General features: G+C 37.9%; 7 protein-coding genes and 1 long non-coding RNA gene across 16 annotated transcripts; 5 read left to right on the top strand and 3 right to left on the bottom strand.

The window, feature by feature from the left end:
- Positions 1 to 3,691: 3,691 nt before the first annotated feature.
- cnga4 (cyclic nucleotide gated channel subunit alpha 4) lies at positions 3,692 to 9,115 on the bottom strand. 2 transcript variants are annotated; one of them, XM_047815017.1, is made up of 7 exons: positions 8,951 to 9,115; positions 8,382 to 8,483; positions 8,047 to 8,153; positions 6,789 to 7,458; positions 6,521 to 6,680; positions 6,140 to 6,305; positions 3,692 to 4,717 (listed from the first exon to the last, which is right to left on the bottom strand). In XM_047815017.1, the coding sequence occupies exons 1-7, from the start codon at positions 9,058 to 9,060 to the stop codon at positions 4,197 to 4,199; spliced, it is 1,836 nt and encodes a 611-aa protein (XP_047670973.1). In that variant the 5' UTR covers positions 9,061 to 9,115; the 3' UTR covers positions 3,692 to 4,196. The 2 variants fall into 2 exon arrangements, with proteins under 2 accessions (XP_047670973.1, XP_047670972.1); XM_047815016.1 differs by lacking the exon at positions 8,951 to 9,115 and having other exon boundaries at positions 8,382 to 8,500.
- A 2,615-nt stretch (positions 9,116 to 11,730) lies between these two features.
- On the top strand, positions 11,731 to 38,049 carry fhip1b (FHF complex subunit HOOK interacting protein 1B). Of its 2 annotated transcripts, none has more exons than XM_047814991.1 (14): positions 11,731 to 12,168; positions 17,979 to 18,104; positions 23,876 to 24,384; positions 25,173 to 25,308; positions 25,598 to 25,860; positions 26,214 to 26,444; positions 27,356 to 27,601; positions 27,718 to 27,885; positions 28,059 to 28,138; positions 28,240 to 28,409; positions 29,546 to 30,889; positions 30,997 to 31,175; positions 31,629 to 31,791; positions 34,271 to 38,049. In XM_047814991.1, the coding sequence occupies exons 3-14, from the start codon at positions 24,256 to 24,258 to the stop codon at positions 34,582 to 34,584; spliced, it is 3,423 nt and encodes a 1,140-aa protein (XP_047670947.1). In that variant the 5' UTR covers positions 11,731 to 12,168; positions 17,979 to 18,104; positions 23,876 to 24,255; the 3' UTR covers positions 34,585 to 38,049. The 2 variants fall into 2 exon arrangements, with proteins under 2 accessions (XP_047670947.1, XP_026997941.2); XM_027142140.2 differs by having other exon boundaries at positions 17,975 to 18,104.
- Positions 38,050 to 38,186: 137 nt separating this feature from the next.
- LOC125141436 lies at positions 38,187 to 45,310 on the top strand. The gene is made up of 2 exons (XM_047814998.1): positions 38,187 to 40,514; positions 42,157 to 45,310. Exon 2 carries the CDS (start codon positions 42,235 to 42,237, stop codon positions 44,845 to 44,847), a length of 2,613 nt encoding a protein of 870 aa, XP_047670954.1. The 5' UTR covers positions 38,187 to 40,514; positions 42,157 to 42,234; the 3' UTR covers positions 44,848 to 45,310.
- A 2,969-nt stretch (positions 45,311 to 48,279) lies between these two features.
- Positions 48,280 to 62,330, bottom strand: ankrd50l (ankyrin repeat domain 50-like). Of its 3 annotated transcripts, none has more exons than XM_027142144.2 (6): positions 61,919 to 62,330; positions 60,667 to 60,914; positions 59,699 to 60,395; positions 54,405 to 54,532; positions 49,945 to 53,550; positions 48,280 to 49,772 (listed from the first exon to the last, which is right to left on the bottom strand). In XM_027142144.2, the coding sequence occupies exons 3-5, from the start codon at positions 60,133 to 60,135 to the stop codon at positions 49,946 to 49,948; spliced, it is 4,170 nt and encodes a 1,389-aa protein (XP_026997945.2). In that variant the 5' UTR covers positions 60,136 to 60,395; positions 60,667 to 60,914; positions 61,919 to 62,330; the 3' UTR covers positions 48,280 to 49,772; position 49,945. The 3 variants fall into 3 exon arrangements, with proteins under 3 accessions (XP_026997945.2, XP_026997942.2, XP_047670946.1); XM_027142141.2 differs by having other exon boundaries at positions 54,285 to 54,532; positions 61,919 to 62,329; XM_047814990.1 differs by having other exon boundaries at positions 54,285 to 54,532; positions 59,699 to 60,135; positions 61,919 to 62,329.
- An 11,187-nt stretch (positions 62,331 to 73,517) lies between these two features.
- On the top strand, positions 73,518 to 76,828 carry hpxa (hemopexin a). The gene is made up of 10 exons (XM_027142247.2): positions 73,518 to 73,655; positions 73,877 to 73,899; positions 74,139 to 74,333; positions 74,600 to 74,754; positions 74,905 to 75,058; positions 75,171 to 75,383; positions 75,480 to 75,581; positions 75,730 to 75,854; positions 75,980 to 76,139; positions 76,260 to 76,828. Exons 1-10 carry the CDS (start codon positions 73,591 to 73,593, stop codon positions 76,490 to 76,492), a joined length of 1,425 nt encoding a protein of 474 aa, XP_026998048.1. The 5' UTR covers positions 73,518 to 73,590; the 3' UTR covers positions 76,493 to 76,828.
- A 3,774-nt stretch (positions 76,829 to 80,602) lies between these two features.
- Positions 80,603 to 86,316, top strand: mxe (myxovirus (influenza virus) resistance E). 3 transcript variants are annotated; one of them, XM_047815004.1, is made up of 12 exons: positions 80,603 to 81,286; positions 82,149 to 82,393; positions 82,571 to 82,708; positions 82,826 to 82,980; positions 83,373 to 83,511; positions 83,589 to 83,787; positions 83,982 to 84,060; positions 84,177 to 84,299; positions 84,405 to 84,546; positions 84,736 to 84,894; positions 85,306 to 85,601; positions 85,820 to 86,316. In XM_047815004.1, the coding sequence occupies exons 2-12, from the start codon at positions 82,165 to 82,167 to the stop codon at positions 86,054 to 86,056; spliced, it is 1,896 nt and encodes a 631-aa protein (XP_047670960.1). In that variant the 5' UTR covers positions 80,603 to 81,286; positions 82,149 to 82,164; the 3' UTR covers positions 86,057 to 86,316. The 3 variants fall into 3 exon arrangements, with proteins under 3 accessions (XP_047670960.1, XP_026998033.2, XP_047670959.1); XM_027142232.2 differs by having other exon boundaries at positions 80,604 to 81,286; positions 82,202 to 82,393; XM_047815003.1 differs by lacking the exon at positions 80,603 to 81,286 and having other exon boundaries at positions 81,328 to 82,393.
- A 589-nt stretch (positions 86,317 to 86,905) lies between these two features.
- Positions 86,906 to 89,943, bottom strand: LOC113639740. 2 transcript variants are annotated; one of them, XR_007140820.1, is made up of 5 exons: positions 89,817 to 89,943; positions 88,308 to 88,374; positions 88,025 to 88,099; positions 87,768 to 87,858; positions 86,906 to 87,302 (listed from the first exon to the last, which is right to left on the bottom strand). It is a non-coding gene; the product is annotated as an uncharacterized LOC113639740 (long non-coding RNA). The 2 variants fall into 2 exon arrangements; XR_003439887.2 differs by having other exon boundaries at positions 88,025 to 88,374.
- Positions 89,858 to 94,530, top strand: gatd3 (glutamine amidotransferase class 1 domain containing 3). 2 transcript variants are annotated; one of them, XM_027141811.2, is made up of 7 exons: positions 89,858 to 89,989; positions 91,707 to 91,759; positions 92,501 to 92,611; positions 92,701 to 92,820; positions 92,963 to 93,055; positions 93,322 to 93,478; positions 93,731 to 94,530. In XM_027141811.2, the coding sequence occupies exons 1-7, from the start codon at positions 89,858 to 89,860 to the stop codon at positions 93,857 to 93,859; spliced, it is 795 nt and encodes a 264-aa protein (XP_026997612.1). In that variant the 3' UTR covers positions 93,860 to 94,530. The 2 variants fall into 2 exon arrangements, with proteins under 2 accessions (XP_026997612.1, XP_026997613.1); XM_027141812.2 differs by having other exon boundaries at positions 89,920 to 89,989; positions 92,457 to 92,611.
- Positions 94,531 to 108,180: the final 13,650 nt, after the last annotated feature.

Here is a 108,180-nt window from a genome sequence, read left to right as displayed (position 1 = left end):
AATATTCATTGATTTATCTTCAGTTACCACTTTATCCTGGTCAGGGTCATGATGAATCCAAGAGGCTATTCCAGGAACACTAGGAATACCCTGGATGGGATGGCAGACTATCGCAGGGCATAAGGCACACATTCACACACTAGTGCCAATCTACCCAGTGGCATGTGTTTGGAAGGTGGGAGGAAACGGGAAAAAACACAAGCAATCTTACATTCACACAGTACAGAAACTCCACACAGACATTAACCAGAGCTTAGGATCAAACAGGGAACCCTGGAGCTGTTTTACTGTATTGCCCTATTAACATTAACTGTTAACAGATTTTTGTCACACTATAGGTTTAAAAAGAGCTATGACATGCAATTCCTTACTTATCACATACAAATCTAATTAAATAGATCACTTAAGCTATTTATTGTGAACTGATAATCATGGATGGCTCCCAGAACACTCTCTGCTTTGATTAAATAATAAAAGAAAATCTGCATGTTAATTAAGATGACCAAATGCCTACAACCATAGTCATTAGAATGTCTAAAATGGTTGATCTAAGAGACTTTGAAGCATGACATGCTCTTTGGTGCCAGACATGACACTTTCAAGATCATAGAAGCAGGTTCCTCTACTGAAAGTTTCATTAGGGACTGAAAAAAGGCTATTATTTGTCAAGCTGGATATGGGATCATGCTCTACCCAGTTCTGAAAAGGTGCATCTAATAAAGTGGGCACTAAATGTGTATTAGGACATTCTGGCAAAAACCTTGTGGCTTGTCTCGAGCTGGAAGCTCTGCTAGGGCGCAGGTGGAACTTTGAGTATGATAATAAAACCAAGCACACCATGAAATCAGCAAGAATTGGTCTGCTTGTAGGCCAGATTCTTAGAGAGCTATTTTAAGCAACAATCTATTTGCTAGAATGATCATGTGGGAATTAATAATAATAAAATTAATAATAATAATAATAATAATAATAATAATAATAATAATAATAATAATAATAACTGTATTTAAAAAAGTCTGTCATAAATATTTTATAGAAAAGACACCAGATATCACAATCACTATTCTTTATATTTTATACAAGTATTCATTTCTAATTACAGTTAATAGATTTCTGTAAAATTTATTTCAAAAAAATAAAATAATTTCAATAATATTTGATAAGAAATACAATATTTGTCTGATTTACAAATAAAATTCACATGAAAAGTATGAAAAGTATATGATAATGACACATACTATGACATACGTTGCAGTGAGTTTACTGAGGTTAATACTGTATTAATCTGCATGCCCCATAGTATGCTGTTAGAGATTATAATCTACTGATGTGTATGAAATTAGACTATATTTGTCATTCGAAATATGAAATAGTAGTATTATATAATAGTACAACAGAAAATATATTACAATTTTTATAGCCCATGTACCATAACACTTATGATATATTTAGATTAGAGATCATTTCTATCTCTCTGTCTCTATGTTTTTCAGTGTTTGACCTGTTGCTAGGTAACGCAGGTTCACATCTGGGATCTAAATCACAATGTCTCTTTCTCTACGAGTTAGTCTCTCTTACACCACTGTTATGGAAGGGATGGACTGTAATTTATTAGCTTGATACAGGAGCGGGCAGCATTATACAGAGCAGCGGCTGTAGGCACAGCTCGTTTGGAATCCTTACCCGATCCTATTTCCGCTGCATTCCTCCTGCCATTTCTGAGACATTCTTTTTTAAATTGACAATCTGAGGCTCCACGCCGACCACCTGAGCCAGCTCTCTGCATATTCAGTTGGGAGCAAAGACATGGCAAGCAGAAATATCTTAGGAACACTGCCATGCCACTTCATCTAACGTCTGTCAGGATAGATCCTGCTCCTGTCATGTACAAGAGCAGTTGCTGCTTTCATAAAATCTAATATGTTAACTTTTTAACACAGCCAAAGTTTCTTTCTGTGGAAATCTGCCTGTCTCGCTACCAAGTGATTCTAATCATACTGATATTTTTATAATGGCAAGGCTCATCTGCCTGGATGTTATCATCTCATATAATCAGTCATCAAGTGCAGCATGGTCAGCATTCAGCCTAACACATACACACCAAGAGCAAGTGCAGGACTGCAATATGCACAGTAATTTCATTTATAAACACACAATTCAGAACAGATGGGCTTTTTTGAGCAGATTGTTCTAATATGCGATGGGGTGCAGCTAATATTGGAGAATTCCCACACCTGCCCCATTTGCTCTCATATCTCACTTTAACTCACAATCAAAACAGAACATTTAGATATTGATGTTTCTTTTTCCTAGTTTTCAACAATATTTGATTCATCCATCACTGGTGCGGCTATAATGAGAGAAGTTTCTGAAGCAACTTACTGGGATTTCCCGTAAAAACTTTTCAACTCGGGGCTTTGAAAAGGTGAAAACTGTCAAATTTTTAAACTTCTACAAATTTTAAAATAAAGGAAGACGTTTACTTTATTGTAGGCTAATGCTTCGAACAAATGACTTGGATTGAAATTAATGCTAAATAAAACACAACCACACCCACATTTCAGCCTAAATTGCCAAAGGGAGCCGTAAAATGGGACTCTGTGTTAACCCCATAGCTATTAAATAGCCATCTGCTCCCCTCGCTGTGGCCCAGCCACCACGAAAAGCCACGTGGACCCACTGTCCAATTAAGCACACAAAATGGACGTAATCTGTGACCGAATCTTATTGGAGGGTGACATAAATTATTGAAATAAGCTCAGACAACAGCCTAGTCCCTTTGGACCACTGAAGCTGTTGTCTTGAGACCCAGCTCAATACATGAAAAATGACACTTTTGAATTTTACAAACAGAGACATCAATAATTACTTCAACCTTTTTACTGAAGTATAAAATCTAGCGAATACCCTGTAGATCATTGGCAGACAATATACTCTGGGAAGGATTTCCACTAGATGTTGGAGTATGGTTGTGGTTATTTGTGTTCATTTAGCTACAAGATCATTAGTGAGATCAGGTAGTGATGCTGGATGAAAAGGTTTGGAGTTCAGTCAGTGTCCTAGTTTATCTCAGATGTGTTCAATGGGGTTGAGGTCAGGGCTCTGTACAGGTCATTCAAGTTCTTCCACACCGACCTTGTCAAACAAAAAAATCTTAATGCGACAGCAGAGACAATTGTACAAGAGACAATACCTTAAACTTTGTAGCAGCAACTTGGGGAAGAACCCCTTTCCACAGTGACTGTCAGGTGTACATGTACGTTAGGTTAGTGAAGACTACCTATACCAGCTAAAATAAATGGATTAAATATTTTAATGACATTTTGATATTTTGTTTGATTCAAATAATAGCTTTAATGTAAAATAGTTGCTGGATTTAATCTTAATTTTAAAGATCTAAAAGAACATAATCTTTCAAATAAGCTAACGTACACCAACTGTCCTCTTTAATAGGAACACATGCACACCTGCTCATTTATGCTATTATCCAATCAGCCAATATCATGCATAAATAGATCAGCCATGTCAGTTAATCAAATCTAATGTTTAACCAACAACAACAATCAAACAAAAACTTAAAAGAGTTCATAATACATTTTTAATAGTTTTTACATAATTTTCATTATTCATACTAGTAAAAATATCTGTTAAGCTTACAGTATCAAAGAGATTCTAGGGAATGAGCAAAAAAAAAAAAAAAAAAAAAAAGAGAACAAAATAGAAAAACTAAATTCACAGTCATTTTAAGACACTAATGCAGTTATTTAGGTCTATTAATTCTTGAACGTTTTGTTATATATTTCTTATGTTCTGCAAAGCTGTTTTGAGACAATGTCCACTGTATATACACTGTATACACTGTATAACGCTATACAAATAAAATTTCTGTAACATGACGAATTTCACTGCCTGAGCTCTTATGCTCATCTGCTGCCATCTAGTGTTAAAGAGAGGTGGATGCATTACCCATCATCATGACCTTTTGAAGTTCTGTAGCTGTACTTGTACTGCATGACCTGTATAACTTCATTAAATTTGTCATGATCTCAACATAGGAAATGTCAGTTTTTTTGTTGGACATTTCTAATCTATTGACTTGGCATAATCTGGTGAAATAGCCTGTAAATAATGTATATATTTTAGGCTGATTTATCCCTGTCAGTACTGTCTGCCTTCCTTTCACTATTACATTAACCTCACTTCTTTTTTACCTCTTTCCCCGCATCCTTATCTTCCTCCCCTCCATCCCCCTCACCCCTCTCTCCTTTTGGTTCCTTTTCTTGCTCTCCCTCTCCATTACCATCTCCAACCTCCCTCTTTCTATCAGCCTCATCCTCAGTTTCGCTCCCAGCCCCCTCGGCCACAATGCCCTCCCAGCCCTCAGTCTGCAGTTCTAGCTGCTCCACACGATTCATCATTTTGCGGACACTAGACTCCAGTTCGACCATCAATCGTGCTAACTTGGTCTGTAATGTCTCCAGGCTAGACCCAATGCGCACCACTTTGTCCTCCATCTTCTCCTTTTCCTCTCCTCCCTCATCTGAAATCTCTAGCATTCCCATCTTGGTGAGGATCTGGCGCCCCTTTTCCTCCAAAAGGCGCTTAGCTGCTGGAAACTCAGACAGTGTGTTTGTCAGGTCCTCCTTGGACAGGCTGAAAAGGTCTGAGTAACCAATGCTGCGGATGTTGGCTGTGCGTCGATTACCTGATCTGTTACCTAAATGGTGTAAAATGGAACAATATCAAAGGATATAATTTGTTGTTAATCATATGGATTATCCACATTGCATTGCACACATATTCAGCTCATCTTTTCCACATTTTATATTGCAGCAAACCATCTATCCCATCTATCCATTTTTCCTTAGCACAAAGTACGGCTTTTGACAGAAACACATGATTGTTCCTTACACTGCTTTTAATCAACAGTGACTGGGAAACTTGTTAGATTTGAGGGATGGAAATACTTTGTATTAAGTTGTACAAGAAAATCTATTTTAGTCTACAAGAGACTCGAAAGTGGACCAAGACTTTATACTACAGAGAACATGTGGTTAGAATGACCCAATCAAAATACAGACCTCAATCTGTTTGAGAATTGGTGGACAAATATTACAAAAAAGACCAAAAATTTGTCGAAAAAAGGGCAAAATATCAGAACCCACATGCTCAATGCTGGAAGAGACAGCCAGGTTCTGAGCTGAAACATCCTGGTATTTAGGAGAATTCACAACATCATCTTTCTTCACAAGAGTCAACTACAGATACTACATTTGAATTGTCCAAATCCAAGAACAAATTGTCCAAATCCAAGAACATGTGGTTAGAATGACCCAGTCAAAATACAGACCTCAATCTGTTTGAGAATTGGTGGACAAATATTACAAAAAAGACCAAAAATTTGTCAAAAAAAGGGCAAAATATCAGAACCCACATGCTCATGTTTTATATCAGATATCAGAACCCACGTTTTGGGCTGAAACATCGTGGTATTTAGGAGAATTCACAACATCATCTTTCTTCACAAACATGCTGATGACCAAAAAGATTATTTTGGTCTCAAATATATATAACACACAATGTAATTGTAATTCTAATTGTTGCTAGTGAAGTTTAAGTGCTGCATATGGGAGACTTTTTCAGAAGGGCTTTCTACATTTAATGATATCTTCATAAATATTTTTATAACTACTGATCTGGGAATTTGACGTACAACAGTCTCAAGAGTTTACTCTCGAATGGTGCAGGAAGAAACAAAAAACATCCAGCAAGCAGCAGTTCTGAGACAGAAACGCTTTGTTGATGTTGAAAACTCAGAAAACCACTCTGTACAGTTGTGATCAGAAAGGCATATCAGATTACACAACACATAACACATTTTGCAGAATTAGTGTGTCAGTCATGTCAATGTGGGTCAGGATGTTACCAAAATCTTGTGGAAGTCAGGCCACGAGGAATTGAGGGTGAATTAAGAACAATGCAGGCTACACGCAGTGTTAAAACGGTGTTCCTAATAAAGTGCTCAGTGAGTGCATATATTTGTGTGGCTCTAAAGAATTTTTATAGAAATTCTATAGAGTTATATGTAAAACACTCCACAAGTCATGCACATGCTTGTCATACCATTAGATGTTCCTACCTTTTATGTTGAGAATGCTGATCTCTCCAAAGAAGTTGCCATCACCAAGTACAGCAAACTGAGTGACCCCATCATCTGCCACCACAGCCAGCTTCCCCTCTTTAATGATATACATCTCATGCCCTACATCACCTTTCCTACACACATACTCCCCAGGGTTGTATACCTACACAAATGTAAAAAGTATTTACAGCATTTGGTAGACACCCTTATCCAGAGCAACTAAAATATTATCTTATTATTATGCAATTTATGGTTAAGGTCCCAGCAGGTCATGCTTGGTGGACCATGCCTGGTAGTCCAACACCCTAGACACTATGCTACCACAATGTAAGACACAGCATAATTATAACTTCTTTAACTTTAGCTTTAAATTTTGACCTGTGGCGTGAGCTTGAGAACCAGTTGTTCCAGCAGGCTGCTCTCACAGTTCTGGAAGATGGTAACCTTGGATAAAGTGGGTAGATGCACGCTTACGGCAATGGACGTCTGCAGTGTGACTGGGAGCTGCTGGAGGATTTCATTCTCCCGGGTGATCTTTCTGTTTCAGAGCAGAGCTAAATGACTACCAAAGCTTTTCTGCTGTGCAAAATGATATGTATATAGTATAACTGAATGAATCAGTGAATAAGATTTTCATAAAGCTCACTTGTTGATATGTAGATGTTGGTACCAGGCATTGACACGGTTGTGTAGCATTTTGTTGATTCGCCGGCTGCGCAAGTAGCTCTTTACCAGCTCATGATTAGGGAAGAAGACGTTGTCCCGGTCACGCAGGTTCATTACCACGTTCCCTACACTTCCCATTACAGAGGCAAAAACCAGCACGGCAATCAAAAGGTCAACGATCATGAAGAGAAACTCCTCCTCACGAACTGCATCAGGGGTGTCTCCCACCATGGTGAGGATCAGAGTAGAAAACCAGAAGGAGTAGAAGTACTGACGGCGTGTGGAATTAAACTGACTATCACTGAGGCTGGGGTAGACCCAATCATCACTTCCAAACCCAATATTTTGTGACAGTGCAAAATAAAGGCATGCATTCCAATGGATGAGGATAAAGATGAGGATCATTAGTTTGGATATTCGGAATATATTGGGGTAGGCAGTGCGTGTCTCCATGCGGTCCAAGGTCTCTGAGAGGCGAGGTGAGCGAAGGAATCGGTTGATTCGCACTAAAGGAGTTTTAAAAAAATTATTCAGGTAGAGTAGATCAGTGGGCAGCTGGGACAGCACATCTAAAAAGAACTGAGAGGAGTGCAGGTAGCGTTTTTTTAGCCGGGACATATCTTGTACTAGGGTGCCTTGCTCCAAAAATCCTGTGGACAATAAAGAAAAGAAATATGTGAATTTCTCTTTTTAATTTTTTTTCTTTAATGACAGTTCTGTCTTTCAGAAGAAAGTGATGAACTTGCTTTAGTTCACTTTCATTGCTGGTTCTAAATCCTGATTCTGGAGTAAATCCTATCCTGCTTATCTTTTACAGTACATGGTCATAGGAAGCCTGGAGCCTATTCCAGGTGGCTTGGATGGGGTGTTAGCCCATGAATGAGTACAATTACATGCATTTACATTTACATTTACAGTATTTGGCAGACGGCCTTATCCAGAGTGACGTAATAAGTACATAAGTGCTTAAATCTCTAACATTGAATACATTAATGTTGCCATTAATGATTCCACTCACACAAAATATGGAGATGCCAGTGAGACTACCACACCTGTCTTTGGACTGCAGTTCTTAGAGGCTTCCTGAAACATTGGGAGATCAAGCTCAACAACTCTGCAGGGGAAGGCAGGACTTGAACCCCTTAACCCAGAGGCACTAACCAGTAAGCTTCCATGCCCCTGATAGCAATTTTCAATAACAAAACTTTTTTGTCTTTCTCAGAAATTATTACACTTACCAGTGCGGAACTTGACGAATATGTCAGCCACATAGACCAGATCTGAGATGTAGTCTAAGGTGTACCAAATGGCCTGAAATGTCTGGTCAACTTCAGAAAAACAGACCCTTAAAAATATTAACAAAGTTTGAAGTCAATTCAGAACAAAGTAAGACCTCTGCCTATGTGTCCTATATCTTATGTGATTTCTTCCTTTACTGGATAATCTTAATACAATATTTGTTGACTTTGAAAAGTACTTGCTTGTTGTTTGCAGCTAGGCTGTTTGCTAATCATGCTATTAAGTTTTAGTCAGAGTTCTTTTCTATCTTTATTAGCATCTTAAAACCCCGTACCTGAGGATAATAACAACCCAGTTGTAGATAATGGGAAAGATCATGACCTGCAACCAGGCATAATAAAACTCTTCAGAGGGATCAATCACCCACTCCTTCCAGCTGAGCAAGAGAGAAAGGAAAGTTTATATTGTGTAATAAATGATAAAAAAAGAAATGTACATTCTGAAGCATTGTGACTATAAAAATTGTTTACATTGTATTATGTGTTTACAAATAGAGTCAAAACATGTACGACATATTGTTAACAGTACATTACTGTTAAAACAACACTACTGTATACATTTCAGAGAAGTACTGAGCAAGTATACTTACATGAATTTATAGATAAAAATCTGACTCAATTAAAAAAACACAAAAATGTACTTATAGTAAAATAAAACAAACTTTTGTTTGAAAGCAAACACACACATCTATCTATCTATCTATCTATCTATCTATCTATCTATCTATCTATCTATCTATCTATCTATCTATCTATCTATCTATCTATCTATCTATCTATCTATCTATCTATCTATCTATCGTCTGTCTGTCTATCTGTGTATATTAATTAAAGAAACACTTACTTCACTTTTGTTTTCTGCTCCTTCTTCTCTTCTTTTAGCTCTTCTTTCGCTGTTTGTGCTTCACCATTTTGTGTGTGATGCAAACTAAGAAGTTTAGCCCAGCGATTCATTGTATCTTTTACAGTATATTACTACTAGCGTTCAATGCAGACAGTAGTAGTTGGGCTTGATCTTAGAATCTTTATTTTAGCTAAACAAACAATGTCTCATGTTTGAGTGTGTTTGTGAGCATCTCATCCTACATATTGTTTGGCCTCATAACAATGTCTTCATAGTAACAAGCAGATCAACTTGTGCAGTGCAGGCAGAAGGTGATGCTGGTTGCTGCAGTGATGTCTCCCTGGAGAGACTCACAGGTACGAGGTGCCTTACTGACACAGTAAAAATGGCCAAAAACTCACAAGAGGTAGAACCAGTATGTCAAGAACAAGATCTGAAATTGGATATATGTATATAAAACTATACATAACTAAATATATAACTATATAACTTTAGATAGATAGATAGATAGATAGATAGATAGATAGATAGATAGATAGATAGATAGATAGATAGATAGATAGATAGATAGATAGATAGATGCACATGCATAATTAAAAATATAAGCTTTGTAGACTAGTGTAGATAGAGAAAACAGTGCAGTACACCACACTTGTCTTGTTGCTGTGGATAAGTGTGACCTGACAAGGCATATCCTGTGCAGCGCAATTGTGTCTTTCTGCCATTTAAGGAGCTATTTTACTAGTGGACATTTTGCACCCTACTCCCTTAGGTCCTTTCGAATCAGAATCATCTTCCCCTTGTTTACAGCACTCGTCTCAGCTTGAAGAGAATGACATGCAGTGAAATTCCTTGTTGTTCTGCCTGCCATGCTCATCTTCACCAAACGGGGGCGCCCAAAACAATTTATTTAAATCACAGAAATAAAGTAGGACAGTAAAAAATACAGACAGGCTAGATATGTAGCAAATATCCAACAACAAAAAATATTTAATATTAAATATTTAATATTTAATTTAATTTATATGTAGTAGAAAAGCATAATTAGAAAATTAAAAATAATATTAATAATATTACTGAAATAATAATTGGATTAGTGGTTGGTTGGAATAATTAATGCAAATTAAAATAACTACGGGGGCACGGTGGCTTAATGGGTAGCACGTTCGCCTTACACCTCCAGGGTCGGGGTTCGATTCCCGCCTCCGCCTTGTGTGTTCTCCCCGTGCTTCGGGGGTTTCCTCCGGGTACTCCGGTTTCCTCCCATGGTCCAAAGACATGCATGGTAGGTTGATTGGCATCTTTGGAAAATTGTCCGTAATGTGTGATTGCGTGAGTGAACGAGAGTGTGTGCGTGCCCTGCGATGGGTTGACAATCCTGCCTTGATGTCCGATGACGCCTGAGATAGGCACAGGCTACCCGTGACCCGAGGTAGCTCGGATAAGCGGTAGAAAATGAGTGAGAGAGTAAAATAACTATTGGAATAATTGTATATATATATACATGTGTATGTCAGAGCCGATCGGCCCTATACGCCCTGCCTCATTTTACAGCGCGTGTTAATGTTTACTGTGTCTACATTATATGACAATATGAAGCGGAGACATGAAAAGTGAAAAAAGAAACAAAATGAGAGTGAAATGTGAGAACAGCAATCAGGTAAACATGTGTTCTCTTCAAGTTTGATGTCAGCAAGAGCAAATAACAGTAAAGTTAAGTTGGTGTGATTCTGCCTCTAGTCACTATCTGACTAGCTAAATTAGCTGTGCAGTGCTGCCAGTGCAAGTGTGAATGTGTGGCAAATGGTTTACATTGCTCAGGGGTCAGGTAGGAGGGCCCCTTAGCAGAATTTTGCTTAGGGCCCCAGGGAGGTCAGTATCGGCTCTGGTGTGTGTGTGTGTGTGTGTGTGTGTGTGTGTGTGTGTGTGTGTGTGTGTGTGTGCGCGCGCGTATGTGTGTGCGTGTGCGTGTGTGTGTGTGTATACCAAGCATTAATCAAGGGTTAATATTTTATAATGTGCTTGGTCATTTTCTATTCAGTTCCCTCTAACATCTTTAGTTCCCACCTGCAGTTAGTTCCTATGTCCTGTTTGACTGGAAAAAAGGAAGAAAAACGTAAAAATGTTCACCATACCCATTAAAATGTATATAAACTCTCATTAAATGAATCTCACAAAATAAAAGTGTAAAGACATTGTAAGAAAGATGTTTCTAGTACAGTTTGCTTCTGCTAATAGTTACTGTAATATGAAGCATTGCATGTTACATGTGAATCAAACAAATAATTATCACAATTATTTCATTAGTTAGTTTAGTTTGTGGACCACTAGCTCTAACAAAATATATATTGTAGATATATAGATTTAGGTGGTGTCTGTTAATTATCCTGGGACGTCATTTTCATAAAAACAACCCATTTTTACACTTTTAGTTTATTATCTTAAAGACAAATTGCATACTGCGTGCTGTAAGCTACAATTAGGCAACTATCCTTTCTTATAAGAGCTAAAAACTCTCTATGATGCACCTAAAAACAATAATAATGCAATATTAATATAAATAAATATATAATGAAATATATTATTAATATATAATAATTATATATATGTATTTGCTATTCTTCCCTGTGCTTCAGAATAATAACATATAAATCCTGTGTAGGACAGAAGGTGTGTCCTGTTGCTCGGTGCATGAGTAGCGGTTCCAGACGTCACATCGTCCCTTTGCGTGTGGGTGTGTGCTTGAGGAACCTTATTTATTTTCCCACTCGCATTCAGATCAACCTTAGCCGCTCGCTCGAGGGCTGGCTCTTAGTTCCAATTGGTGGATTACACATGAGGTTCAACTGTTAACCAATCCTAGAGCAGGATGCGGATTTTGCCAGAATACTGGTGCGGAAAAATAATGCAAACGAGGAACTCGAGAAAGAAGATGGCTGCGATAGGGGAAAGGGATTGAGCTATCACAGATTTGATGGTCGAGGACAGTCCTCGTACTGCAGAAGACGGAAAGAGAAAGCGAATCGTATTGGAGCGAAAGCAGTGGCGTTTCTGATGTTGTCTTCCTCATTCTTTAGGTGTTATTCGGTCGATAGTGAATAGTAGAGCCGTTTGGATGTAGCTAACTGCAGAGCCAGGACTAGCTAACAGTTATTCCTTCATTAATATTGGCACCTCCAACCAGCCTGGCTCCGAGGAAAGCAGCTTTAATCAGGAAGGTGAGTGTTATTTTGAGACAAATTTCGATTACTGACAAGTTTCGGGTCAACTTCGGATTCACTTGACCCTGAGAGACTTGATAATTAACCCCATAGTCCTTCTGAGCCTCAGAGTAAGCTAATGTTGGCTAACAACACAGTGGTGCATGACAGCAATGATTAACGTCAGCTGAATGGAAAGTGTTTACTCATCGTCACTAAGCTAGCTAACCTTATTTCAGCCTGGAGAAGCTAACTGGCTCTGTGTGTAACAGTCCCTTCAGAGTGCCTATGAAACAGCAAAATGTAACCAGGAATTCCTTAGGACAAGTGTGTGTGTGTGTGTGTGTGTGTGTGTGTGTGTGTGTGTGTGTGTGTGAGAGAGAGAGAGAGAGAGAGAGAGAGAGAGAGAGAGAGAGGGAGAGTTGTTTTGTGTTTATTCAAATCTTATTTTAGCAAGCAACCTATTCTAGAGAGATTATATTTGCAGGTCACATTCCTTGAGTCAGTAAAAGAGCTCAAAGTTCAGTCATCCTGAGATTAAAAATGACAGTACTATTTTACAAGTGAAAACATACTATTGTCCTGTTTGGTTTGGGTGTAGGGTAATCTATTATTGTTGTTGTTGATGTTGTTATTCTTATTGTTGTTGTTGTTGTTGTTGTTGTTACTGGAATGTCTCTAAGGTTGTATTATTATCTGAATCCACCAGTGTCTTGAAAGAGTACGCTGTAATTCTTTTTAAATAAAGGTAATTATATATCCGAATCAGATTTATTGGCTAAGTGTGTTGACACACACAAGGAATTTGGTTCCAGCAGTTTGTGACTCTCAAAGGTACAGACATAAATAACACTGTACTATACAAGAAAACAATGCAGACGATGAGACAGAATGAGTATAAAATATGAATATAGAATATGAACGATCAGTTATGTACATAAAGTGTGGGAGTGCAAATAACAATATTGTGCAATATTATGCTTTTTGTGCAATGAAGATATTGTTAAAGAATCTGTTTACAATTTGTCTGGAAAACAGGTTCAATTTTTAAATTCGGTGTTAAGACTCTCCAGGAAGAGCAACAAAATTTGTAGAGACTTGTAGAACATAATTTGAAAACAAACAATCAAAAAACAGTGAGCAATGCTCTTAGAACAAGTTTAAAAAGTTTCTTAGAAAACCCATATGGAAAAATTGAGTTTTGGTCCAGGATGTTTGTTTGTGTTTGGATGTGCCACATTATAAGATTTGTCATTTTATAGGCACTCTATAGGGCAGAGCACTTCTCTGACCCCAGCTAACATATGTTTTGTGCTAATAGACACCTTGAAGCCAACTTTTTGTATATATTTGTGTGATATTCTTCATTAGTGTTCAATCAGCTGAGAAGCGTTTGCTAGTTTTGCACTGGCGCTCATGTTGCCAACTTCGTCCTTGGGATTCTGTCTGTGTGTAGCAAAATATACTGATGTTATAACTGTTGTATACTAATGTATGAGTTACAATGGTGGCTCTGGGTTGTTGATCGGAGGATCGGGGTTCAAGGCCGAGCACAGCCAAGCTGCCACTGCTGGGCCCTTGAGCAAGGCCCTTAACCCTCTCTGCTCCAGGGGCACTGTATCATAGTTGGGGTATGTGAAGAAAAGAATTCCACTGTGCTGTAATGTATGTGGCGATAATAAAGGCTTCTATTCTATTCTATTCCATTCTATTCTATTCTATTAATGACATACACTTCAACAACTTGAGCCATGTATTGTAATTGCTAAATAATAAAGTTTTGCAAACTAATAATAAATAATATGATAGTTTGTTTATCCTAGTTAAACAGAGTGGAACTGCCTACATTTCAGAAATAATAATAAGAGGGGTCCAGGAGGCTGAATTATACAGAACTACACTGAAGGGGGGGTTATTCCAGTTGTCGGATGATGCTACAGGGTTAGTTATACTGGAACATTTTACAAATTTTTATAAAGACAAACTGTCCCAAATCACACTGGCGAGTGTGCATAATTCTATTTTAAGGAATGGATACTGCTTGAGGTCTGTGTTCACAGTATGAGGGTGCATGTTTACAGAAAGCATAAGCGCACAGTAGTGTAGTGGGTAGTGTAGTGTTGCTTCACTGCTTCAGGGTCCCTACTTCAAAACTCAGCTCAGATTACTCGGTGTGGTTTTTAAGATTAATGGCTTTTAGGTGTGCATGCGTGTGCATAGTGGATATGATAGCCTGGCATTTTAGTATACTCACCTTACACATAGTGTTCCTGGGTTAGGCTCTGGATATATCTGCAAAACCCAGACCTGGATGAAGTAGAATGAACATTTCAAACTACATTATATTCTTGGTTTTATAAAACATTAGAAACAAACCACAAACACCAGCTTTGCTTAATTAGTATTTTCTTAATTATTTTAAAGACTTTTAGACCTCCAAGATGCACATTCAGGTGAAAAGCAGATTGTGCTATTAGTTCTGTATTTGTACTGTTATTTTTTAAAAGATTGGTCCATAAGTAGTGTTTTAGGGTGTTGTCTTTCAGTCCTTTCAGTTTTTTCAGTTACTCAGTGACTAGTCTTCCCTCCAGCAAGGCAAGTTAGAACTCGAGTGCTGTCATCAAGTAAGCATAAATGAGCAAGGACAAGTGGACGCCTTTGCCTGGTTTGACTGTTTGTTCCACTTGACAGTTTCGACCATGCCTAAGGGGAAACTGATCAACTTAGTAACTTGGCCTAAAGTGCATGTCTCTTTCTGTCACCACTCTGCCATGCAAGCTTTTTGCAAATTCATCTTGTATCTTTCTCCCACTCGCAGCAGGAGGCTAGTGTTGAGAGCGAGGCTCATGGTGAGTCATTTCAGGGCCCTGCAGTTCATAATGGCTGTGCCTCCTTTTGGAGCTGAAAAGCTGTGTGCCATAAAACTATGCACAAACATAACACTCTTAAAACCAAAAGCACACAACAGAGCACTGGATGTTCTTGAAGAATATTCCATAAAGATGCACACACACACACACACACACACACACACACACACACACACACACACACACACACACACACACACACACACACACACACACACACAAATGCACAAGAGGCCAAGGGGTAGGAGTAATTTTTTTTTTTTGCTTTTGTCTTCGCTCTTTTAGTTGTGAAGCTGACTGGTCTTTAATTACTCATTGTTACCTACAGTTATAATATAATATAAACCTGTGCTTAAAAAAAAACTCACCCCCCTTTTTCCCCTTTTGCCATTTTCTTTACAATGTTCTTACATTTCCATAATTACAGGGTCAGTTCTTGCGTGTCATGTGCACTATGTTGTTGGAGGTCCCTCCTTCTTTGCAGTCACTGTGCCACTGCAAAAGCAGGCCACTAGCAGAAAATAGCCAAACCCTTCATGACCAACACGCTGTCCCGAGACACTTCATTGTTGCCCTGTGAACTTTCCTGACTCTGAGCCATTTTTTTCTTCTTCTTTCTCCTTCCACAATGGCTCAGTGTGTAGCTTATGCTGTGATCTGTATGAGGCTGTATTATGGTCACAGCCTCTGATTCTGCAATGACCTGCTATTATCAGACCTCTGGCTAATGATTCATTATGACCTGAGAGGGTTAATGACTTTGTACGAAAAAGATCCTGCTGCAAACTTTTAGCTCTTTTCTGTTTAAGCAAAGCTATTCGCAGTTCTAGTTGCAGAACAAACAATAGACCGTACTATGTTATATAGATATATAACACTGTAGGGGTTAAACTCAAAGATTTGTTTTATTTTAAAATCTGTATTCTGATTTAATGTTAGCTGCTCTGTCCTGATTGGTACGGGCAGATTTTCCATATTGATATTAGCTTTTAATGGATATGTTTTCTTTTAAATAGTTTTATGCAAAAGTACCTCTGGGTATATTTTAATAAGGTGGAGGAGTTTTTGATGGCTCAATCTATCCAAACTGTGTTTATATAGACAGGTCATGTATATTGTCTTGGATGCCCTGACAAAACATCCCAACATACAACAGCACAGTGTTTTTTTTAGGGCTTTCTCGGTCACCCTGTGGTCTAGAAAAGGAACCCAAACCACCAAAGCAAACAGATTGTACATTTTAGCATGTACAGCATTTCTCTGTGTGTTTCTGTGAGGAGTGGCAAGCCATTGCTGTAAAACACTTAACTCTGAATTATTCAGCGCATGTCAAGTCATGATGCAGATTGCAAGCAGCACCGAGCAGGAAGTGAACTGCACAAGAAATCAAAGGTTCAGAAAATCAGGCAAAATCAAGACTGCCCCAGTTACCCTATCAGCAAGTGTTTGAAAGAGTTATTTTGATCATAACATTATCTTCTCTAACAGAGGTAATTATAATTATACAATTATATGTAGTAGCACTCTTATTTTAGACTAACAGAGAAGCAGTAAAACACCGTAATCTCCAGATTGATGCTATAAGGAAAAAAACGGTGATGAGAGTACATGGGGAAACTTGTTTAAGGTGTCTTGCTGTGAATAAAGCTGTATGTAGATTATCAATTGCAGCCTTGGTGTGATTCAGCTAGACTCTGGAGTTTTTTTGTAAATATTTTAATGCTTCTGTTGTTATTTTTAGTGATGGATGTCTTATTAAGGTAACATTATTCGGGACTCGATTTCTGCCTTTACCTGCCATCAAGATTATTTTTCACTACATTTTGTACTGTAGTAGTTGACACGTTGGTCTGTGTGTCTGTTTTGCTTTTATTTGAAAAGGTCATCAAAATAAAGCTGTTGTTGGCTTTCTGTGGTTTTGTGGAAAATAAAGAAATGACTGCAACTTAGAGTTGACTGTTCTGCTTTTCTCACTAAGTCACATGGAGCAGATTGTGTTTCAGTAAAGTACTGCCATGTGTATTTACTTATACTGCTTGCATGTCCTCAGTATCTTTACAGCTGCCCCACCTGTGTAATTTGCTCAATATCCTGTAATAATGAAAATGCATGGTGTTCTCTTGGCCACGTCACAATGTTGGATAAATAAGTATCTTGGGCAGCTGGGTGAAACAGTAAATGTCACTGACAAAAAATTTTTTTTTATTTGTATTTGTACTCACCAGCGGTTCAAGCAGGAACAACAAGAAAACAAATAAGCAAATTAATCTTAATCTATGACATTTACTTAGTTAGATGCATGTAACAGTGCTGTTTGCTTAAGTTGCTCTGCTCTTCTCTTTTCTTTCATTTCTCTATCTGCCTAAGCGCTAAACTAGGATCAGGTTTAACTTTCTGTATGTCTGCAAATCACGGTGATTACAATACTATTTATCTTGCTCCTGGGGCTTATAATACCTGTTAATAAATCATATAATGTATATATCCATGATTCAGTACAAATAAATTGTAGGTAAATTTAGTTTTTGTTCGACCATTAATAATTACCTTCAGCCCAAAATTCTTTAGTCTTATATCTATTTCTATGTCAAGAGATGTCTGTTACATCCGATGTAATCTACAAAGCTCAAGGCTTTCTTAAAATGCAAGCGTATGCTGACCTGAAGTGTCCAGTACAATTTTGAATATGTTATATAATATATATTATATAATAATTGTCTTAAATTGATAGTAAAATTTATTCCACCTCTAATAACAAAACCCAAACTGATGGCCAGGATAATGTCTCAAATATCCAATTGAGTCCTAGACACGCGTCATAAGAAGGTTTAAAAGATCATCTCAATGCTGTGAACAAAAGCTGCTTCTTTTATTTCAGTGTGAATGGAACCATAACTCGGCTATGATGAATACCTCCAGCAAAATGTGTATTTAGTCTTATTGTTGTCTTCCAGATAGTGTGAACAGGACCTGGGGAAGGCGTGTGAAGCTTTAACCAGAACTATCAGGAGGATTTTTACCACATTTCTCTCTGTATCACAGGAAATATGAATCATTAGCTTTCTAGGCTACACTGTGCTACAGGTAAGAGTTGTAAGTCTTAAATCTTTAGCATAATGCACATCATAATTTTCAGCATGCATTGGAATATGTAATAAATCTGTATATTTAGCGTATATAGAACACTGCTAACAAGCGTGTTGACTTAAAACATTTAAGGCTGCATTAATCACAATGTTGTCAAGATTTCTCTTATTAAGCTGCAATAAGGAGATGTGCATAACATGCATGCTATACATCATATGTGAGGAATTGAATTGTATTTCGTGACAAGATGATTGTTAGTCCCTCTTGTTTTGCTGTATTAAAGGGCTTTCCAGAAAATGATCTTATTTGTTGTGTAGTATAATAAATCCAAGGCAATATAACAGAGAAAAGGAGCTGAGGGTGATGTAGGGTGAAGAAACATGATACACAGCTGTCATTCCAGTTCATCTCATCTTTGTTCAGTGAGGTCAGGGCACTGTGGGTTTTTCCACATCCACATTGCAAACTATACAAATACACCATGTATTAGAAGTTGTGCTTTTAGTTTTTTTTTTTTTTTTCTTCAGGATCCAAATGATCAGTTCAGTTAGGTCTCCATTCATTGAACATGAAGGCTATCAGGTGCTTCCTCCCATGAAGCCACCCAAGCTCATCATGTTGACCTGCTTTTCTCATGCTGCGTCACAATGCAGTGCAACACATTCTGCATGCATGACCGGACAGCCAGGATTGGTGATTGTCAATGTGATCGACAAGAGAGAGAATGTATGCCACCTTTCCCACCCAGAGAGCACGGCTAGTTTTGCTCTCTTGTCCTCCTCACCACAGAGGGCTGTGGCATTGTCTTGATGTAAACTTGGGATCTCCGGCTGATCTCTGGTTGAGGACTTTTCTGTTGCTCCACTTTGTGGCAGCAGTTTGTGGAAGGTAGACATGTGGGTGTAAAAATCAGTTGTCAACATACTTTATATAAAATACTTTTAGGTACAGATGCATTACAACCCAACATTCACGACATTTAGAAGACGCTCTTCTCCAGAGATACATACAAAAGTGCTTTGAAGTCTATAGCAATGAATACATCAATATTGGTTTATTAGGACACAGACTAAGGAAACCATCAGTCTAAGTCCAACAACAAGCATGTGATAGATGTGTTTGAGAAGAGTGAAACATGCTGTTGGTTCTCTCATGCCCCCTTTCCACCAGAAAGAACCGGGTGCTTGTTCGAAGTTGGTTCCACTGGCGAGCCTTCTAAGAACCAGTTTGCCTTTCCATGGTCTAGAGAGCCATCACAGAGCCAAGTCTTACGTCACTGTATACAACATTATACAGCAACGTTAGCGCAGCAGCGGCAAACCCAAACACAACATAAACAATGGCGGATGTTGCTTTACTGTTAATGCTCATGGATTTGCAAACCTAAATTGGCGTCCAAGCGTTGCGAATACTGATTTAAAATGATTTAAAAATGGCGCTAACGACGTTCTCTTTTGTCTTGTTGGTCACAGTAACCCAGCCCCTGACACAAGCAGTTCTTAAGTCTAGACCAGCAAAGTTTTGGTGCCACTTATGAACCACTTTTCCTGGTTCAGAGCCGTTGCTTTGGGTGTCGAAAAAGAAATAACTGATTTTAAATTAGGCTCTGGCTTTGAACCAGCACTTAAACTGCCTTGGTGGAAAAGGGGCATCACATGTTTCTGCGTGTGTCCAATCTCACCCCCCTAACAAGCACTTACTGAGGAGTTGCATAGGCAGCTTTGACACTTTGGATTTGGATAATGACTTTTCCAACTTGCCACCCTTCATCCTGTCCAAGGTACATTTGAGCAAAAAATGCTCATGTTTGAATGGAATAATAAATGGGCCTTATGATCATGTACAAAACTTCAGAGAGTGAAATTAAGATTTGTGGACACTGTCTTGTTCATGTGTGTTCATGTATAGTTGAGTATTGTAGGTTGATTGTTCTTATAATACCCGGTGTCCCAACAGGTTTGTCAGTTTTTTCCCTTTGTAGGTAGGTGACAGGTTACAGCTGTAACAGGAAACTGAGATACTAAAGCAGGCTCCTGCTTGAAATTGTATGTCTCTTATAGAGCACCTTGTACCTTGGGTTCAGGCTTGTCGATGATTAATTCAGAGCTGTTATCTGTGCATTAGAAGTTAGTCAGCTACATTTTACTATTTTACAATTGTCTTCTTTTGGACTAATTTAATAAAGTTACATTTGTCATGATATAAAAAGATTTCAAAGGGGACACAGTTTGATTATTGAGAATGCAGTGCAGCATGCTATGCACACAACTGCCTCATAATACATCATTATTTTACTAAATATCACAAATCGTTAAATCCGAAGTATTCCAAGTCGTGCCATGTGACGTTATTACAGCACTCATTCAGCCAATGCCCTTTGTTAGTTCACGTGTGTTGAACATGAGTACACCTATCATAAAAAGTAATTACATGTTATCACTGGTAAGAGTTTAAAAGAAGAATCCTTTGCTTGCAGTTTCACCAATTCAAGTAGTTTTCTGGAAAAAAATAAATTTGGAAAAAATGCAAATTTGGAAAAAAGCTGCAGGAAATTCAGCATTTTTGCATGCAACAATCACTCCACAAACCAATAAATAAAAAGTACACAAAATACTGGAAAATCTTGTAAAGATCTTTTTCTTCTCTGTACTATTAGAACCACCACTGATTATTTCTATTTTCAGACTTATGAATATTACAAACTGCGCTCTATCGTGCTATGGATGTATGTCAGTATCGCACTGATGTCTTGAATATTTAGGCGTAATATTTATTTCACCTGTTTGGAACACAGTTTTGACTTCTCATTGAAAGTGAATATTTACATATGCACTTGTGGGATTACTCTGTACAGTGAAGAAGAGCACAGCACAACCCATGATCCAAAATGTTGCTTTAAGAATCAAATGAATATGCCTTTATTTATTTAGCAGTGTAAATGTACCAGAGTATACTGAGAATGCTGTATACATCACTTAAAATGATAAATGCATAAAATGGAGATCTTTGTGTTTTGAGGGTTGAGAATGGACCTGCTCAGGGAGCGTGCTCAGATCAGCCGTTCCCCAGTGTCCGGTCAGTGGTGCAGGACTCTATCACTTCAGCTTCCATTGCTCTAATTTGATTTGTGTAGCAGCCAGCTAATTTTAATGATGGGAAATGTTTCGATGGCCTCATGTGAGCACTTGTTTAACTCTTTGCTCCCTGCAGTGTCTTTTCACATGGATTAGATTTCCAACACCAGCTGTAAAAAAAAAAAAGAAAAGAAAAGAAAGAAACTAATATGTTAAAGTAAAAGTTTCATTATTTAGAAACTTAAGAATTAAGCTTGACAAAGTTTGACATTAGCTGATGTGATGAGGTGAAGAAAGCAATGCTGTTTAAAAATTGAAACCAGTATGAAGGAACAACACAGCATTCTTAATCTGATAAAAACAAACCCCTTCTGCTGATGAGGTAACCTGCTGAAACAGGTAGCACTCAGTGAGGACTGAGCTCATGTCAAAGAAAGGTTCGAATATCACTTCATATATATGGAAGTGTTGCAGGACTGAAAATACAGATGATTACCTAAAATGTAGCTGGTTAGTCTGAATTAGGTCATTTTCATCCTGGCCGTATTTTGTTAGCAACAAGCTAAGCTAAGTATTTTTTTTTTTCCCTAAACAGTGAACTGTGCAGTCACTGTTTTAGGTTTAACAAACAAACATGTCAACATCTTGATTAATCTAAAGCTAATATTTGTGTATACAGTAAAACGTAAAACAAAGTTTTGCTTCGTCTATTACTGATGCTGTGTGCTTCCATGTTGAATAGCTGGCACTCTGAAAACAGGGAAAAACAGATCTGAGAAGAATAGCCCAAGACATGGTTCCCATTTAATCATTATTACAAGAAATCGCGTTCACAATGTGCAAAAATGGTAACAACGCTATCTATAGCATATAGTGCAAATGTTTTTTCAACCATTTCTTCAAATATTCCTTTAAATATTTAGCTGTTTAAATATAATTTATAAGCAAAACATGAAGCTATTTATTTCTAATTGCATTATGTATGAACAAAAAGAGAAAAGAGGAAATGTTCTGCCCATTGTTATCTATAGCCAGATAAAGAATTCATAGCAGATTTCATCTCACTGTCTTCTGTTGTAGTGCAGGGACCTCACTTTTCTGTAATTATTCTGATGAACAGTCTGTTGTCAGTCTGCTTTGCTTTTTAAGCAATATGGAGTTTTCAGTGTTGGTACATATAATGTTACAGATGTTGGAATGGATGCAGATACACTGCTGTTTTGTATGAACTTCAAGTCATTAGATCCATGTTTTTTTCCAGTCACCGAAATCTTTGAAAGTGTTGGGTAATTTCTTCTCAGAATTGTTCATCACGTGTTATTGTGCTGCGCCCTGAGAGGCAGCGTAGAACTGCACATTCAGTACATAGAGCTAAAACTAAATGATTCTGTCACTGCTAGTTTGTCAGTGTTAGCTGCATAGTCATGATGGACAGATCATGGATTGTCTTGTGCTTTGAGACTCAGCACAGTCCTTTGGTGCTGTTTCAGCCCTCCTGCTATGTGGCTCCCTTGGCACGCTTTCCTCCTTTGGGGTGAGTGAGTTCCTTTTTGGGAAGAAAGCCATCTTGTGATGTTCCTGGAAGATTTCTGGATTTTTGGGGTGGAATTCATGGGGTGCTACTTGCGCTGTTACGGAATTTATACGCCTATTTTCTGTTTATAAGCTGTTTATAATATTTAGTAGAAATCCACAAAATCATTGTGTGACCTTGATCTTACTACACTAGTGCTTTGAACCTTAATATTGTAATGACACGCCTGCAGAGAGATCCTCTGTTTAAACTTTTCCATGGACTCCACCCTGCCATTACCAAAACTTCCTGGAATGTCACATGACAAGATGGCTTGCTATTCATAAAGGAGCTTAAGCTTCTAATTAAACCCTTTCAGGAAAATGAAATTAAATGAGCAGATGGTTAAAAAAAATTCAAAAATTATCACTGGGATAAGTTTTTTAAGAAAAGAAAAGCCAATTTGACAAATGATTTACAAATGTTTTTTTTTTAATTAATTAATTTCACAAAATAATATAAAATAATAGTTTGTTTTTAAAATGTTTACTGAGAGTCGCATTTAGACAAACCATATTTAAATGAAAAGGGTCCATATTAGCAGCAGACTTAGCTGCTTCATATTAAATCTGGCATGAATAATTTTTTTTAAATAAAAGAACAAACTGGCATGAAAATCAAAGAATATTTTTGTTTTTATTTGTGTTATGTATATGTATTAAAGGATTTTATGGAATTGCAATAGTGCTATATATTATAAAATTATATAAATCTAGGGTGGTCAAGGCTTAGATTTGCAGAAATTAAGTTAGAAAATTTAAGTGGTTTGCAAATAATAAATAACCAAAGCCCTAAAGCGAGAAGATGAGAGTAAGATGAGTGAGACTGCAGATTTGGGGGACAGTAAATTTGGGGTAATCACATTCCAATAGTCAGGACCGCAACTTTGTGAAATAAACAGATGCAAATCAGCAGAAGAGCTTTGATCAGCAAAGAGAGTGTAAATGCATTACAGGTGTGTGTGTGTGTGTGTGTGTGTGTGTGTGTGTGTGTGTGTGTGTGTGTGTGTGTGTGTGTGTGTGTGTGTGTGTGCATCTCCCATATTGTATTTACTGTTGTTGCATTGCAGGTGTGCAGCACGCAGCATCACTGGCTGACTCACTGTCTCTGTCTCCCTGCAGGTATGGAGTGGTGTCGGCTACAGACTGGATGACATTGCTGACCCTTCTCAGTCCCACATTCTGACTGCCCTGTTACTGTGACAACCCTTGCTGAGGACACCAGCAGGACTCCGTTCTTTTTAGGCTCTCACCTCCCATTCTCACTTGTGTACCTGTACACACTCCGTCTTTGGCTGTTTTGTGTTACTTGCTCCCTTCCTTCCCCTCTTTTCCTTTCCTCTCCTCTCCTCTCTTCTCCTCTCTTCTTTCCCCTTCCTTCTCCTTCTCTTCTTTTTCCTTCCTTCTCCTTCTCTTCCTACCCTCCCTTTCTCTCCTCTGATCATTCCCTCTGTTTGAAAGAGACCTACCTCAAGAATTTTGACCTAGGCTTAGAAGCTAAGATGAGCTGGCTGAGTCGTATAACTCCCAGGGGTCCAGATGGACGGAATAGTCGCAACGTTGCCCCACCTAGCCCATGCACAGCCGACCCCGAGACATGCTTGATGGTGTTTGAGAACCACTGGAGACAGGTGATGCAGGCACACAAACACAATCTGCTTTTTCTCGTTGCATTTTCTGCTCATTTGAGTACTAATCAGAAGCTGATCCAATGGAAAACAAAATAAAGACTCCCTAAAATAAAATTTGTGTGTGGATGTGCCTTAGTGCACAAGCTAGGCTTAAGCTGCCATAAACATGATGTTTTTTTCCCCACCAAATATCACATCTCTTATCATCAGTGTTCTTTCCTCATTTGAAGCTAGGTAAAAACTTGGCTTTCAAAGTAAATCTATCATGTGAGATAGCAGCTTAGGAAGTAAAACTGTAACGTTGTTAAGGTCATTTTGGGAAATATGAAGCACACAATGGCATTGGATGTGATTTAGTTTAAAAAGTTTCTGGAAAAAACAAAAGCATGTTGATCCAAGAACATATCCTGTTCGGCCAAGCATGACTCGAGTGTGTTGTAACCCGAGACAATGTAGAGCATCTGGGATTCTGTCAGAGCTAGGCCAAGATACACCCCCCTCTGTTGACATCTGCCCATAACATGTCACCATGATGATGTATAAAAGAGCGTTTGTGTTCATTTTGTGTTCCAAGGCTGTTATATAATATACAAAATCTCCATGTTTTTACATCTTGATTCTTTTAAATAACAATGCCATTACAAATGAATAAATATATATTACATAAAATACATATTATAGGCAACCACTGTATTTTAGAACAATCCTTCATTCAAAACTAGAGTCATTCAAAACTGCCTCTGTTTTCTAACCATTTCTTATCCTCTGGCTTAAATCCACATCAACAGGTGTCATGGGTACTAGAGCAGAGGGACACTACGTCTGGGGGAGCAGATGATTTGACAGCAGTCAGGAATCACACTGATCAAATGCTGTGTCTACTTGCAGAGGAAAGACCAGCAGGGGGCGACAGTGATCCACAAGGTTCAGAATAACTCGCTTTAATCTGCCAAGTGCTATGTGTAGGCCTTCAAGCACATCTGTGAAGTATTTTATACTGAGAATTAATTTGAGTAGGTGCTAAAGAACAAGTTGCATATCTCATTGTTGGAAATGTCTCAGAAGAGAAGATATTTCCCACATGCTTTGGTCAATAAATAAACATTGCAATGACTATAAAACAAACTGATACAAAATATTCACAAAAACTGCATGAACAGTGGATTAAACTTAATCGCTATAACATCCCTATATTATTACATTTACTTCCCAGCATTTGGCCCTATTCTGAAGCTAGTGGTGTCTGAGAAGATCTTGGAGCGACTGGTACAGTGGCATGTGCGTCGTGGTCTGGACCCTGACAGTCAAACAGCTCTACTGAAACTGTTTGAAATGCTAATTAGCCAATCCCATCAGCCCTTGCTCCAGAACAGTGCCGTACTGCAGCCATTACTCATCCTGTTGGGAGCCTGTGTAGACCCTCACCTCGGCTGTCCCCCTAACCTGGAGGCCAGCCTTGTTATGCTGCTCAATCAGGTGTGTGTGGTTTAATTTTTTTTTAAAAACCTCAAAGTAACATTTATTTGAATTAATAATTTTACTAAAATTCATAAATTTCAGTAAAAACAGCGCATTCACATTTATCAACTTTATTTTTTATATATATTTTGAGCGATGTTCATGTGAAAATTGTCACATACACTCACTGTCCACCTTTATTAGGAACATTTGTACACCTGCTCATTAATGCAGTTCTCTATTCAGCTAATCATGTGGCAGCGATGCAATGCATAAAAACCATGCAGATGGATCTCAACAGCTTCATTTAATGCTCATGTGTTCATTTTTGGGATTGTTTTAAGTAAATTCTTGGGTATGTGTGTCTTAAGGTTTGTGTGTCCATGGCAAGGCAGCCGGCTGTGTTGGAGCTGCTGTTCAAGTGTGGGACAATACAGCAGGGTCCCACAAACCTGTTGATCTTCTCTCTCCTGGTACCGTTTATCCATCGAGATGGAGCTCTGGGACAGCAAGCTCGTGATGCCTTGCTTTTGGTCATGGCTACCTCAGCCAACAACCACGCTGTGGCCCGCTACATCACAGAGAACTCCTACTTCTGTCCTGTAAGTGTGTGTTGGTGTGTGTTCGTGCGCATGCACTAATGCACATGTATGGGTGTACATCAGGGAAAACAAAATAGTGTTGAGAGAGAATATGTCATGGTGAAGCTTATTTTTTTAGCTAACTTTATTTTCTTCACTATAAATAAGGGTAGTGACCTGGGAAAACCCTTCACATAGTGAAATGCTGACACTTTCTTCAATAACCCCCTCAAAAAGCTTTGGAATGGCATGGCCAGTTTTTTGTTTTTGCAATGATTTGAAGATATATGGATCTGAGATCAAAGGATCTGCTCATCACTAAAGAGATGGCAGTGAATTTTCACCTTGTTGTTTTTTTTTTGAGCTCAAAGGCAGCACCATCTTGTATTCATATCGTATTCATATTCTGATCTCAAACTCTGATGTCTTCAGTGCATAGCAAAAAAAAAAAAAAAGAAAGAAATGACACCCAGTGTGCTAAAAATTATTTAAAATGATTCTAGCGTGTGCTGTATCTAACCCTGATATTGAAAATGGAGAAGATTTGTTTCCAAAGCTACTAAAGGACACAACCCAATTGGTTTGTTTAAAAGTATCTGCTATTTATATATTGAAGTTATTTTAAATTTCAGACCAATTTAAATGTCCAAACAACATTTATAGACTGTAATAATTCATTGTAGAAGTCATATGTATATTATTAGTTTGAATGATCTCAACCTCATTTATGATCCCAAGGTGACACATGCAAACCCACTTCTATTTGTGTAACCTAGCCTTCTAGTCAAGTCTAATCTAAGCAAAGTTCAAATTTGAAAGAATCTTTTGATTATCATTCTCAGCAGTCTCTGTCTCTCTACTACAAAGCAGTTTCTGTCTCGACACTACAAACTCAGTGAAGTGCAAATTTAATCTATAACTCCATTCCCTAGGTTCTAGCAACAGGCCTGAGTGCACTCTATTCCTCTCTGCCACGGAAGATTGAGGTGCGCGGTGATGACTGGCATGCTCTCCGTAGGGAGGACTGGATGGGCGTTTCCTCTCTGGTCCTGTTCATGAACAGTCTAGAGTTCTGTAACGCCGTGGTACAGGTGGCACATCCACTCGTCCGCTGCCAACTAATTGACTACATCCACAATGGCTTCCTGGTACCAGTCATGGGTCCTGCCTTGCACAAGGTGAGAAATGACCATATACGTTGCTTTCGTGTCTGATATTAATTATGGGCATGGTCAATGACTATGTTATAATTTTATTAATTCTGTTTTTATCTGTCTGTCCTTATTCAATCCAGTCATCTGTTGATGAAATGATAGCAAGTACGGCATATCTGGACCTTTTTCTACGCAGTATCACCGAAAAGTCCCTCCTCAAGACCTTTCTTTGCTTCATACTGCTGCATCGCCATGACAACGACACAATCCTCGATACACTGCTCACACGCATCAGCAGCAACTCACGGGTAGGTCTGGCCCCTGGGAATTCTGTCTGATTTTCCTGTCCAGTGGGAGAGGAACTCTAGATCTTTTCCCTTTTATATCTGTCTAGTTAGTTCTGCAACCAGCAATGCTTTTATGTAGTTTTAAGGTCGGGGGGTGGTGTGTGGTAACTTTCTTTGCCTTTGTTCCTATGTAGCTGTGCATGGTCTCTCTCAGTCTTTTTAAGACTTTGCTCTCCCTCAACTGTGAAGACCTCATGCTCCAGCTCGTACTCAGGTGTGTGTCTGTGCCGCACACATGCAATTACCTAAATTCCTCTTAGATCCTGAATATGCTTTCAACGCAGTGTAGTCATTCATTTGCTTGTTTCTGTTTAGGTATTTGCTCCCTTGCACACATGTGATGCTGAGTCAAAGGCGTGCAATCAGAGAGACTGACCTCTACGGCAAATCAGCCGATAGATTCCTGTCCCTCATCCCAGAATGCTGCCAAATCACCACAGCAGCCTGTAATGAAAAGGAGGAGGAACCTGCATTCTGGGGAAAGGGTAAGCACACATTGCTAGTCCAAATTGTTCTAATAAACTGAATGGGAACAGTATATTCATGCTAAACACAGCAGGGGGTGTCCAAATTACAGCCTGCATTTGCTTCCTGCTGCCATTATTTAAATAGCTTACTAGGTATTTAAAAAAAAAACAAATAAAAGTTGAAAAATAAAATCCAGAGGTACCTTTTGTGAAAACTTTTAAAACATCTCCTTTTCACCGTATCAAAAACTTAATACCGTATGCCTGCATTCATTTTATCATGCTTTTGGCTAGTCATGTTGACAGTGAACCAACGTAAAGTGAAAAACATGCATAGAAGATTTCATGCATGCTGGCAAAACAAATACTTTTTCCACAGAGTTTAAAGGAATGTATTATAGGTATTGTTCAAATCGCTCACTGTAATCAAGAAGAATGTTGAGAGACAGTATGAAATTTACACACTGAAAAATATTTTAATACTAAAAGTGCTTAAAACCCATGCATTGATTTGGCAATTGGTCTTAAATGCTGTGCTAGTGGTGGTAATCAATAGGGCTGTTATTTGTTTCTTTTAATTATTACAAAGTCTGTGTGGCCTGCGAATGCAAATTTTATTTTCCATCAGGCCAAAAAAATGGACACTGCTGTTTTCTAACAGTCAATCAAGAGGAGCTGGTGGCAAATTTGTTTTGAAAATTGTTCAAGCTCTTAATATCCTATTAGAAATAATTTGTCATCAGTCAACACATTGTGAGTGCTTAGATCACAGGCACTGCTGAAAGCACAATCCAGCCATTAATTTCAGCGCCTTTTTTTTGTGCATTTCAAATCAGCAGGCTTAATTATTCAGCATGTCTTGACCTTAACAGTGCATATGGGGGTTTATGGGAATGTGAGCTGGTTATTAATTAGTTCTAATTTTAAAGACTCAAAAACAGTGCTAAAGTGACTTTATTTTTTATGTTCTGTCTGAATTAGGGATAAAGTAGAATTAACACCTGCTCTCTTCGTCCCCACATCAAACATCGAGCAATGCTGTAGTTCTCTCAAGAGTGCTTGTCTGTGACTAAATGACTTGTGAAGTTATGTTATTAATTATTATTAATATAATTATTATTAATTATTACATCTCATTTCTTATTTTATTGTAGTGTTGGGTAGCCCCACTTCAGAGTCTCCCATTCATGCCAAGCCTAGCACTCCATCCCGCTTGGCTATTTTCATTCGGCAGCAAAACACAGGCAACCAGTCCTCCACTGCTGCCACTGACAACACTCCCTCCTCTCCTCGGGGCAGCATTTCCACACCATCTCCCAACAGCCCCATGCATCAACCTCCAGAGGCTTCAGAAACTGAGTCTGGGTATCTGGAGTACCTCAGAGATGCACGACGGGGGATTGAGCTCTGTTCGTGGGCCTGTCGGGACTGGTCAGCTCCTTATGATGGAGAAAATCCTTCCCCCAACTCGGCGCCACCTCCTCCACAGCCTCCCACATCCAACCCATCTCTCAATATGGTGCCTGAACACTTTTCCATTCAGCCAGATGGGCTTAAAGACATGCAGCAAAGGGCAGCGATAGTGGCAGCAGCACGTGCAGAATGGAGCAGCTCAGATCGAAACAGTGGAGAGTGGGATGTAACAATTAGTAAGAACTGCATCAGTCTCACACCTCGCAGCAAGAAACGCAGTCTGTTGCCCAATTCTGTCTCTCTGCAGCCATCGTCATCAATGTCCTCATCAGCAGTTCCCCCATTAGGGACAGGAGAACCTGCAGGTCAGCAACCCCACACACTTCCACATAGAGCACTCTATAATGGCACTGGAACGTCAGATGAGTGTGTGGATATGTCTGATGGAGGGATGGAGGTGAAGAAGGTAAAGAGAGATGCAGATGCTACTAGAGGAGTGGAAGAATCAGGTGTGAATGGAAGGGTGAGTATTGTGTCTACAGAATCCGGTCTTCCATCACAGGGAGAATATAGTTCGGTGAAAAAACCATCCCAGGTGCAAACTACTGTGCTTCCACAACCACAGACAAGCCCAACAGACTTGCAGTTCTCATCTCAGGAATGTAAGTCCAGCGAACGTCCGAGAGCTACTTCAGCCCTGAGCTCAGCTGAAGGTTTAATCACCACAAGCTGTAGAAGCCCGGGGCTGGAATCGGTTGAGAGCCTGATCGATGAACTGCTAGAGCAAGCACCATCTGAGCCACTGTCTGAAGAATCCAATGGCCAGGGCATCAGCATTGAAGCATTCCACCAAGAGCTAAGAGAACTAGAAGAGCGAGTAAAGGGAAGGAGAGTTCACAGACGAAGCACTGATGACTTCATTCAAGATCCTTTATCTAATCCCCCTGATCCAAATCGGACAGACGAGGAGTGCCCTTTATTAGAAACCGTGCAAGGAGCTGAAGAATCAAAGCCTGAATCTTCCACTCCATCAATGTTTAGCCCAGCACGATCCATTGGACAACCTCAAGCACAGCCATACATAGGTAAGTTTTTGCTGATTTGTATATGTAACAGGTTATCTGTCAAAGAATTGTCAACACACAGAAGAAATAGTGACTTGAACTAAACAGACCTTCCACTGTGTCTACAGGTCCTTTTTTGACGGTGCTCTTTTCAAAGCTGGAGAATATGATGCAGAACTCCTTGTATGTAAACATTCTGCTGACAGGCATTGTGTTTCAGCTTGCTTGCTACCCTCAGCCTCTCCTCCGTTCCTTCCTTCTTAACACAAATATGGTGTTCCAGCCTAGTGTCAAGTCTCTAATACAGGTATGATTTTACTGGACACAAGAGACTCTGAATAATAGCACAGCACAGTAAAGTGGCAAATTGTACACCATAAAACATTCTGATTATACTAAACATATTACAATCCAGAAAATGTCAACTAATTGTATATTACTCAAAAACTCATTTAGGTAAGCTTTAACAGTATGCCGTTACTTTTGTATGTATGTATGTGTGTGTGTGTGTGTAATATATATATATATATATATATATATATATATATATATATATATATATATATATATATAAAACACAGAATATAAAATTTTCTAATTGAAAGCATTGTTTATTTTTTCTATTTAATTCCAACAAAGTTTTTTTTTTGTTTTTTTGTTTGTTTTACCCTGCATAAATTCACAGCAAGTATAACACTGATGTTTTGGGCTTGTGGAATGTGCAAGCAGCACCTTCCTTTACATTTCTCTTTTTTTTTAGGTGCTTGGATCTGTAAAGAATCGTATTGAAGCGTTTGCTGCAGTGCACGAGGAATTTCCAGCTATGCTGAGGAAGGCTCGGCGCTTCCTTGTCACACGAGGCAAAATAGACTGGACAGATTCGCCCATGGGAGTACCTCCTCTCCGCCGATCAGACTCAATGGGTTAGTGAGAAAACAAGGAATGGAAAAAAATAAGCGTGTTTATTCATAAGATAGTGTGAAGAGGTCATGTGAAAGGAAATGTGAAAATTCAGTCATGTCTGGCTGATCAGGTTAATTATGACTCTCCTGGGGTCTCATTTATAAAACTGTGCGTAGGATCCCTACTAAAAGTTTACGTATGCCCAAAAGCCAAAAATGGCGTACGCCAAAAAAAATTCCGATTTATAAAACCATGCGTACGCACACCTGTAAGCAATGTTCCCTTTATAAATTACAGATCACCCGCAGATGTGCGTACGTGAACCAGCCTCAAATCCCACCCTGTACACGCCCATTTTTAACCATATGCAAATCACTGCGCGGGCACGAGAGCGGACCTCGTTATAATGAGTTTCCTCTACGGGGCAAGTCGTGGCCTAATGGTTAGAGAGTCTGACTCGTAATCCTAAGGTTGTGGGTTCGAGTCTCGGGCCGGCCATGACTGAGGTGCCCTTGAGCAAGGCACCGAACCCCCCAACTGCTCCTCGGGCGCCTCAGCATAAATGGCTGCCCACTGCTCCGGGTGTGTGTTCACGGTGTGTGTGTGTTCACTGCTGTGTGTGTGCACTTTGGATGGGTCAAATGCAGAGAACGAATTCTGAGTATGGGTCACCGTACTTGGCCATATGTCACGTCACGTCACTTTGTTTAAAAATGGGGTGAGGAGCCAGAGTCTCAGGGGTAGCCACTGTCAGGTTATAATGATCTTAAAAGCAACATTGTTATAATTATATTAAAAACAAAATTGTTACATTTTCTACTTTTTAATATTGTTAAACTCACCAAGAAGTCTGTTCCCTACACTGTTATATGTCAAGATAAAGGAATCATTTGTTGAACCATGCCACAATGTTTGTGAGGGTCATGTTGGAGTCACATATGATTTGCACATTAATAAAATGCACATGCTTTCTATTAACATAAGCAAATTCATTTTCAGACGGTGCCCTTATAGCAACATGAGCGCAGTCAATTGCGCCGATTACATTTGGGAAACCAGACATTGCTTCAAATTGCATTATAATTTCGGCCTGTTCTCGCACAGTGTAGGGGAACCTGATGTATCGACTACCCATATTAAGTATACCATTCAAAACGACAGATATTATGGCACTCAGGGATGGCTGTGATATACCAGACCTATAGGGTGAGATGATAGATTCCAATAGAATTATTTCATATACAAAAAGGTCTTAGACACAAAGTTGAGGACTACTTGTAGTTTTTTATATAAATAATTTACCTGTCTGCCAATTCCCGCTGGACTTGCATTTGGACTGGGATGGCATGGTTCCGGCGTGTTGCCCTCTCTAATACTGGACCCAATTCAACACATATATCTAAGAGCACAGCTCTAGGGAATCTAAATCGGCTTATTAGCCAGGAAATCATCATGGGCCAGGAAATCATCATGGTCCCTGAAAACTCGTTCTCTCCTTATTCTGCCATTGGCGTAATCCTCCAACAGTGCCAGCAGTGCCATCATGAAGTGTTACATACCCGGTTCACCGGAGGATTTATATGTTTCTAGCAATTAGACTGGGCGTTAACACCTTGACAAAATCACAGAATTAATTTGTGGGTGAAAATGTAAGACGAAAATGTTATAGTGAACACATACTTCTTCATGACGGTTTTGTAATGAACACCGTAATTTTTAGGACCGATGATTAGTAGTGATTGTGCTTCATGACTGTATTTGCAGACTTTGACATTTTATGATGTACATTAAGGAAAATATTTTGTTTTTACACTGTGTTCTGTAGTTCTCTAATAAAAGGGTATTTCATGCTATTCTGTATCACATGTAGTCGCGCCATCTCCGTCTGCGCTCCCGTTGTGGACAATGTGACTGTAAGCGCTGGTTATTCATTCATTCATTCATTCATTCATTCATCTTCTACCGCTTATCCGAACTACTCGGGTCACGGGGAGCCTGTGCCTATCCTCAGGCGTCATTGGGCATCAAGGCAGGATTCACCCTGGACGGAGTAGCGCTGATAATTATTATTTTATTTTTAATACATTTTGAATTATGTTTGGATTTTACTAGATGTATATAGCCTAAAACAATCGGCACAAATAACATTGTTGGATTTAATCTTTATGATAATGTGGATATAACGTATGAAATGGAGTGAAAATTAAATGTCATTAATTCTTATAATTGTTCTTCTGACATGAATTTTCTACAATCTAACTTCAGTTCACGACCTCACCATCTGTGTCGCCAATTGCCTTTGTCTCCAGAATGTGCGTACGCACGTCTCAAAGTTTGCTTATCGGTGCGCACATTTTCCCGTCAAGTTTGTTTTTTATAGATCACAACCTTTGCTCGAAAACTGGCACGCTTTATAAATGAGACCCCTGGTCTTTTTTTCATTATCTGATGAATATTTGCCTTGCTTCTCTTACATATGTGCATGTCTCTCTCTTGTAGTAAAGAGTCGTAAGCCATCACTGGGCGAGTTGATCCTGAGGCATACTAACAGTCCAACACGAGCACGCCACGCAGCTCAGGCAGCTCTGGCGCATGTGAGGGATGGTGGCCATTCTCTGCACAGCGCATTGTTCCGTGGCGTGGTGACTGGAACTGGAGCTTCTAGTCTGGAAAAACAAGCAGAGGCACTGAGGGTGAAAAACACTGTTTATTGTGCTGTCATTTTCTCTGAGTTTCTCAAGGAGCTGGCAGCTTTGGCACAGGAGCATGCAGTGGCCATGCCCTTTCCACCCAGCCAGGGCACTGAGGAGTGACAGACACTGTGCCAAATCTTTCCATGGTTTTTAAAAGGAAATAAAAAAACAAGCGTGTGATAGGTGTAATTACGTTTATACATTTTTTTTTTAACTGTACAGGATATGTAAGAGCTTAATTGTTAAAGCTTTAGAACGTTGTCAATATAAATCTTGTATATATTCTATATAAAATACGTGTATAATGTTTTTACACGTTATGCTCAGAGCAACTTGTATGCTTTAACATGGCTGTACACAGGCACTCCCTAAAGCAAATCTTTGGTGTTATTTCACTACATATCATTTTTTTATGTAAGAGGCATGCTGCTTTGATCTTTTTATATCATTAGGACTGTATTGAATAATTCTATAAAAAGAATCTGCTAGAAATATGAACAAAGCTCAGTAAAACCTGCACATTTCTGTTATTTCTGTAGAAATTTAATAGGGAATTGATTTTCACAATGTGGCTTGATTGTCGATAACCATAATAAGGTCCTTGCCAGCAGGCTGAACAGTTACTATGTACAACCACTTTTATCCAAACAAAGAGGAAAATGACAACATGCCAGTTCATTCTTAGACCTACCTGTTATGTTTCAGTATATTCAAGTCTTGTCTAAGTTGAAGTAGTTTTTAAAACAGGATCGGTGTAAATAGTTTAAATCATATGTCTGTAATTGAATTATTATTTCTCTTTTTTATAAAAAGGAAAAGAAATCTCATACAAATTTCAGAACTAATGTGGAGCACTGACTGGTCAGCTCTCATGAATTATACAGTGTCCTACTCACCGAAACCTTGGGTGCATTTGTTGTCTATTAAGAACAGAGTATTTGACACTGAGCAACCTACAAGCACCTACAAAAACATAGTTTATTTTAAAGCAGTCAAAATGTATAGAGATTTTTATAACCATGATTTTCTATCATTTTACCACACAATTAAAAAACTCATTCGCTAGCTAATGCGGAGGAAGTCTTTGCCTACATAAAGCACATTTTAATATAAATGAATATTTTCTTTAACGTAGTAACACAGGTCACTTGTTTAATCACAGAAAGAAATGTGTACAGCTTGGTACACTGTATTAACAGGTTGCCATGTTTCATGAGTGAGGAGTTCTTAAAGATTTGTATGACGTAATTGCTGGTTATTTAAATGGCGGGACATGAAAAGGACATAGCAAATGATGCAAAATTGTGGCTTATTATAATTTTGCTGCATAAAATATTTAATACCTCTTGAGCATCACATATGAAAAATATAAAATATTGAATATTAACATTTAAACCTGCTTGTATATGCCAGATGGAATTCCGATAACTTATATAACAAATGCATCTATTGTTTCAGTGACTAGAGAAATTGTAGGGGGAAACTTTGAGGGTTGGCCAGTCAAGTATGATTTTAAAGAGTCTGTTCCTAGATACATGATCACAGAGGTTCTTTTTGTCAAATGATGTGTTATTCCATGTAAAGTGGCTTGACTCTCCTCTATGACTGGAGGTGGTCATGAGAGACTGTGTGAAATGGCACAGGAAATTGACTGGAAGGAGAATAACAACAACAGGAGGAGGATAATCGTAGCAACAGGAGAATTAGATTTTTGAAAAGGCACTGATCTTTTACTGGCTCTTTATGGTGCTCCATTTAGTTTCTGAATAAGTGGGCCATTTAGTTTCCCTGGTGGCTGCTTTCATAGATGACGAGACTGTCAGGTTTTAGGCGAGTTCCAGCCTGTGCAGGGAATGTGCCAAGTTCAGAGAAGCAGAAGCCATCTCAGTGTTGCAGCAGGCAGTAAGTTCACTGTATGTTTTAGTTGAAGTTTTCCCTAGGAGAGTTTAGTATTCTTTGTGAAAGTACTGCATGTACTGATGTGATGTGGGTTCTTTTTTCTTCTTTTTTGTCGTCCTTCCCCTTTGGTTAAATATGTACTGACTCTTTATGCAGGCAATTTAGCGAAACTCAATTCCCTGATTATTTCCAGATTATTCACAGCCATAGAGACAATTTCACACTTTATATACACTTACTTTAATGTTCTATGTACATGTTCTAATCATGTTTTACTGTTGCTCCATTCAATGAAAAAAGAGACGTTTTTTTAAGACCTGTAAATTGAATCACATTTCTTTTTCAGTTGTTGTATGTGTATATAAAATTGCAGAAAACGCTGGTTAAATTAAGAAGATGGATGAAAATGTGGCAACTTGGACTCTTATCCACTTATCTATCTGTCCATCCATTTGTCTCCACTTATCCATCTGCCCTAATTGCCTATTCATTTCAAACAAGCTTTTCTTTGCTTAGACTTTGAATTGGTCCACTGGAGTGTTTGCTTTGCAGAAAAGCATTGAATAGCTAAGCATCATTTCAGTCAAGAGATCTTTTCATCTTTCCATATGCTTACTTAAGCACCAATGTCACATTTTGTGTTTAAGGTGGTACCCAAAAGGTTTAAATATTCATCTAAAATTGTCCGATTAATGGTCCTTAAGCTTTTGTCTAGGGTTTCTGAAATGTGTCTTTATGCCAGGTTCTTTCCGAGTCGTCACTTAGAAGGTGCTCCAAATTGTTGACAGGAGCTAAAAAATTTTTTGAGTGATGTTATGCCTTTGGCTGTGGTTTGTGAAAGTATGTAAGGCATGTAATTAAAGCAAAGGGGTGAATATTAAACCGCTGTTTTGGGAACAACATCAGGGCCTATGGTGCCAAGTTTTGCCTAGTAAACAGCTTACTTGGCCCCCTTTGGTGTTTTTACTGCTATTTAGATATTTTTTTTTAAAAAGTAAATGGGGCACTGTTGTGTACATGCCCTGAAAAAGTGCCAGTTTTGTGTTTCAGCCTTAGGGTCAATACAGACTACCACCAGGGCACATGGTTCCAAGAGGTTAGACCTCTAGATTATAATCAATATTTTAAAACTGGTTAAAATGGAAAAACAATGCTAGAGTAATGGAACATTTGACAAAGTAATGGCTTGTTCTCAGTTGTTGGATATAGGAATTGGGGAAATTCAGTGAAATCTACAAAGGATTTTGTGAAGTCTACAAAGGATTTTGAGGTTTATTTTTGTTGTTTGTTGAATATTGTTGTTAATTTCTTTCCTTTACTTCTCTTGGCTGCTTTTCTTTTTATTGGTGAAGTGTTGTCAATATGTTTGCGGCTTGTTATCTATGCAAACCTGCTCCTGTTGCTCTTAGTTTAAAACATTTCAGCTTTTGTGTACACATGCACAGTAATGCTTAAACTTGGGGAAATTCACCAAACCCCCCTTCGTTTTCTTCTTAACAATTCACAGAACTGTATGGAAAACAAATGTAAAATGATGAATGTTGACAGAAATATTTTTCTATATAAATCCTTATGAGTATAGCTGATCTCAATAGGGTAAGTCAATGGTTACACTTTAAACTCTGTAAATCACTAAAAGGGAATGTTTTTTTTTAAATTAATTTATAAATGTTTTACTTAGCAATACCTTTGAGGTCTTGGTCTTCATTTCAGCATGTTTTTGTTGTGCATGCTACAGCTGTTTTATGTGTTTCTGAAACAAACCTAATGTTTCAATACAAAACCTACTGTAATATCAAGGTAAATGAATCCTTTCATTTTGCGTATCATAATTCTATAACCCACGGCACACAAAATTATGCATTGACTGCTTTCTATGCATTTTAATATATTTTTTTGGTTCTTCTACAGCCACCCCTCCATAAAATTCATCTTTTGCTGTTCCTCTTCCATCTTAAATGTTTAGGGTTTGTTTTTTGTCCCATCTGTATGAAAGCGCTCAACACCTCTTTTTGATTTTCCTACTGATTGCTGAACAATCACAATACTGTGCTCAGCTGAGACAACATTGATCATAAATATACTGATAATGGACACAACTAACAAACTGAAATGGACTCTCCAGCACTGTAATCCTGCCTTAGCACTTTCCTCTGTCACTAAGTCGTTCTCTGTGCAAACAGATGCTTTTTGTTAGGGTTGGAAATTAAACAGATAAATATGTTATTTGTGATATGCCTTCCTACATGAACTAAGGATAATTGTATTTTTCGGTTGAATATGGTATACATACTGCTCTTGTAGAAATTATTCATAATAACGGGGAGACAAAACTGAGAGGTGTTTTCCAAAACAAAAACCCCAGCCGTTTCCGAGCATGATTTTAAGATTGTGGCTCTGGACCAAACCAGAATGTTTCAAAGTCAGTTTCTTTGAGCTGAAGTCGGTTTCAAACTCCTTTTAAGACATAAACAAATTAAATGTGAGCAGTGCAGGTAGGATTATGGAAATTACCTGCACAAACAGTTTCCCTATTTTGGTGTTCTGCTCTTGCCACAATTTTTGATTAACAAAGGTCTTGACTGCTGTGTTTAATCCCAAAGTCAGCTTTTATTCAGATCTCAGTATCAACAAACTAATAAAGCAGACCCAGTAAGAAGTCGAGTGTATTTGGAGATCCTTTTGGCTCCCTAACAAATACACTGCACAGGCCAAAGCTTAAGGCAGGTGAAGGCCAGCAGGGCACTGGGTCTGAGATGCATCTCCATCTATCCATCCAGTAACCACAACTTGCAGCTGATTGAGCGAAGCAGGTTACTGAGCACATAGAGCATATCTCTTTGAGTCCCTTAAAGCCAGCACTGATTCCCCATAGAACTCCCTCATCTACATGCATGCTGTGTGAGTATTGTTATTAGAATTGGGTAAGTTGTTTTGGTTGTTATTTGAACTTGATTTTGAATTCTTGAATCCTTAAGGTTTTTCCCACAAACACCCAATCAGAACCATGATCTAATTTCAATGGTGGAACATTCGAATCCTTTGTGCATGCATGGCTCACATTACATTTATTTGTTACAATACTCCAGAATTCCTTCAAAGAAAACAAATGCTTCAATTAAAAATTTGACTTTTCAAGGACATAAAGTAGAATTGAAATAGGAATTGTATGGTAATGTGTAAAAATTAGATTTCATTAGCCAAGGTGTATGTAAACTTGTAAACTGTACAAAAAAACAAAATGCACTGGTTTCTTTCTCTGTCATCAAATGTCATCATCAGAAGCCATGGTGGGGCCAAAAATGTAATCTCAGAAAAGATTTGCACCCTGGATATATAAGTGGTAAGAGAGTCACAATTTGGCCAAAGTGCTTAGAAACCCCAAGGAAAAATACACAATACCGGTATTCAACAAAAAAGCAACTTATAACTAGATTATGAATTTAAAGTACATTTGCCGTTAAGGCCTAACTTTTGTTCATTTCACATTGCCAAAGGTTTTCAGCTGTCTGGGCTGACAACTCTTACAATTCATGACTAACTGCAGCTCAGGCTGCCACTCCACTTTTCACCAGCTTGCAGTATTCAAGCAAGATGTGGGTAGGTAAGGAACAGTGGCTTGCTGTTTCTTTCCATTTAACATGAAGATTATAATTGCACTCCAGCTGATAAAATCCTTTTTTTTTCTTCTAAACTTGCATCCCTCAGGGGAAAAAAGAAATATACACATTTTACAGGATGAGACAGTTAGTCAAGCTTGAAACTGAAACCCCAGACCTGTGACATAACAGCACTACGTGTTATACCAATGTCTAAAAATTGTAAATTGGGTGTAGTACAACATTATATTGTGTATATTTAAATTGTGTGCATTTATATATACATAAACACACTATGATGAATAATTATATTGTTTATTAATTAATTTTGCATAGAGCATAATTACTACAAAATAACCTAATCTGTAAAAAAATAAAAGTATTGTTTAACCTATTTTCCTTTCAAAATCTGTAATTAGTTCTCAGCTGCCCTTGAGTGTTATACCAGCTTTTTTCTGGGTCTCTTAGCAACAGGAACTCAGAATGCTTAAAGAGAGTGAGGGAATCAAGAGAGGGAGAGATGCACAGGTACCTGCACGACCCTTATCACAGGTAAGGGTCTAATTTGGATTTTTATTTATTTATTTATTAAAGATGTATCTCATTTTGACTGTACATTCTTTAAAAATACTTGCCGATACATGCTTATGGATTAAACCATCCGAACATATGAAAATCTTCATCGAGAAATAAAATAAAATTGAGAAGCCGACTTGCATGTTTTATTTAATTTTCTGTAATTGTTATGTAAAAAAAATGTAGCTAATTCAAAGTACACTGTTATGCTTTGCATGAGCTATATAATATCATGGTGTTTCATTTATTATTGTAAAATAATTTACTTCTGCTTATGTGCTAGAAGCAAAGAAACTGAGAATTTTCCGAAATGTTTCAGTCGCTTACTTTTGTTTGATTTCTATTAATATAGACTTAATGTGTTCCTTTCTGAAATGCTAAAGGCTTAATTACGACTGCAGCAGTATCAACACCTCATGTATAATTTAGAATGTAACGGATACCTCATCTCCTTTTGTATTATTTACAATGTAAGCTATATTCTAATGGAAAGTCAACACACTGTCAATTCTAGACTCATATACATGTGACTACAAAATACAGACGTATGAAAGAAGTAAAATGCACTAATCATTGGTCTTGGTCATGGTTGTTGATCAATTAATTATTTTCATCAACCCTACAGCAGCTTATATTTTAATTAATTGCATAAGAAAACAGTAGGGAAACACTTGTTTAAATGAAACTATTGAAAATAGAGTGAAATATAAAATGTAAATTAACCATATGACATATGCCATAAGAGACCGATTACTGTGTGTGTAAAACACACACACACACACACATTACTATTATGGACTCTGCAATCGAAATGCTAATAAAATATTTTATGCTTTTTAAATATTGTAGCTATATCTTGTTTTTCTCTCTTCTTGCCTTTTATGTTCCACTTCCTCCATGTTCCTTATTTTATAGCCTTCTCTCACCTTCTAAACTCTACCACACTGTGACACATTATCTGTATCCTATATTCAGCTAACCAGCTGTCAGTCTCCCTCCTACTGTTTGTTCCTGAGGTGTGTGTTGTGGTTGGCATTTGTTATCCACACTGTACCTAATCTCTGAGGTGGACTATTCCAGAATGCTCATTATCAGTGTCATGTATTGCAACAATCGATACAATTAATGATGAGTTGCTTGTGTGTTACTATTTTTAAGCCAAATAATACTAAGGATGGGAATGGGAGTGTTTAATTTAAGTAGTTTAATTAATTAATTAGCTATCAACTTCAAAAAGCACTAGTTTGAATACATTAGAAGTAACAATAAAGTAAAAATAAATTGTGCTTCTGAAACATAATTAGCTTAGTCCTGTCAACTGTGGTCCTGGAACTGTGGTCTTAAATATGCAGGGTTTTTTCTTTTATTCATCTGTAATGCTGTTTCCTAAGTTAAGATATATCTAATCTTTCACATTCAATAATATAGCTTTAATATCTACTATATACACTATATGGCAAAAGCTTGTGAACATCTTTCCATAACACTCCAACCATAATATTGTGATCTTTGAAAAATGTACTAAAATTAAAAATGCATTCAAAATGTATGGAACTCTTTGAGATATAATTATCTAACTCTTAACATGATGCCATATTCTGTTTATATTTTACACCAGGTCCCTGAGAACTGGACACCTTCAATTTAGAAACCATTACATCACACTTCAAAGTCCCAAATATCCATCAGTGCAGTGATGTTTCCTGTGTCTCCATTAAGCAGCAAGGCTTCTCCTAGTACTTCCCTTCTATCTTTGATTACTCCAGTGGAACAGTCAGATTCTGGATGTGTAGAGAACCAAAAACAGTGTACCATGGTGTCCTCCCTTCCCTTGCCCTGTTGGGCCACCCAGGCCCTCTGTGATTTAGCAGTTAGTGAGACAGAGCTCAGGCGTCTTCGGGAGCGGCAGGCAGTTGAGGCTGAGATTGCGGGGAGAGCAGTGGAACGTGCTCTGCTGGGAGCACAAAGAGAGGAACGTCGCCTCTTGGAAAGAGTGGAGCAGGATCATCGGGATTTACAGCGCAGACTGGAGCAGTTGCAAAGGGACAATGCAGCAGCTATCAGAGTAGGACAAGCACTTATGGAGCAGCGCTTGCATAAAATTTGTCAGTTACGAGATCGAATTAAAAAAACTGCAAATGGAGACAAAGTAGACCAGAAGTATGATTTGCTTCTTAAAAGTGTTGCAGAGCTTCTTCAGCCAGGGGAAATTTCACTTTCTCTGAAACGTGTTTCATTCAAGCCCAGTGCCCAACCAAAAGCTGTCACGTTCGGTGAGATTACGGTGCAGGACCACACTGTTAATCTCCCTGTTGGTGCCTGTGGATTACAGGGACAGCTATGTTCCCTTCATGCCTCTGGTGGGCAGTGTGATAAATGGACAGAACCTGGAACAGTAGGTAGGAGCATGCCTGATGGCGCAGGGCCTGGATATAGCCAAGTTCAACTTTCATCAGATAGTTGTGGGAAGCAGAGGGCTATCCGAAAAATCAAACTGTCGGCCCAAAGTGATGAAGAATCTGGTGTGAAAGATGTGAAACCACTGTCACTGCATATGGGCCACTGGCACCCAAAACCTGTCCCCAGTGCACATGAATCATCACAGGAGGAAGAGTGTGAATCACCCACATCTGAATCCAAAGGAGATGGGCTTTTCCTGGCTGTACCAGCATTGCTTAACAACATAGAGTTAGAAGAAGAATTTGTGTGTCCGCAAAATGGATCAATTCAGTCTCTTGCTTCAGAAGCAGCAAGGAACCAGCTGGAACCTCTATCCTCAGAAAGAGAATATCAGCAACAGAGAGCACCATTCTTATGCAACCAGTGTGAAGATCCAAAGGTGGATAGGAGGCAACAAAACTCCTTCAAGGGAAGATCTCGAATTAGCTCATTGCCATGCCCAAGAAGCCATAGAGATCCCAAATCTAGTCACATTTGCCAGGATCTGCCATCACATGACCTTCCATTGTCTCACTTTGCTACATCCTTTGATGACCATGGATACAACCGTAGTCCTTCTCCTGCTGAGAGTGTTGATTCTGGATACACATTCATTCTCACCTCTTCTAAAAACTCTACCACTCCAAATCACAGACTCTCTAGGTCCAGTAGTGAGCTTTCTCATATACTCATCAATGAAAAAGACCAATCAAGCAAGCGTAAGGCCAATAGGCACCAGCCATCCTCAGCATCACAGACTAAATATGGCCTTAGTCATGGAAACTATTCAGAAAATGAACACCGACAACAAAAAAGACAGTCTTGGGGAGTTTCACGTTCGTTGTCTATGTCGGGCATTGATCGATCCTTCCAAGAAAGACTACATCAACACTTATGCACTGGGTCTAAGCGCAAAGATGGATTCAGGCTCTGGGGAGAAAGAAGTGAACCAGCCCTATTGGAATTTGAAGAGGATGTCCAGAGATTGAAAGCAGACGAAATGCGTCTTATTCGACAATTCGGTAAACAGGGCTCAGGACGTTCAGACCTTACTCTGCCAAGTGGTGTCCATGTTACATCTCAGGGTCAGCTTTTCTTGGTGGATTGTGGGAATGCCCGTGTCCAGGTATTTGATCAGTATGGTAATGTTTTTCAGCAAGTGACTTCCCCAAATAATGACTCTAGAAGCTCATCAGGAAGCTTCCGCAATTACTTTGATGTGGCTGTTAATTCCAAAGGCCTCATTGCTCTGAGCTGTGCAGCTGAACGAGCCCTGCTCATTTTTAATCGACATGGACGACTCCTGCAAACCTTTGGAGGGGGACCTTATATTGCAGGGGTGCCACGGGATGAGTTGGAAGCACCCAGGGGAGTAACAGTGACTCAGAAGGATGAATTCCTTGTTGCAGATATTCGTAAAGGCACATTAACTTCTCTGAGACTTGAGCCAAAAACTGGCTCAAGACTAGAGCGCACTTTAGTTACTGGATTTCACAGACCTTACCTCGTGACCGCGTGTCTACACACTGGTCTTTTGGCAGTATCTGAGCGAGGCAGTGAGGAAGGTCGCGATCCATGTGTGAAGGTTCTGGGACCTGACTGGAATATTCTGCGCATCCTGGGAGTTTGTTCTAGCATGGGGCCTGTTCTCACCAGCCCCTGGGGACTCTGCATTGACAGCAACGGAGCGGTGCTAGTAGCAGATTGGGCAGAGCAGCATTGTGTGGTGCTATACCCACCAGAGGGTAAAGGTAGGGTAATGATTACTGATGGACTAAGTAGCCCCCGTGGCCTTGCCTTGCTACCCAATGGGTTCTTAGTAGTGTCGGACAGTATGCACCACTGCATCAAGGTATACCAGTACAAATAAATAATTACTTCAAAACAAATAAAAAGCTGTGGCTGTTAAGTGTATTGTGTTTTAAATAATTCTGAAACTTAACTGTGTATATGTTAACATTTTATTCCTAGTGTTGCATTGGGAAATCATACATAAAACAAATGCGTTATGTAGTCTAAATAGTGCTTTACACACCATCATTGTTTTCCCCCGCACACATGCATGTAATGATGCATGAACTTATATTTTTTGCTAGCTGTCCTTGCATAACATAGTGCTTATAACAATACTCCTGTAACATTACAGCTTGCAAATGTAAAACCATTCCTTTAATTTGCTATTTTTGCTTCTATTTTGTTTCAAATCTAAATGTAACTTTTCAAATGAAAGTTCAAATTGTTTTAAACTGTTTTACTTTTCTTATATTATGCATGATTACTGTATAATTCTACAAGTTATTTAATGTCAATTAAATTCATTAATTGTTGTGGTTCATGCTGTGGAAGAATATAATTTGCTATAAGTTTGCTGTATTTTGCCTTTTAAAATCTTTAAAATCTTGACAGATGTGACCTTGTTTTTTTAGGTAACAGCACATAAAGGGTGTTATACTTTCCAGGCATCCTTTTGGGATGGGAGGGAACTTGTTTATTGTTGTGGTGGTGTTTTAATGGTGCAGTGCAACGAAAGCAATCCCCCTAAATAAGAAACAGACACATTCTTCTTCAGCTGCGTGTGTTTGTGTGTGTGTATATGTGTTTACTGTATATATATATATATATATATATATATATATATATATATATATATATATATATATATATATATATATATATATATATATATATATTTGTGTGTGTGTGTTTGAAGGCGGCGGGGTATAGTTTGATTAAATGGAATTTGGAAACACTGTGTTTGTGTTTAATATTCCCTATCTGCAAAGTTTGAACAATTACAGGAATGTAGTTAGTGATTTGTGAGTCTTTGTAATCTGTGACACTTTATGGAATGACTGTGGAATCTTTAGCACGGTCTCCAAAACCTTCACTCGGCCTCAAACTACTCTGGAATTTTCCCTACAAGCTGTAGAATAGTAGTTTTGAAAAACTGAAAACCTCCTACTGACAGCAGGAGATGATGACTAACCAGCACACCGACACACACACATACACACAGCTGTTTCTCTGATGCATGCTTTTAGGCTAGATAGAATGTCTTGTACGTTTCCATTAAAGCAGGATGGATGGAAGCTTTATAGAAAATGATATCTAATGATTTGTGGCAGTAAATACACAGCAGCAACCAACGATAAAGCAAATAGATCCTTTTGCCTATGAACTACCATATTTGTAGTAAATTTAAAATAAAGGATTGTACACTTTAAAATCCAATAAAGTGTACAATCATTGTGGTACTTTCAGTGGTAAAATTCTGTTTCTCCCCTTCTGTGTACTGACCTTTAACAGAATGTCAGTTTCACACAGTTACCTATCCCAAACAAATACCAAGTTCACAGTGTATTATAGTGGCTTTCACACTACACTAGATAAGGGTGTACGTGTAAGAAAATACAGGTAGATCAACTCTATCATGGAAATCTCTTAGTTTGTGGACAGAGTCTGCACAGAAACCAGATTAACCTGTTCTACCTTGAGATGGCGTTTTGGGTAGCTAAATATAAACATCTCGTAACTCTTTACCAAGCCATTAACTATTTGCTTTCAAAAATCTGACCACCTCCCTGACAATTGCAAAAGCTCATTACAATGCATGTCTTCTAGTTATTTTTAGTGATAGTCAGTTCTGTTTACAGGATTAGTGTTATATTCGTATTTTTGCGTGGTGAACAATATCTCAAATCTGTTTTTTGTTTGTTTAAAATCAAACAGCAATGTTGTGGAATTTGATATATTCATATCTGCACCACACATAATACTATGCAACTACACAGCAACAGTGTAGGCTGTCCGTTGTGGTTCTATGGTGGCTGTTTTACACTGATAGAGCTGTTAGAATTGAGCAGTCATATTGCTCATTGCAACACAGATCAGTATATTAAACAAAATGCCATCATAAACCCTTATAGCTTAACTTAATTACCTCTATAATAACATTGTGAAAGGTAGAATTTAAAAAAAAAATTGTCGCCATTTATAATAATTGTAAATTTGTTGCATAATTAAAAATTCAGCAAAACAAATGAAGACTGTGGACAGAAACATAGCTGACGGCAAAAGTTAAAACTGCCTCCCTAGTGCCAGCAACTATACAGTTGAACAGAAATAACACAGACCCTGCAAAACAAATTATTATTATTTTTTAATCAATGAATAGGTACAAAACAATTATCCCCCCAATTGTTTTTATGGATAGGTTACCTAATTCTCATAAAATTATTTCAAAAGTGTCTTATGGGGGAATCCAATTATGTTACACTACCCATAGTGCAAATTTATTTCAGCTGAAGACAAATGCTCACAGTAATACCAATATGGTCTGTTATAATTTGCCTGAGAAATATGTTTTTACATTCAGTCTTACTTGCTTTGAATGTATCTATATAATTACTTATATACTTAAGGCACTATATGGATAAGATCAAAAGTGACTATGTCTTTGAAACAATGGATGCTGTTGGTGTTTTGTAAGCAGTATTGCAATATTATAGCAAGATTGCAATGAGTGTTGTAGCTAATCACAGCCATGCCAAGATTCAGTACAACCACACAATTGTGTATGCTTTAATACTAGTAAAGTAACTTTACAAACACATTTTTGTTTTTTTCTATGCTATTGTAAATAGATCCCAATAAAGCTATAGTACATGCACTTTATATACTGTCAGATTTGTACATTCTTTTTCTTGCTTTCAAAGAATCTTCCTGGGAAACTGTCTTTCCTTCTTCCTTTTCATCTTTATCAAATGAGCTTTTGTTATAGTAAATCAAAAGATATTCATGAAGAATGAATCATTTGCCATGGCTGCTGCTGTCATTATCTCTACTGTAGTAACAGTTGGTCTGATACAATGAGTGAAACTTCCCAATGTGGTTATAGAAAATATAAGCATCTTGTAATCTTAGAACACTGCCAACCAATCGAATTACTGAACCAGAACTAACTGTTGCATAATAATGGTTAGAACATGTGTACTTAAAGGTAGGTTTACAATTTGCATACGTTTAAGAACATCTGTTTCTAAGCTGTATATATCTTGATGTTTGTGTAGGTGGCATTTTGACTTGTTTTGCCCTGTTTGCTTTAGGGGATTTTTCTTTTTAAGTAACAAGCTTTGGAAAGGCAATAAAAGTCTTCACTGAGTTGTGAAAAAGAAAAAGAGAGAGTGTCACAATGATTCTACAAACAAAAAGACGCTTGCAGAAGAATGTCAGATATTTTCACACATACTGAAAATAAACAGGGACACAAGAAAAACATTTAAAAGTTTTGCACAGCAGAAGCTAAAAGTTATAGTAAAAGCTTTAATGTACATTTAGAGGCACTACAGAATATTAGCACATTAGACACATAAGACACACTTTTGTGTACATTTTACTGACATTTCTTTGCTGAACCCAAATTTGTACTGATTTTTGTACTGGCAAAAAAAAAATTAATTGGCCCTGTTTTGTTTGCATTTGAGAGAAAGAGATAAGTTCTTGCTCCTTCACTACGTTTGTCACAGTGCATAAATCCTCATAAAAAATGACAAATTATTAGCATTAACCATTAACAAGAACAGTGAAAGTTATTAATTAAAGAATATATTTACACATGTGAAATATAATAAAACCTCTTCTTTTCCTCTCTCTAATATGTCCATGGCACCTGCCATTATACAGATTTTTGGACCTATTTTGTTTGTCAGTCCTACTGTAATATTGAATCCATCATTTCTTTTAATCCATGTGAACTGTTTGTGTATTGCAAAATTATTGTCTGTTGATTCACTGTTTACACAAAAGATAATAGTACTCAAAATGAATACAATAAAACAAAATCACTAAAATATAGCTGAGTAACAGCTATAAAATAGTCATCAATGATGACCTAATATTTCTGAAAAGAAATGCAAAGTTTAAACAGATAAAAATGGTCATACTATTTTTGGTGAGTTGATGCATGATAATTATTTTCTGAAAATGTCATTAAGACAAAATTAGACTGAGGTGCATGCCAGATAAATTAATGGTCTTCTCTATCATTGTTCTCTATCACATTATTTTGTACAAAAAGAAAAAGAATGTGTTAAAGGTGCTTTATTATAAAGGGTACCCCATACGTCCAGCATCATAGGAGAAAATATAAAAACAGCAATATATATGCTTTCAGTTGTAGAACCTTCTCAATGTATTATATTTCACTTTGATCTATTTGTTGAATTGTTTGGATTGGTTTGTCCTTGTTCAGGTACTTCATAGACTATAAAAATAAACCATATGATGCTGAACCTATGAGACACACTTTACTATGCATATACTATGAATACACTATTCAGGCTTTACCTTGAGCCATTTGAGCCATTATACTGTATAAATCCATGTTGTAAGTGTGCAAATAAACAACTTTACTATATATTAAGAATATCTTCATTTTCATTCGTTTTCTTTGACCACATATGTAACAACATTTTCCTGTATGCAACCTTATTCCCATGTTGTGTATGTAAGATTATTTCCTGTGATTGTGTGAGTGTTTGAGTGAGGGGGAGCAAGCTGTTCTCCATTGTGATTGTGATCATAAAAATATCCAGAAAGTACACAGCATAGGCCCTTTGAAGTTCATTAGTTCTTTGCCTCTCCTTTGCTGCTACTTTACCCCATATTTTTAAGGGAGTCAAAGGATATTTTGTGTTTGGTATGCTGGCCTCATTTCATATTTGGTTCTCCACTACGCAGAGTGCCTTACAGCCACAGCACCCTCTCCCCCTTGATCTCCTAATTATCATGGGTTTCCTACAAAAGACAAAGATGTCATTAGCATTCCAGACATTCTCTGCTAGTATAGTGTGGAGAGCAAAGTGTCTCTAACTTTTTAATTAGTAATTACTTTGAATCTGTTAATTTTTCCCATTCATTTTCAAAATGACTTTTTTTCTATACTCATATAAAAATAATATGCCCTTACTTTAGAGTGGTGTTTCCCGCTTGTAAAGTGCTGCGCTGGTTGGCCCCTCAAACTGCAATTTAATGGCCTGTTTGAGGTTAAGCTGAGGGTCTGTGGTTGTGATGAACACAGATTCTTCTAGTAAGGCACCATGTGGAGAGATCGATGACAGGTCAAATGTTGGGGACATTGTTGTTTTTTTAAAGCCATCCCAGCTCTCTTTTTGTGCATGAGACTGAAGATGAATGGGGAGATAACCCAAAGGTGGACTGTCTCTATTTATTGGCTGTCTAATAGCCCCCTCTTGGTTTGGCGTCAACCCTAGAGACAATATTACTGAGTTCCACTTGCAACTTCCAAATTTCAGGGGACTGTTTTCTAACTCATTCTCAATCAAGTGAGGAGTATGGGGCTTCAAGATGTAGTCAACAGTTTGTGGAGACCCAAGACCTTTGAGGGAAACATGCAAGTCCTGTAGTTCAAGAACTGTGCATTGTGCATTGATAGGGTTATCTTTGGAAACTGTTTTCTGCTTGTTCCTTGCAGTGATTTTTTGTAGGCTAGAATGGTTTAAGTCATGTAAAGGTAAGGTGGATGGCCGACTGCGGCAGCGGGGTAGTGAGTGCTGCTGAATCTGCTGTGTGAAGCTTAAGGTGTCTGCAGGCACGGTCTGTACTGTGGCCAGAGAGTGGCATGTGGAGGAAGATGTCTGAGAACCAAGAACTGAATTAAATCTTTCAGCTGTAGAAGCAGGTGAGCAAGAGGCTGACAAAGAGTTTGATGAGCTGGAGAAAGTTGCTGGGCCACCATTTACAGAGCCCTCAACAGAGCAGATGGAAACCTGAGTTTTCAGTATGGAGGAATGGGAGGTGCCTGGAGTTTCACAGAGTGAAGGTAGGTGTCCAAGGAATGGCTTTGCTCCATAGCTTTCGAGTAGGCGGACAATTGTAAAATTACCTCTCTTTCCTGCAACTTTTACTGGACTGCGGCCATAGTGATCCACAAGATCTGGTTCAGCACCATTTTCCAAAAGCATGGCCACAATTTCAGTGTGTCCCTCCTGAGCAGAAATACTGAGTGCTGTGGCACCTTGTTTTTTGCAAGCTAGATTAACATTTATGCCTCTAGATCTGAGCAGCAATCTCCCAGCACTCATGTGCCCTCTCCATGCTACAGAGTGCAGTGGTGGTCGACCCTCTGAGTCCAGTGCATTAGGGTCCGCACCATGTCTGAGCAACAGTTCAATACCATCTAGGTCACCTTGCCAAGCTGCTACATGTAGTGCTGTGCGGCCCTCCGCATCTCTTGATTCTAGTGGAACACCCCCTTTCTCTATGAGCAAGGTGGCTATATCTAAACAGCCTTCCAGAATTAGCAAGTACAGAAGAGGTCTTCCTTCTGCATCTCGAACATCACTGTCAGCTCCACGTCTCAAGAGCAGTTCTACCACCTCCCCATGCCCTTGCAGAGCAGCTGCACTGAGAGCAGAATGTCCATTATACCCTCTATGATCAATAGGTGATTTACGATCAAGCAAGAGTCTAACTGTACTGCAATGACCTTCCTGTGCTGCTAGAATGAGTGGTATCCGGCCCTCCACATCCAATTCACCAACTCTAGCCATACTACCTTGCTCTGTGAGTACAGTACAAATACTCTTGTGGCCCTCACAGGCAGCTGCATGCAGTGGTGTCCAGCCCAAATCATCTTTGTGATTCTCATCCAGGCCCCGATCCAGTAGGGCTCTCACAACTTCTACACTGCCCTTAGCGGCAGCTAAGCAGAGTGCTGTGCGACCTTCTCCATCAATTCCATCTACTGCTGCACCCCAAAATAGCATTCGATTCACAGTGCCTGCATGGCCCATGGCTGCAGCTGCAAGAAGTGGTGTGATAGCAGAGGGGTAGGTTCCAGCACTCACATCCACATCAGCCCCAGCCTCCAGAAGAAGCTCTACAACTTCCTCATGTCCCTCATAGGAGGCAAGGAGTAATGGTGTCATACCATCTTTGTCCTTATGCTCTGGATCAGCACCCCTTTCCAGCAACAGTCCCACAACCTCTATATGTCCTCGCCCGCCTGCTGCTGATGGCACACACAGTGCAGCTACTGAGAGTGCAGTACGTCCATCCCCATCTGCCAGATCCACTTCTGCACCAGCATCCAGCAATATCTCTACTGCCTCCTTTTGCCCCATATAGGCAGCAGCAATGAGTGGAGTACGGCCTTCGTTGTCCCTCTTATCAACTGTAGCACCATGGCCAATGAGAGTCAGCAAAATCTCCTCATGTCCCCCCCAGGCAGCAGCTCGTAAAGCTGTGCGCCCATCAGGATCACAACCATCTACCTCTGCTCCTGCTTCTAGTAGTATCTTCACTGCTTCCTTATGACCCCCCCATGAGGCTGATCTTAGAGCTGTCCATCCTTCACCATCTGCGTGCTCCATCAATGTTCGCACCATGCCATACTCTTGATCCTGAACCCAGTCAAGAATAACCTGAAGTACACCTACATGGCCCTGCCTGGCTGCAAGCGTTAGAGGTGTTTGTCCTTGGTTGTCACTTAGAGAAGGGTCTGCTCCACGACACAGTAGTAATGCAGTTATATCTGCAAGCCCGTTGTGAGCTGCAGTAGAGAGCAGAGTTCGTCCATCTGATGGATCTGTCCTGTTTACATTAACCCCACTATCCAGAAGAGCTCGCACTGAGTCCTCTCTTTGCAGTGCCCTTCTTACTATTGCTCTCCCTTTACCCACACAGTGTACACCCACACTAGGACCATTGTCTGGTGAACAGGTAGGGGGGAAAACACCACTTTTCATCAGAAGCTGAAGCACATCCTGTTGAACCAGCACAGGTGTTTGCATGGAAATATAATGTTGAAAGAAAGTAGCAGATGGACCCTTCCCACAGTTCCCAAGAGTAGGAACTCCATTCCAAAGCATCCATAGTGCCAGCAATGATGGCTCGCCTGAATGTATTCCACTGTTGAGGAGGTGATGGCCCATTTGGCATACCTCTTCTGTCTTAAGGCTTTTAGATCTCAATGATAGGGACATGGCAAGTGAAAGATGACCATCTTTAGTACTGCACAGAAACTTTTGTGTACAGTACTTCACATCAGTTAACCACTCTGCAAAACTACCATGGAACAAGATCTTACTCCCCTCTGGCCCATCTACTATCAGTGCTTTGAGGGCATGCATTTGTGACTGAAAGTCCTCGTGTACTAAGCAGGCATCCCTAGTTTGTGCAGCACTGAAGATTTCCTCAAGATTAAGGGGTCGTGGGGTGGCAAGAATAATGTTTAGTATGTGCCTAACGTGGACAAAGAGTCTACGGGGAAAAAGTCGCTGACAGAGCCATAGATAGAGACCATTTAGTGTACCTGGTATGTCTCGGATTTCTCTGAGCCCTACTAAACCACTTGCTACACCATCCAGCACTCGCTCAAGGAACAGAAAGCAGCCACCACTCTTGATATGGAGCAAATTAAGCATGTCAGCTGTCTCTGGTGTGAGCTGCCGCCGCAGGGTCCCCTCCTGATCTAGCCTCCGTAGAATATAATGCTGAACATCTTGTACAGCCAAAGGTTTCCGCAAGTCATCTAGACATAGCTTTCGAAAACCTGCAGAACAAAAATGAGAGAGATTTGTCATGATGGACGAATGACAAAGAGCAGATATACGTAATAACTGAATACGTAAACAATGAAATGATAAAAGGCTACTCAGTTTTCTTACAGTTCTTTCTTTGTCAGAGTTACTACAAATGTAAAGTCCATGCTTAAGCACTAAAGAAATGAATAAAATATACATAAAGACATTTTAGCATGTACATGTAGACATGCACTGTGAGAAGCAAAATAATGTAGTGCAGTATTACTGAATTTTAAAAAAAAACCTTTAAACCAGTAAACAAAAATCCTACTCAAATATATTTTTTCCTTTGAAAATCATGGCCCAGTGTGCACACTAAGGTTAAATAACTAAATTAAAACGATTCACAAGATGGCACACAATACTGAGGTCATGGTTAGGACATGTAAAACCAAGTTAAATAAAAAGTAAACATGTCAACATATTCCTGCTAATAAATGAATAAAATAATTCTGAAACATTAAAGAGTATACACTAATAAATATGTAATGTTTTGTTTTGACAGTTTCATTCTTATTTATTCATTCTAAAATGTTTCTAGAAAGATTTATCACCCAAATGGTTGATTGTTCTGTTCTATCTTATAGCTTCATCCATATATCCTTGAATGTTATGATATCTGATTAAGGTGGGTTGCCATTCAGTGCTGGTACTTAGTGAAAATCATGCTATACTTTACTGTATGATGGAAAAAAGAACATACCCGAGAACATCTTGCATACAGCCTTATTCTGTCTGCGGGCAGAACAGACCAGGATAATCCACGGTGGCAAGTATTGGTAGTGTCTGTGTAGGAGCTCTGCTATTGAAGTACTCTGAGTACCTGTAGTCCCTGTTGTCAGGCTTTCACCAACTCCAACAGTCCCACCACAGCCAGAATCCAGAGAATCTACCACTATGTAAAGACTCTCAGATGGAGAGGGCAAGGAATGCAGGGTCTCCAATACTGCCCTGATATAAACAAGAGAATGGGGGAGTTAGTTTAACAAAAATGTAGCATTTAAATATCTTATTTTTTTTATTTATTTACCATCTTTACATTACATTCACATGCATTCTTATTACTCATTTTAATGAGCTGTTTCCATATATTTACAGGCACTGCCTACAGTTACTGCATTTTAATACTTTATAAAGCTGAGCCACATTCCAATCCCTCATATCAGTCTTGAATTTTTAAATGCATCACTGGTAATCTCACAGAACACATTTGTATTTAATTAAGAATGTGGGTGTTGTGAAAAAAATGTAAGATGAGAAAACAAAGAGTGAGAAGGAAGTGGGGATCTAGGAACAGGAACAGTTCTGTCTAATGGTAAACGCTTAATCACAAAATCTAATTGCAGAAGAAACATTAGCTTCTCAAGCTCAGCAATTTTTACAGTATATGCATTATCATTTCAATATGGAACCACTGGAAGCTTTTGTAATCAGAAATCCAAAACACCAATTTCCCCACATTTGATTTCAAAACAGAGCATAAGCAGGGGAGGAAATAAAGCAGGGGAGGAAATGGAAGCATCGAAGGAAAACAGGGGAGTGAAGAAAAACAGAGACAGATTGGGTAATGAGTACAGGAACAGGAACAAATATAAGGGACCATACAAGAATGAAAATCATGTCAGGGCAGGAAGTGAACTGGGAAAAAAGCCTTCCTTTCACTTTAACACCATCTCTCAGGCCGCATCCGCCTCTCTCTTTCACACTCCCTACACATGTCTCATCCTCCTCTTTTCTGGACTGAGGTGTGGCTCATGTGGCATAGTGAGTCAGTGCTATGGAAGCTCAGAGATTTCCTGTGTCTTCATGCATGCTAGAGGATAAGAGGTTGGCACAGAACCTGTGAGCATGCTGCTCTTAAAGTAAAGAGCAGACACATCAATCAACATTCAATATTCATAGCCATTTGAATCACACAGCAAACTATGAAATACTTAAAATACTGAATTTCAAGCACATTTGAAGATGTCAGACTTTAGCTTGAATAAAGTTGAGAAAATAATGTCAGGTTGCAAAATTAACAACTGTGCTTCTGAATCATAATAATTACCATTCATTGCAATCATGTGGGTTCACTGTAATCAATTCTTGCCATTTGTCTGTACAAGCTGCTAGGCTAAGACGGGTTTATCTCCTATTAACAGTTCACACTGTATTGAATATTCCATAATACTGTACAGTAATTGCAGATCTGACAGGATATTGGAACTTTGGTTTGGTCCAAAATAAGTTTGTTTACATTATGCACAATAACTGACACATTATGATAAAAAAAAAAAAAAAAAAAATCATGCTCTGTTTCAAAGAGCTTTTCAGGTCCTTAGTAGGGTATGCACTTTGATCATGAGGTTACATATGGCTAAGGACAGTGGAGCAGGAATAAACCTTGGATAACCATCTCGGCAGTGGTTCAGTAGGGACTGGCTTAATAAGCCAATTCATAGAGGATAATAAAGGACAAACAGAACTGAACTAAAACAGTCAATAGGGACGATAAACAAGAAAGTAAACATTCATTCATTCATTCATTCATTTTCTACCGTGTATCCGAACTTCTCGGGTCACGGGGAGCCTGTGCCTATCTCAGGGGTCATCGAGCATCGAGGCAGAAAGTAAACATTCGTTCGAAAATTTCAAATAATAATTTGGCCTGTTTTTGTCTCATTCACCTTTATGTTGGCTTGTAGAAACCAACAGTCTGTTTTGCTTATTCTTCTTAGACAAAAATATATTAATTGTACTCTTTCTAGGGATTTCGAGCCACATGCACCAAAATCGGATACGTCATAGACCCTGGTCTGATGTTTGTTGCTATTACTTTTCTAACGGCCCTTTTTGCCCTAGACACCCATTATACATTTTAGAGGTTTATAACTCGGCCAGCTTCTTAAGGGTGATAGTTTTAAATTGGTGTATCGACTGGCCTTTTTGGTTTTCCCACATCCCCACCCCAATATATGCAAAATCAATAAACCTTTCACAACATTGATGTGACATATCAAAACACTCAGAACAATGAGATGAACTTCCTCACGTGTATTTGGATGACGTCACATGCTGTCACCTGCAGCCCTGCCCCAAAACAAAAAGATGACCACAAAATGAACACGTGCTATAACAAAACACTCAGCACAATGAGGGGAACTGTGCCATGGGTATATGGATGACATCACATGATGTCATGTGCAGCCCCACCCCCAAAATAAGAAATTACCATAAAATGCACAAACTTTACAAATCTAGTTAATATTTGATGTTCTTGGTAATGTGACTGATTTATTTTATACATTTGTTACAACCACTAGTTAGTATTAGGAACACTACTAATACTAAATACCAACTAGTGGCATTAGGTGGCTTTCATTTCTTCATAATATGGATTCCATAAGATGTTAGAAACAATCTTTTGAGATTTTGGTCATGATAGTTTTGTTCAGTCTTGGTGAGCCTGTGCCCGCTGCAGCTTTCTGTTCTTGGTTGACAGAAGTGTTGAAGGCTTCTGCTGTTGTAGTTTGAAATAGTTAGCTTTCTGATATGGTTTTGTATGGTTCTGTCTGATATGGTTATGGTAATGTAGTCTTTTTGACAGCTTGTACCATTCTGGCCTCCACTGACCTCCGTCTTCAATAAGGCGCTTACATCTACAGAACTGTCTCTCACTGGATGTTAAAATTCTATAACAATCACCAATAATCATACCACAGTCAAAATCATTGAGATCACATTTTCTTCCTCTCTGATGGTTGACATGAACATTACGTGAAGCTACTGGCTCGTAGCTGTATGATTTTATGCACTGCACTGCTGACTCATGATTAGATGATTAACTACATGAATATGCAGGTGTACAGGTGTTCTTGACAAAGTGCTCAGTGAGTGTAATGGCCTAATGGCTTAAAATGGTTTGCCACAACAATTTTAACAGTCCAAATTGTCTAGTCTTCCAAAATAGAATTTTTTTTAGAAACTATGTTATTAGAAGAAATAGCACAGCAAATTAAAATGTAATACAAGTATGCAATACAAAAATGCAATACTTTGTATACAAGTACTTTAAGTATCCTAGATCAAATATTATGCACTTTCATTGAAGGATGAAGGTTAAAAGGCTGGCTATATCAGAGAACAGAATGTCTTTTTAAAGCTTTTTGAACCTCATGTTTAACCTCTACCTAGCCGCTTATCATGTCGATGCCATTTGCAGGACTAAAATGATGGGTTTTATTTGTAACTGATTTTAGCCACTCGACACGCAGGTTCGAGCTCAAGTTCAAGGAAGAAGTAATCACAGAATGGGAACAACATTTACTCTGTCTTCAAGAATTCAAATTTCACTATATTTTAAATGCAGTGAGCAAACCATTTACTTTATGTTATAATATGATAAACTTTTGAACTGTTAGCTCAGTGTTTGCCCATTATAATTCTTTAAGTCGAATGGGTGAGCTCACAAATTGTTACCCATCCCTGTTAAGTCAAAAACAATAGGACTTCACTATATTTCATGTCATTAAAAAGCTTTGGTTCGAACACTATTTTATGATAGTGTTGCAAAAAAATTTACATAAATTACATTTTCACATTCTGATGTAAGTTTCCTGTGTCAGTAAGAGCAAGGTTATGAGTAATTAATCTTGTTTGTATAAATGATGGCAGGTGTAAAATATGATCTGTGTATACTCTAAGGGTCTTCTGAATCCTCTCTATTAAAGACGCACATCCCCTCTGACAACTGTTAAGGGCATGTTGAGCTGATTGTTGAAGATTAAAACCTAGTATATTTTAAGTAAACCTATCAGTTCGTTTCAGATGTTTTTTTCAACATAGTTTCACAACTTGCTATAGTAACTGGCCTCCATGATTTTTTTTAACTCTGTGTTAACAGGTTTAGTAGCTAGACCCCCCAGGAAGCCAAGTTTACACACCTTTAGACAGTCCTCCAATGAGCTATTCTCTTTCTCATTTATACAGACACATTATCCTGCTTGTGTGCTTCAAAAAAGAGCTCAGCAGTTTGTAAATGGTGGTGTGAGGGGTGTGTAGAATGTAAGATCCTCAGCTTTGACATAAGCAAACAGGGTAATCTAATGGTAGCAATGTGCAAAAGCTCGCTAAATGCCAAGCAAGAAACAGAGAGAAAGAATAGAAGAAAAGTGACAAATGCATAGCAGTGGCGACCTCACCAACTAGACCCAACATGACATAGCAGGGACACATTTTTTTCAGTCTTATGTTTTCCCCCTAAAAGGGTCATAAATAGCAACTGCCATTCATGCCTTCTAAAGCCTATTGTGACTGCTTTGAATAGAGAGCATTATTACGTTAAGGGAATAAACAAATAAATATAAGTGCCAGAGAAGCAGAACAATCACCCCTTTCCTGTCTTTGACATAAAGAATACCATTCAATGGGGTATCAAATAATGCCATGGTTCAAGAGAATAGACAAGGAAAAGGGAGCACAAGTAGGATTAAGCCCAGATGTACCGACAAATTGCTACAGGACAGGGTAGTGCTTCATTAATCTTCAGAAAAATACAAAAAACAGCCGTTAAGATGAAATAAGAATCAAAATTAATAATTATTTGAGAGACTAATGTAACAAAAGGTTGATTAAATCATTAAAAAAATCAAATATCTTCAAAACATATGCAAAGATACAAAACCTTGATAACACCAAGTACTAACATTGTCTAAGGTCTGTGTGTAGAAATGGCAAATTATTTGGTTACAATTTAGAAATATTAAGGAAGTCTTTAATGTGTGATTTCACTGACATGACTAACAGGCACTGTCAGATGAAGCTAGAGACATGACAGGACTTCTTAGAAGCAAACGACCACAGCAGACAGAAAATCGTGTTCTTTGAAAGTTGGACAAAATGGTCAAAATGAAAAGCAGGGTCTAAAAGAGAGAAATTAAACTTTTCAAGTACAAATGTCAATATAAATACGAGATTAAATGTTTGTGTGCTTACAGAATACACAAACCTAAAAAAGCTTGTTTCTCCTTTGACACAGGCTTCAAGTAAGTGATGGATGATTTTGTGTACATTTTTTCAATGTCTACCCCCGAAGCATTATGAAAGCAAGATAGAAAACAAATCTGAAGCACTCACCTCTTAAAGGTGTCATCTGGGTCACGTTGACAGTGAAGAGGATCTAGGCTGGTAGCAACAGCAGGATTGGTCAAAAGGTTGCCATAGTTCGGTGCCAATAAAGGGCTCTTGCATAGCTGCTCCACCAGGCCCAGTACAAATCTCCAAACTTCTATGCTGTCTGCATCGTCCCGTTGACAGTAGTGCCAAGCCAAGCACCGTGATGCCAGCCTGCTTGCTTTCCCTGCTTCTGATTGGGGCCATACCAACTCTGTGCAGAAGGCTGTCTTACCTGAACCAGGTCCCCCCATTACCAGGACACCTGATGGGGGATGGAATGAGTCTTGTGCCCTTTTGACATGATTCCTTGCATCAAGGTATCTCTTTACCTTCTCCAGGGCCCATTCCCGACAGTGGAACCGTCGGCCCTGCAGCAAGCTTGGCCTGCAGCCCCTCATCTGGCCCAGAAAAAAGGTGTCAGGCCTGTGGATAGACTTTTCCCCATACTACAATTCAAGCTGCACAATGTACAATGTCCAAAGGTAAAAAAAAAATTCTTCAGTTCATCTTTCTGTCATTTTGTATTGATAATCACACGGTGCTGAATTATGCTGAAGTCATATAGTGAAATTTCTTCCAAGAAAGAAAATCCTTGGATGGTGTCTGGCTGAAGGTGAATTTGAATTCTGCTTTAGTTAGGACCTAGTTGTCATCTCTTCTGTTAAAAGGACAAAAAATTTTAAAAAATAAAATAAATCTAAATATTCTTGTACAGTAGCCTGCTTACTTCATATCAAATGAATGAAAATGGTTTCACTTTCTATAGGTGAATCCAACTTATGTCTCACTTCAAGCTGAAAACAATACAAGATAATCATCAAGAAAGAATATAGTCACATCAATTAAGCTGGCTATAACGGCAAAAAACTGAAATGAACTGAGAGAATGAAAGAGAATTAAACAAAATAAAAGAAGGTACAAGGTCTTACTTGATCTCAGATGAGCTCTGTGCCTCCAAATTCTGTTCCTTGTTAATGTCCCATTAGTTTCTTCTATTATTTATTTGTTTATTTTTTGTACTGGTTTACACCAGGAGAGTGGGTCTCCCTTATTTCTCCTAGCACGTCTCTGGAGTTATGCTGACAGGATTGGACTCTTCTGTTTCTTTCACACACTCTCTGCCACACAGCTGCTCACCGGTTTTTCTTGTTCTCCTTTATCTCCTCCCCTCCAGTTCCTGGCATGTCAGGGCATGAAGAAGCATGGGCGAGAGAGAGAGAGAGAGAGAGAGAGAGAGAGAGAGAGAGAGAGAGAGAGAGAGAGAGAGAGAGAGAGAGACTTGTTTTGGGGTCAAAGTTTCTTTAGATAGGCATGCCAAAGCTTCCATCATTCCCTTTTCTCTGGATTGCATCAGAAGAGGAAGCGAAGAAGGCCTGTAGATCTTTGCGCTAAATATATCTCACATGCACGTACAATACACCAGAGTTTATTAAACAGAAAGGTGTTTCACTGAACAGCTGAATAGCCAAGTATATTCCTTGTTCCACTATTGAAATCCTGCTCTTGCTCTCAAGCACAGGCTACTTATACATGAGTATGTATTTTAAAATAATATTTCCTATATACTGCTCATTAGAAAAAGGTTTACACTACTCAATAACCATGTAGCACCAGTTACCAGGAAACAACAGTTGCAGCAAAAAAATAAAAATAAATAAATAAATAAATAAATAAAAATAAAAGTAAACACACACTTCCTGGACCCAGACACACCTTTCCTTAACACCTGCACGTGCGAGCAAATCACGCCCTACAGTCTCGTCATTTCCCATCACTAATCCGACGCAATCTGCAAACATATGTAGCCTACATTTAATTATGTCTCGTCTTTAGCTTTACAACCACAAATTAAATACACGGATATAAATAGGATGAATTCACAAACCTTTAAACCAATATAAAGTATATACGCGACTAAATTGCGAAAATGAGCTTAAGGGCTGTTAGCACGATGCGAACAGTTCTCCACAAGTTTAAGAAAGCGTACGTCCTTTTTATTCCCATGCTTTTTAATACTCGCTGATCCATATCCAGATAAACTGAACCCTGACGGACTACACGATCTACCGACTACATAGAAAAAGCACGCGCACAAACAAACTCGACAAGGACCGAAGCCTTGAAATCATTCATAAAAATGTAAACGCTTTATCGTGACTCTTTGTGAATGAAACATTGTACCGTCATCACAATGCGCCGCGATGAATCGCGATGTCTCGCCCTGCTTCTCGGTCCGTTTCTTGTTCCGCTTATTTACAGTCACTGTGCGTTTGAACTGTAACAACCCTCGCATTAACTCCACCGCCTTGACTCGATGAATCCTCGTGCCTTTTATTTTCCGCACCAGTCCAGCACGTTAAAGCGCATTGTTATATTCCCATCGCCCAAAGTTTCCCACGCGCTCCTGACACGCACCGACATGCACAATGGCATCCGCCGACAAATGAACCGTGACCGTCTGAGATCAAATTCATCCTCAGTACTGCTCCATTGACCAAGTTTGATTTTTCAGAACAGTTCTGTATTTACTGAGCTGCATATACCTCAGTATTCAGGCTGCAACTGAATGATTAACAGATCTTGATTTCTACTAATAACTCAATAACAGAGATTTCAGGTAAGCACAGGTAAGCTTCCTTGTTTGTGCAGTTATCCAACCAGCCAATCACGTTGCAGCAATGTAATCCATAAAATCATACAGAAACCTTTAATTATTGGGGGGAAAAACAAAACTTAATGTCCAGTGTGTCCTCTGTAGCCTGTCCGCTGTAGTCCTCTGTACCCAATCTGATGCACAATAACATTTCATCCATCCATCCATCCATCCATCCATCCATCCATCCATCCATTCTTAAAATACAGTACATGATAATAATAATAATACTAGAGAGTTTTTATTCACAACAAACATATACATGATCACAAACTTTATGGGAACATTTAAAATAATGGAATTTAATTATACATAACACACCAGACTCTCGCTGGGTGTGTGTGTGTGTGTGTGTGTGTGTGTGTGTGTGTGTGTGTGTGTGTGTGTGTGTGTGTGTGTGTGTGTTATATGGATTGTTATCATTTAAAATTCGGCAATGGCAAGTGAACAAGATTCATCACATGTTTAGTATAAGATCATTGTTACATAGTTATTCATTCATTATTACACACAGAACAGTGTGTGGTTTGCGTGTTTATTTGCTTAATTCCTAAAAAGATTTTGGATATCCTTTAGCAAAAAATGTCTAACAATAGCTTTGTCTTGTTTGGAGGGAAATCCTCTGTGTCCCTGTGTCTGCAATTCATGCAACAGGAACACAATGAATAAGCTAATGCAGGGAAAAACTAATGGCATTTGGCTTCTGGCTTCCTGACAACAATCTCACCTGCTAATGCAGTAGGCCAGCTCGTGTTTAACCTCTAATTCTATTAATTTTTCACTGCCGCTCTGGTTTGCTTCACATCTTATTACCTAATCATGGACTATTATGGAAGTCTCTGTGCTTTCACTCTGAAACACAAAGCTGTGTAAAAGGTAATTTAACAGTATGCTCTTTCTAATTTATTTGTATGTTTATATTGTATTAAGATTAGATACTGTATCATTTGAGTAAGAAATTACTGCATATTTTTTTCAGTTAATGGTTGTCAGAATTATCACTTTTAAAAGAAGCATATAACAAAAAACACTCAGAGAAGTCTGTCCATTGGAATAATAGTGTGAGTGATTAATTAAATATACTTTATTATCACTAAAGCATTGGGATTTACTTTGTGAGCTTTTCATGTACCCTTTATTTATTTTTATGACATAGCTTTCTTCATCATTAAAGTTGTACTGAAAGGTAATTTAGGAATAATACAAACATAATTGTGGCTGTGATCACTTGCTGTCTCTGCCAATTCTCTTCCTACTGGTTGTTTTTTTTTTCCTTCTTATCCCTTTAGATAACCAGCATAACCCTTTGCACAGCATTTCATTCCTGTGTGCTTACATACACTCCAATAAGCTTATATACATATTTTATATAAAACAATGCTATGATGCTATGTTCAACTATTTCTGTCCAGCTATTTCTGCAGGTTATGTGATACTTCACATGAGTCTGCCCATGTTTAAAACAGGCTGATATGTTCCTGTTGCACTCACACAGTCTATATATCGCCTGGATGTGTGTATAAATGGAACAGGGGGTTATTTTGTATATAGATTAGTTGTCCTTTCAGAGGAACCAAATGATCCCTGACTGTTTGAGCCTGGGCGAGCCTGTTCACCCAGACCATCTGTCTGACTCTCTCTCAGCTCCCTCACAAAGTATTCACAACAGCACTCCCACAAGCACTCTTAAATCTGCTACCTGCTAATTGCATTTATGTAAAATAAATGCAAGTAATAATATGCCTTCTTTCATCAATAGACTCTGATTATACCGAAAGACTATTCTACCAACTAGTCTCTTTAAAACTGAATTTGCTTTATATTTTTTTAGCTTTGTAGAGTATATAGAGTTTGACATTTAATAAGTGTAAGTCAATACCCTGAAAACACACAAACACATCAGTCACTAGCTGACTATAATGTATTCTCTAAGTGGGTAATGATTCGTTCAAATTGCACAGCTAGGATAAACCTTTATATTTTATTCATTAGCTTCACATTAAATTTGAACCTGTTCTGAAACAAAAAACTAAAACTTCATTAGTCCTTCTATATTGTAATACAAGACTCTCACTCTTTCACTTTACGTTGCTTGCACTCCTTAGATGTCCAGCCTGTCCCTCTAACTTCTTTAATGCCTTAGCAATAAAGAACATTTACAGTGTTTAGACAGACACCTTTATCCAGAGGGAGCGAGCTATTCTAATCAAACAGTTTATTTTCAGGTAAATTTTATAAATTTTAATAAATGTATTGTTTTTCATGCCGTTTGTGTATATTTGGTGCTGCCTGGTAACTCAGAAAGAACGGTTTGTATAAAAAATATTAAATATATAAACAAATATTAATTATGTTTCATGTGCAGTAACCAGTGCAGTAACCATGTTCCAGGCATTTCTCTCTCTCTCTCTCTCTCTCTCTCTCTCTCTCTCTCTCTCTCTCTCTCTCTCTCTCTCTCTCTCTCTCTCTCTCTCTCTCTCTCTCTCTCTCAGTAATACAAGAATTACCTTATCTTATTACTAGTGATTCCAGTGTCACTTTATCTACTGGCCAGTAGAAGGCAGCAATGTTTCATTAGTTTCATCACTCATGGTCCTTGTGCTAAATCTCCATGGAGACTGTGGTATGACAAGTAAAAAAAAAAAAACAACAAAAAAAAGTGTGATTCAAGTACAGTGAAGAAAAATCTCAAAATTAAGAAACACACAGTCAGAGACATATCCATTTTAGGGGGATCATGTTAAATGCATCATCCGAAGTGGTTTAGACTTCAGAACATTTGCTTTGATATTGCCTATAAAACATTTTTTGCATTTACCAGAACATTCAGTTAACTACACCTCTATTCAAAGAAGTGAGACTGGAGAGAAGTGATGTAAAAAATTTGTGTACATCATTTTCTGCAGAAACAATTTCAACTTACAGTGTCAAGATCTAGAAGAAAATGTTTTGTGTAAAATATCATTAAAATCTTGTTTACAGTTAATATGTATAAAATAATTTGTTACAAATAACAACTTGCTCGTCTTTGCCTGTCTTTTTATGGTCAATTTTGAATTTCATTTTCAAGTGGTTCACTCCCAAGTGACTTTTCGATCACATGGAATATCACCAGAGCCTTCTAACAAATAGAATATCTGGAACAGCAAGATTCCCTCCCACACCAAACTGTGTCCAGGTGAATTTCTGTTGTGCCAAGTGAACACAGGGTGTTCACTATCAATGCTCTATATGTCTATCTCTCTATTTTTTTAGTCAAAGAAAGGCCAAATAAAGATGATAGAGGAGTCTGTTTTATTAGAGATAGACAGGAAAAGTATCCTTAAAAAAATCTCTTCTTGTCCATGCAGGACGAGAAAAAGTTTGTTCCCGATTTTAAGGATTTTACAGTATTGATTAAAGAGGCAGTTCAGTGTTCAGAGTTGGCTGGTATTTATTGCTATTTTAATCCATTCTTACAACATTTAAAATGCAAAAGATTTTTTGTTAGTGTGACAGTATAAAATAGGGTGGAGTTAGATTTATCAAAGAGGATTTTTCTAGACTGAGATGGACCTTGGCACTAATGCTTCATTAATGTACACACAGATGCTGCAACAGATGGTAATCCTTCCAATAATTCTGCTGCTTTATAAAAATAAATATTTAAAGTAACAAAACACACACATACACACACACACACACACACACACACACACACACACACACACACACACACACACACACACACACACACACACACACACACACAACTGAAGGGAGATAAGCAAATGCATTTGTGGTTTGAGAAGTGCTTCACAGCAGTAATGCCATACTGGGCTCATGTCATGTTTATTATCAAATACTAGAAAATGCTCAACATTTCTGTTGAAATTTAGAACAAAGAATCAATCAAGAAACACAACACACTGTAGTGTAGAACAGTACAGTTCTAGTATCTGATTGTAAAGCAGTCTGAAAACCATCAGCAAGCAAACAAATATTAAAGTTTCACTCTGTATAACTGACAGGACACTCACTGACACGCTGCATCCATCAACATGTCCTGGAGTTCTGAAGTAATTGTTTATCCATTAGGACCTTATTACCTCTGTAATATTGGAAAAATCTGAAACAGGCATTATGATGAGTATAAGTGTAGTTGCGAGTATAAGCCTTGAGAGGACTCATTCATTATTCTTTTATTTTATTGTGATATTATAGAGATACCAGACTTACCCTTTCTTTGGGTAAGTAGTCTAGGTTTATTTACTGTACAAACTCATAAAGCCTTTAGTTTGGAGTTAATACATTAGTTCAATAGGCTTGTTTTCAGACATTATAATATGACTATTTTTCAGAAAGGTACAGTCCTATGCAAAAGTTTAGGAACCCCTGACAATTTCCATGATTTTCATTTATAAATATTTGCGTGTTTGGATCAACAATTTCATTTTGATCTATCAAATAACTGAAGGACACAGTAATATTTCAGTAGTGAAATGAGGTTTATTGGATTAACAGAAAATGTGTAATATGCATCAAAACAAAATTAGACAGGTGCATAAATTTGGGCAGAAAAATATAAACAGAAAAATCGCATCAATATTTAGTACAGACTAATTTAGCAGAAATAACAGCCTCTAGACACTTCCTAAAGCCTGTAATGAGTGTCTGGATTCTGGATGAATGTATTTTGGACCATTCCTCTTTACAAACATCTCCAGTTCAGTTAGGTTTGATGGTTGCCGAGCATGAACAGCCCGCTTCAAATCACCCAACAGATGTTCAAAGATATTCAGGTCCTCTGCATAAATGCCCGAGTAGATTTTGAGCAGTGTTTTGGGTTGTTGTCTTGTTGAAATATCCAACCTCGGCATAACTTCAACTTCGTGACTGATTCCTCAACATTATTCTCAAGAATCTGCTGATATTGAGTGGAATCCATGCGACCCTCAACTTTAACCAGATTCCCAGTACCGGCACTGACCACACAGCCCCACAGCATGATGGAACCTCCACCAAATTTTACAGTGGGTAGTGAGTGTTTTTCTTGGAATGCTATGTTCTTTTGCCACCATGCATTACGCCCCTTGTTATGACCAAATAACTCAATCTTTGTTTCATCACTCCACAGCACCTTATTCCAAAATGAAGCTGGCTTGTCCAAATGTGCGTTTGCATACAGTACCTCAAGCGACCCTGTTTGTGGCGTGTGTGCAGAAAAGGCTTCTTTCACATCACTCTCCCGTACAGCTTCACCTTGTGCAAAGTGTGCTGAATTGTTGAATTGCAAAGTTGATGTTGAATTGCAAAGTTGATGTTGTAGGTCTTTGGAGGTGGTTTTTGACCATTCTCACCATCCTGCGCCTTTGCCTCTACAATATTTTACGTGGCCTGCCACCTCTGGCCTTAACAAGAAATGTGCCTGTGGTCTTCCATTTCCTCACTATGTTCCTCACAGTGTAAACTGACAGCTTATATCTCTGCACTAACTTTTTGTAGCCTTCCCCTAAACCATAATGTTGAAAAATCTTTGTTTTCAGGTCATTTGAGAGCTGTTTTGAGGCTTTCATGTTGCCACTCTTCAGAGAAGAGTCAAAGAGAAGAACAACTTGCAAATTGGCCACCTTAAATACCTTTTCTCATGATTGGATGCACCTGTCTATGAAATTCAAGGCTTAATGAGTTCAAACCAATTGTGTTTTCCAATTAATCAGTGCTAAGTAGTTCCAGGTATTCAAATCAACAAAATGGCAAGGGTGCCCAAATTTATGCACCTGTCTAATTTTGTTTTGATGAATATTGCACATTTTCTGTTAATCCAATAAACCTCATTTCACTACTGAAATATTACTGTGTCCTTCAGTTATTTGATTCATTCGAAATGAAATTGCTGATCCAAACACCCAAGTATTTATAAATGAAAACCATGGAAAACTTTTGCATAGGACTGTATTTCACAAACCTATTGAGGACTTCTTATCAGATAGGTTTAGCTAACAATGTCTACTAAAGCTTGATACGGAGGGTAGATAATCACACTAAATGGTCAGATAGCTCTACAGAGATCAGTACATGAGGTTAAAATTCACAGATGTATCTCCACTTAAGAGTGGAAATTTTTCACATCCAAATCTTTGCAGGAATGTAGTAGTTCAGTTATTTCTGGTTCATTAGCTAGAAATGGGGTTTAGTTTGCAGATAATAGTCTCCATTTAATTTAGTAAAATTATATAAAACAACTTTTGTGAACTCGTGAATTTCTGAGAGATTAACTTAAGCACAAGATGTTTCTTGTCCTTGTCTTGGTTACTCTACTTTGCCTGGCTTCCACTTTTTTTTGGTTTGTTTGTTTATTTGCCTTTTGCATTTGGATGATGACATATCATAACATTTAAGAACTCCACATTAATTAGCTCATATAAAGTATAATGTTCTCTTTAGTTACAGACGTACTATATATCTTATGTCAGGAACATAAGTTCAATTCAATTCAAGTTTATTTGTATAGTGCTTTTTACAATTGACATTGTCTCAAAGCAGCTTTTTACAGAACATAAACATAGAACAAAAGGTTAATATAAAGAATAATATAATGATTAATAGAATACAAAATTCAAGATTAATATTAGATATATTTATCCCCAATGAGCAAGTCTGAGGTGACTCAGGCAGCAGTGGCAAGGGAAAACTCCAAAAACAAAATGAAGCCAAGTATAAAATAATCTCTTCTGCAAATAGAAGAGAGTGATGACTTCAGTAAGTTCTCATCATGTGCGCTTGCATTATTATCAGTGTTCCATTATTCTAATTAAGTACTTATTACTTATTACTTATTATGATAATAATGATAATAAACACTGACATCCATAACCATAATTGTTTTTGTTTTGTTATTCCTCAGAGAACACTTTACCCTCAATCCCAACCAATACAATTAAATGCATAGGTTGTTTTTTGTAGATTATTTTCTTCTTTTTGTTGGAGTTTTTTTTTTTTTTTTCAAATTTGACTTCTCAATAAAAATTCTATCCATGAAAATGGCTCATAAAGCAGGATCATAATGAATTCACTCACTATTAATACATGGAACTGTACAGGAAAATGATCTAAAGTTAATGAGCTAAAGTGAACTGGACAGAAGTAAGATTGAGCATTTTTTTCCATCTAAAATTTAGGTTTGTGGGGTATGCAGCAGGTCAGTGTTGGGGATCAGCAAGTCCACAGAATATTGCGTTGTTGCACAGAAGACAGGGTTCATAGGCCAGGAGATCTGGCAGCGGGTTTGTGGCCTTGGCTTCTTTTCATTTGGGGTCCGCACGGTCACTGACTCAGTGCAAGTTCATATTTTTTTTAGAAAATGCAAAAAAAAGGTATAAATGAGGTACTGTACTATTATCTAAAATGTTCATCTTAAGCATTAGGTCTGATTTACATTGCAAATGATGTGTGCACTACAGAAAAGATGGTGTGTAATGCTGCATTTGCACGTAATCATTTTTTATTATTTTACTACTCCTTGCAAATCCTTTTTGCAGTAATTAAAATAAAGCCACATCAACATTTATCAAATTTTAATCAAAGTCATGAACATGATATGCACAGAGCAGGTCATACATTATTTCTTTATTATACCATTATCTCTAATTTTGTGTATCTTTGTCATTGCAGTTTTTTAAAATCTGTTTAGCTTTCTAATCTGAAAAAGGTTTTTCACCTTAGAAGACTTTGTCATGTTTTCCCTTACATTGGACATTTTCCAATTCTGCAAACTGTCAGCGCTCACATGAGGTTCATCTTCATCATCATCACGGTAAAAAATGTCTGCCATTTCATTAACAAGATAAATGCTTTAAATGTGTTTACATTTGGATACTGTAAAAAATTGCAGAAAAAAAATCAGAGGAAAACTTATCAAAAAGTGTATTTGTAATAGCACAGTACCTCATTAACCTTACTATAATAGTGTGTCAAAAACATTTATCTGCAGCAGCGAAAGAACATTATCTGTTTTATTTTTTGATCATTCATTTTTTCCATTATATTGTTTTGACAAAATAGCATAGCTTCATTTATTTTAGAGAATCAGGGTAAGTGCAACAAGTTTAAATTGGAGCTAAAGCTAAGAAGCAAATATCTGTCTTAAATTCTAATTAGACACTTAACATATATAGCTTGTTTTCTTTCTTTCTTTCTTTTAACTGTGTTTTCTAGAAATATGACTGATTCTGGCACTGCTGTTCTTATTATTTATTTCAGCAATTTTTTGTTGTGCAACTTGCATGCTGTAAATATATCTTCTCGCAACCTGTCAGGCCACCAGAGGACTATAGTCTTCAGTACAAAAAAAATAATTATGCTGTTACAGTATAATTCTAAGACACTAAGTCACTTTTTAATTCAATCCTAGATTCCACCTAATCTAGAGTAACAACATTTCTTAAAAAAAAATATATGACAATTTTTTATTTTTTTTGTCAAAGAGGAGGCATGGATTTGATAAATCACTGAGAACCTTTGTGCATCACCAGCCAAACAAATGCTCATTAAAGATTTCTTTAGCTGTAAAGCACAAACCTTCATTTGGGTCATCTGTGAAGGTCAGATCTTGTTTTCAAGTAAATTTTCATTATGAACCTGTTGATTTATGTGTACCTACAAAACCATAAGTGGGAATTACATAATGATATCTGATGCCCCCAGACTGCCGACTCCCTGGCTACATCCCATTCTAAGAAGAATAAGAACTTATGTCTCATTATTAATATATAATATGTATACAATCCAGAAATATTTTTCAAACATTCTGGGATTTGAACAAACTGCAGCTCAATATTTCATGAGTTTTACTCTGTATTTAAACTGTATTTTTTTTTTTTTTTGTCAGACTGTATATTTTTAATTCCACCCTCCAGTGTCACCCAAATGAGTATGGGTTCCCCTTTGAGTCTGGTCAAGGTTTCTTCCTCTTTCATCTAAGGGAGTTTTACCTTGCCACAGTTGCCTCGGTCAGCTCAGGCTTGAATGGGGATAAACACATTTAATATATAAATAAAACTGCCTTCCGACAATGTCCATACAAAATGTATTTGTATGGCAAAAGTGCCATACAAATACATTTGAATTAAATTGAATTGAATTGAATAAGAGATGTTTTTGCTTAGTTGTAATATGTTCAGTATTACTTTTTTTTACAGCCAGACTCGCATTGCATATTAGGAAGAGCATTTAAAAATCCAGATTCACCAGTAAAGGAGGGCGATTATCCAGATGCCACAGCAGGATTTTGAATCATGTGCAATAAGTAAATAAGTCACTATGACCTTATTTTCATGAAATGTAATGACCAGTCATGATTTTTTTTCAATACTGATTTAGTATTAGATGTAATATAAATCCAATACTTAATAAATGATAAAGTTTCTTGCCTGCAGGTGGCATTACATTCAATAAAATTGATGTCTAAGCATTCTTTGTGTACTGTGTATTGTGGAAGAATGACAATAAAGCTTGAGCTGAGTTCTTTTTCTTACCTTTTACAACTGATGATGTATGCTTCAATGTACAGCCTTAAATCTCAATAATCCTTAGTTTTGCAGATGCAAAACGAAATAGTTTGCTTAATCAAACAGTCTTTATAAAGAAGCATTCTATCCATTGTGGTCTCAGCTATGAGAACTGTTCAGCAATTTCAAACATTTAATACTAATTTTAAAAAAAGTATACTTGTAATTAAATTGTTAAACTATGCATTTATTTATGTTTATATTGTGCAATGTCATGCCATAACATCCAACTGGACTCACTGGGAACATTCTCCACTTGTCCGGTTGCACTCAGGTGGAAAAAGTAAAGCACTGCTGCTTAAGGACTGGATGAGACCAAACTTACTGATTAGAAAATTGAAGACTTTTTGAGCTTTACAGAGATGAAATTAACAATGATAACCTTAAAACTAATGCTTTGTTCACTTATCAGATTCTATATTTTTGTATTATTCTATTATTCCTAAAGTAAGATCTTTAGATAGTCTCTATTTCTTATGCAATTAATTAATCATAGGTTAATCACACTGTACTACCATAATGTGCATTTTTTAACAAAACACTAGATGTTGAGTCTGTAACAGTAAAGTATTACAGTTAGGTTTGAATCTATAATGTTAACCCACTTTAACTCATATAATACACAACAAATAATAAAATACTATAGGGTGTAGTCTGATGCTAAACTAGCCACTTGGGGGGGAAAACACACAAAAAAACACATGCTGTTATTAGTACAAACATTTTAGCAGTAGAAATTATTTTTATATTATTTTTATAGATTAATAAGCAAAACTTTTAATGTCCCATCTGCATCTGCGGGTTTATATAAAATAAAAATAAATAAATAAAATAAAATAAAATTTTCCAACATAATACTGAAAGAGAGACTCCCTGTTTACTCTGTTAATCATTACCAGGGTGAACAGTCTTATTCATTTTTTTCAATATGCGATATCTCAGCACTAAATAGATTTAGAGATATCTTTTGAATACTATATCATATTTAATAATACATTTTTATTATTTAAATTTACAGGTACAGTGCACAAAGATATTGCACATAAATGCATTACATTTTAATTTCTTACTAATAATTAATAATTCACATAGAAAATGAAATTAAAAAAAATGTGATATGAATCACAGCCAAAGTTTTGTTAAATGTTATTTAAAGCAATCCCAGGACCTATTTTTGCAATATGTAAGAACTGAGGTTTAAAATTAAAAACAAACTAATGTTGTATATAACTGTATATAATTAGTAAATACCCAATGGAGATGCATTAATGCATTTATTAGTAGATTTGATGTCATGGGTATCTCATCAGTAACAGAAGTGCAGAGCAAGTTTGAGAAGAGCCACCAACATTCATATACTACAAATATGCAATTCATGAAGATGGCAATATTTGCACTCTCCTCAATGTACCTTGACCAACCTCAGAGTGTGGGGTGAACATCAGGTTACATGAGCATGGGGGAGTATGTGAGTCTGGGTGTTTCCACCTCCTCTTTGAACAAACTGTGGGCGTCTATTTGATTAGTGCAAACAGTTGCTCCTCGTCTGGTAGCTCTCTCTGACACTGGCTATAAAAGGAAGGGTACCAGGTTCTTCTGTACCTCATTCAGCTGAGCTGTGTCTGCAGTGAAACCAGAGGATCCTCTTAACTATGAGGCTACTCATCCAGACCTTCACCATCTGCCTGGCTCTCTCTCTCTGCCTGGCAGCTCCCTCGTATGTGCTGCTTGCTACTTTTTTTTGCTATTTAACTAGTATTAATTTGTCAATTTCTTTTTTTTTAAAGGTTTTTTCATGTGCAGTTTATATCTGTGTCTGAAGCATTATTATTTCAAATTTTTGCTTATGCCTGTCATAATCCCTGAACAAAAACGGTCACATCACTTTGTATTCTAACTCCTTTATTTCTTGTCTTTCTTTCTATACCTGGTTTCCAGGCATCATCATGACCAGGTTGAAAGTAAGTTAAAGTTTGAGCAAGTCAGACTCACACAAAAAAAACCTCTGAAAAGTATTTGCTATTCCCATTATGCTTTGCAGTACACATTTTATGTCTACATACAGAATCTAACTATCAATTTAAGAGCAACAGCAAAAGTATTGTATTAAAAATATGTTTCAAGATTGCTATTAAATATTCTAAATGGATGCTGTTTTAGTAATATACAGTATTAAATAAAAGACTGTTGTTTGATACAGATGAAAAGGTAAGTGGGGCTCATGCCGACCACCAGAACAATGGCAACGACCACCAGAACAATGGCAACGACCACCACAAGGACAATGACCATAGCCACAAGGACAATGACCACGGCCACCACTTTGATCGCTGCAGTGAATTAGTGTTTGATGCTGCAATTGAGGACAAGGAAGGAGTTCACTACTTCTTTAAAGGTGAGTAAAAAATAACCATAAAATATCAAGGAGTCCTTTGTAATAAAACAAATAAATCTAAATATGTTGTCAGTGGGATTTTTTAGGTTACAATACATTTAATATTAATGTTGATGTTTAGATGTTATATAGCAAAGCTTATTACTGGGAACAAATACAAAAGGTTGGGATGTTGCACTTTGATTTTTATAGAAATATTGATATCCATCATATGTAAACCAATAAAAAATTATTTGGTTTCCTTTTTTGGTGATGCCTGCTGTCAGACGATCATGTGTTTAAGGGGTTCCATGGTGAAGGTGAGCTTACAAACAAGACCTTCCCTGAGTTGGATGACCATCTGCTGGGACACGTGGATGCAGCATTCCGTATGCCATCTGAGGACAGTCCTGACCACCATGAGCACTTGTATTTCTTCCTGGTACATTATATTCACTTTCACTCACATATTAGCACAGTCAAGCTTTTTAAGCTTTCTCTTATATGTTCTATCTGTATTGGTGGTTTACTGTGGTTTTCAATATTTAAGCTATTTAATTTAAATTTAAATATTCTGTGCCCTTCTATTTAGGATGACAAGGTTTTCAGCTATGAAAATCACAAGCTGGAAGATGGCTTTCCAAAATCCATCTCTGAGGTATTCCCTGGTATTCCAGACCATTTGGATGCTGCAGTTGAGTGCCACAAGCCTGACTGTCCCAATAACACTGTAGTCTTTTTCAAGGGTATGACATTTAACTGCATTATAAAATAGCTTTAAAGTGTTTATTAAATGGATTAGCATGGTGAATAAATTTACGAACCATTAACCATTACCTATACATCTTTATAATCTAGAACACGAAATTTACCACTTTGACATTGACACTAAGGAGGTTCATGAGAAAGAATTCAAAAGCATGCCCAACTGCTCCGCTGCCTTCCGGTATGCAGGACATTATTACTGTCTGCATGGCCATGATTTCTCCAAGTTCAACCCCAATACTGGCGAGGTTCATGGAAAATATCCAAAGGAAGCCCGTGAATACTTCATGAGTTGTCCCCATTATGGTATGTAAATAGCAAGAGGTAGAAAAAGATGGTGTCTACGAAGTCTATCACTGAAATTCAGGTTATTTTTGATGGCATGATACCCTTCTGTATTAGGTGATAAGACGGAGGCAGAACACATTGAAAGAGAGCAATGCAGCCATGTGCACTTGGATGCTATCACTGAGGATGATGATCATGACCTGTTTGCTTTCAGAGGTTAGTGGATGCATGACACAGTAACTTATAACATGGCTACAAATATATAACTATTGTGTCTCAGTTACATTTTAACAAACACAATTGAGAAAATTTTCTCGGTTTAAAACTTTCTTTCTTAAATTCTCTTTTCATTCTCATTTATTAGGCCACCACTATCTCAGTAAAATCGATGACAAATATCATGCTGGCACTATTGAAAGTGCCTTTAAAGGTCTGCATGATGATATTGATGCTGCCTTTGCCCATGAAGATCACATTCACATTGTCAAGGTTAGTGCCAATAAAATGAGACATTTCCAACATGATTTCTAACCAACTTATAATAATGTAACTTGTATTACAAACACAGACAGTGTAGTAGTAATTACCTTTTGGTATTTGTTGGTTCCTTGCAGGATGACAAAGTGTATGTCTATAACATATCACACAAGCAAGGAGAGCCTCACACACTCCGAGAGGGTTACCCCAAAAGTGTGAAGGAGGCACTTGGCCTGGAGGGTCATATAGATGCTGCCTTTATTTGTCCTAATGTGTCCATTGTTCATGTCATCCAAGGTAAAAAAAAATAAATAAACAACAATACAGTGATAATATCAAATGATTTGGTAGTTTTTCATATGTATGATAAGTTAGACCTAACCCTGCTGTCTTTCTGTGCCTTTATGTGATTTACAGGTAATAAACTATATGATGTAGACTTGTCCCATGAACCACCTACCCACACAGAGGCACATCCAATCCCATATAAGCATGTTGATACTGCCATGTGTGACCCACACGGTGTGTCCGTTGTGATTGATGACGACTTCTACCGCTATGAGTCTCCCAAAACATTTGTTACTGCCAGGATCCTGCCTCCGAAGCAGGATGTGGCCAAGGAACTGCTTGGCTGTGATCATCATGTGTGAGGGACAGATAGAAGAAAACACCACAACTACAGGAGGACTACACACCTTCCATACTCTAAATAATGCAAAGTTCAAATCTAACAGTCTGTTGTGGTGTTCCTCTCAGTTTTACCACTCTGGCCTCAAATGTATCTTCCTACCTCTGGCTCTCTGTTTAACTAAGCCTGACTTTTATTACAAAAACTGCAAATTAAGCTATGTCTCTGGGCCACTGTACAGTGTACCATTTCAAATAGCTGTATGCATACAACAAGGCTATTATATCTGTCAGTGCTGTCTGTAAATGGAGAATCTCTTGTGCACATTGTGGCAGATTAATAAACTAAAGTAAAAATATTTTAATGTTGTGTTTTCATTTTAAATGACAATTTATTTCACATGGCATGCCAGATGTCAGTAGATACGTGGTGAAAGTTCCACAAATGAAAAGCTGTGTTTAAAAATAGAAAGATGAAACAGAGTAGGTTATGGGTGAACAACACTTATAATTTCAATTAAAATAAGTTTAGACTAGTAAGTAACTCAAATAAGCTTCATCTGTAGAGGGACAATTAAATACATTTTATTATAAAGAAAGATTTAAATAAGCATATAACATATTTGCCATCATATTGCTGAGAGATTGTGGACAACTAACTATCACACTTAAATGTGCTTGTTATCACCATTTTCCAGATTTAGCATCCCATTTTTTGTTATAAAAAACATTATTCTTCTAGGAAAGCTCAGCACTAAATGTTATATGCAGCCATTCAGTTACAAGATCATTAGTGAGATCAGACACTACTATTGGGTAAAGTGGCCTGGAGAACAATTGCCTTTCTTGTTAATCCCAAAGGGCTCAGTGCAGCAAACTTGCATTGTTCGTGCAGGAACAGGTTTGGGCCACCTACTGTAGTGTCAAAACACAAAGAACCACATATGGGTGTGATTGTCAAGTGTCCTCATAATTTTGGCCATGTAGCATGTAGCATTAATAATAGGATTTTAAAGATGATAGCACATTATTTTGTTGTCTTCTCAGAGTTGTCACTTCTAGAATGTAGAATGTGAAGAGCATGGGACAGTTGGGTATCTCCCAGGTCCAGATTTTGAGCCTGAGATTAGAGGTTATCATGGTAGTAACTTAAGTAACTAGTATTTTTATTCCATTTACTGTTTGGATTGATTTGTTCACTGATTCATTAAAGGCTGGGGGCACGATGTATGAAAACTGCTTCAGAAAACTGAGTCGGGCCAACTAACAAAACAAAGGTGTAGCCAATTTGCAGAAAGGGGCGTGTCTTGTCAATATACGGCAGAGAGTGTTCAGTGCGCATGTCTGACATTAGCAGAAAGCGATTGAAACAATGACATGGTGGATACCTGCCGTTACCTCTGCTTCGGGTTCTAGGTGTTGACCGTCGTCTTCTGCGTAAAACGGAGCTAAACTTTTCATGGTACAACACACATTACTACAAAAACACATTTGCAATACCATAGTATTACTCATTGAGTTCATTTATTGATAAAAATATCCCCTCGGCCAGTTGCCCTAGCAGGTTCCGCCACAATAGTTGTCTGGGTTACGTATGTATGTGTGAGGCGGAGCGATCAAAACAGGGGTGACACCCATTTGGGTTAGGGGAGTGTTTGTTTAGGTGATTTCAAATGTCAACATTGGCTTTCAAACATTGTGCACCCCACCGTTATGTGACCGATTCCATAGGTTACATTAATACACCAGCAAGTGGTGCCAGAGAGTGTTTTTGTGTCGTTCAATCAGTACATTGTATCATTCCCTTTAGGAAAAGTGTATTTGGCCAAACCGCTTTTTCTGTTCGAGCTGCTACTCAGTGGAACCTTAGCACTATAAACATAAGAAACCTGAACACGTGTAGTACATTTAAGATCCAGTTAAAGAAGTGGTTCGCTATAAACCAGAGCTGTCAACATTAGCTTAGTTTTTGACCTGCTCTTGTTGCCCCCTGATGGTTTTTTGTTTATTGTGTGTGAATGTGTTCATGTACAGTATTTGTCTGATGTTTGTTTGATTGCTGGCTCTTGTGTTTCTAATGTACATCATAGCTAATACTTACAGTAGTACTTTTATTAAATGTATTGTAGCTTTATTGTTATTTCAATATGTACTTTTATTTACTTTTATCTTTTTAGGGTGACTATTACCATCTGTCTCAGGGACTACAGGTGAAAAATAGCCATCTGGCTAACTCTGGCATATTGACAAAAATGTTTATTAATATGCATTGTCCCTGTAATTAAAAAATAAATAAATAAACAAACAAACAAACAAACAAACAAACAAACAAACAAACAAACAAACAAATAAATAAATAAATAACATTCATATAAAAAGCCAAAATATCAACCTTTTTCTCACCTTGTTGGGTGGCGAACTGAAATGAACTGCCATTCCTTCATTTTAGTTCATTCATTTCATTACCAGTAACGTTGTGAAGGGAAAGGAAAGTCATGAAGTACTTAGAGACAACATTGTTGTAAAAAACCTTAAAGTAAAAAATCCACAGAGCTCCAGCAAAAACTTAAATAAATCAGAACACTTTTGGATCAATATAACCTGTTCAGATAACAATTTACCAAGAATTCTGCTTAAGATATTTGAAGAAAGAAGGTTTTTGCATGATCCCAAGAACACTATTACCATGGTGAAGTACAGAAGAGAGACTGTCATGATATGGGGCTGCTTGATTGTCAAGCTAACTATTGTAAATTGTCAAATTTTAAACACACATTATGACATGTTCACCTTTGATTTTTGTATTAATGCCTCAGTTTGTTCAGCAATTAGGTTTTGTTAAGCAAGTGATTATCTCCCTGCCCAGGAATCGAACCAAGATTTGCATGGTACACTTCCTATACACCCCACATGGACTAAATCATGTTTTTGTACCGGGCATTTCGACAATAAAATAATAAAAAAAAACAGAACATAATATGGTTATGACTGTGTAGCTGAAATGATGGGTCCCTTAAATTGTTTAAACTAGTGTTACTTTCGTCACCTATTTTTAATTTAGTATTAGTCAGTCTTGGGCCAAATGTCCTTGTTAGTTTTAGTCATATTTACTGTAGTCATTCACATATCTTTTTTTGTTAGTCAAGTTTTAGTCGACTAAAAGTCTTTCAATTTTAGTTTAGTTTTAGTCAAAAAAGTGTAGTCTTTTTTTAAAATAACACATTAATGCTGATTAATGAAAAGCCTAAGATCAAAACTGTAGGTGTATGTATATATATATATAAAGTAAATTACCAACTTAATGCAAGTTATATAAGGTATTGCACACACCGTTATTGATGATATTTGGAGCAATATTACATGTAATTGTTAAACTTGATTCCCTTACATATACATTTGCTTTAAAGCCTAATTATTCATTTTGATTATGATGTGATTGTGACAGGGGCATGGGGAGAGGTTTCAGGTTGGGGGTGCTGTTTTTTTCTGTCACCACTTTTATATAAGAAACAATATCAAGGCTATAAAACTTTTCAAAACTCCACGAATCACAAAAGTATCAGTGAGAAGTTGAGAACACTCGTTTAAACAGTGCATACACTCGAACTTGACTGCACATCACATTTTTTACTTTATTGATACTGCTTTTATTCGTAATGCAAAGACCAGTCATCGGGACATAAGCTGTCATGTACAATAAAAGAGCCTGCGCAGCGACAGGAAAATTAACACAAAAACACAAGTTTAACACATCATTTAACACAAAAAGCCGCCTAGACATTGGACACACACACTATTTTATTTCTTGATAACAGACCGCTGCTAACTATAACACACCGTTGCCATGAAAAACAGAGCATTGCCATGGCCACACAGGATTCTATCCGTAGAGATGGAGCGCACTATTTTCTTTAGCGGAAGCAATACAATTGTTCAGCAGTTTCGTGTTGCAGCCACAGGCGTATGAGGCCTGTAAAAAGCAGAGACAATTGTATACTAAAATGAAGAGAGATTTTATCTTAGTTTTTATTTTATACAAAACATTTTCGTCTCGTCTTTTTTCGTCAACAGTAATGCATGTTAATTTAGTCTTAGTCAGCGTTTTTGGACAGTGGTGCAGTCTTGTCATCGTCTCGTCTTAGTCATGAAAAAAAAGGTTGTTGACGAACATATTTCGTCTCGTCTCGTCAGACGAAATTAACACTGGTTTAAACCAACAAACAAACCTTCATGATCTGTTTGTACAGACCTGTTTGTTTTTATGTCTGTATATAAAGGGCATCCCTTAAACCAGCATTTGTTTACAACTTTGCATTCCATTCATTGCTTTGGTTTCCATCCCTACACTGTCTTGCAGAGGGGTAAAAAGAAACCAAAATATAGCACCAGGCAGTAGGTTTATAAAATTTAGAATGAAGAAATGACATTCTGGATCGATATAACATACTCGTACTTGGTATATTATGAAATTTAAGACAAATGAATACATTAATCTGATCATACCGCTGTGCAAACACTGAACAGAGGAACATTATGTGCCCACAGTTACGCCCCTAGAATATGAAACCGGTATGCCTGTCATTTTCTAAGAAACGAAACTAGAAACAAATAATATAAGGAGTAAAATGAAAGAGAAGGTTCTCTCTAAATACTCCCTAGTCAAAACCCAGTAGGCTACACACACACACACACACACACACACACACACACACACACACACACACACACACACACACACACACACACACACACACACACAGAGTTCTGTTCTTGAACTGCACACACGTTACGTGGGAAGCCTACTAGAGATAAAACAGGTAAATAATCTAACGTACATTAACTAGGTTACAGACGGAATAAGATTTATTAAAATGTCCATTTATATGGTATATACATTAATATTTGTTAACAACAGAGTAGTTCTATGCCACAGTATGGCTTACAAAATAGGAGTATAACTTGGTTACTCTAAAATGATAATCTCTTGTAATTCTGTAATCTGTAGTTTGTGATATTCATGTTCATTTAATACATTTAAATTTACTAAGTTTGTAATTCGTAAAATCTACTTTATTATTTATTGAGCTGTGAAGGAAGACTGAACTGCGAAAAAAATATACTTTGCTCAGATATTTATAACAATGAAGTATTTTTGTGTGTTGTATGTGTGTATATCTGAATATAATTATGACACATAATAATAATAATAATAATAATAATAATAATAATAATAATAATAATAATAATAATAATAATAATAATAATAATAATGGACATTGCATTGAAAATGGATGCAGTGCTCAGAACATGACTAAGTATACATGCCTAAGTGATGCCAAAGCTTAATCTTCAGATATAAGATTATTTTAGTGTTGTCCATCCACCTACCATATTTCTGGGTGGTGAGGGAAAAAAACAGAGAATCCCAAGGAAGCCAACATGTGAAACTCTAAACAGACAGACTTGACCTCAGGATTAATTCATCTGGGGAGCTTATAGCTGTAATGCCACAACCCTACCTGCTGCACCACTATGAAACATAATAAACCTGAATCCGGAATATATGTACCTTTAGTTCTTTTTGTTGGCAGTCTGCTTCTGGCAAGATAGGGGTCTACTGTAAATGTTATATGCTGCATTTCTGAAGTTTCCTTTACACAGTTTTTTTTCACCATGTAGAAGTATAATTGCTGCTATGTCACTAAAGAAAAACAACAAAAATATATCTGAAGGAATGAGTAATACCCTAAACCAGCACTACGAGGACAAGGTGCGTCCTTACATTGATCTTGTGGACAGTCTACGGTCTCTAGGAGTAGAGAAGGACCTGAATTTGCCAGCCATTGCTGTTATAGGTGATCAGAGTTCGGGAAAGAGCTCCGTATTGGAGGCCCTTTCGGGGGTGGCCTTGCCTAGAGGCACAGGTGAGACGCACACACACACACACTCACACACACACACACACACACACACACACACACACACACACACACACACACACACACACACACACACACACACATGCCTATACATTCTCATTCAACAGACAGAAAACTATTATAGAAATGATTCAAGCTAAATGGCTCCAATTTAATTTATAGGTATTGTGACCCGCTGCCCTTTGGTTTTGAAACTAAAGAGAGTTGAAAATGATGCCTCATGGTCTGCAGTTCTAACATACAAGGACCAAGTGAAGGTTCTTCAAAGACCATCAGATGTGGGGAGTGCTGTTTCAAGTGGTCTGTATTCCATACTTTTTTAAAAATAAAATACCTATCTTGTTTATAAAAAATACCTCGTATTTTAGGGTTTACACACCTGCACAGAGAAAGGGAAAAGTGTGCTTTTCTTTATAGCCCAGAATGCCTTGGCTGGAAAGGGGAAGGGAATCAGTGACCAGATGATCTCTCTAGAGATCAAATCCAGTGAAGTTCCTGATCTCACCCTTATTGACCTGCCAGGCATTGCCAGGGTGGCAACAGGTGACCAGCCAATTGACATTGAGATGCAGGTGAGACAAAATCGAGAAAAGCGGATTATATTCCTTCAATTTTATCCCAGTTTTCTTTGTAATTTTGTTTTTATGTGATTTACACACTTTTTATATTTTTAACATTAAGGACATAACACCCATTGCTTTAGCCTATTTTGTTGTTGTTATGCCTTGCTTTAAAACTGTACATTTACTCATTCATGAATCAGTTAATCACGTGACTACATGTATAAAATGATTCACAGGTCAAGAGCTTTAGATCAAACATAAGAATGAGGAAAAATATGATCTCAGTGACGTCTGTCTATCTATCTGTCTACAAATATAGCTAGCCAGCTAAAATACTCCTGTGTAATTGTTGGAACCTCAAAACATCTCTTTACTCTGATTATGTTTTATTTGTTGAACAGATAAAAGATCTCATTGAGAAATTTATTAAAAGACAAGAAACTATTAGCTTGGTGGTTGTCCCTGCAAACATTGACATTGCCACCACTGAGGCACTGAAGATGACAAACAAAGTGGATCCAAATGGACAGCGAACCCTGGGTAATATAACTGTATAATTCATCAAGCTTTGTGTTAAGGTGACATGTTACTAAAATATATGTAATCCATTTGTATAGGCATCCTTACCAAACCTGACTTAGTGGATAAAGGTGCAGAGGAGAGTGTAGTAAACACAGTAAATAACCAGGTGATCCCACTAAAAAAGGGCTACATGATCGTGAAGTGCCGTGGCCAGCAAGACATCAATGAGAATCTTAGTCTGTCTAACGCTCTCCAAAATGAGAAAAACTTTTTTCAGGATCATCCACATTTCAGGCAAGACATACTCATTATACTATAGAATATCATTAAAAGATTAATTTCAATTACTGCAATAAACAAATGAAGATATGTCATGTCATTTTAGATTTGGGGTAATGTGTAAACCAATTACAACACCTATTATAAGAATACTGTCTCTAGGGTTGATTTTAGACATATTTTATATCCTGTAAGTTTTTTGTCTTAAGACCTCTCTTGGAGGAAAGGAAAGCCACAGTGCCTGTGCTTGCAGAGAGATTGACCAGTGAACTGGTAAACCACATTAATGTAAGATAAAAGACAAAATCCAATAATGCCTATTGTGTTCTGCATTTTCTGTAATGGAATGACACATTCATTCATTCATTCATTCATTCCTGTGTTTGTTTGTTTTTCATCTTCAGAACTTACTCCCACAGTTGCACAAACAAGTTGAGGACAAATTGGAGAAAACAGTTATTGACTTAAGAACACTTGGAGATGGAGTTCCTAAAGAAGACACTGAGAAAAACAATTTTCTCATTAGGGTAAAAACAAAACAACAACAACAACAACAAAAAAAAAACAACCAACCAACCAACCAAACAAACAAAAAGCATTAAATTTGACATATTGGTTCTGGTATTTTACAGAAAATCAATAACTTCAACCAAGTCCTTTCAGATGTGATGAGAGCAGAGGAAGTCACCCAAAACTCAGAGCCCAAAGTTTTTACTAATATCAGGTATCAGTTTAGAAAATGGAAAAAGCAACTGGATGACAAGGCTATTAGACGTGAGTTACATGATCTAAAAAAGGAAATATAAGTGGAATTAGTGGAATGAAAATTAATTCATCAAATATTTTTCTATATTAACTTTTAATTGATAACCAGGTTTAAAAATGATATGCTACAGTACATATGGCTATGCGTAGCCACGTGTAACAGAATATATGCCCCCTGTGTCCTGTTTCTTTTTCAAGTTGAGGAAAACATCCATGATGAAGTTGAAGAATACACCAAGAACTGTAGGGGAAAGGAGCTCCCTGGGTTTGTTAATTACAGAACATTTGAAAACATTGTCAAGAATGATGTACAGGAGATGGAGGAACCTGCTATACAGTTATTGAAAGACATCATTGGTAAATAACAGCTTACGTGTGTGTGTGTGTGTGTGTGTGTGTGTGTGTGTGTGTGTGTGTGTGTGTGTGTGTGTGTGTGTGTGTGTGTGTGTGTGTGTGTGTGTGTGTTTGGGTGTGTATGTAGAGTATTCTCAAAAAGACAGCCTCTCTTACACTGGCTGCTGGCTGCACAGGCTCTTACGCATAGGCAAATTACCAGTACAAACACAATTTTTTCTATTCTGGAAAGGAAACCTTTATATTTTGAAGGACTTTTAAAGTGTATTTTCTGTTTTATTTTCTATTGTGTGTTTACAGCCAGAACAGACACATTGAATGAGTCAGTGCATGAGGGAATCTGCCATAATCTGCTTATCCTACTGTCTTTAGAGTGTCCTGACTATACTTGTTGTTTTCTCTTATTTCTGTAAGTCATTGTTCACTCCTGTGTGAACAAGTTGGTCAGCTCCCATTTTGAGGCCTTTCCCAATCTTCTGAGGGCAGCTAAAGAGCCGATTGAGGATCTGCTTGAACAGGAGCATGGAAAAGCCCTAGAGAAAATACATTCTCAATTTAAAATGGAGAAGATTGTCTATTCACAAGATGGTCTCTACAGCCTCAAGCTAGAGGCTGTCAAACAGAAAATGCAGAAGCAACGTTTTCTTACCATTAATACAGCCAATGCTGATGTCAAGGAGATGGCTCAGCATCTAAATGCCTACTTCCAGGTATGCTATCATTAAAGCCATAAATACTATGAAGAAGTATGCTGTCTACTTGATCTGGTAACTAGTATGGTATGTGTGTATGTGTGTGTGTGCGTGTGTGTGTGTGTGTGTGTGTGTGTGTGTGTGTGTGTGTGTGTGTGTGTGTGTGTGTGTGTGTGTGTGTGTGTGTGTGTGTGTGTGTGTGTGTGTGTGTGTGTGTGTGTGTGCATGCATGTCAGATCACGTCAGACCGTCTGGCCAACCAGGTGCCCCTCATAGTGCAGTACCATGTGCTGGACCAGTACTTCTCCCAGCTTCAGACTGCCATGTTGAGCATGATCGGAGGTCAGAATGCCATGAAGCTTATCCGAGAGGATTCTGGTGTAGCTCAGCGTAGGAGGAGTTTGAAGGACCGATTAGAGCGTCTAAGAACAGCACGGCAGCTCATAGCCAAGTTTTTGATGTCTGTCTCATAACTGAACTGTAATTGTAAACATTGTTAGATGTTCTAAATTATTTTTAGAATGATTGTAGATAATAGCATTCCTGCTTTGTTAGAGTTAGCTAAAACATTAAATACATGTTAATTTGTTATTTTATCTCTTATTTAAGTCATTATATAGAATCACTTTTAGAATTCTAAATGTTGGGCTTGATTGCATTGCATGTATCAACAAATTATTTTAATCATTTATACACTTATATGTAGTGTAGACAATAAAACATTATCAAACCATGTTTTACTCTGTGGTGTGTAATATATGTGTGATATGAATCTAGGGATGGGAGGACGCGTAATAAAAGGTGGTGTAGAATGTGTGTGTGTCAACTGTAGGAATCAACAACTCAACCCCAATTCTGTCACCAAAAAGGGAACCTTACTGTATAACGCAGCTCAAAGATAACAGAGCTCATTTATTCTTTAAGTGTGGGAGGGTTTGAAACAATAAAAATAACCACTTTAATAACTATGTAATGCATAAAATAATGTAAAAAAGCTGTATTTTCGAGATTTCTGACATTAACACAATGTGTCCTATCAGGTTTCACCGAAACAAGGTGAAAAACCCTTTTCAGTCATGTCAGACGAGCGCAAATATAAGGTTGCACGAAAAACCGGTTTCCTGACGAGCTAGAGAAAGAAACTTGAGGAAACGTATCTTCAGCCCATGAGAAGCACTTTTGTACATTAATGCAGGGATTCAGTCAAAACACATACTGATACCTAAGATTTCATGAAAATGATCATTCCACACACAAACCATCAGTTTTTCGAGCTTTAATCTCCTAATTTAGGGAGAAAATACATAAGATACAATCAAAAATCAAAATACAATAACTCCCTCACTAACAAAGAGGAGAAAACATGATAAAAATGGCACCCCCTCTCTTTCCAAATTCACAGTAGAACTCAAACAAAGAATAAAAAATAAGTGTTACAAATATTAACTATTATAACTAACAATATTAATATTTTTTGCCTTTTATTTGTATCAATTCCAGAAACAAAAAGTCTAACAAATTATCAGACAAAACTCAATCAACACTTCTAAACTAGATACAAAGAATAAAAATTTAAAAAAGAGCACAGCTTCCACACACACAATCACACATAATCACACACAGTTCTAGCAATACAATGCTGTTTAAATATGCTCTGGTTTTTCTCATCTTCCAATCAGAACTGAGGTTCAGTCATTATTGTCAGGTAGCAGCCATGATCTATATGTAAGTAAACGGGGAGAAGGGAAGAGAGAGCAAAAAAAAACCAATATGTCCTAAGACGTAACAACGTCTTACGTCTAAAGACGTAATATGTCCTAAGAAGTCACAGTGGTAGCTTGTATTTTCTAAAACAGCAGAAGTGGCACAGTTGTCAGTTGTAAGAGATTTTAAAATCAGATCAACACGATTATCATCTAGACCTACAATTTATTGGCAATATTTAAAAACACAAATAGTAATTGTATTATACATTCATATATAATTTGTATTATATAAGATATAAATAAGATTGAACAAATATTTTATTTATAAGGATTTAAATATTTCAAAGATATAATAACAAGTGGTGCTAGTTAGGGTTAGTAATTATAGATTAAGCTAGTCAAATGATCACTGCTCTAAGCACTGATTCTCTGACTCATTTTAAGATTTTAGTCAATACCATTTAAATAAGTTGCTTACAATGTTCAGCACATTTAAGACGTTTCCCAATCATCATATAGAGATCACTGAAGCCCTCATTCACTCATTGACTCCTAATGAAGTCGTGCATCTGGACCAAAAAATGAACACAGACACACCAAAACGATATCACCAAGGCTGATAAACAATACATATAATAACTTAATACCGTATTTGTAATGAAATTGTAACAGAGGCCAAGTTATAATCTGTGATACATATGCACATAGGTAGAAAATTTAAAAGAAGATGCTCACACAGTCAATATCAAATGAACTTCAGCAGCTGGAGTTTGTCATCAATTTATCTCCATATCTGTGTTGAGGCTCAAACTGAATCATGTAGAAAGCCAAATTGGTTATTATTTTATGCTGTTTTATGTTTAAAATCGCCCACCTCCACCAGGTGTATACATTTCTAGTTTCCTTCCACAGTCCAAAGACATAGATCTTTTAGGCTGGTTCATATCTCTAAATTGTTTGTAATGTGTGAATGTGTGTTTCAATGTGTATGTGATTGTGCCCTGTGACGGGTTGGTACCGAATCCAGAGTATCCTTCGACTTGTGCCCTGTTCACCAGGTGATATTCACCAGATTCCCCATGACCCTGTGGAGGATAAACACTATAGAAAATGGATGGAGGAATGGATAAAGGTCTAGGATTATCAGACAACAGAAATCGGGTGCAGTCATTTATTTAATCTCAGACAGCACCGTAGTTCAGTTGTCAGGACACTGATCAGGGAGTCTATTTTAAGGACTGTCTCTCTTTCTCTCAATCACAACATCCTTCGTTGCACTGGAATATTCACACCTTAAAAATTGCACAATGCACAACATAAACCAGGGCACTCCTATACTCACTATGTTCTGTTACTGGAAATCACATTAGATTTTTATGAGCCTCTCAGCTCAAAATTAAAGTCTTCTTAAATCTCTTCTCATCATCACTTCTACAAATGTAAGCAGCTTGTTATTATTGCGTAGCTCTCAAATGATTATTTTGGTGATTTTTTACTTTTCTGACATTCTATATAAAGTTTGCTTGGGTGTAAAGTGCTTTAAGTGTTTTTTTTTTAAATATCCATTAGCTATAATTGTTGCAAGGATATGTAAAATAATAATAATAATAATAATAATAATAATAATAATAATAATAATAATAATAATAATAATAATAATAATAATAAAAAAAGATTTTGGACCTTCACTGAGATGAGGCTGACTCTGTGAGGATCCTGAAGCATCTAGAGATTTACCAGCTCCAGTTAGACTCCGCTATACTAAAGAAGAGGCACCAACTCCATGTGGTCTTTGAGGACAACAATCTCCTCAATACAACATTTATCAGACTGTATATTTATAATCACACCCACCGGTGTCACCCACATGAGGATGAGGTTCCACTTTGAGTCTGGTTCCTCACAAGGTTTCTTCCTTTACCATTAAAGGGAGTTTTTCCTCCCCACAGTCACCTGAGTCACCTCAGACTTACTCATTGGGGATAAATGCAAACACATTTAAATATGTCCAATATTAATCTTAAGTTTTGTATTTATTTATCTTTATTATTCTTTATATGAACCTTTTGTTCTGTGTTTATGTTCTGTAAAGCTGCTTTGAGACAATGTCAATTTTAAAAAGCCCTATACAAATAAATTTGAATTGAATATGATTAATAATAATAATAATAATAATAATAATAATAATAATAATAATAATAATAATAATAATAATAATAATAATAATAATAATAAAACGTTTTTACATTTTTTAACCACAAGATGGCACTACATCGATGACTACATAAACTAGAGACAGTAGATGAAGATTTTACCGTAATATTTAGACGATATAATTAACTGCTAGATAAGGCTATTAACCGTATCGTACACACACACACACACACACACACACACACACACACACACAAAATATTTCTATATGATTTTTTTACACTTTAAACTTGACTCGGTTCTAACTTAAATTCTGTACTTGCAACTGAAAGGTTGACACAAATATTTTATGCGCAGATAATACTGCCATTACCCTGAAGCGAGTATATCGCTATCAGTGTAGTTGTTGGTAAGATGGCGGTTCGCTCGCTGATCTGCAGATCTTCTGCCTTTCTGTTTAAGCCTCCAGCAGCTCTGTCTGCTCACACAGGCGCTGTGGGCTTCATTCACACCGGTGTCAAACACAGCAGCGCCAAAGTAGCAGTGGTGAGTCTGAGGGTCACCTCAGTCTATGAGCTGTATTTTGTGACTCAGCTGTTCTGTTAAATAAACAGATCACTTTAAGTAACTGTACTGTAAGATGATAATTCTTTGTGCTTGTTCCTTAAAACAAAGACCTGCAGCTCTGCGTGAAGCTCATAGAGTGAGAATTACACACATTTAGACCAAAATGTAGACTAATTTATTATCACTGGTCTGTCTGTCTGTAACATATACTATATGGATAAAAGTTTGTACCCACCAAACCATCACACAACTTACAGCCTGTGGCTATTTCCCCAAACTCTTTTCTATATGATGTATTTTATGTGCTGTAACATTACAGTTTCCTTTCACAGGGACTAAAAATCCCAAACTTGTTCCAGCTTGACAATCCCACTGTACACAACCAACCTCCATGTTATGTACAGTCTTTACCTCAACCCCACTGAACACCCAAGGCCTCCTCCCTCAACATTAGTACCTAACTTCACTCATGCTCTTGTAGCTGAATAAACACAAATCCCACAGCTACGCTCTCCAACATCTAGTGGAAGCCTAAGAGAGGAAAAAAATATTAAGTGGGATGTTCAGTAAGCACATACAGTATGTATATGATGGTCCACAAACCTATGGTCGAAGTGTAATTCATGCAAACCTTAGATATCCCAACCTTTATGTATCAGGAGGAATCCCTTCTGTCATGTCTCAAAGAAACCTTAAGGGGAATCAGACTTAATAGAGAACCCATCCTCCTCAGGGTGACACCAACCATTACAGTATACAGGTGTAGAAAACATTACCAAGTGTGTTAAAAGGATGTTAAGTATGACAATGTTTGTAAGTCCTGGCATAAGCACCGGACAGTCTTGATGATTGCAGTAGCAGTTTATAGGTACATATTTACAGCAACTAGGTGAGATTATTCACTGACCAAGACAGGGTGTGTCTTGGTTCGCAGCTGTTTTGGGAAGTGCATATGTTTACGGTATCTGTGTGAGACTCTCCTCAGCAGTCCTGTGTGGAAAGTTCCTTTCCTCAGACTTTATAGAAAGTATTGTTTCTGCTGGGCTCTCTTGCTGATGGACATGGTGTTAAGTGACATGGTGAGGTTCTCAGCCAGGTGAAGTTCAAGGAATTCGTTACTCTTGTCGATCTCTACGGAGGATCTGTCTATGTTTAACGTAGAGTGGTCTCTCTGCGCTCCCCTGAAGTCAGCAATCTCTTGTTTTTATCATCGGTGGTGATGTGCTTCGAGGTTTGTGTTGCTTTACAGTCGTGAGTAAGCAAAGTGAACATGAGTGAGCTGACCACACAGCCCTGAGGTGCCTTAGTGCTCAGTGTGGTGGTGTTTGTGATGTTGTTCCTGATCCAGACTGACTGAGGTATCACAGAGAGGAAGTCCAGGATCCAGATCCACAAGGACGTGTTATGGCCCAGCAGTTTTTTTTTTTTATCAGGTGCTGAAGGACGATTGTGTTGAATGCTACACTGAAGTCTATGAACAGCAGTGTGTTAAAGCAGGGACAAGCAATGACTAGATACCTACAATGAGAGCTACAATGTAACATAAGCATTAAGTCACTGTGGGATATAAATAGGGTATTTTTGGCTGCAGCCAGGTTTTTCAGTTCCCAGCAATGTGGCTATTTTTACCATTTATGCTGTATGTACTACTCTATATCTATATTGTCGTTGAACTTCTGACTCTCTTCATTTCCAGGTGCTTTCTGGATGTGGAGTGTATGATGGGACAGAGATTCATGAGGCATCAGCGTGAGTATCAGGCTGCATCTAAAACCTCATTCAAAGGGTCACATTGTCCCATTCAAAGTGTCACACTGTCTGGCCCTTCATGAACTTTATGAAGTATACATCACGAACACAATACAATTGTTTTGAATGTGACTGCTTTTTTTTTTTTTTAATTTAAGTGTGTGTGTGTATGCACACCTACAGAGTTAGCTTTTAGCCCTCAAAAGTTTCAGCTCACATGTCATTTTACATTCACACATCCATGTCAGTCTTCAGTGCTCTTTTTCAACAATAAAACAGACTGGCATACTAAGGCACAGTCCTAGGAGTACGGTACTAGTGAGAATGTTAGAGGTTTTGGAAATAGGCTTTTTGCTGCAATTAATTTTTGTGCCTGCATGAATCACATTCCCATTAAAATATATTTGATCTGTAATGCCAATTCAGTTATTTTTGATGTGGACTGAATATATTTGTATGTATATGTGTTAAACAACATAGAACATAACACTTCTAGTATCACACCACCTAATCTTTAGTGGAGCAGAAATATTGAAATTGACATTTAATTCTTTTTGCCCTGTTTATACAATAAATAGCACTGAAAATCACATGTACATATAAATACCAGGAAATTAAAAACCCTCTTTTTTATTTCAAACCAAGATGTATTTGAAGTATAACACAAACAAATAAATTGACATTGTTGTCCCAACAGATTTGTAGGGGATTATATTTACTCCAAAATATGTATATGTTCAGAATCCTGGTGCATCTGAGTCGTGGTGGAGCCGAGGTCCAGATGTATGCTCCTGATGTGGCGCAGATGCATGTTATAGACCACAGCAAGGGGCAGCCTTCAGAGGAGTCCAGGTAATAAACAGAATGTAGCCTCGACATCATGATTGACTTCTCTTTAACTCTGCTTCTTATATTCATAATTCTATATGTATGTTGTACAGGAATGTCTTAGCTGAGTCAGCTCGCATTGCTAGGGGTAACGTCACTGACCTGGCTAAGCTGAGTGCGAGTAACCATGATGCAGTCATCTTCCCAGGAGGCTTTGGAGCTGCTAAAAATCTGTAAGGGTTAACATGGTCTTTGTGTGTAGGGTGTGAAGTAAAGATAGAAAGGTAGTTCGCTCATGTCTTGTTTGAATTGACAGACATGCTAGCAGGCACATCTTAAGATGTTTCAAAAGCTCTTTAATTATTGCTTTATCAGGTCAACTTTTGCTGTCGATGGAAGTGACTGCACTGTGAACAAGGAGGTGGAACGCATCTTAAAGGATTTCCATAAAGCAGGCAAGCCTATTGGGTGAGAATTATGTCTCTATTGGTCATAAATACAGTGAAGTTTCCAGGGTTTGTTTTAAGAAAACTGAACACAGTCATTACTTGAGGCATTTACAATAATTGCCTCTCATGTTTTAATATTTTGTATTTTAAGTTCCACAGATTTATTTCCTTCCACCCTAAAATAATAGTTTTCTTGTGATTGATTTTATCATGCTAAACCACCCTAGTTAGGCTGTTGTCTGTCTGTGGTGTGCAGTGCTGATGAAGTTCTCCCATGGCTTCCAGGTTGTGCTGTATCTCTCCGGTGCTGGCTGCAAAGGTGCTCCCTGGTGTGGAAGTGACTGTGGGACATGAGGATGAGGAGGGGGGAAAGTGGCCGTATGCTGGCACTGCTCAGGCCATTACTGCACTCGGGGCCAAACACAAAGTCAAAGATGTCACCATATCCTTTTCAGAACCTGTCAGATGTTCCTTCATATTTAATGCCCTCTCCTCTCCTCTCCCCTCCTCTCCCCTCTCCTCTCCTCTCCTCTCCCCTCACCCCCTCCTCTCCTCTCCCCTCCCCTCACCCCCTCCTCTCCTCTCCTGTCCTCTCCTCTCCCCTCTTCTCACCCCCTCCTCTCCTCTCCTCTCCTCTCCTCTCAACAACTTTATTTTTTGCTTTATGATTTTAGCCTTAACTTGTGACCATCACGAGGCTCATGTTGACCCAAAGAATAAGGTGGTGACCTCTCCGGCATTTATGTGTGACACGAAGTTGCACCTCATCTTTGACGGGATTGGCTCCATGGTTAAAGACGTCCTGAAGTTGACTCGTAAATAAGTGGCACACGGCTTCCTCCAACAAGCTGCACTTAGCTGGATGGTAGTAAGCCACTTTTGATTTGATTGATATGATTGAACAAAACTCCTAGTTTATAAATTGCAAAATGAATTATTTTTCTTGGTATTGCCTGATGAGTGAATAAAGTTCTGTGTAGTTCACTTTTAAACAAAGCCTAAGCATGATTACAGTGACAGACATTATTAATCAAAAGCCTATCTCGGCTTGGTTTTATTTCTTCTAAATGTCCACTAGATGGTGCCGTGATACAACCAGACTGAAGCTGAGCCCTAAACTGTTGAATCTTGAGTAAATCAGTAATTTAGAATAAAAATACTTGATTTAAACATTTTTTGTTCTCAGCTGTTTGTATTGAAAATTCTTGAAAATGGTAACATTCGTCAAATCATGAAATATCATTTTGGAATCTGATTAAGGTTTTAAAAAAGAATGCTGTTTTAATTCAATCAAGTCATTTTGAGGAAAAAAAGAAATTCCTGTATTTCTCTGTAACATGGTCTGGTGCTTTGTTATTGTTTGTAATAGGTGAGCAATGTCAATATAAGACACAGTTAAAGCAAGTGTGGTTGATGTGGTAGCTCTAGGAAAGTTCTGACATTGTAACGAATGTAATGTTATGTATATTAATATATAAAATACTTCCAACTAAAGCTGTTCTTCTTTCTTCAGACTGTCTGCTTTGTTAAAAAGTGCATGTTGTTGATCAAATGCGCTTTAATTCTGGTAACGGACACATAAAACAATATTCTGGTTACATAGAGTTGTTGAAGATTAGTCCTAGTCCTTAAGTGGCTATACTTACAGCAACAGACCTCACTTTGCACCTTACTGCCATACACATATGTAAACCATGAGTAAGTAATTAAATGATTTGTTAAAGTATGAATTCAGATGGAATTTTAATGGTTTTTAGGAAACATGGCATCAATGTGGATCAGTAGATCAGATTTCAACAATAAAGAAACAATAAAGAATATACATGGAAAATCAGAGACACTAACATAACAATAAAAACCTTTTCCAAAGGAAAGTAAAAATCATACGCAAGTAATAGATTTACACCAGAAACATGTTCTTTGCAGTAATGTGTATAACCTTATTTACTAACATTAGCCTTAGTAATGTAATTCATTCATCATTAAGAACACTGGGTAGGAATACAGCCGTAGTATCACATTGCTAAGCATCACACAGACACATACTGTACATCCACACTCACAACTGGGGACACCATCTAACTCCTCAACATCATAATTTGCCTAATTTCACTGCAGATGGATTTCACTACAGTCATTCTTAGCTTATGTTAGTTTGCTGTTTCTAATAGTTTAGTTTACATTAATTTGCTGAATTAATAATTCATTGAAATATTCATTGAAATATTCAGTGTCTTTACAATCCATGAAAAACTTTAAAGCAAGATGGCTGCTGATGACCAAAACATACTTGTCGTGTTGGTAAGTCAGTAGTTTGCTAACACACAGAAACCAACTGACCAACGGCTGTAAGGACCTTAGTTCCGTGTTGTTTTATGTAGCTTTATGCTGTTTTATACAGCACCAAGGTCCTGGAGAAATGTTTCATTTCACTATGTACTGCCTCAGATATACATGTTTGAAATGACGATAAGCTTCTTGACTTGAATACACTTTTATAAAAATTATTTACTTCAGAATGATAAGTTCAATTTCACATTCTGACAGACTTTCCATTTGCTAATGTTGAATACCATTAAACAAAATAATATGAATCATTGTTTACAGGAGTAATGGACAATTACAAATTGATTAAGAAATTCATTTTATGAACAACAAAAACATTCAGCTATCTTTTTCCTTTTACAACATAACTTTATGTTAGAGGTTACTTATTAGAGAGAGCTTGGTGCTCGGATATCTGAAAATCATGTGGATTTTATTTGATTTCATATGAGTGAATTCATAAGGTGTGAATGCTAAGCCCATTTTCATTCTCAACCTTCAAAATGTATAACATGGTATAAAACAATCAAAGTATTATTTCACTAGGAGGTTATTTTCAGATCTACTGACTAGAATCCATGCTTGATTAATGCATGATTAATATCAGGTGACCTTATTTAAAGTCCTCTGCTTCTTAGTGTATCTGATAATTACGTCGACTTTCTACTGTGTTTTCAACTGCGAATATTTTTGAGTGTATCTGTATAATTAACACAAAAGCCTATCAATATTCTATGTTCAGCGGCAGGGCAAAGCTGTAGATTTTAGTTTGAAACAAAAAGTGTTAAATTTCTAGACATAGTATTTATGAGCATGATTCAGTAAGGCTCAGGCTGAATAGTGATCATTACTGTTGATTATGCCTTTTACATTGGCTTCATCCGTCCCCGAGACTCCCAAGACAACCAGTTAAAGACTGTTATAATGAGTGAATTTTTAAAGATCAGTGATCTAAAGACTTTTAAATCAAGACTAATTTCCATATGTTTATCTGGACGTTATTGTGCCAATTGGACATGCAAAGATGTGAAAAGAAAAGCAGTGATGCAAAGTTTAAAAGAAAAAAAATAGATATTGATGTGGGCAGTTAAAAGGTAACAGGATTAGTTCTACAGATAACCACATCACCGGTCATCATATGGCATGTTGCAAGAAACACACACCCCAAAGTGAAGTGGGGTCTGCTCACACACACACACACACACACACACACACACACACACACACACACACACACACACACACACACACACACACTCATTTCCTGGTTATCCATCCACATCTTATTAGTGTGTGCTTTTAGGAGCACAGTTGCATGCCCTTTAATCCACAACTCACACTTTCACACACAATTTGTTTAGCTGAAACAATTGATTAAAACTGCTATATTACAAAAAAATCTGAAGCTATAAGTTATTGTGGTTTTCTAAAAGTACCATTAATGTAGTAAAAATAAGCCTTATTTAAATGCAACAATATTTTGCATAAAGATTTTGTGGTTCCCCGGGAGAAGAATGCTAATGTTCAGGGGTCATTTCACATAAAAGTTGCCGCTGCACCATGGACTAAGTCTGGATTAAATCTCAATCTCTTCATTCATTTCAGCTGGTTTTTTGAAGCTCTTACTTCATCTTTGTGCTGTTTTGTTCATTCTCCCTCCTGCAGGGCGATTTGCTCTCCCAGAGAGCTATGATGCCTTTCTTTCTGTTACTTGTACTGCTTAAGGATCAGGCAGATGCAACCTTCCTGCCTGTTACTTTACACTGCGAGGAAGACCTGCTCTCAGCCCAGGCTGTTTATTTCCCCCGTTCCCAGGAAAAGTGTGCTTTGATGGACTGTCTTCTTTACTGTGTCACTTCATCCATATATCCTCTCTCTTCCCACAGTCATGCAGGGGGCCTGAGCAAACAAGACTCGGGTTTTTCCCAATTTGTCTGGACAAAATGGGGGGATTTAGGGCCTACTGCCACTCTCAGAGGGACAAGTGCTAAGTGTTTGTGTGCCAAGCTGACACACTCACACACACACATACAGACACCCTGGTCTTTACTTACTCTACTACGGGTTGCTTGCCTTCTCTCAGCAGGATCACACCACCTGCCCTTTGACAGGCTTTAGCCAGGCACCTGCTTTCTTTTCCTCTCTCTTTTCTAACCTAGTGGTTTTCATATGCCCTGGTCATCAGTGTCTGTTTGGAGCTTTTGCCTCAGTTGAATTGTCTGTGTTAGTGGAGTGAGAGGCTGGATCCACTTGCAGGAGTGTGAATAGGATAAGGCCTCATTGCATTAGTGTGAGAGGGCCAGTCAATCAGGGGCCAGCTTGAGGCCTCAGACCCCACAAACCTCTTGGCATCCTGATCAGTGGATTAGTCAGCATACTGCTCTGGGTCAAGAGCATGCCAGTCACTCCCTTGCTCACTCACTTGCTCTCTGTCTCTCTGTCTCTGTCTCTCTGTCTCTCTGTCTCTCTCTCTCTCTCTCTCTCTCTCTCTCTCTCTCTCTCTCTCTCTCTCACACACACACACACACACACACACACACACACACACACACACACACACACACACAGCACTTCTTAAACTCATACATTTGTGCATAAGTGGGGTGTAACATGCTGGTCTGTGGATTAGGCCCTGTGTGAAAGCTTACATTCCTCATTCTTATTCTGATTGGCTTATGCTGTTGAGTGTCTGTCCTACTACAGTGGATCTGTCCTACACAGTATTCAGAGAAATAGGACTTTTTTCTCATGACATCATGTGCTTTGCAACCTAATTTTCCTAATGATGCATTTTAGGTCAATTTAGGTTTCTATGACATATTAATGAATTGATGCAATAAATCAAGGTTAAAGATTCTATTAATTTTAAGAAACTGAAATCACAGTTATAACTTGGGGGTAGTTCAGTAGTAGTAATTATACAACATCAAAGAGTAATGCAGTTCTCTGTCCAGTCATGTGTTCTAGATAATCGGCAGCTGGTCAGTGGGTTTGGCAAAAACTATCGAACCCTGGAACTGGACGGGTGAGATGGCAGGGAGGTTGATATGCCTAGGGAAGTGTGGCCTGTCTGCTAGTGTAGCCCTGCTCTGACCCCTGGCCACCCTCCACATGTGCCTCAATAGTGGGACGTCGTGTTGCTCTCAGCATGATGTCCCATCATCCTCTGCATGTGATGGTGGGAGGCGCACAGCGAGGGGCCTTTGGAGTGAAGAAAGCAGTAGAGGGGGAATTAGCAGCTAAAATAGATGCTCCAATCTCCATATGCATGCTGGTGACAAGTGTTATACAGAGAAATCCGGGGCCAATACGTGTGCAAGGTGGCCCAATGCAGCGCGGCTCTAAGGGGGGTTTGGGCAGCAGCGCCTTTGGGGGAGTGGGCAGGGGGTCTGCAATATTGTACTAATTCAAGAAAGAGACTCACTATCAAAGAGAAAGACACACGATAATTAGCCAGGGCTAAGATGGAAAAAGGGGAGAAAAGAAAGAAGCAAGAAGAATAGTATAAAAGAAAGAGAGGAACAGACTTTGGAGATTTTGACGTGTAAATGGCGTGTTGATGCGCTGATTAGCATATGGTTGTTTGTGCAGCTTATTCAGAAGGCAAGCTGAATGCGTCCACTGTGTGGATGTGACTTTCTCTTCCTAACTACTTTTTCAGTCTTGTGCACCCCCTCTCTATATAACACTTTTATATTTGTTTGTGATGCACCAATCACTGCTGCCTTTTTCTTCTATGCACTTTTAAAAAGCTAAAATATTCCTGATGACATTACAGTGAGTAAACGCTCGGATTTTACTCTATCGATACCAAAATACAATTAGAAAAAGTATGAATGCATTTGCTATTTTTATAATATAATAATTGTATTGATTAAAATAGTCTTGCTGTTTGAAAGCATGGTGGCTGTGAAAGAGCTTCAACCGGCACTTTATTAAAGCTGTCTTCCAATATAGAGGAAAAAGCAGCACTTTGAAAACTGTTTATTGTTTACCTTTAGTTCTTGTCACTGTTTCTTTACTGAGCTCTTGGATTCCAGTTTTGGGACTGGAAGTGAGCAGGTCCACGGACCCAGCGTGGTGCCTCTCGTCTTTTGTGTTTGGGTTTCCTCATGCCAGCTTTCTGCTGTCCCATTAGTGCATGTCAGCCTCAAAGTCTCTCCTAGGCAAGCACACACTCAGGCTATTTAGGCTATGTGAATATCTACAGACACAAAGCAGTAGGTGCTCATTTTGCTTGTTTTACTGGTGAATTGATGAATAATCCAGCATAAACAATGATTGGACTGCGTGCAATTATCGATTCCCTTTTTTTCTGCATGACTAATGGCATGAAATGTCAAGTATGATTTGAGTTTGTTTGTATCTGTTTGTTTATGTGAGATCTTTGGCATTTGTGAGTGTGGGAGGGGTGGTGGTGGTTGAGGCGCCTATACTTTTAAACAAGGTAAGGAACATATGACAGGTTTGACAATTGACATTTGTTTTGATAAATTATATTTTTTGGTCCCCAAAACCTTTTTTGTAAACTGTTTTAGAGGCATTGTTTAAAGGTTAGATTTTCATGACAGTAGAAGCTTCTCAAAAGGAAAGTAAGATAAGTGTGTGTGTGTGTGTGTGTGTGTGTGTGTGTGTGTGTGTGTGTGTGTGTGTGTTTGCCCTCCCAGTGTGATCTGTCTGGCTAGCAGAATGAATGGTCAGGCTGTTTAGGTCAGAGTTCATAACCATTTTAGCCAGAGAAGGACAGCTCTCCATCTGGCAGGGTCTTTGCCCATGAAGGTCAGAGTCAAGGTTCAGGGGTTGAGATAATGTAATGTAGTAGTAGTGAATGGTTTGGATATGCACACAGGTGTGTGTGTGTCTGTGTGTGCGTGCATGCGTGTGTGTGTGTATGTGTGTGCGTGTCTGTGTGAGTGTCTGTGTCTGAGTATGTGTGTGTGTCTGTGTGCGCGTGTGTCTGTGTGTGTATGTGCGTTCCTTTCTGCATATCAAGCAGTGTCTGCAACACTATTATATATCAGAGATATCCATTGTAGCCCTTGTATTCCTTTATTTAGTTATCCTTTAAGTTATCCCTCCTTCATGTTTTCAGCATTACAGTCCAGTATTTCTTGTAGCAGAGCTGTATTCTTGAATCTGAATACCCCAATCACACATAACAATACCTGTCAAGCTATTTGTCCATTCACAAAACCCATTGAACTGAACTCAAACTCTCTCAATTGCTGTATCTCTTGCTCCATCTCTATCAAATATCAACAAAGAACAGTAAAGAAATTTTGATTTTAACAATTTTACAGGGCAACAAGCAACTAATTCTTGGTCTTCTTTTTTTCATTTTTGGTGAAAAAAATCTCTCTCTCTCTCTCTCTCTCTCTCTCTCTCTCTCTCTCTCTCTCTCTCTCTCTCTCTCTCTCTCTCTCCCTGTCACAGCAGCACAATGTCGGTGCATTAGTATGCTAATGAGGCAGGGGGTGACAGGTGGCCCAATAGACAGCTCAATTAAGCTGCTCGTTAAAGGCCAAGCTAACGAACCAGCCTGCACCGCAAAGCCCCAACAAACAATGTGACTGTGCAGGCAACAAATTGGTGGGGAGTGCTAGTGTTTGAGTGGCTGTCTGTGCGCGTGTATGCGTGTGTTTCAGGGAGAGAGGTTGAGAGAAACGGTTTGTGTGTGTCTGTGTGTGTTAGGAGTGGTAAATGTTAAAAGATTACTGAGTCCGCATGTGATGGACATGACTAATAATGACTAATAATGACTAATAAGGCTGCCTGTTGGGAGGAAGTCTAACTACCCTGAACACCCCACCACTGCCGCCACCACCCACCCACAACAACCCCAAAACCCACATGCCCACAGTCTTAATTTTAGCTGACACCTCAAGTAATCCTGGCATATCAGGATTTCTGTGTTATTTTCCTAAGAATAAATAATTCTATGTAATTTTATATTTTGCTATTGTTTTTATTGTTTGCTATTGTCTTCATCATTTATAAAGAACAGCCTGAAATCAAGATAGATAGTTTAAGAGATAAGGAACTTAATAAGAAAGTTTCGCTTTTTCCTGTTTATCAAAATAGACATTTCCAAACCAGCAAACAAAAAAAATCTTCAGCAGATTTGATCTGGGTATATTTTAATACACCCACTTTCACCGTCCAATCAAAGTAAGTGAATTATTAATTTAAAACCTGAATTTCCTGATTTCATAAATAATGTGATATTAAACAAAAAATCCATTTTGTACTACGTTGTCTTAAACATCAGTTATGAGCTAATGAAGATCTGGTATATCTGACATAGTATGAGGATTTATTATTGCCATGTCTTGTGTGACATTTGGGCCTGGGAATGTTTGCCGAGCTGTTTTTATGTCAGTCCTCATTAGACATTTGGCATGATCTCTCAGTAGCCATGCATTGATTATTGTGTGCAAATAAATGTGTGACATAGACACTGCAATCTGTGTGTGTGTAATGTTAGGCAGGTAATGTGCTGGTGTGCTCAGTGAGGCGTGAAAAGGCAGCAGTGGGGTGTGTAAGGGTAACATTGCTCTTCTGTCTGCCTCTCCCAGCGTTGTGGGGATCAGAAGCACTAATGGGGTTGCGAGGGCCCCGACAAATGGGGTTATGTACGGAATGAGACAAAACGACAAGGGCCAAAACAGAGACAGTCCAGTTGCTGCAAAGCTGGCTGCTTCATGAATATGTTAATCTGCATTTACCCAAATACGTGCTTGAAGAGCGAGAGGAGAAGGACGGCTGCTCTCGTTAATTAATAAAGGACAATGGGGCTTTAATGGCTGCATTGTCACTGTGGAATGAAACCTTGAGAATGAGGGGGTCAGAGATATCGAGATCAGGAGGACAGTGAGGGGCAAAAAGACAGCGAGAGAAGGGTTCTTCACCTTAGATGACAAAAAAAGGTGAACCCTAGCAGGTCTGCCATGCGAAAATGAATGGAACAGCACTGGGGTAGACAGAAATGGCAGCAGTTAGTTAGGCTAACAGACAGGATCGAGGTTAAGGAACTGATCTCTGTCTGGAGGAAGAAATGAGAAGAGACAGGGGCCAGCTAATTAGATCAGGAATCTGCTTTAAGTTTTGTTTAGGACATTGACACCCAGTAGACATTAACAACAGGAAGTTTTTGAACTTCATTGGACTTTGTGACTTTATGGTCACAAATATGCTATGACTGATGGCAAAGGAGAAATAAAAGAATAGATGAAGGGGAAATTAAAGCGTTTTGGAATACAGGTGCCAACAAGCATTCATTCCTCTTGTCACAAGCTCCTTTGTTGAGATTGTCTCATGGAAGAAGATAATAATAAAGTAATAAGCGAGTGGCATTCATGGATAAGCATTTGTCTTTTAGTGAAACAAAGTAAATTAGTGTTCCCACAACCCAGCACATGTATATGTATCATTTTAGCAGCAAGTAATGTTTAGATTCAAAAATACAGAATATATTCAAAAATACTTTTAATTTTAGTATATTTCCTGCCACAACCCAGCACCCTTAAAATGACATATTTATTTGGCAGAGCCTTTCATCAAAGTTTTTATTACAAATAATTTATAAGGTCTGATTTGAGTATGTATCATATCCAATATGATTAGAGCTGTTGATTTTTTAGAAGCCAATCACAAACTTAAGCATATGACATCATTGATCATAGTCTGCCTTAAATTGGTGAATACGGACCGAAAACAATACCGAACATTCACTAGCTTGGAAGTGAATTTGCCTTTTGCTTTATTACAGTGTAATAAATTGTTGTTGTTTTTTCCTCCATACTATGCATGAAGACATGTTAAATAAGTCTGCAAGTCATGTGCAAGTATGCTGCAATTATCAAATCAAATGTCATTTGAAATTAATTTAACAAAATTAGTGCATGCCAATCTGCAATTTCTATGTCTTGCTCTTCCTTTCTCTGTCGTCCCCCCTCCCACTCTCTCCTCCCTCTGTGTTATGACATGGTAATCTGTGTCTCCCTTTTGGTGCCTGAATGGACTTTTGAATGGTTAGGTTTTCTGCCTACATGAACCTATTGGAGGTGGATCAGCCATATGCCCATAAACACGCACACTCAATGGCAGAGGCAGATACCAACAGGTCTTTTCTGATACAATGAGCTAAAGGCACGATGGGGTGTATATGTTAACCTGCACACCACACACACACAGCATAACCTTACACATCATGTTTCCATGCCACCCACACTGCGATGGGGTGGTCTTGATTTAAAAAATAATAATTCCATCTCAGCTGGGGGTGTTTGTGTGGAAGTGGATGTTTGTGGGGAAGTGGATTTCTTCTTTGCATATTGACTTAAATGTCAATAACAATAATATTAAACCAATTATAGTGCACAAGTAAAGAGCACAGGAAATAATAGATAAAGTTTGATACAGTAGTTATGTTAACTTGTTGCTCTTTGGAGGATATTATCAGTGCTGAAAAAAAATGTACTTAGCTAGAGAGAGAGAGTGAGAGTGAGAGTGAGAGAGAGACAGAGAGAGAATGCCTATTGTTTTTGAAGGAGACCAGTCTGTTGCACTGGTGGATGTAGTCTTGTGATGGGAAAAGAGCATGTTAAGTGACATATGTGACACAACAGAACAAAAGGATTATGTTCCTTTTTTCGTTCTCCCAGTTTTTGGACACTGGGATTATCATACAGGGGACAGCCTTGAAGCGAGTAAGCCTCCCTCGTTGTAGCCGATTCCCTCGTTTCTTGGATAGGGAGGGAGGACTGTTTTAAGGTGGTCCCCTGGAGAGTGGACCACCATCAGGATTTCCATATTCATCAGAAATCAGAGCTCTTAAGACATGCTGACAATGTTTTCGGTTGTGTTCAGACTCCAACCATCATTCTCAGATCCTCTTTTTAGTTTCAATCACACTCACACACATGCACACACACACACACACACACACACACACACACACACACACACACACACACACACACACACACACACACACACACACACACACACACACACACAGATACCAGAACACAAATTGAGAACAATAACCTTTTATATTTGAGGATTTTCTGTCTCTGCTTTAGTGATTTCAAAATTCTTCTTTACTCTAAAGTTGATTTAAAATGTATTGCGTGTTTCCCAATGATTCCATATATTTATATAAACCAGTAGAAAGGCATTGTACTTTCACAGATGATTTTTCAGAGACACTGTATGTGATGAAAACAGATAGCACATATTGGTGTTAGATTTATAGATGGATTTATAGACTGTCTATATATTTCATTCATTGAAAATCAATAATTCAATAGTTTTTATATTTTTAAAGCCTTAAACCAAACCCTAGATACTGTAGTACTCTGCAAAAAAGCTTCAGAGTTCCAATCTAACTTTAAACACACTAAACCACTAAATGCTCTTACGCTTTACCTATGCTGTGTGTGTGTGTGTGTGTGTGTGTGTGTGTGTGTGTGTGTGTGTGTGTGTGTGTGTGTGTGTGAGAGAGAGAGAGAGAGAGAGAGAGAGAGAGAGAGAGAGAGAGAGAGAGAGAGAGAACTAGAGAAAGAGGATGCATAATGATGAACTCATAGAGGAAGTGTGAAGAGGGCAAGTGAAGGTTATCAGAGGTGAAAGGGTGTAGAATATGTCAGAGAGAGTGTGCAGCAAAATAAGAGCCACTTGTCTGGCTGAGGATTGTACAGGCAAGCTTGGCAGAGAGAGAAGGAGAGAAACAAAAGATGAAGAGAAAGCGAGAGTGATGGAGGATGCAGGACCTGACTGCTGTGAAGCTCATCAGTGTCCTAATTGATGAGGTCACTTGGAGGGCTTCCCCAAACTCAGGGCATCCCAGAGAGGTCATAACCGGGTTATGCTGGGGTCAAAGTGCGCTTGTAAGGGCAGCGCAGTGATGCTGTGACATGTGACCCTCTTCTTTCTTTTCCTCTGTGATGCTGAAATATGATAAAACCGATCTTGTGTTCTTAAATCTATTATTAGAGTTGCATGCCATTAGGAAAAAAATTAGGATTTCACCTTAAAATAATCAGTATCAACATGGCATGTTCTTCTAAAGCATTTTATTTTCAAGGTGTTACCATTGTCTACATATTTCATATACAGTTCTTAATGTGGTGGGTGTGTTCTCAGTCATTTGACAGGAGGAGCTGTGTGTAAAGGCAAAAACCAGCAAATACTATGAAGAAGCCAAGACTTCTGTGCATATTTACATTTGTCATTTTGGGAAAGCAGAAAATACACTTTATTAGGAACACTTGTACACCTACACATTCATGCAATTATCTAATCAGCCATCTTTGTAGCTGAAAGGCATAAAATCATGCAGATACAGGCAGATTCAGATAAGAGGAAAATAAAGACATCAAATGGGAAAAATCTGATCTGATCATGACTGTGGCATTAATGTTGCTAAACAGGCTGGTTTGAATATTTATATAACTGCCGATCTCATGGGATTTTCACACACAACAGTCTCCAGAGTTTGCTTAGAATAATGCAATAAAGAAAAAAAAAAAAACATCTATTGTGCAGCAGATAGCACCTTGATAATGAGTGATCACCTCAGAATGGCCAGACTGGCTTAAACTGACAGAAAGGCTACAGTAACTCAAATAACATCTCTGTACAATTGTGGCCAGCAATGAAAAGCATCTCAGAATGCACAACACATTGAACTTTTTTCTGAGACACACAGATGGTAAGGTCAGAATTTGGCATCGATAGCATGAATCCATGGATCCAAACCTGCCTTGTGTCAACAATCCAGACTGGTGGAGGTGGTTTAATGATGCGAGGAAGGATTTCTTGGTACACTTTGTACAATTAATAATTCAAATTCAAATTTCAATTTGTGTTTGTATATCGCGTTTTTGTTTTGTTTTACAATATTCATTGTGTCAAAGCAGCTTTACAAAACACAAACATAGTACAAATAAGCCTGAGCCTTAGTTCTAATCAATACTAGTAATACTAGTACTAATACTAATAAATCCTCACTTGAATGACAGACAATTTGATTATTGTTGCTGAACAATTGTTGAATCCCTTCATGGCCACAATTAATTCACCTTCTAATGGCTACATCCAGCATGATAATACACCAGGTCACAAAGTAAGAGTTGTCTCAAATTTGATTCATGATAATAAATTCAGTGTTCTTTAGTGGCTTTCCCAGTCACTAGACGTGAATCCAGAAAAATCTGCAAGAATTGTGTAATGTGTCCATCTCAACATGGAGCTCAATCTCCAAGGAATGTTTCCAACATCTTGTGGAATCCATGCTGTGAAGAACTGGGGCACTACTAGGGGGTTTTCAGAGTAAAAAAAGGCTCTAGCCAGTATTATAGTGTTCCTAATAGTGTTGGCTGACTTAAGATGTTTTCACATTTAAAGCAACTGGGTCTGTGCCAGAGAATTCTGCATATAAGTCTGAGTGTGAAAGGGAACCCGAACACTAAGTCCCTGGTTGATATTAGGTTAAGCCTCAAGTAATCACGTGTGAAAACATCATGTTATATCATTTTCTAATTCTAAGTTATGATCTGCAGAGGATATGGAGTAAAGATAGTATTCAAATGTGAAATAATTTAAACTCATAAGAATTATGAACTATTAGTAACTATACTAATACTAATACTAATACTAATTATAAACTATAGTAAGGTCATGTTAAGCAAGAGTAACAAACATAATAATAATAATAATAATAATAATAATAATAATAATAATAATAATAATAATAATAATAATAATAATAATAGCAATTAATAATAAAGCAATACCTCATCAGAAAAAAACACAGAGAAAAAAATAACTGTTTACACAGAACTTTTGTCAGGAAGGAACTGTGAAAATTGTAAAAAGAAAAAGCCCTTTCCTAAAATAAATAAATAATCTTTGGCCTTAATCTTAATAATCTTACAGGCCTTGCACCAAGGATAAAAACACCTCAAGTATTTAACAACGGTGAAACCAGCTCAAATTTTCACCAGTTATTTAAATCAAATTGCAAGATATTTGCAGTAAATATAAGTAAGCAAGACTCAAATCAGTATTTATGAATAATGTAGAAGTGTCATATAAAGCTAGGCAGCAAAGATGCAAATGCAGGTAAGGCAGATTATTAAGAAAGGCAAACAGTTCTTGACAGACCAACAGTCAGAGAAAACTGAGCACTTTACAATGAGTGAAATGAAAGAGAGTCATTTTAAACTGTGACTGTGAGTGCATGGTGACTGAGAACAGGTGTGTGAGATCTGTATAAGGGTGACTGTGAGCATGGAAGTGGAAGCATGAGTGTTCTGTCTGTAGCAGTTCAGCACTGCCATGTTTGTAGGCCACAGTACACATTAGGAAATAGAATTTGTGACATTAGTGGACCTGACAGTAAACCTATATTTTAGTGGTAGCATTAATAGTGGTACAGTATGATAGCAGTGACACTAAGAGTAGATGCTCAGTCATGTACACACAACTGTGCTTGGGTCCAGAAACACAAACGCACTTCTTAGCAGTCTGATGAGGCCAAGTTGCTATGACAGAGTCACCCATTGGTTTTGCAAAGTTGTCTGAAATTGAAAAAACTATATTTACAAATCCTTTCATTTACATAATGGTCAATACAGTCTGTAAACTGGTCAGCGCTATTTTGTTTATCTATCCTGAAATGTATTGTATATTCTGCACTGTTATTTTTAATTGCTCTGTTTGCACTAGGTTGCATATGATGAACTTTATGTGGCTAGGACAAATACTTTTAGTCCTTAGCTTTGAGTTTATTTATGAAGCTCTATGTTGTTTTTT

Source organism: Tachysurus fulvidraco, chromosome 6 (assembly GCF_022655615.1).
Source record: "Tachysurus fulvidraco isolate hzauxx_2018 chromosome 6, HZAU_PFXX_2.0, whole genome shotgun sequence".
Classification (NCBI taxonomy): domain Eukaryota; kingdom Metazoa; phylum Chordata; class Actinopteri; order Siluriformes; family Bagridae; genus Tachysurus; species Tachysurus fulvidraco.
Note: the sequence above shows the minus strand (reverse complement) of the source record. Positions and strands in the feature narration are given on the sequence as shown.

What these genes read in the sequence shown, in the direction of transcription:
- mxe (XM_047815003.1), top strand. Translation starts at nt 82,093, where the DNA reads ATGTTATATGCTGCATTTCTGAAGTTTCCTTTACACAGTTTTTTTTCA. An exon ending in GGCCTTGCCTAGAGGCACAG is followed by an intron (nt 82,394 to 82,570) that starts GTGAGACGCACA and finishes TTTAATTTATAG; the next exon opens with GTATTGTGACCCGCTGCCCT. An exon ending in CAGGATCATCCACATTTCAG is followed by an intron (nt 83,788 to 83,981) that starts GCAAGACATACT and finishes TTTTGTCTTAAG; the next exon opens with ACCTCTCTTGGAGGAAAGGA.
- cnga4 (XM_047815017.1), bottom strand. Translation starts at nt 9,060, where the DNA reads ATGAATCGCTGGGCTAAACTTCTTAGTTTGCATCACACACAAAATGGT. An exon ending in ATTCGTCAAGTTCCGCACTG is followed by an intron (nt 7,459 to 8,046) that starts GTAAGTGTAATA and finishes TATTGTCCACAG; the next exon opens with GATTTTTGGAGCAAGGCACC. An exon ending in CAACATCTACATATCAACAA is followed by an intron (nt 6,681 to 6,788) that starts GTGAGCTTTATG and finishes GCTCTGAAACAG; the next exon opens with AAAGATCACCCGGGAGAATG.
- gatd3 (XM_027141811.2), top strand. Translation starts at nt 89,858, where the DNA reads ATGGCGGTTCGCTCGCTGATCTGCAGATCTTCTGCCTTTCTGTTTAAG. An exon ending in GCAGCGCCAAAGTAGCAGTG is followed by an intron (nt 89,990 to 91,706) that starts GTGAGTCTGAGG and finishes CTTCATTTCCAG; the next exon opens with GTGCTTTCTGGATGTGGAGT. An exon ending in AAAGCAGGCAAGCCTATTGG is followed by an intron (nt 93,056 to 93,321) that starts GTGAGAATTATG and finishes CATGGCTTCCAG; the next exon opens with GTTGTGCTGTATCTCTCCGG.
- hpxa (XM_027142247.2), top strand. Translation starts at nt 73,591, where the DNA reads ATGAGGCTACTCATCCAGACCTTCACCATCTGCCTGGCTCTCTCTCTC. An exon ending in TCATCATGACCAGGTTGAAA is followed by an intron (nt 73,900 to 74,138) that starts GTAAGTTAAAGT and finishes TGTTTGATACAG; the next exon opens with ATGAAAAGGTAAGTGGGGCT. An exon ending in AGCACTTGTATTTCTTCCTG is followed by an intron (nt 74,755 to 74,904) that starts GTACATTATATT and finishes CCTTCTATTTAG; the next exon opens with GATGACAAGGTTTTCAGCTA.
- fhip1b (XM_047814991.1), top strand. Translation starts at nt 24,256, where the DNA reads ATGAGCTGGCTGAGTCGTATAACTCCCAGGGGTCCAGATGGACGGAAT. An exon ending in GGGCGACAGTGATCCACAAG is followed by an intron (nt 25,309 to 25,597) that starts GTTCAGAATAAC and finishes TTTACTTCCCAG; the next exon opens with CATTTGGCCCTATTCTGAAG. An exon ending in AGAACTCCTACTTCTGTCCT is followed by an intron (nt 26,445 to 27,355) that starts GTAAGTGTGTGT and finishes TCCATTCCCTAG; the next exon opens with GTTCTAGCAACAGGCCTGAG.
- ankrd50l (XM_027142141.2), bottom strand. Translation starts at nt 60,135, where the DNA reads ATGAGGGGCTGCAGGCCAAGCTTGCTGCAGGGCCGACGGTTCCACTGT. An exon ending in CCAGATGACACCTTTAAGAG is followed by an intron (nt 54,533 to 59,698) that starts GTGAGTGCTTCA and finishes TGTTTATATCAG; the next exon opens with GGCAGTATTGGAGACCCTGC. An exon ending in TGTATGCAAGATGTTCTCGG is followed by an intron (nt 53,551 to 54,284) that starts GTATGTTCTTTT and finishes TTTGTTCTGCAG; the next exon opens with GTTTTCGAAAGCTATGTCTA.
- LOC125141436 (XM_047814998.1), top strand. Translation starts at nt 42,235, where the DNA reads ATGTTTCCTGTGTCTCCATTAAGCAGCAAGGCTTCTCCTAGTACTTCC.